Source organism: Equus caballus, chromosome 9, assembly GCF_041296265.1.
Source record: "Equus caballus isolate H_3958 breed thoroughbred chromosome 9, TB-T2T, whole genome shotgun sequence".
Classification (NCBI taxonomy): Eukaryota; Metazoa; Chordata; class Mammalia; order Perissodactyla; family Equidae; genus Equus; species Equus caballus.
Genome location: NC_091692.1, coordinates 68,839,295 through 68,966,522, shown reverse-complemented (window position 1 = coordinate 68,966,522; position 127,228 = coordinate 68,839,295). Strand labels below are relative to the sequence as shown.

Sequence of the window (127,228 nt, the reverse complement as noted above, 5' to 3'; positions counted from 1 at the left end):
TTTTTTTTTTCACTTTTCTTTCTTTTTTTAAAATCCTGGGCCCGCATGCTGTCATTTGCCTGACTGCTTTGGTTATTAATCATCCTCGGGTGGGCCTAAAAGTCCACCTAATACACAAACCTCACACGTATTTCCCTTTTACATTCGTGTAAGTTCGTGCTAGCCCTTTAATGGACAGTCATACTACTCATTGATCTCTGGGCATGTGCCAAATGCGACGCCTAGTGCTTTAGAGACTTCAACTCACAATAATCCCAAAGGACTGTTACTGTTACTATAATTATTATTTTTACCCCCATTGTTACAAGAGTACCCTGAGACGCAGAAGGTTAACTTGCCCGAGGCCGTAGACAAATGTACACAGAGGACTCAAGAAGGGTGACTCCACAGCCAGTGCTCTTAGCCCCTCCACTGCCCCCAATTCAGCAGACTTCTAGTGAGGGCTTGCAATGCTTAGGACACACTTATACTAAAAATTATCCATTGTTTATCGGAAATTCACATTTAACTCAACACCCTGTATTTTTATTTACTGAATCTGACGACTCTAGTTGGGAGGAAACAGAGGAAAAAATAGAAAAGACAACTCTAAAATAAGTAAATTAAATAAAATTAGGTCCTTGCTCTTCAGGAGTTTATCTCACTGGGATTTTAAAAAATTACTAGATTTGGTTAATTACATTCGTCTCATAATTTTTTGCAAACTGACTTCCCATGTCAACACTCTACTGAAAATAGTGCCTGCAAGGGTACCACTAACCTTCCTTCTCTTGGAACTTTCTGTAGCACCTGATACTATTGACATCTTTCTTGAAATTCCATTCCTCCAAACAGTCTTGGGTTTCTTCCCGCCTCTCCAATCAATTCTATCTCATAGTTTTCTCTTCCATCTCCTTCTGAAAATTGGTATTCCTGCAGGTTCTATTTACTCTCCCCTCTTCTTCCTGGAAGCAGACCAATTAGCAGAAAATCAGCCAACTGAATGCCAATTTGCAAATTAATTATTTGTCAAATTTGCTAAATTTAAAGATTTAATGTTATGTATCAATAATTAGCATCTTTACCAGGAACAATTTATTGGCATTAACAAAAATATTCACTTTAGGTTATTAGCTGTGAAAGTCATAGAAGTATATATTTTGATATTAATAACCAAAATAAGATTTAATGCGGGAATTTTTATATGGAATTGTTGGCTAATCTTGATTTCTTTCTGATGCTTTCAAATTAAAGTTAAGTTAACCTAAATTAAATTTTAGATGACTTCACTAAAAAGTAATTTAAATGCAGTTTTATTCAAAATTCTGATTTTTGCAGATGCTTTTGAATTTATAAATTAAAATGGAGTATGAGGAATAAGCCAAATGATACTAACAATAATATTTTAAATGCTTTTAGTATGAAAAAAGTAGAAAATGTCATTGAAAAGTATTATGAAATAAATCAGAAGTAGATGACAAGTCTTGTCCCGTATCACATACTGAAGTTGTGATTTCTAATCAGGAACGATTGAAACATACAAACTTTCCTGTGGAAAGAATCCATACTGTTTATAACGGAGAAGAAAATTGTTCTAAGTTTTGGATATATCAATAAAGTGATTAGGATGCTTCTCATGTTGATTTCTGTTTTGCCAAGCTATTAATATTTTTTAAAATTCTTTCATCAACTGCTGAGAGTATATCAACCAGAAAATGGCATACAATATTTAATATATAATGTAGTTACTCTTTGTGTCCTATTTCACATTTCTACTTAACTTACACTAATCACATGGTCCCTTCTGGATTATAGTACTGTAGTCATTTCCACATATCTTTACTTTCTTCATGTCTAGCCTCCTTATAATAAGTTAACTATATATGTAAGTATATACAAATATATATATACATATACACATGTCCATAAATAATATGTGATATTCAATGTTAAAAATATGTGTATAATTTTTCTATATATTTCACCATCAGTAATCAAAATCAAACAATCTTGTTCAAGCTGCTAAATATTTGTGTTAAACTGCATTAATTTAATTTGGCAAATTTAGCAAATTGGTCATTAAGCAAATTGATCATTTGGCTAATAAGCTTTAGGAAAGTGGATATTTCAGCGAATAGCCTGGTTTTCAGTAGTATAATGCCCAAATTTCTTAAAGAGCCAGGCATTGTATTTGCGTATATAGATTTTTATTTAACTCTTGTTGAATGAATAAGCATCTTTAACATTTCTCTCATTAAATAGTACTTATTTATATGATGAATCAATGTCCTGAAAAAAATCACACCAGTGAGATTTTTAATCTTAAATTATTAAGATAAATGGATGTGATAATGTGACAATAAATAATTATAACTAGACGGAAATTTATATAAGCAAAAAGTCAACTTGGAACCAGAAAAAGTGGCTATGTGGTTTACATAACTAATGATTTAAATTGTATTCATCTTTAGAATCTTTAAACCTTTACAATACAAACTCATCATGGAACATGGACATGTGGAAATGTGAAAGGAGAACCTTGATCACTAAACTCCGTGCTTCTTTTGTAAGTTTTTTAAAAATCTAGTTCTAACAAAACCCTGCCGATAGGGCTGCCATCATGGGCATAAGACCTGCACAGTCTCAGTGGGCCCCTCTGCTTGGTTTAATGCTCTGCTGTCACCATTTTGCAATCCTTAACACTTTTTGAATAAAGGAATCCCCATTTTCACTTTGCCTGGGATCTCACAATTATGTAGGTGGTCCTGCCTGCCTTTACAATGAAAAAAGAGACAGATTTGAAACTTGTTGATCCCTCAATTTAAAAACAATAAAAGGTGACAAGGAATTAGTAGGAAGTCTCACAGAACTGCAAGGAATAAGGACATCACTTGTGAACTCACTTAACTTGGAAAATGAGCCGCCTGCTGGAGCCTGATTTTGCATCTAAACCTAATCGTGAGAGAGAGTGAACAAAATGAGGTACCTACGAAACAATAATTTGCCTTCAACAAATATTCAGTATCCTAGGCATTAAGAATATAGCAGTAATTTTTTAAAAATCCCTGTCCTCATGAAACTTACATTCTTAGTGGAGATAGACAATAAACAAGATAAATGAGTAAAATATATAGTATGTTAGGAAGTAATACGTGCTAGAGAAAGAAAAATAAAGCAGGGAAGAATATAATGTGTGTTGAGTGTGATGAAATTTTAGATAGGATGATCAGGACATTGTCATGGAATTTTGAGTAAAGATCTGAAAGTCTGAAGTGAGTCTCTTAGCCACGTGGACATCTGGAAGAAGAGCATTCCAGGCACTGGAAGAACGAACATCAATGCCATGAGGAGGGAGTGTGCCTGGCGTCTAAGGAACAGGGAAGCCAGAGTGGAGAGAACAGCAGGGTGGTAGAAGATATGAGGTCAGAGAAGTAATGGGAGGAGGAGCAGACCATGCAGGACCATGGATTTGACTCCAAGTGAAATGGGAATCCCTGTAGAATATTGAGCCGAAATGTGACATGATCCAACTTGTTTTCAAAGAAACACCCAGCTGTTGTTTTGTTGTACTGGCAAGGGCGGATACAGGGGCTCAATTAGAAGGCTAGTGCAAATAATCCAGGCAAGAATAGTGGTAGCTTGGGCCAGGGAAGGTAGCAGTGTTGGTAGTGCAAAGTGGTCAGACTCTGGATATATTTGAAAGCTGAGCTGACAGGGTTTGTCGACAAGGAGTATAAGGTAAGAGAAAAAATGAAGAGTCCAACGTGACTGCAAGAGTTGGGGCCTCAACATCTAGAAGCATGGGGGCCATAAAGTGTGCTGGTGAAGACTGTGGAAGCAGTGGACTTGGGAGAGTGTATCAGGAGTTCATTTTCATACATATCAGGTTTGAGGCCTATTTGACATCCAAGGGGAGACGTAAAATAGGCAGTTAGATTTTTGAACCTGAAATTCAGGGAAAAATCTAGGTTGGAGATAAGAACTTGAGAATTGTGAGCATATATTTTAAAGACGATGGGACCAAATGTGATCATCTAAAGAGTAAAATTTAGATGGAAACATTAAAAGATCTAAAAACAGCCTTGGGAAACTCCAATATTTAGTAGTAGGAAAGATGAGGAGAAACAAGCAAAAGCAACTGAGAAAGAGTGGTCAAAATGGTAGCAGAAAAATCAGATGAGAGTTTGTCTAGGAATCCAAGTAGAGAAATATTTCAATGAGGAAAAAGTAGTGACTATCAACTGTTGCTGCTATGTCAGGCGAGATGAGCACCGAGAATTGCCTTTGGATTTAACATGTGGAGCTCATTGGAGACTCTGATAAGAGCAGTAGTAGTAAAGTGATGGGGGTGAAATCTTGATTGGAGTGGATTCCAGGGATCATTGGGACCTTCTTAGAGTCTATCTGCCACAACAAGATAGAAGAGTTGGAGAGTCGAACAGGCCAGGGGAAAAATAAAGTCCCTGCCGGCAGCCAAAAAGGCCAATGGTCTTGAATTCAAGTGACGTCAGGTAGCATTTTCTTCTCCAGCTATTTTGAGGTGTGCATTTGCAGGCGTGAGAGTAGGCAGCTTTGGGAAAGCTGGTGGATTTACTCACTAGGCTTTAAAATCACTTGCCTACACTAAGATGATACTGTTAGCAGCATTCTCAAATAAAAAGTCAGAAAACTAGGGGCCAACCCGGTGGAATAGTGGTTGAGTTCGTGTGCACCGCTTCCACTGGCCAGGGTTCGCTGGTTCGGATCCTAGGTGCAGACCTATGTACTGCTTGTCAAGACATGCTGTGGCAGGCATCCCACATATAAAATAGAGGAAGATGGGCACGGATGCTAGCTCAGGGCAAGTCTTCCTCAGCAAGGAAAGGTGGATTGGTGGCAGATGTTAGCTCAGGGCTAATCTTCCCCCAAAAATAAAAAAAAAATTTAAAAAGTCAGAAAACTAGAAAAATGGAAAGGGGTGCAGAGACTCTAAAACCTACTGATAGAACAAAGCTTTGTTCTCCAGCAAGCATGTGGGCTTGGTTTTGTGTTTTAATGCCTTGGGAATTTTTGTTTCCGTTGTTTGAAGTAGACAGTCGTTATTTTGGGGGAGGGTAAGCTCATTTCTCCCTTTTTAACATCATCCCAATTTCTCCTTTGGGGAATAATCTCTTCCCCAGTAGGTGTAGTCTGTTGAGCCAAGGTGTGTGTGTAAGGGGATAGGGAGTAGCGGATGTGACTGACCCAGAGCAAGCCACAGTCAGATTCTCCCTGGCTCTTGAATCCTGAACAGATGAACAAAGAGAGAGCGAGCCATTGCCCTGGAGGTGCCCTGACCAGACTGTTCACACAAGGACTGCTCCTAAGGTTCCTTCCTTGAAGTCTGAGAAAGTGCCTGGGTTCCCACCTGTTTTCCACATTTTGAAGTGTCAGGTTTCCTGGTGATAATGTGAGTTTCACATACCCTTCCTATAAATTTTCTTTGGCTTAAGTTTGTCAATCAGTTACTGTTGTTTGCAACTCCCCAAAATTCTAATTAAGAAAACATTTTATTGGTAAATCATGCTTTGAAAAAGAGAAGGGGGCAGTTTTGTATTCTCCTCTCTTTATTTCTCTTATTGTCACATTTGGTTACTTGGCAGGTTGGAAAAGGTCTGACATTATATCCACCATGCAATATTTTATAAAAAGGCATATTCAACTGCGTAAAAGCTCTAGATGCTTGTAGCAAGCAGGGTCATCATTGTTGTCTTCTACATCAGGAGTACCCTTTTCTTAAATAAATTCTGCAAAACAAATAGCATTAGTAACAGTGAATGGCCTTACTGACATCTAGCTATGTAGACTGATAGTAGAAATTAGCTCTAAATGGCTGCTCAAAAGTTTGGTGTGTGTGCTTATTTTGTAATATGTATGAAATGAAAGAAATAAATCACCTTATCACAGTATAACTTGTTTGAAAGCCCTGGAAAAATGAGACAGACTATTTTGAAAAGTGCAGCACTGGGTAAAATGAGTTAAGGTGAGGGATCATTGTGGCAATGTTCTTGGAGGGCTGAATCACCTGGTAATTCTTAATTTTTCCAAAACCCACATAAGAAATTTAAATATGGAAGCTATGTTATCCTCAATTTTTCTTAGACACAAAGCCATTAAAACCTTTCTTCCCCAAATAACTATCCACATGCTAGGATAATCCTAGTTGAGAAGACATTTGCTAGCACAGAACTGAGAACAAATCAACATACTGTGAGCCTGCAGCAAATGGTAATAACTGTTTTGAAGCAGACAAAAAGCTTTTAATCTTGACTTTATCTTATGAAACACTCCACAGTATTTCCTGGTGAAGTAGGTGCTGATAATTAGCAATTCATATTACTTTGAAAATAGGTAGAACAATATAATGGTCATGTTCAGTTTATCAACAAGGTTTTTATTGTGCACCTACTATCTGCCCAGCATTCTGTTAGGTGTATTAAACTAAACTTAAACTCAAATAGAATGTTACTTTTAATTTGTATTTTTCACTAAGAAGCATTTATGTATGCATGTATTCATTCATTCAATAACTGCTTACCAAGGACCCTTTACTATCAAAAGTAGTTCCAGGTTGGGGCCGGCCTGGTGGCTTAGTAGTTAAGTTTGTGCATTCTGCTTCAGTGGCCCCGGGTTCACACGCCTGGATCCTGGGTGCGGACCTAGCACCGCTCATCAAGCCACTCTGTAGAAGCATCCCACATAAAATAGAGGAAGACTGGCACAGATGTCAGCTCAGCGTCAATCTTCCTCACACACACACACACACACAATAATTCTAGGTAACAGAAATACATCAATGAACAAGACTTACAGTCCTTGCGTTCATGGGTTCGTATTCAAGTAACATTGTTTCACCAGAGGAAACAACTAGAGTAGTTGTCTTAAATAGGGGATGAACTTGGGATGATCAAGAACAGGAAAGGTGTAAGGCAGGGGTCCAATTTCATTCTTTTGCATGTGAATATCCAGTTTTCTCAACACTGTTTATTGTAAAGACTATCTTTCTCTCATTGAATATTCTTGTCTCTCTTGTTGAATATTATTTGACTGTAGATGCGTGGATTTATTTCTGGGCTCTCTATTCTACTTCATTGGTCTATGTGTCTGTTTTTATGACAGTACCATACTATTTTGATTACTATAACTTTGTAGCATTGTTTGGAATTAGGAAGTACGTTTCCAGCTTTGCTCTTCTTTCTCAAGATTGCTTTCAGGTCTTCTGTTTTGCCATATGAATTTTAGGATTGTTTTTTCTATTTCTGTGAAATATGCCATTGGAAACTTGATAGGGATTACATTGAATCTGTAGATGGCTTTGGGTAATATGAACATTTTAATAATATTCATTCTCTTGATCCACGTACATGGGATATCTTTCAATTTATTTGCATCTTCTTCAATTTCTTTCATCAATGTTACAGTTTTCAACGTACAGATCTTTCACTTCCTTGGTTAAATTTATTCCTAAGTATTTTATTGTTTTGGGGGATATTGTAAATGGGTGTTTTTCTTCATTACCCTTTTAGATGTTTTGTTGTTAGTGTATAGAAATGGAACTGATTTTGTATGTTAATTTTATACCTTGCAATTTTACTGAATTCACTACCTAATTCTACATTTTTTTTTTAGTGGAGTCTTTAGGGTTTTCTGTATATCCAATCATGTCATCTGCAAACTGACAATTTTATTTCTTCCTTTCCAATTTGGGTGCCTTTTATTTCTTTTTACTCCCTAATTGCTCTGGCTAAGACTTCCAGTACTATGTTGTATAGGAGTGGTGAAAGTGGGTGTCTTTGTCTTGTTCTTGATTTTAGAGGAAAATAGTAATTATGTAACTAACCTTATTATGATAATCACTTCACAATATATACATATATCAAATCATCATGTTGTACACCTTAATCTTACACAATGTTATAGGTCAATTATAGTTCAATAAAGCTGGAAAAATTTTTTGTCAAGTGGACTAACACAATGACACATCAATAACAGGTGCGTGTGGCCACATTTTTAAATCCCTTTGCTCTTTTCCTGCCTTTTCAAAATAAATGACAAATAAGATTGAGTGAGAAAAAAACTGGAAAGGAACAAAAAGCTAGTGTAACTGGAATTAGCAAATGAGGGGAAAAGGAGCATGAGATGAGTTTGGAGAGAGAGGCAGGGTCAAGATCAGGTAGGCTTTTGGGACTAAAGTAAGGAGTTGCCCAGCTTTAAATGGAGGTGGGTGACTTGATTGATTCATGTTTTAGAAAATACACTGTAGCTGCTTTGTAGTGAGGAATTAAATTGGGGACAAGAATGGAAACAAGACTAGTTAGGATGCCATTGTGGTGGTCTAGACAAGAGATGATGAAGAAGGAACTAGAATGGCAATATTGGAATTGTTAAGAAATGGGCAGATTCCTGGATATGGTTGGAGAAGCACTGCTGTTTACTTTTGGAATTGTATTTTGGAATGGATTTGCAGGGTAAAGGAAGCCTAGGATGTCCAAGGTTTTGGGAATTAATGCCTAGGTGGATGGCGGATCATTTACGATGGTGTGGAAAGGCTGGAGGAGATGCAGTATGAGGTCAGAGGATCCAGATCCCTGATTTGTCTGACTTGAGTTTGAGATGCTGATTAGGAGAAGGGTTGCCCAGAGGCTAAGAGCACAGGTTCTGGACGCAGACTTCCTGGGCTTTGTTCCTCACTCTGCCACTCAGTAACCAGGAAACCTCAGACAAGCTGCTTAACATCTTTATGCCTCAGGTTTCTTTTTATGTAAAATGAGAATAACATAGAACTTACTTGATAGTGTTGTTTTGAGAAGTAAATGACAATAAATGTAAAATGCTTAGAATAGTGCCTGGCATATGGTAAGCCCTCAACAAATGCTAACTATTCTTACAAACCAAGTGTGAATGTCAAGTAAGAGAACAAATGACATGTGAGAGTTATTCATCAGCATGTAGATGAAATTTAAAGCCACAAAGAATGGCTGAGATCTCTGAGGATGGATGTTCATGAACTTGGATGAGATAAAATTACAGCTTGGTTTTCACTTTCTTCTAAGTGAAAATTTTCATTCCTTTCAATTATTAATGTATTCAACAAGCCACAGTACTGTTATCAGTATTTGTGATTTGTCACCAATGGAAATCACAGATATTTTCATACGATGTTACAACTGTTGAAGATACCCTGAAACATCATTTATGCTCATCACTACTTAAAGGAATTATTAGATCCACAACAAGACCACACATGAGTATACTCTTCCTGTCTCAGATGCTAGTGCATTAATTAATGTATCAGGACACAAAGGCTACAGCATTGTTTTTCAATAGACTATTTTTTTAGAGCAATTTTAGCTTTGCAAAATAGAGCAGAAGGCATAGAGATTTCCCATATACCCCCTGCCTCCATTTATGCATAGCCTCCCCCATTATCAGCGTCCCCCACCAGAGTGGTACATTTGTTACAGTTGATGAACCTACATTGATACATTGTCACCCAAAGTCCATAGTTTTGGGTTCATTCTTGGTGTTGTACATTCTATGATTTTGGACAAATTTATAATGTCATGTATACACATGAACGTTTCATACAGAGTATTTTCAATGCCCTAAAAATCCTTTCTACTCCTCCTATCATCCCTCCCTCTCCTCGACCCCCAGCAACCACTGGTCTTTACTGTCCCCGTATTTTGCCTTTTCCAGAATATCATATAGCTGGAATTATATAATATGTAGCCTTTTCAGATTGGTTTCTTTCACTTAGTAATATACATGTAAGTTTCCCATGTCTTATCATGGCTTGATAGATCATTTCTTTTGAGTGCTGAGTAATATTCTATTATGTGGATGTACCACAGTTCATTTATCCGTCCACCTACTGAAGGACACTTTGGTTGCTTCTAAGTTTTGACAATTATGAATAAAGTTGTTATAAACATCTATGTGCAGGTTTTTATGTGGGTAGAAGTTTTCAGCTCCTTTGGGTAAATACCAAGAATTGTGATTGCTGGATTGTATGGTAAGAGTATGTTTAATTTTGCAAAAAACAAAGTGTCTACCAAAGTGACCATACCATTTTGCCATCCTACCAGGAATGAATGACAGTTGCCCCACATCTTCCCCAGCATTTGGTGTTCTTAGTGTTCTAGATTTTGCCCATTTTAATAGATGTGTAATAGTATCTCACTATTGTTTTAATGTGCATTTCCCTGATGAGATATGATGTGGAGCATCTTTTCATATGCTTATTTGCCATATGTATACCTTCTTTGGTGGGTGTCTATTAAGGTCTTTGGCCCATTTTTTAATTGGGTTGTTTGTTTTCTTATTACTGAATTTTAGGAGTTTTTGTATATTTTATATAATAGTCTTTAATATATATATCTTTTGCAAATATTTTCTCACAGTTTGTGACTTGTCTTTTCATTCTTTTGACAATGTCTTTTGCAGAGCAGAAACTTAAAACTTGAATGAAGACCAGTTTATCAATTAGTTCTTTCATTAATCATGCCACTACAGTGTTTGTACTTGTAAAAATTCTTGCAAATAGCAAGGATTTTTCCTGCAAGAAAGTCTGAAGATGAAAAGCTAGGGTACTTTTAAACTTGGATTTTCCATTTAACAAATTTCTTTTCTCTAACAGCCTATAATGTGCGAGAGACTTTAGTTCAGCCACGTGCACTGAAACTGTTCAAGTTGGTTTTTTGGACTGGAAGAGAGGAAAAATTATTGGAGTTGGTTATTGAAAAGACATGACTGTCAATTGACCCACTAGCTAGACCTGGGCAATCAGAGGCTCTTCACCCCCTTTGCTGTCCTTGGAATGTACGTCTGCCCACTGTTCCCACAGAGAGAATTGTGTTCAAGAATGCAGTCTTGAGAGAGTAAAATGTTTTTGAGAACATCTTGACTGACTGGGGACTTAACCCACTAAAGGCCTTTATATAAATTCTTAAGATTCTGGTGGGTGGGTGTGGAGATCTATTCATCTCTCAGCCACCCAAGACAAGTCTTGTATATAAGTTCCCTTGCTTATTAAACCTGCCACCTACCAACCTGGAGTGGTCTGCCTCTTTCTTGCGTCTCCCCTTGCCCTCTGTCTACTGAGGGCCAGTTTCAGATTTCATCTAGGGAGCATCTAAGGTTGGTAACTAACAAAAATGTAGGAGGAGTTCTTATGTCAGATGTTTTGATACATTTTAAAATTCTAAAAATCATTGACAAAGAGAGAGGCACAGGGACCCTGAGCACAAGCGGAGGAAAGCCTGGACATACGGGTCCAGATTCAGGAAGGCTGGCAGGTTTGGTGACGGGATGATGCTGGGTCCTTGCCTGATTGCAGCTGTTCCTGGATAAAGCATGTGGCGGGTTGTTAGTGCTGGAGAGAAGTGTAAGAAAATGTCTGCACTAGGAAAGTGTCGGACAGTTCTTGTGCAGTGGAAAGTGTTCATTCGAGGTTTGTGATCATTACTTCTTTTCAAAATTTTATTTTGGAAAATTTCAAACCTATCTTCAATAAGTATCTATAGACTCTTCCCTTATAGTCACATTTTCTATCTTTCTCTCTCTCCATATTTAATATATATACATTTTTGTTGTTGAACCATTTGAGAGTAAGTTATACTGTGACACTTCACCCCTAAATTCTTCAACATAGAACAAGGTCATTCTTCTTGAATACAAATGGAACACTCAGGACACTTAACATTGATCTTACAGTCTATGTTCAAAATTTTCCAATTGTCCTAATAATGTTCTTAATATTATCAAGATGACACATTGTTTTAAATACTAATGTCTCTTTATTCTCTTTTAACAGTTCCCGACCTTTGTTTCCTTCCTTTTATCCCTTTCTTTTCTTTTTCTTTTATTCTTTCATAACATTAATGTTTTTGAAAAGTCCATATCAATTGCTTTTCAGAATGTTGTAGTTGTTATTTTAGAATGGGACTTATCAAAAGGTTGTGTAATTTTCTTCAGCAAAGTTCGGGGGATCAGGTGCATGCAGAGAGTAAGCTCTCAGGGTAGTCAGGTTTAAGGAGGACTGAGTGTGATTGGAAAAAAAGAGCAGTTAAGGGTTATTGTAAGGGAGTTCTAATGGAAAACCATCAAATCTAGGCAGGTAGGGAGGGAAGTGAAAACATGAGGAGAGTGACAGGTAATAATGATAAAGGGGTTGTTAGTTGACTAGAGGTTTCTACAAAGTCTTTACAAAGTGAAACAGTTGTATCAGGAACATAGGAAATGCATCTGTGCTTTTTAACTAAATAGGTCTGCTGAAAGCCCAATGTTTTTGGATCGGGTAAAATATGGGAAATAGATCCCATACACCCAACTGTTTTATGAACATTGTTTCTAGGAGAAAAGTACAGCATATATGTAAGGACTTGTAAAGTTCTTTACCATAACTTTGACTTTATGTTGCACCTTCTAAGAGGAGCACCCATAATTCTCATACTTATACTCCCAGCATCTCTAGCAGAGAGAAGATGTGTCGTTGATAGGCAACTGTCCTGGAGAACTTTTAAATGATTAACAAAGGCATTAAGCACATCAATGGTAGACTGAAAAAAACCCCAGAGCACTCACATACTATATTAACCAAACTGAATGCTTCTCAAATCACATAATGTACATCACTACCTAAATCATCTGCATGCCAGACAGGCTGTGGTTTAACCGACATCTCTATTTTAATTACTCTACTTTGTGCCTCTTAATCTTGTCAAAGCCCAACTTTGATATAAGTAGCTGTCTAGGAAAAATAAGTTCTCAAAGGTGTGCCCTCAACAAATAATTTTAGAATGAGAAGGTATGCAGTAACTGAAAGATATTTATTATCACTTAATTCTGGTGATCCTAGGCACAAAGCCAAAGCATTTATGGATGTAGTATGTACTAGCACCAGCTCCTGTGCTCAAACCTGTTTTATGAGCAACATTGCATCATGAGTGCAGATTGCATCTGCCTTCATTCATTGACTTTCTTCATCACTGTCATCATAAACCAACATTCATTGAATGTCCACAGGGTTTTGGCACTGTTTAATGCTCTATTTATACTTTTTTTTTTTTTTTTAACAAAGTGACATAGAATGAAAAAGGAAAACATGAATATTATTCTCTTTTAAAAGGGCTCTTGGGGCCAGCCCTGTGGCCAAGTCATTAAGTTTGCATGCTCTGCTTCGGCAGCCCAGGGTTCACGGGTTTGGATCCTGGGCGCACACCTACACACCACTCGTCAAGTCATACTGTGGTGGCATCCCACATAGAAGAACTAGAATGACTTACAACTAGGATATACAACTATGTACTGGGGCTTTGGGGAGGAAAAAAAGGGCTCTCTATGACAGAGAAGCATAATGACAGGGAAATAGACACTAGAAATTATTTTCTTCCATTTTTTTAATTAAGAATTTACTGTGCTTCTTTTTTTGATTGAATAGCTGAAATAGAACTATTTCAGTAGTGGTGTATGCTGATTAAATCAACTTGCTGCCTGAATTACTGAATTGGCTTTGGAAAATGATCCCAGCACAATAATATCTACATCTCACTGTAGCTTCATCTTAATTTATACCAAAAGCACATTCTGAGTCGCTTACCTTAGGCTTTAATTCAATAACACTTTCATCTTGAAAAAGCTGTTTGGCTTGAATTTGATTTGGGCCTGTTGAACACATTTCAGTCAGAGCGTTCCAGAGAGGATCAAAATATGGGCTTCAAGTACCCCCTGGTGGCTAAAGACAGAATAACCAAATATAATCTGAAGTCTGGAATAAATAGGCACATGCTAAATTTCTTTCTCTGATTGATTTATTCATTCATTCATTTAAAAGAATTTATCAAAATTTACTGTTAGGCACTAAGAATCAAAAGGCAAGTGGGATACAGTCTGTGTCATAGAGGAGGTCATAGTATAATGAGGGAAAACAGGACTACAGATAATTTCAATACTGCCTAAGTGCTATTATAATGATGTTTATTCTACTCCACTCAAGTTATGTTGGTCATCTTTATTTTTGTAGGTATCCTCATGGTAATTAATTTTATCTAGAAACTACTGAAAAATAAAAGCAGCTATTTTCCACACAAGTGTAATTCATGTATCTATATAAATCTAGAAAGCACACAGTATATACATCTTTCTAGAGTTTTTCCAAGGAGTTACATAAATTTATGTTGTTTTTTCTGGTTATCCATTTTGCTTTTTCTGATTATCCTATTAATAATATTTACAGTTTTTTCATTATTTTAATTTCTGCCAGGTCAGCATTATTAGATCATTAAGCAAATGAAGAAATTGAGGCAGAACAGTCTTACCTGATAATTCAGTATCATAGATGACACTAGAACTCACATAGTCTGATTGCACCTGTTAGTTCTCTTGGTAGATTCATCCAATGACTTTTGTGTGATTTCTAACGGTAAATATGAGGGGTTTTATGCAGTCACTTAGTAACATGAGATAGCCATTTACCAGAAGGGTTAAAACACATATGCACACATTGAATTATTTCCAACATCAGCTACTGAGCAGCTGTTACAATTCTCTTGAGTTGGAATGGAGCCTTTTATCAAGTTATGAAAAGTCTCATATCCAATTACCAATTGCCAGCAACCCCCAGGCCCTGGCTTGGCACAGCTCAACCAAATGATACACTTGTAATGCCAAAGCAAAGTGATTACATAAATAATTTAGTTGTCTTCTTTAATCCTATACAAGAGAAGCTTATAGTAATTCTAATTAGTATTTTACTCACCCAGTGCAGTCATGTAACAGTAATCTCCTATTGAATTTCCAACGTTGAGCATGAAAGGGTGCAAGGTTTTTAAAGGTGTTCCTAGTTTACATAAATTAATGATGAGTCAAAATGTTCACAAAACTGGTTTATCCAAAAGATATCAATGGTTGTAGATGCAATACATTTCTAAGAAGTCAAAAAACTGTAGAGAGAGTGGGGAAGTTCTTGGCAATATCATTTTAAAACTATGCTCTTTAGTTTTTTGAATTGCTATGAATTATCAATTCAGCTATTTTCGTTCTATTTCAAAACATTTTCACAATTTTTCATTTTCTCATACTTTTTGAGCTATTAAAATAGTATATCTATGGGCAATTTTTGGTTTGCTTGCATATACAATACTATGAAACTTGACTTACCCGTTGTTTTTAATATTTTCTGTGTACTATTTAAGATTGTTTCCTTTTTGATGATGGGTAGCAGAATGATGAACGTAACTATCATTACTTTAGAAGAGATGAAGTGAAACGAAAAACTCTTTTGGGTAGGTTTTGAAATTGTGTGTGTGTGTGTGTGTGAGGCTCAAAATTTACATAATTAAATCTAGTCGGTCCACAGACTACTTAAAATACAAATTCAACATAAAAATAAAATTGTATGTCAGGAACATGGACCAAAAATTAATGCAAAGCCTTTCCTCAACTACACTCAATTGTATTGTTTACCTTCTGTGCTCCTGTAACATTCATTCAGTTTCATCTGTATGTTCGTATGTTCATTCCCTTGTCCATTTATCCACAAATAAGTATGATAAAAGCCAAAAAAAAAAAGCCATGTTTCCTCCCCTCCAGGAGGCAAGTGCAAAAGTTTAAAAACCACTGTGAAGAGAAATTAGGCACAGGTGCTCCTTATAGAAAAACAGGTGGGGAATCTAAATCGAACAGAGGAATGTCAGAATGTTTTAAAAATGCAAGCTGAATTTTAGGACAAGAAAGAATGAGATTAAGCAGAAGGGCTTCCTAGCTTGATGGATTTTCAAAGGTATTAACAGATGAAAACTCTTGATACTTTTGGGGACTTTTTAACTAGAGAAATACTGTCAGATCACGCAGGGCCTAGATGCTACGGTTGAGCTTGAATTTTACTCTGAAAACTATGAAGAGCCATTGAGAAATTCTGAGTAGGGGAATAAAATGACCAGGCTTGAATTTTAGTAAGGTCACTTAGGCAATAGTGTGGAAGAGATATTGGAGGTGGCCTGGAACAACAGAGCAAGGAAATATTAGGAGCCTACTGAACTAATCTGGCTTGAACTAAGGCAGTTAAGAGGGCAAGGAGTGGACAATTCACAGCCTCGCTACGCTTAATAGGGGTCCTCTATTAGCAGTGTGAGCACTGACTGGCAGCTTGTCAGAAATCTTGTGCCATATCCCTTATGCTCAGAATCAGTATTTTAACAAGCTCCCTGGGCAATCTGTATGGCTGGGAGGTACCACTCACAGAGATAAGGAACACAGTAGGGGTAGTTACTAGAAGAAAGAAAATCACTATTTTAGGTAGGGTCAGTTTGAAGTGTTTATGTAACATCCAAGGAAGCTGATCCATAGCAGTTGGGCACATGGTCTGGAGGCTGGGTTGAAGTCTGGTTTGGAGGTGTAATTTACCATTTATAAACCTGTTAGTATTTGAAGTCATGGTCTGACCCAAGTTTCCTGGGATTTGCCCAGGAAAGTGTTATCATTTGTCAGACAGAGCGTCCAGGAGGGAGCCCTACAAACACCGTTATTTAAAGTCCCATACAGCAAAAGGTACTTCACAAGAAACAGAAGGAACTTCCAGTGGTAGGAAGACACAGTGTGAGGAATGGCAAGAAAGTTCCAAGTGGCAGGATGGTCAACAATCTCATTTTCCAGCGGAGGTCACATAAGAACAGACAAGAGTCCATTGGATTTGGCAATCTTGATGTCAGAGTAAAGCTATGGGTTGAGATTATTTCCCATTAAGTTCTTTCTTGACCTTAGTATGTGAGGATGCAATTTAGTTTCTGCTTTCAAAGTTCAGATGAGTAGAATATGTGAGAGGAGCTTGGTATGGAGCCAGTTTGCAAATGTTCTCTCTTCCAATAGGATGGTAAATTCTTTGAGGAATAAGGAAGGCACATAAAGATGAGTAAGACCCAGTCCTAACCCTCAGTTTATAACAAATAAGAAATAAGACAACTGTAGTACAAGGTGCGACATGTATTATAAAATATTATACTGATTCAAAAGAGGAAAACACCACATCCAGACAATCAGAAGAGGATGCTTACTTCTCCTCAGTTATAGCACAGACATTTGCACACATAAAACTACATTAATTCTGACTTTCTCTGTCAACAAACGTGAATTATTTAAAAAGTCCCATTTATTCCAAAATCCAAGGAAACTTCAAACTCATTCATGAGATATTTATTAAAATAACACATTTAGGGAAAAAATCAATACAATGTATACATCATTACTGAAAACTGTATACCATCATACAAAAAAGGATTTTATTTTGGGAAACTGATTCCTAATTTATGGCAAGTGTTACTTTCAGAAATAAAACCACAAAACAACACAATCTAATTCAATCTTAAAGGCTGGCATGCTGAGCAAGGAATGTTCTTATTCTTTGTAGGAGCTCCTTCTTTACACTGTCAGGGACCAGGGCTGAAATATAAAAACAAAAATATAAGAGTAAGAAGATTCCAATTAATATATGTTAATGTGAGATTTGATATTATTCAGGATTACTAGTAACAAAATTTTATAAATAATCCTCATGCTTCAATAAAAAATAGGTAAAGATATCTGAAATAATAAAGTATATTTGTAGTTTATTATTTTAACGAACTACCCAATACCTAAATACATTGCACATTGATGAGAAAACATGGGAAACTCTTTAAACTAGGAGTAGAAAAGGCCTTTTTAAAAACAGGCTGTAAAAGATTGATAAATTGGATTTAAAAACAACCACTTAAGCTTGGCCAAAATCACCATAAACAAAGTCAGAAGATAAAATTGGGGAGAAACAGGCTAATCTCTCTCCTACACAATTTTTTCAAATTGAAAAGAAAAAGATCAGCAGGCTAACAGAAAAATGTGCAAAGGAGGTGAAGAAAAGGAGAACCACATAGTTTTTTAACATAAGAGGGGCTTAACCCAGGAGAAACAAAAATTAAAACCACACTCAGACAGCATGTTTTATCAATCAGACTGGCTAACAGCAGAAGGTCAATAACACAATGTTGGCAAGACTGAGGGAGAACTGGCACTCTCCTATTAGCTGGTGGGAGTATAAACTGGCACATTTTTGAGAAGGTAATTTGGCAGTATTTTATTGAAATAAATGCACTCAATAAATAAACTGACTCAGCAAAGACGCAAACACTGCAACAGTAGTTACGCTATATTTTTACTTTTTGAATTCTTAACCATACGACTGCGTTATCTAGAGTATTAAACTAAAAACGAAAAAAAAGGGAAACCGACTTTCTGAAATTTTAATTAATATTAAATGCCAATAAACAAATCTACACTACTGTTTTTCCTCTTCTGGCTACTAATAAATAAGGATATTGGAGAATTCACTAAAACTTCTAATGTTATTTGCTTGTATCCAGAGGAAATGAAAAACTTCAGATACATTCAATATTTCTATAAAGAATTCCACATATAAGCACACAAATCAAATAAGATAGATACTTCTATTTATAAATTGTTTCGTTTAAGCCTGCCTAGAAATAAAGACATTATTAATTCAAGTCAACTGGAAATGTGATCCATATGTGTAATAAACATACTTTCAATCAAAATTATGGTGATCAAGAACAGATCAGCTGCCTGGGTGTGAGGGATAGGGTGTGACTGTCAAGAGGCAGCATGTGGGAGTTTTTTGGGGGTGGTGATTACATGAATCTATACCATGCACATAAAATTCACAGAACTACACACTAAAAAAGGTCAATTTTACTGTATGTTATTTAAAAAAAATAAAATACTTCCCTTGACAATAAAAAGAAGACTGAAAACATAAAAGAAAATATTTATTTTTACTTCTCTTTACTTGCTCATTCTCTAGCAGGGGGGCTATAAGGGAGTGAAATGTCCGAGGACAAGCAAAGACAACTTCCACCCAACATAACCAGTTCCTGAATGTTAGCAGATTAAGCGCAAATTGCAGAAGAAAAATAGAAAAAGAAATTAGAGAAAATTATTTTAAAATATAAATTGATGGGGGAACAATCAATACTCTTGTTTTTTTTCTTTCCCTGAGACATGCTTGATGAAAAAGTCGTGTTTTTTAGCTGCAGCCAGGCCTAAAGAGATGGATGGAAAGAACCATGGGATTCTGCAGCTCCTGCCCAGCAGTAGTAGTCTGGGGAATTAGTATTCTCTAGTAATAATTTTCAAACTTACTTACTTTTCATGCTTAATTCGTTTTACTATTTCTCTGTGAGAAAACACCTAATAGGTCACCTAATTTATCTGCTTCCACTTTAACTACCAAAAAAAACTTTCTCAAAACAAATGAAAATAACGTAGCTACATCTAACAATATGATGTAGTTCCTGATTTAATATTTATGACACATCATCAGTGTTAACATAATATTTCCTCTCTTTCTTTGCTTTCTGTAAACAACGCATTAAAGGGAGAAATTAAGAAGGTGGTTGTAGTGTGGGTCTTAAATAGGGACTACCTTGAACATGAAGATATGGAGCTATCAAATTCTTAATTAGACATTCAAGAAGACAGAGCTGTGTTTATTTTTAATAAGAGAAGAGACAGCAGAGCAATGGCTCAGGGGCTGGAGGACACTCTGAATTATTAAAAATTTAAGTGGAGTCATGTCGTACCTGATAAAGTTTATAAATCCTAGCTTCAGATGATATTTGCCTCCACAAAATACCGTATCTTAAAAATTATCTGTCTTAACCATATCAACTTACATTTGTCTACTGTTTTAGAGTGCAAAAACATTTTATACCTTTTATCTCATTTGTTACTCAAGACCATTCTAGAAATGCAGGTAGACAATTATCACTCTTTCCACATGAGGAAATGCAAATACTCAATTCTGGAAAAGTGCTTTTCCTTGTAAAAAGAAAGAAAAGCTGAACTAGCAAGAAAAAAAAAATCATGTCTTTAGCACATGTTTCCTTTCACACAATTTGTATCCCTTACCTCTGCCTTTTGGTGTGATTTCAGCCACCAAGTCATCAACAGTAACGTGTTCTAGTCCTTTTTCTTTAATTACCTCTTATGCAAAAGCAAAAAACAAATCATATCATTTAAAATCATTATCTGTAAGAAAGATTTTCATAGAGGAAGGGTTAAGATCATGTTTTTAGAGTGCAGACTGGTCTTTAAAACAAAAAAGAGGACACTTCTCTTTTTTCTTTTCTATGAAGATTTAGTTCATCCTTACACATTAAGTATTCACCAGATCAAAAACATAAAAGCCTGTTCATCTCTCAGCTAAATAACCTGTAACTTAACAAATAATTATAACACTAAGAATAAATTTGAACTGTAATTTCAAATCTAACATTTGTAAAAGCTTGAAACTTGTAACCACACAGATCTTATTTGACTATCATCATACCAGCTCTTAAATGTATGGAGGGGGGAAAAAACCTATTATTTGAGTCTAACTTGTAATCTCATAGCCCAAAATTAAAATATAGAACAACTCTTTTGCTCCTTTCTCTTCTCTAGGCCAGGCCAAAAGACAGAGAAGAGGGGAAAGCAGTTAACATGCACTGGAGCCCCATCATGTGCTGAACAATTGACATCATTTAATAGTCACAATAATCTAATGGGTGGGCATTTCTCCCACTTCACAGGTGAGGCAACTGAAGCTTAAAGATTAACTAATCCATCCAAACATGAGTTAAAATCCAGCTCTAGTCTTTTATCAGTGAAGGTCTGTATGACCTCAAAGTCTATGCTTTTACTAATTTGCCACTTTGCCTTCTTAGGGGTAATGTTATAAATAGTCTCTATTATCATTATTATTTATAGAAACCATTACAACACAATGGGAATTCATTAAAAATAATCACAATGCCATCATTCTAAAAGGTGAGCCAGAAAGTGAGGAGGCTTGTCTTAGTGACATGTATAATCTATCTGTGGAATCAGTACCCAGCATTTAACAAGCTTCCATTCTACATTCTTAAAAATAACTGCAATTCTCTAAGAGCTTTTATAGATGAATTTTTCAAAATAACACTGTTAGGAGATACAATTCCTTTAAGTCTGCCAATCACAAAGTGCTCAATTTGTTTTAAATGAAAACATATTAGGAATAACTCATGTTTCACGTTGAGGAAGATCACTGAAAAAGGTGGGATTCCATACTTTGAAGGCAGAGAAAATCTCACCTCACTTGTTTTAAGAGAAACACAAAGAAAATTTCTAAAAATTTAGGAATTAGGTCTACATATTATTACCAAGAGGAGGAAATCGTTACTAAAAGATTCAATTTTCTATTTGTTTTTAAGTTACGCCTGAGCACTCAATATACCTTAAAATACTAACCATAATTTTTCTAATGAACCCCAAGCCAACACAGTTGGGAAAAATGGAATTAGCTTATCTTCCAAATGAAACTGATTACCTTTACAGTGGGCCTTCAACTGATCCTTCCAGCCACATTCAATTAATTTAGCTCGCAGCAACTCTTTGAGGCTGTTGAAAAAGAAGTGTTTTCAAATTAAACTACAACAACGTACAATATCTTACTTAGACAGGAATGTTTGAAGCAAAGGTTCAGCTGTTCAATTAAATATCCCCCACCTCCTAGTTACAAAGCTTTAATCTAACCGTGGCCTAATCTTCGGTCTCTCACTAAATAGTTCTTTGATCTTATGCAAGTTATTTAAACTCTGGGCCTCAATTTCGTTATCAGGAAAATTAAATGAAGTGGACGGGGCACAATACTTCTCAAGAAAGTATTCCCTACTCTCTGGCCTTCTTACCCACGTTCTGCTTCCCTCCACCAACAGGAATATTCTGGGTCTTGTACAACTTCTCGAGGGTATTAGTTGAGCTTGGGTCAGCTGCACCTCTGAAATCTCCAAACTCCATTCTTTGACTACAAATTCTTATCCTTTAGTTCTCTTACTCCCCCACTCTAACTCTCTAACCTCATAGACTTCCTTCTCCCTTTTTCCTACTAACCTTCTAAATTATACATTAACTATGTTATTTCATTGAATCTGACACCATTTTTTCCCACACTTTAACAATTCAGTAATTGGCATGCCTATTATAAATTAATTGGCAGTATTTTCTTGTTTCTTACTGGTAAAAAATAAAAAGCTGTATATCACAACTGATGACATCAGAGATGCAATCAAGTTTTTGTTTTTTTTTGAGGAAGATCAGCCCTCAGCTAACATCTGCCACCAACCTTCCTCTTTTTGCTGGGGAAGACTGGCCCTGAGCTAACATCTGTGCCCATCTTCCTCTACTTTATATATGGGATACCTGCCACAACCATGGCTTGACAAGCCGTGCGTAGGTCGGCACCTGGGATCCGAACCGGCAAACCCAGGGCCACTGAAGCAGAATGTGCGAACTTAACCCTCTATGCCACTGGGCTGGCCCCTAGAGTATTTTCTTATCAGTACTTTCTTATCCTTTTGCCACACTCACTCTTTACAAATTCTCAATCTTCAACCTAAATCATTTAATTTCTCAGCATAAACAGTCATGTCCCAAAGCACACTGCTTCTCTTTCCATATTCCTATATATCCACTCTGTGACATTTCCATCTTGATATTTAATTAGGTCTTTTCATCTTACCAGGGCCAAAATCCAACTCTCGCTTCTCTTCCACCTCAACCTGTTCTCCTTGTCAGAACAGCGACTCCATTCTTTTGGTTCCTCAGGGGAGAAACCTTGGCAGCATCCTTCACTCAGCAACTTTGTTAACACCACACATCCAATCCATGAACAAATCCTATTGGTTCCAGTTTTAAAATATATACCTACAATCCAAATGTTTTTCATCACCGCTGCCATTACTACCCTGGTTCAAGCCCCATCATGTCTTGACTGGATTGTTAGGAAAGCCTCCTACCTCGTCCTCCTGCTTCTTTCGTACGCTTCACTCTCCCCCTACTGCTCAGAATCCTCCAGTGGCTTCCCAATTTACTCAGAATAAAATGCCAAGTCTTTACTACAGCCTGAATGACCCTTCAAGATCTGCCCCCTACCCCGCTCTGCCTCTGACTTCATCTCTTCTCTCCCTCTCTCAATGTACACAGTCTCATTAGCTTCCATGTGCTCCCAAAATGCCAGGCAAGCTCTTGTCTCAGGACCTTGGCTCTTGGAGTCTCCCCACTTCCCTCACATCCTTCTATCATGGAAGCATTTTTTGTTTTTCTCTATACAAAATAACACACCCCACTATTCTCTGCTTTATTTTTCCTCTAGAACTCATCACCATCTGGCATATTACAGATTTAGTGTCTGTCTCCTCCCATTAGAATGTAAGCTCCATGAAAGAACAGACTTCACTTTGTTTACTGTATCTTCAGCACCTTAACAGGACATGGCATGTGGCAGAAATTCAGGAACTTTAAGCTGTGTGAATGAAAACACAAACAACACATAATCCCCTATACTCATTACCGCCAATATTATCCTCTCAGTTTCCCAAGGCACCGATATAGATGCTGCCTTCTTCCTCATTCCTCATATTGAGGGCTGCTGCTTTCACTTTTAAAAAGAATTAAGTTCTCCTTTCCATTTTTGCTGTTTTTCATTTTTAACCCAATATAATCTTCTAACACATTCTCCTTCCCTTTATCTCTAGCCCTTCAAGTCGATCCTCCACACTGCCAGCATAACATTCCTAAAGTGCAAATGCCATCTATTTATTCCCTTTCTTAAAATCTTTTAATGCTCCCACCACCCAAGGATAAAATCAACAACAGATGTTTCTGCAAACCCACCACCCGTTTTCCTGCCCTTTTTCTAACAGAAAAAAAAAACTCACTCCACCACTCTCAGTGTAAGAAATTTGGAAAGGGGTCAAGCAATGGAAATGTGACATAGACAAGGCTGATCATAAATGGCCTATTACCTAAGGAAGAAGGTAATCAAGCTAGGCCCTGTGGTGAAACTACTAGGAGGAAGGTAGTCTGGGCTGGAGGGGTGTAAATTTGGAACTGCTAATCTCTGCTCTGCCGCTGTGTGAGAAAAACCTGCTCCACACTCCAGTCTGCTGTTGCAGCCACACAGCTTTCACAATTTCCCCCCTAGTTTTAATTTCAGCAGTTCCTGAGAACATTATCATGTTGTAACAAATCTCTGCGATTTTGCACATTCTGTTCTATCTGCCTAGACTGTCTTCTCTCTCCTTCCTTTATTGACTTGGAGAACTGCTAATCCTTCTCCCCTAGCTGAAGTACCTCTTTTACTAGAGGTACTGAGTAAATGGATTACCTTAATGCCCAGGTAGAGTTGAAAGATCCCTTCTCTTCCTTATATATACATATTTTCTCATATAATTTATCACCCTGGTTCTGGAAGCCTTTCTTGATTCCTCAGCTTCTCCTCCGTAAGTCCAAACCTGTTCATTCTTCAAGTATTTACTTGGCCAATTACATGCTAGCCAGGATGCTCAGTATACAAGGGTGTTTCCGCTGTCAGGGAACTTCAATTATATTGGAGGATATAAACTAGCAAAGCAGGTGGTTACAATGCAATGTGATTAAATGCTATGAGAGAACATGATACCTAGAAGAGATGATATTTACATTAACACCTGAAAAATGAACTAGAATTAGCTAAAGATGAGAGGAAGGAAGAGGAATTTTCAGAGAGTAGGAACAGTACATGCTGCTCTGAGGTTAAGAGAGCTCGGTAACTGAAACTAGTTCTATCACATCGTCTCCCCGTTAAAACCTGGGTAACATGTCTTCAATTGTAGTTATTTGGGTGTTTTTCTTCTCTACTATATATCCTTTGAGAGTCATTTCCTGTTCATCCTTCTGCATTACCCACTGCCCTTCAAGTCTTACAATATTGAACAGACCTAACTATCTTTTATAGATATTAGGAATTGAAGCTTTTGATAACCTCAATCTTCTGTAATTCTTTCCCTTGACATCAGTTTTGTTCCTTGCTATTTAGATACTTATATATAATGTAACTATAACTTAAAGATGTTAAATTAACACAATCTATTACTTACCGTTCTCTTTCTCCAGTTTCTATCAACTTTTGGTTAATTGCTGCTCTCATCTGCGCATCTTTGTTCATCTTGCTAACCTGAACATCAACATGTATTTTCAGATATAGAACACTTACAAAGCATCTTCTTCTAAATTCTCTAGGCAAGCCTCTCAACATTCTTAACATACATTCTATCAACTGAAGGGGTGATAAATTTCAACGCTGTGTTAACAATGTCACTACTCTTAATATTATTTACTGTACCCAAGAAGTTATACTGATGAACTCACTTTACAATTTCTTCCCCCATATACCCTTTACTAATGAGTCTTTGGGTAATAATAATTATTGTAACATTTCTTAAACACATATGTGCCTGGTACTGGGCTAACACATTGGTTTTTCACCTCATTTAATTCCCAGATCTTATTCTTTTATGTAAGTATTACTAACATACTTTGTATTTTACAGATGAGGAAACTGAGGCACCGAGATAAAAAGCAGTGAAGGCAGAATTTGAACTCAGGTACTTTGAACCCAGAAGCCCCAAAACACTTTAACAGCACATTATAACTGTCTGTTAATCATTTCTGCACCTTGAGGGCCTTCAAAATTTTGAGGGAGCCATATAACCTAAACATCAATAAAAGATTAAGCGCTGTTGGTGGAAAATGAAATTTCCAGATAAGGCCTGAAGGCTTTACTTGACTACTTTTCACTGGCACGTAGCCAGAATTACAACTGCCAAACTAGCTGTAAGAGTGTGTGTGCAGGCTCTTTACCAAAGCTTGCTGGTGCGATAAGGGGAAAACAACTTAAAAACGAATTCCAAACTTAGAAAATTCTCAATTTTCAGTAAAAACAGATAGCCCAAACCAAAATAGTGTAGAAAGGAGAAGAAGGTTAGGTTGCAAAACTCGGAATAACCTAACGTTACTCCACCTAAGCTGTCACTAACTTGAGACTACTTTTGTCCTCTCCCATCTCCCCTACAGGAAAACTCAAGACTGGCAATGAGTTTTCAGAGTTGAAAAACATTTTTTTTTCTTTTTGTGAGTGGAACAAGAAGAAGGAAGGGTTGAGATAACACTAGGAAATGTTTGGTTTTGTAGTTGGAGGCTAACATTTTCAAAATAATTCTAAGGTCTAGCCAGTACAATTCCTAGAACATTGAACTTGATCTCGCCTTGGCCCCTAAAATAGGGATAGTGACCTTGGACCAGTCAATTCTTAAAGGCCTCAGTTTTCTCACTGGTAAAACAAGGGCGCTAGGGGATCCCCCCCAGTTCAGACATTCTTTTGGCAAATAGAATAGGGCGGAGACAGCGGGAGAGGCGGGAGGGGAGGAGCCAGAAAACAAAGCGAGGACTGGCTTCAGGCCAACTCCGGTAGCACGCCCTGTCGGAGAGCCCTACAGGCCCGCGAGCGCGGGTCGGGGAAGCTAACGAAAGACAGCACATCGAAAGGAGCCTGGGCTGGGCCCGGGTCCCGGCCCTGAGGACCACGGGCATAGCTCACCACCATCACCGCGGGCGAGGGCCGTCCCTTCCCAGCGACGAAATGACCCTTGCGCTGACGACCGTTACCTACCACACTCTTCGGCTGCCCGGACCTAGACCCTCAGTAGCTCGGGCACCTAAGCACACAGAAAGCTAGAACACGCATTTCCGGGGCGGGGTCTTGCCACCCTGCCTATAATGTGAGAATTTAACCAGCGCGGGCCGCCTCCTGGCCGCTTAGCCCTCTGGGTAAGAGAGTCCAGACCCTGCTGTCGCTGGGGCGTTAAGGTCCCCGGAAAACTACATAGCCCAGCGTGCAACAGAGTCAACTTTCTTATGGGCACTACATTTCCCAGACGGCATTCTGCACCGCAGTGTTTTCTGGGATGGGAACCACGCCGCCTCCTTGCTTCAATACTACGAGTGAAGCGCGGACCTTTCAACAAGAGCTTTATTAATTCTCACGCTAGGACCCTGGAAGACGATGGACGTGGCCGCTAATTGCTCCCTGCGAGTCAAGAGACCTCTGTTGGATCCTCGTTTCGAGGGTTACAAGCTCTCCCTCGAGCCTCTGCCCTGTTACCAGCTGGAGCTTGACGCAGGTGGGAAGCGGCGGCGCCCCTTCGCACTCGGTTCCTTTCCCCTTTCGGCTGCCCTCGGCCCGACCCTTCCCTCATTTTCTTCCGTTCTGACTCGGGCAAGCAAGGCGACCGGGGCCCTCCTCACAGCCCGTCGGGCTGGGGTGGATCCAGGGTGGCCGTCTCTGTGAAAGGATGTCCATTCCGGAACCCCGTGGGGGCCGCCTTCGCGCGGCTCTTCCCTGGCGGGACCCTGGGTGGCTTTCGGCCCGGCCGCCCGGCTCCGAGGTCCGTCCGGCACGCGGGTCCTGCTTGGGCTCCAGCCGCCTGTGCGTCCCCGGCCTGGCCCCTGCTGCGGAGAAAGCTCACGACGTGCTTTCCTCCTGGAGCATCCTCTGTAAACTTTGCGTTGAGAAGCCACGCCTCTTTGAAGGGCCCCTAGCTCCTGTTTCCTCTGGCCGAGACCCTTGTCTTAGAACCTCCGGTGTAGTTTAGAGCATTTTCGATTACCTAAGTGCTATCAGACTAAGGACTTTGTTGTGGATTACAGCTCTAGAAAATTTTGAAGAAAGGTCGACTTAGTGCCCACACTTCTACTATTTGTTTTGTTTATCTGTAACTGCCCAGAATATTCATCCTTGCTTTTACAACGTAAAGAATGACATTTTCGTTAGTGATAAAGAGCCCAGAGATTTACATTTTTAATACACACTCCTGCTGATTCTGATGCACGTTGTCAGTGGATCACACTTTGAAAAATACTGATCTAGGGTTAATAGGTTTTATAGTATCAAACAAATATTTATTAATTCATTTATTAAATTCAGAAACGTCTATTGAGAGCTTATTTTATGTTACATGTTGATAATATCAAGATGAATATGACACAGTCGGTGGCATAAAAATGCCATTATCTATTTAGGAAGAAAAGTGTGAACAGATAGTTGTAAAACAATGTAGTAAGGCAGTGATAGGGATATGTACAAAACGTAATGATAGTACTTCAATATCTTTTCCAAACCAGCTTGGGGGAACTGGGAAAGCTTCCTGGAGGAGTTGCTACCTAAGTTGAGCTTTAAAGGATAGGTAGGAGTTGACCAGGGTAAGAGAAAATGAGCTTGATGTTTCTTTTCATTCCCTCTCTTACCCTCTCCCACCCTGTATGAGTAAATGGTACCACCGGGTTAGCTAATGCATTAAAAAACCACCCCAGGGGCCGGCCCTGTGGCACAGCAGTTAAGCTCGCACCTTCAGCTTCTCAGTGGCCTGGGGTTCACGGGTTCAGATCCCGGGTGTGGACATGGCACTGCTTGGCAAAAGCCATGCTGTGGTAGGCGTCCCACATATAAAGTAGTGGAAGATGGGCGTGGATGTTAGCTCAGGGCCAGTCTTCCTCAGCAAAAAGAGGAGGATTGGCAGTAGTTAGCTCAGGGCTAATAGTCCTCAAAAAAAAAAAAACCAAAAACCACCCCAGAGCAAGCCCTGATGGCCTAGTGGTTAAACTTGGGTGCTCACTGCTTCTGTAGCCTGGGTTTGCTTCACGGTGGTGAAACCACACCTGTCTGTCACTTGCTATGCTGTGGCAGCAGCTCACATAGAAGAACTAGAACACCTTGCAACTAGGATATACAATCATATACTGGAGCTCTGGGGAGGGGACAGAAAAGAGGAAGATTGGCTACACATATTAGCTCAGGGGGAATTTTTCCCTGCAAAAAAAACTTGAATAAAAAATAAAAAGCCACCCGAAAACTCAGTGGCTCAAAGCAATAAGCAGTTATTATTGCTCACAAGTCTCCAGGTTGGCCAGATGATTCTAGTCATGACTGGACTTCTTTCTGTGTTTGGAGGTTCTCTGGCTATCGGCTGCTTTAAGATTATTTCAGATGGTCTCCACTTGGCTTTCCTGCATTCGGTCTCTCATCCTTCAGCAGGCTAGCCCAAGCTTATTCCAAGAGACAAGAAGTAGTACACAAGTGCTTTTTCAATCTACTGCTTGCAATAAGTTTGCTGTTGTCCCATTGGCCAAACCATGTCCTAATTAAGCCTAGAGTCAGTATGGGAAGCTCAAACCAAAGGGCATAGATCCAGGGAGGCATAAAAAATTGGACCTGTTAGTGCAAGTCAGTATAGTTACTCCTGCTGGAGTCATCTTTCTTATATTTCTTCTCTTTTAGCCCCTATTTAATTTGTCAGCAAAACCAGTCAACTCAAAGATTTTGACTTTTCCATGCCTCTGCCCTTGTCCAAACCATGGTTATCTCTTAACTGAATTATAGTAGGTTCCTGACTAGCATTCCTGTCTTCACTTTGGGGCTCCTGCATTCTGTTCTCCATTAGGCAGTACTTATCAGAGGTTTTAATTCTCTATTTATTTGATATCTGTTTCCTCCACTAGGCTGTGAGCTCCATTAAGACAGTGATGTTTCTCTCTTGCTTGCTGCTCTATCTCTAATGCTTGGCATAGTGGGTACTCAATAAATTGAGTGAATGAAGAAGAGAAGGAATGGTTGAGGTCATTCCATTTATGGGAAAGCATGACCAAAGGGAAAAAATTAGGTTGTGTGTAGAACACTATTGCAGTCCTGCATTGCCAGAGGAAAGAATCTGGGAAAGTGAATGAGGACTTAGATAGGTGAGGGCACTGTTTGTCTTTTGGACTTTATCCTATAAGTCAGTGTTTCCCAGACTTTTTCGTGGGCCAGTCCAATAAAAAAATAAAGCTCAGCTGTTATAGATTTGCCAACTTTTTAATTTGCTAAGTGGAGATGTTTCTTAAAAACTATTGTGTACTCAGGCATTTGTTCGTAAACAAAAGGATATATTAACACCAAAAAAGCAGGAAGCAAAAATCTCACAATAAATTGTCCTCTAAATTGAATACATTAACTTTATGAAAAACTCACTAAGTTGTCCTTTTTCTCCCTTCATTCCAGTAGTGTTGATCTTAGAGTCTGTGTTTGGGATGCACAGCTGGAGGTGATGAGGTGCCATTTAAGGTTTTAAGTATAGAAGGGAAATTAGAGATTTGGGGACTCTTAGACTCTGTGGAGATTGAGTTTAGAAGATGAGAGGAATGGAGACGTGGAGACCAGTTTGGAGACTTTTGGAATAGTTCATGTGAGGGACTTTCATTAAACATTATTTGGAGAACCAGCCCTGATGGCCTAGTGGTTAAAGTTTGGCGCAGTCTGCTTTGGTGGCCTGGATTTGGTTCCTGGGCACGGAACCACAACACTCATCTGTCAGTAGCTATGCTGTGGCAGTGGCTCACATAGAAGAACTAGAAGGAGGAAAAAAAAAGAGAGAGAGGAAGATTGGCAACAGATGTTAGCTCAGGGTGAATGTTGCCCAGCAAAAAAAAAGAAAATCACTTGGGAATGATGATGAAGAAGAAGTTAGTTCTTTTAAAAACAGTGATTTCTAGAGATAATGAGGTATGATTGAGGAGCTCTTCCTGACAATTTGATTTCTTTTATACTAACCCAGGGATTCACATGAATTCAACAAACCGTTGTGGGCACCTCTGGTGTATGAAGCTCTGCATTTGGGATGTGAGGATGAAGATGTGGTCTCTCATCTCAGTGAGCTTGGAGCACTGACTTTTATTCTCTTGTCTTAGATAATGTTATTAAATTGTTCTAAAATTCCATCTGCTACATAAACAGTAAATGTCACTTTGTCTTTTTCTAGTCCAAAGAACTAAGCAAAAAAGCCCTTTTTTAATAAAATTGTAATGGTCTTTTGACCCAGCAATTCCATTTCTGGGCATTTATCTTATAGATGTATTTTCCTTAGAATCTTCATTCAGTAAATGTCTTTGTATATGTTTTCCCCCTATATTTCACCTAGCTAATTTATACTCCATTCTGTCATCTTGGTTTACATGTTAGTTACTCAGAGATTCCTTTCTGTACTACTTAGGATGTATATGATAGAATCTGTGCAAATTAGAATCTGCACTGTACTTTCCCATAGTACCATCACTTCATAGACTTTGTCACACCTTGTAGCATTTGGTGTCTGTTTTCTTTGCTAAGACAGTTTTGTTTTAAGACAGAAGTTCTGTGTTTGCTAAGACTAGTCTGTATTGATGGGTCCTGTGTCCATCTTTTTCAATGCTTTATTTCTAGGCCTAGAGCAGGCCTGGTGAATAATAGATGATTTTATATCACACACATTAAACAGCTTTATTGAAATATAATTGATAGTAAACTGCACATATTTAATTGTACAGTTTGAAAGGTTTTGATTTATGTATGCACTCATGAAGTCATCACCACAATCAAGATTTTAAACTTAGCTATCATCCCCCAAAATTCCCTGTGCCCTTCTGTAAGCAGTCCTCTGTTCCCTCCCCTTCCCGCTTCCTCCATCTCTAGGCAATTGCAGATTTGCTGTTTGTCACTATAGATTAGTTTGCATTTTCTGGAGTTTTATATACATGGATTGTATAGTATGTACTCTTTTGGTCCGACTTCCTTTACTCAGCATTGTTACTTTGAGTTCCTCTTTGTTGTGTGACAGAGGAATGTTGAAACCTCTGACTATACTTGTGGATTTTCTATTTCTCCTTTCAGTTCTATCAGTTTTTGCATTATATATTTTGAAGCTCTGATATATTGCATAAACATTTATTGATTATTATGTCCTTTTGATAAATTGACTCCTTTATCATTATGGAATAACCTTCTTTATTCTTGGTTATAGTCTTTGCTCTGAAATCTACTGATATTAAAATAGTCACTCTAGCTTTCTTTTGATTAATGTTATCATAGTATATATCTATTTTTTTTATCCTTTTACTTTTAACCTGTTTGTGTCTTAGTATTTAACGTGCATTTTTTTTTTCCTGAGGAAGATTTTCCCTGAGCTAGCATCTGTTGCCAATCTTCCTCTTTTTGCTTGGGGAAGATTCACCCTGAGCTAACATCTGTGCCAGTCTTCCTCTATTTTATACATGGGTTGCCGCCACAGCATGGCTGCGGACAAATGGTGTAGGTCTGCATCCGGGAACCGAACCCAGGCTGCCGAAGGGGAGCATGCCAAACTTAACCACTAGGCTGTGGGGCTGGCCCCTAACATGCATTTTTTATTGGCAGAAATAATTGGGTCTTGCTTTTCTAATCAGTCTGACAATCTCCATCTGTTAATTAGACTGTTTACATTTAATGTGGTTGTTGATTTTGCTAGTTTGGGTCTTTCTTCTCGCTATTGGTATTCCGTTTGTCCCATCTAGTCTTTGGAAAAATGGCATTTTCTTGCTTTTCTGCCTTCTTTTGGATTATTTTTTATGAGTCCATTTTTATCACATTTGTTGGCTTATTAGCTATATAGCTCTTTGTTATTTTAGTGGTTGCTTTAGGGTTTATAGTATACAATTTTAACTTATTACATGATACAGTCAAATGATGTTATACTCCTTCATCTGTAGTTTAAGAACCTTACAATGGTATACTTCCATTTCTCTACTCCTGGCCTTTATGCTATTGTTGTCATGCGTTTTACTTTTACATATTAGTATAGTCTCACAATACGTTGTTATTATTATTATTTTTAAAGATTTTATTTTTCCTTTTTCTCCTCAAAGCCCCCTGGTACATAGTTGTATATTTTTAGTTGTGGGTCCTTCTAATTGTGGCATGTGGGACACAGCCTTGGCATGGCCTGATGAGTGGTGCCACTTCCGCGCTCAGAATCTGAAATGGCAAAACCCTGGGCTGCTGAAGTGGAGTGCGCGAACTTAACCACTTGGCCATGGGGCTGGCCCCCCATTGTTATTATTTTTATTTTATTTTTATTTTATTATTTTATTTAAATAATTATCTCCTGAAGAGATTTAAATGAGAAAAAAATCTTAAGTATTTACTTATATACAGTTGCCACTTCTGGTACTCTTCCTTCCTTTGTGCAGATCCGTATTTTTATCTGTATGGTTTTCCTTCTACCTGAAGGACTTTTAGTATTTCTTGGAGTGTGGGTCTTCTGGTGATGAAATCTTTCATCTTTTGTGTACAGTCATGTGCCACAGAACAACGTTTCGGTGAGTGACACATCACACATACAACACTGGTCCCATAAGATTAGCACCTAGGTAGGTTTATAGCCATCTAGGTTTGTGTAAGTACACTTCGTGATGTTCAACAAATGGCAAAATCGCCTGACACATTTCTCAGAATATGTTCCTGTCATTAAGCGGTGCATAACTGTATCTGAAAACATTTTTATTTTGCCTTGGTTTTCAAAAGATATTTTTACCATGTATAGAATTCTAGGTTGACAGTTTTTTTCTTGCCGTACTTTAAAGGTGTTGCCCCACTGTCTTGCTTGTATCGCTTCTGATGACCAATCTGATGTTATCCTATCTTTGTTCTTTTATATATAACATGTCTTTTTTCCTCTGGCTGCTTTTAAAATTTTTCTCTTTTACATTGGTTTTGAGTAGTTTGATTATGTTGTGCCTTGGTGTGGTTTTTCTTGTGATTCTTGTACTTGGGGTTTGTTGAGCTTCCTAAATCTGTGAGTTTATAGTTTTCATCAAGTTCAGAAGGTTTTCAGTCATTATTTCTTCCAGTTATTTTTCCTCTCACTTATCTCCTTCGAGGACTCTAGTTACTGAATTTTAGATTGCTGGAAGTTGATCCCAGCTCATCAGTGCTCTTTTCATATATTTTTTCATTCTATTTTTTCCTGTTTTGTTTTGGCTGGTTTCTCTTTTCATGCCTTAAATTTCACTAATCTTTTCTTTTGCAACATCTGTCTTTCGATAATCCCATACAGTGTATTTTTCATTGTAGATATTGTAGTTTTCATCTCTAGAAGTTTGATTTACATCATTTTTACATCTTTCATGTCTCTATCGTTTCGAACATAATGTACTTTAATCACTTTTAATGTTCTGTTCTGCTAATTATAACTTCTGTGTCAGTTATGTATTGATATATTGTTCTCCTCATTTTGAGTTTTGTTTTCTTTCCTTTTTGGATGCCTGATAATCTATGATTGGATGCCAGAAATTGTGACTTTTACCTTGTTGGGTGCAGGATACTTCTGTATTCTTATAAATCTTCTTGAACTTTGTTCCGGGATGCAGTTGAGTTACTTGGGAACAGGTTAATTCCATTGAGTCTTGCTTTTATGTTTTTTTAGGCTGGTCTGGAGCAATGCTCAGTCAAGGGCTAATTATTCCCCACTACTGAGACAAGACTTTTCTGTATACTCTACCCATCATCCCATGAATTAGGAGTTTTCACCGTGCTGCCTGGCAGGAACAGTTACAGCTCCCAGCCTTGTGTGAGCACCCGCCACTGCCCTGCTAATCCTTTCAGATGTTTTTTTCCCTGGCCTGGGCTTGTTCCCTTAAACATATGCCGTAAGTACTCTGCTGAATATTTGAGAGAGACCCTCTGAGTTCTCTCTCTGTGTGACTCTCTCTTTTCTGGTACTCTGGCTGATGAACTATAGCTCCCTTGGTCTCCCAAGACTTTCAACTCAGTTTCCTCAACTCACAGAGCCTGCCAGATTTGACCTCACTTTCCCCTCTTGGTGCCATGGTCTGGAAACTCACTCAAGGCAGTACGCTGGGGCAGTGGTAGGGCTCACCTCACTTATCTCTCATTTCTTAAGGGTTGCTTTTCTTTGTTGCCTGATCTCTAGCGTCTAGAGGAGTACTGTTTCATGTAGTTTTGTCTGGCTTATTTTATTTTATCATATTGGTTATTTCTGAAGGAAAGATAAATCTGGTGACTATTCCATCTTGGCTATAAGCAAAGTTATTCAACATGTATTTTGAAATGAAAAAATACTTTCTATAAAATAGTAGAGCTAGAAACAAAACTGGGATGGCTTAATGAAGATAATGAGAAAATGGGAGTGTAGACTGCTTTTGAAAGAAGTTTGAGAAGTACAGGGTAGGAGAGAGCTCTGCTTTGAGTGCAGGGCAGAGAAGAAGAAACCTTTTTCACTTGTTTGTTTTGTGAGTGGGGAAATTTTCAGCATATTTTAAGTGGAGGAGAAGGGACCAGTAGAGAGGCGATAACCCCTGGAGGAAGGGCCTAGAAGAGGCAGGAGAGAATGGAATCATAAACACCTGGAACGGAGAAGAGGAACAGGGAGATCAACACTTAAAATTCTTCTTATGTGCCTTATAGCAAATACTTTATATGTTTTTAATTTAAACTTGTCAGTACTTTTATAGGATGAGTAGTAGTAACCTTTATTAAGGATGAGGAGATGCAGTAGAAAGGTTAGGGAACTTAACCAAAGTACTTGTCAGTGGCAAAGCTGACCCTAAAGATATGCTTTTTCTACTGCTTTTTTTTTTTTTTTTTAAAGATTGGCAGCTGAGCTAACAACTGTTACCAATCTTTTTTTTTTTGCTTTTTCTCCCCAAATCCCCCTAGTACATAGTTGTATATTTTAGATGTGGGTCCTTCTAGTTGTGGCACGCCACCTCACCGTGGCCTCATGAGTAGTGCCGTGTCTGCACCCAGGATCCGAACCAGCGAAACCCTGGGCCGCCAAAGCTGAGCACGCGAACTTAACCACTCGGCCACAGGGCCGGCCCCTCTACTGCTTTATGTAGTCTCTCTGAGCGCTTTCTTCAGGACGGGGAGAACACAAGCTGGTGAAGATTTAGGCTGTAACTGGAATAAAGGAAGAGAAGAGCCATATTACCATTGTGTTTGCGTAGAGTTTACTATGAAATTTACACCTCCTCTTACAGAGGAAAATAGGAGAAGAGAGGAGATGAATGTGTTAATGTGTGCAGAAGCATGGTATAAAATAGCTTAGTGGGAGCAATGCACCTGATTCTGTCCCTGCCCTGTTCCATAAAGCTTGCTTCAGAACTTGTTATATAAACTGTTCTCTTACTTTTTACATCTTTATATGTAGAGAGAAAACTCAATAACTAGGTGAAAAGAAGACAACTCATTGGGTATGATTAAAAGATAAGTGGTCTAAGAGGTGACCTTTGTAAGTTAATATTCTTTGCCTCTACTACTCTCTCCTTTATTTTAAACTGTTGTACTTTGCTTATATAAATATTAGATAGAATCATATTTATTTGGTGCCAAGAGAGTTGAATATTGGCAGTTTCCTGTAGTTCAGCATAATAGTATATTTTGAAAGGAAAAGATGCAGTAATTGTCACTATTGCTAGCTCTGTTAGTGTAAGCATGATGTCTGTTTTATTGACCAGTGTATGCTCAAATGCAGAGCTCAGTTTCAGGCACATAGTAGACATTCAATAAACTGTTTGTGAATGAAACACTGTAGATTTTTGAGGTTCCATGCATATTTTGTAAGGAATTTAGGTCAAGATTAGAGGAGATTCTCTTCTTGTCAGGTCCTACATTCTTTTTAAAAGACTAACAAGGATTTTTCAACAAAGCTCTTTTATTTCCAGTGCAAGTAATATTAAATAATAAAATATTTATTACACTGGCTTCTTAGCCCTCTGTTAAAGAGATTCCTCCTCTTCAACCCTTTTAAAGATCTAAGAGATTGGAGACTCCCTGCTCTCCACCCTCTCTATTAGGAGGCTCTACAAAGAGCTGTGTCAGTGGTTAAGCTCTGTCATCTTCTCTCAGGTGCTCTGCCTGCCTGTTTATTTTCAAGATGATTGACATGGTAAATGCAATGGTAAGTTTTCCTTTCTCATTTGAGGCCAGATAGGCAGTCTTTTCCATGCACTAACAACTTTTACAAATAGTAAGTACGTAATATATCCTTGGCTCATTTCTGTGTCCTAATAATTTACATAAATTATTTCGTCTGAGTGCAACAATTAGACTATATCATGGTCTTCTAATAGTGGTTTCCCAGATTCATATGTTCACAGATGAGGTGTTGTAAAGGCAAAGGGCTAAGAACCCTCTGGCTTGTTCAGGATTGCCCTGGGATCTTTGGCGCAAATACAAAGAAAATGTATTTATTGTATCATTGCCTAGTGTTACTGCTTTGGGCCATTATGTTACCGTGTACATTTCCTGCAATATCGAGTTTCATCCACACAGTGGTGCTACAAAACCAAGAATTGATGTTTGTTTCCCTCTAATCAGTGGAATATGTATTTCTAACTGTTCCTTATAAAATAAATACTTCCTCGAGTTATAGAATAACAATTTCCTCAGCCTCTATCAAAGCCATCATAAAGTTGTAATGATTTTACGTCTGAAAAGCCTTTCATGTACCAAATTCTGCCCAGTTCTCTAGCTTCCTTCATCTGTAGCCTTCCCTTCAACAGTTCTGCTTATTGCTCTGTATTTCAGCCGGTCTGGCCTTCTTTTGATTCTTTGAACACAAGTTTTTCCTCCTACTTTTGTCTACTTTTCTTTCTGCCTTTAATAAATAGGCAGAGGGTGTGTGTGTGTCTGTCTCTGTGTGTGTGTGTAGGTATATTTCTTCTTAAGTTAATTCTACCTTATCCTTTGTAGCTTGACTCCAATTTTTGAAAGCTTTCGTTAATTTCCCCAAGTAGATTGGGTCCTCATGTTATTTGTTCTCATGGTACCAGTAATTTTTCTTTGTAACATTTATTACATTTTAATTATATATTTATTTGTGTGATTATTTGACTAATATTTGTTTCCCTACTGGCTCATAAATGCTAAGAAGGTAGATTTTGTGCTCTTTGCTCATCTTTGTATAATTTGTGCCGATTAAAATATTTGCTGAATAAATAAATGAATGAATATAAGTCAGCCAGGACTCAAGGCAGGTAGTAGAAATAGGACAGGTGATCATTCTGGAAAAAGAAGAAATTACTTGCAATCAGAATATAGTAGGGTGAGTTTCATATTAAGGTAAAGTAGTGGCCAGGCGTAGTCCACTTATATATTTTCTGTTGGAGCAGAAATTAATTCTAGGTCATGGGCAGTCCTGAGCTGTCAGGGTTCCTGTCTGCATGGAAGGAGAGGAGGAATGGGAGGCAGAGGTCACATTTGGCAGATTTAAAGTTATGGAAGCAGCTAAGAGAGTAGATCTTAAAAGTTCTCATCACAAGGGAAAAAATTATAACTATGTGAGGTGATAAGTAAATTTGTTGTGGTAATCATTTCACAATATGTACATATGTCAAATCATCATGTTGTACATCTTGAACTTATACAGTGTCATATGCTGATTATATCTCAGTAAAGCTGGAAAAAAGTAAAATAAAATTATAGAAGCTGCAAATGCCCTGATAGGAGAAGCTCTGTTCCTTAAGTAGGACACGTTGTTTCTGTTCCAGGTAGAATATTGTTTTGTTCTGTACCCTTGGGAACCATGTGGTATAACATTGGAGAAGTCACCATTTGTGCTTATGTTTATTTCCCTAATTATATAATGAGATAATAAAAACATTTTCTTTATTTCTTAATATGTGGTAAAATGGAATGAGATAATAGAAATAAAGCATTTTAAAAAGTACAAAACCACTTGATAAAGTAGTCTTAATATTTGCCCAGAAGACAGGAAATCCTTCAATTTTGGAATTTCTCTCTCTTTTTATTCATAATTACAAGGAAGCAGTGCCTAAAAGAAAAGAGGATTGTGGCATGAAAAGCCCAATCTCCTATGGCTGGTATATTCTAAGTTCTCTCAGGGCAGGGAGCATGTTAGTTTTATTCACTGTGTATACTGTGCACACAGTGCCTGGTAGGTACCCAGAAATTGTTTTTGAATGAATAGTATAGTGAACTGTCCTTGTGATTAGCATTCTGTGATTTCTTTGCCTTGTAAGCAGTCTGCAGAAAGGAACACTGGGAGGCAGAACTCTTGATGTTTATGTTTATTTTTCTTATATTTCAGCTGTGGCAGAAGTAAAACTTCGAGATGATCAGTATACACTGGAACACATGCATGCCTTTGGAATGTATAATTACCTACACTGTGATTCATGGTATCAAGACAGTGTCTACTACATTGATAACCTTGGAAGGATTATGAATTTAACAGTGATGCTGGTAAGACATAAATCTATAGTACTAGGATTTTCCAATAAATTTGATCCTTAATTTTCATTTTTAATCTGATGTCCAGAGAATTGAGGTACACATACCTTTAATATGTGCTTCCAGAAGTGGTTTTTTTGTGTGTTTGTTTTTGAATTTTTTTGGCAAGTGTAAGCACAGAGTGATATATATTCTTAAAATACAAATTCATCTTGGCCTATGCAGTTTATAATGCCCTTCTCTCCAACCCTGCCTTTCGCCACTTTGTATACTACACCCGAGCTATACCAGACTCTTGCAGTTCCTGAGACATGCCCTGTATCCTGTTGTCTCCAGCCCTTTCCCATGTGATTAACTCTGCCTAGAACATTCTCTCTTCTTTGTCAGGCAGCTTCCCAATCTTCACTTAAGTCCCAGCTCACCATTTCATCTAGGAAACTTGCCCTGACATCCTCCCTTTACTCCCCCAGCAATATTCAAACCACTGGTTCTCAGATCTGCATGGACCGTGACCTCCCTCTAGGCCAGGAGTTGGCAAACTTTTTCTACACGGGGCCAGAGAATGACTATTTTAGGGTTTGAGGGCCAGACAGTCTTAATGTCAAAACTGCTCAATTTTGCTATAGTAGTGTGAAAACATTCTTATATGTCTATAATCCTAGCACCTAGCAGAAGGCTTGGCTTGGTCAATGTTTGTTGAATGGATAACAGCTCTTTAAAACTTGTTCTTACTCTTTGGAGTTGGCTTTGCATTCTTGATAGGATCTTCCTTTTATTATTTCTTCTTCAGGTACAGGTTTGTTGAGATAAATTATTTTGCTGAATAAGAAATATTTATTTTTCTTCCACAAACATTAATTGAATGTTGCTGCATGCTTAGTAGCCACATACACAAATAAATTGGTAACGTGTAACCGTGGAAGGAGGGATAAGATGCAGAAGGAGTATGGATTAGGAAATAGTTTAGTACTATGCTTGGCTGGGAGCGGGGTGCAGATAAGAGTCACAGTTGAGGGCCAAAATCCTGGTTTTATCATTTTACTCATTAGTAATCACAATTTGAAATACTTATTCCAACTTAAATCACAAGATTGATTGGAAATCTGGAATGAAAACTTAATGGTTGTGTTTGAAATATTATAGATAAGCAATAGGGACTGGGTTAGTATATTTTTCTTCTCCTATGGGAAAGTTTCCATAGACAATCAAATGCTATAATTTTATGGAGATAGCTTATTTGACATGGAATCAGAGCAGAGACTAATTTGGCTTTGATTTCTTTTTCTGACTTATTCTAGCTTCTATGGATACCATAGAATAACTTGTTACAGTTCTTTATTTAGTTTAGTCTCTCTTTGCCTATCTGTGGACTCATTAAAGACATATATACACATACACTCCATATGCACATATATTTAGATAGTGTGTACACACAAGCCAAATGGCCTGTGCCATACATGTGCGCTGTACTGCCCATACACGATCATACATGTCCATGCTCTGCATACACAGAGTTTGCATTTTATTATGTCTTTTGAATTTAAGTGCTTTTATGTTTTTTAGATCCTGTTATGTTTTGTTTTTTTTAGGAAGACAAATCTAAATTCTGGTAAGTTCTCTAAGAATATTGACTTAGCCTAACTCAGTCACATAGTCTAATTTGTAGTATTCACCCAATATTTAAAACATTTATTGAGTACCTACTATATGTTACGGATTGTTGTATGCACTAGGAATGCTGCAGCATACAAAATGAATTCTTTCAGTGTATTAATTTACAGTAGAATATGAACCGCTTCTTTCCCTCCTTTCCCCAGTTTGAACTTGATGTTGAAATAACCTCTTTTGGTACATGTTTGTATATGTTCAAAACAATCTATGCCTTTCCATATATATATAGTGCGTTTAAATTTGTTTAGCTTCCTGATAAAATTAGAAGGGTTTTTTTTTAAAAAAAAAATTTCATTGATAAGCAATATGGAAATTTAGAATGCATGACTTCTGGGAAAGTTTCTACAAGTTGCTTTCTTTCCTAGTTCTTAGTTATCATTTTCATCCCTAAACTCTTTTAGCACTTCATAAGTATTCTCTATTTAGCAATTAGATTATAAAGTCCTTGAATTATTTAGTTGAAAAGACATAATATGCACTCTAAAAACAGTTTATTAGATCCTCTGTGGAAAAGACCTACCATGTACCTTTTTTTGCTAAGTGGTAAGTGACACTGTTTGAGTGAGGATTGCTTGCCCCAAATGTTAGTTTTTGTAGGTCGTACCTCTTATGGGCTGGCAGGTATCCCCAGAGAGGAGTCCTCTGGTTTCTTGTCTGAGAGCTCTAAGGCCTGATCCTGGCTTTCTGGGATCCAAGCAAAAGAAAAGAGTTTGTGGTCTCATCTTTTAATATGTGGACATCCACTGATTCCCCTATTTTTTTTTTCAGTAGTGTCTTTTACCCCTGTGATTAGCTGGGCCTGATGGCCAGAGGCAGTCTAGTTTAAACTTTCAATGGAGAAATCTCTAGGTCTTGCGAGGGTGGGGGATTTATATTGATTTTGGGAGAATTGGCATTTTTATGATCTTTTTTCACCTCAGAACATGGTATGTCCTTCTGTTTATTTAGATCTTCTTTTATGTTCTTTAGTAATTTTATAGTTTCCCCTTGATTTTATGCTAATTTCGTTAAATTTATTCTTAAGTATTTTATAGTTTCTGCCTCTGTTGTCAACAGAATATAATTTTTTCTATTTTCTTTTCTAGGTGTTTATTGATAAAGACTATTGTATAAACAGCAGCCTTATTGATAATTCAGTGATTTTTACCTACTCTGACTTAGGTTTTCAAAGTATACAATCAGCAAAAGGAAATGATTTTCTTTCTCCTTTTCCAGTGCTTATGAAAATGGAAATAACATTCCTGTGTCATTTCATTTTTATCTTATTGCTCTTCCTAGATAGAACCTCCTGAGACAATGTTGGATAATAATGGGAATTGCAGGTATCCCAGTTTAGCTCTTGATTTTATTTGTAATGGCTTTTAAATTTACGTAAGAAAATACTTACTCTTGGGGAGATTTTTGCCTGAGGAAGATTAGTCCTGAGCTAGCATCTGTTGTCAATCTTCCTCTTTTTTTGCTTGAGGAAGATTAACCCTGAGCTAACATCGTGCCAGTCTTCCTCTATTTTATATGTGGGATGCCTCCACGGCATGGCTGATGAGTGGTGTAGGTCCATGCCCTGGATCCGAACCTGTGAACCCAGGCCACTGAAGTGGAGTGCACTGAACTTAACCACCAGGCCTCGGGGCTGGCTTCTTACTCTTGGTTTTTGATAAATAGCTTTTATTATTTTAAAGTTGCTTCCTTCAGTTGCTGTTTCTATTTAGTGTTTTTTGTTATGCCTACTGAATTTTATTACATGCCTTTTTAGCATCCACCTGTTGTTAATGATTATGTGCTTTTCATTAATTTATCAATGTAGTAAGTTAAATTAATATAGTTATTAAATTCTTAATTTCCTAATTCTCTAAGTTCCTAGAATAAACCCTTTTTGGTAAGAGTATATTATTCTTATTGATACATTGTTGGATTCTTTTTGCTGACATTTTATTTAGAATATTTGTATTTTTTCCACAAGTTATAGTGGTTTTATTTTGTTTTTGGTGATTATCAGATTTTGATTAAATTTTGCTGGCTTCCTTGAATGAATCAGAGAGTTTTCTCGAACTGGAATTGTTGAAGATTGGGATGATCTGTTCTTTATATGTTAAATAAAGATCGTCTTTGCACCTATTGCATATCCTGCTGTCCTTTCAGTGGCAGTTCTCTAGTCACCTCTCCAGTTTATTTTATGGTAATTGGTTTATCCAAACTCTTCTTCTTGGGTAACTTTGTAGTATTATACTTTTTTATATTATTATACTAGGGGAAAAAATCATCCATTTCCTCGTAATTTTTCAAGTTTGTTGCTGTAAAGTTGCATGTTTTATGCTAAGATTGTTGTCGTTTCTCTCTTTTTCTCTTCTCTATTTTTCCGTTTTCCTTAATCAAACTTTAGAAAGGTATTATTATTATTTTGTTTTTAAAGAACCATGTTTGGGGTGATTTTAGCTTGTTTCTGCTTAATTAATTCAACTTTTGTCTTTGGTTTTCAAACTGTGTTGCACAACAGAATCACTTGGAGTAATTGATCAAAACAAAGCTAATTTCAGATTTCGGTTCACGAAGATTCTATATTCATTATGTCAGGATTAGTCATGGGCTGGGAATCTGCATTTTATGCAGCCCCTCAGATGACATTTTGCTTGTGGTGCAGTGACCAAGTTTTGAGAAACTGCATCTGTGGTACAGAAGAAAACTACGCTTACCTATTGTTATTTTTCTGATCAGCCATAAAGGAAATCGACTTGCTCTTTGAACTTTTGTGTTGGAAGCAAGTGGAGAATGTTGGCCACTGGCTACACATTGGCTTTTTTTTTTGCAGTAAATACTTGCTTTAATATGATTTTATTGTCTGAATCTTTTTTTTGTTTTTGAGTCAAAGCACACATACACAAATCCAAGAGAGATTCTTTTCCTGTGGCTGGTTCACAAATGACCAGCCTTGTTAAATCTGGGCTAAATACTATTGTGGTCAAAGTGGGCGTAAGAAAGGAAATCCACACATTGCTTGACATTTTGATTTTGTCAGGAGCCAGCAGGTGGCAGTAGTTCAACACACAGGTTTATAGAGGCCTGCTACTTCCATGTCAGTTTAACTTGTGGGTTTATGATCCTTAATTTTAGAGAACTGTCAATCAGGAGGAAGTATACTTAGGAAGTAGAACATGCCTTAGGAAAGTAAAAGAAAAAAGTGTCTAAAATTTGTTTTGTATTATATTGTCATTTTATTCGATATTAGGGCTTATTTTAAAGTAATATGTTCTGTTTCTTAATATTTAGGGAATTCTGTCTGTAAAATAAAAAATAATTTATTTTTCCATTTACCTGAAAACCTAGCTTGTTTCTGCTACTAAAGAAGAGTTTCATTTCGTGATGCCTCTTTAAATTGCACTTAAAGATCTGGAGGAGAGTTACTAGGTTCCAACTGAAGCAAGTATTTGTGAGGCTGTGTCTTGGAGTGACGGCTCAGTTGTATGCCAGTATGTTCGTCTCTAGACCTGAATCTCAGCTTATTTTCTACACTTGAGTTTATTAGGAGGGAACCAGTTATTTACCTGGTTAAAGAAATAAATAATAGGAAGGATTAAGTTCTTTGAACTGTGTGTGCTTAATGCATTGTCGAATGCTTTGTGTTACATAGAGACATTACTCAGTCAAATTGCAATTAATTTAAAACACCTTTTCTTAAAGCTTTAGAAACAAAATTTTTTTTTCTTTCAAATAAAGTTAACAGTAGTGATGAAAGGTTTTCTCCAGAAAAAGACTGCTTCCTTTTAAAAGGGCAAAATTTTAAATGTCAGTGTCTAATAATGCTAGTAAATGGCATCCTTATTTAATTTTGCTTGGCCGTTTTTTTTTTAAATTTGACTAGTGCTTTCTCTAAATGTATATGTGTTAGAAAAATGCTTTGTTAGTTCAAAACTTGTCTCCTTGTAACTATAACTGAGGCCCCCAAACTCTTATTTAGAGATGCTTTTCATTAATATACACAGTATATATTAATATTTATTATTTATTTACAGTACCATTATATACAGTATGTGGACATTATAATTTTTGTATTACATTTTATTGACTCAGGAATTTAATGAAAAATACTGTATAATGTATTAGCCTGAAGAAAAGCTGAACATGGTAGTTGCATTCATAGTGTTTTTTTTTTTTTTGTAGGGAGGGAGGGTATTCTAGAAATTGCAACGAGATTTAAGGTATCAGTTGTTTAGAAGGAAATGGTTTCTTCTTCAGGAAGTGTGGAATACAAGAAAGACCATCAACTTTTGGAGTGGGGTCAACCAGGATTTGAATCCTAGCCCTGCCATTTTCTAGCAGTGGAGTTCCAAGCAAATTATTCAGTGTTTTCTAACAGGGCCCTTTATCTTCTCAAAGTGGGGATAATAATTTCAATTTGATTGGGTTTGGTAATAATTAAATGAGATGGCAAAAATCCAAGCACTTATTTAATACGATGCTTGCACATTGTAGTCATTCAGTAAATGTTCCATTCGTCAATGAAATTTTAATTCTTCTGCATTTCAGCTGTTGAAATGTTACCTCAGAATAATTTTTTTTTATTAAAGATTTTTATTTTTTTTCCTTTTTCTCCCCAAAGCCCCCCAGTACATAGTTGTATATTCTTCATTGTGGGTCCTTCTAGTTGTGGCATGTGGGACGCTGCCTCAGCATGGTTTGATGAGCAGTGCCATGTCTGCGCCCAGGATTCGAACCAACGAAACACTGGGCCGCTGGCAGCGGAGCGCGCGAACTTAACCACTCGGCCACGGGGCCAGCCCCCCTCAGAATAATTTTCAACAGCTTTGAATATACAGTGGTTTCTTGATATCCATGGGGGCTTGGTTCCAGGACGCCCCTTGAATACCAAAATCTGTGGATGCTCAAATCCTTTATATAAAATGGTGTTGTGTTTGCTGTAATCTGTTTGTATCCTCCTGTATACTTTAGATCATCTCTAGATTACTTACAATACTTAAGACAATGTAAATGCTATATAAGTACTTGTTATACTGTATTGTTTAGGGAATAATGGCAAGGAAAAAAAGTTTGTACGTACATGTTCAGTACAGATGCAACCATTGTAGGCCTTTTAGTCTGCAGTTAGTTGAATCCTAGGATAGGGAGGGCCAACTGTAGTTATGTTAACCGTGTTTTGTCTGGAAGAAGAAAATGATTGGGTAGGACAAGGACATTATAGATGCCAATATCATAAAGCATTATTATGAGGACACTTTGTAAAACTGTCAGTGGAGGTTCTTCAGAAATAATTTAACACTCTAATTTAAGATTTACAGAAGAAAATATTTTATTTCATATAGTCCATTTAAGATTAAAATATACTCTGAGAATTAGATTTCAAAAATCAGAAACATTCGGGTTGCTTTCACTTAAGCTATCATTTAACTGATTTCTTTTGTATTTTATTTAATTAATTTTGGCTTTACATTTATATACTTGAATATCTTAATCATTCTATTGGATATTGTACTCATTTATCTGATTAGACTTCTAGCAATCTCAGTCATGTGTAACCTTGTATTTAAAAGAAAATGGCTTAAAACAACCTTAATAATTATGTATGAAGTGGAGGATAGTGGTTTAACAAGTTTAGCCCTGCATTCTTCCTAATAGTGGTTTACTAGATGAGATTCAGCAAAGGGCTTGTAGTGGATGAGACCCCTGGAAACCTTTGCTATGAAACAACTGTTTTGAGGAACAGGTTCTATTTTATTTTATCCTATTAATATTTTTTAAGTTATGTATATCACACATAAATTGCTCAATGTAAAAAAAAAAAAGTCAAGCAACGTATTTGAAGCAGAAATGGAAAGTTTCCCCTTACCCTCGATCTCCCCTACCACCTGTCGCACTCCAGTCTTATTTGCCTTTCTGATGGTAAACACCATGAACAGACCAGCATGTGTCTGTCTACAGCTTACCCTGTGCTTTCATATCACAGCGTTTGGTTGTTTCAATATATATGGATTCATATTGTACATATTCTGCATCTTTCTTTTTTTCAGTTATTTTCTTGGAGATCTTTTTATGTCAGTATTATAAATCCACTTCAGTATTTTTAACAGTTATTAGGTTATTCCAAAGGATGGAAATTCCACAGTTAACCATTCTCTCCAGTGGTGCCAGGTACACATCTATAATTGAACAAGTTGGATTTATTACATTTTGCAGCAGAGGAGAATGCACACCATGGGGAACCACAGAGTGTTTCAGTAAGAGGATATTAGAAAGGACTTATAGGATTGAGCTTGTATAAGGTGATTTGGGGGAGTATTTAAGAAAGTGGGGCTTTGCTCTGGATTGGAAACTGGATAATTCTCTGATGGCTGTCTTAATAAGTCTTATCCACAAGGAGGGAAGATTAGACCGCGGCTCAAGCTGTAATTAGTAAAGAAGCTACAGTCACTCATATTGGCCTGAGTTAAGGTCCTGCTTGTGGCTTTGACAGTGTTCATGTTTCATCTGTGTTCAGATATCATTATGGAACGATGCTCTTTTTGTCATGTTTCATCATGGTCATACAGGTAACACAGTGGCCTTATTGATATTTATATTCTGTGAAATTGTTCATCAGGAGAACATAGCTATTAGTGCCAGCCCTGCTCCTAGCAAAACCAAGGCCTCACTAATGCTACCAGGCCAGCTCCAGGATGTCAGGGGCTGCTTTTTTCTTACTATTGATAAACAACTAGATTGTTGCCTAGTTTTTTATTGGCACAATTTTTCATTTTCATTATTAAAATGAGCATTTGTATTTCATGGATCTTTATGTATATGTGCAAGTATTCTTTTAAATTCCTAGAGCTGGAGTTGTATCAAAGAGTATATAAAACATCATAAAATTTGATTTATAATCCTTTCCAAATAGCCAATACTTATTTTTACTCCCACCAACAAGGCACTTTTGTCAAGAATAGGCGTTTCTAAGCTAAGATGTTTTTTTCTGGCTTATTTTATTTTTTGCTGAGAAAGATTTGCTCTGAGCTAACATCTGTTTTCAGTCTTCCTCCTTTTTTGCTTGAGGAAGATTAGCCCTGGGCCAACATCTGTGCCAGCCTTCCTCTATTTTTCATGTGGGACGCCACTGCAGCATGGCTGATGAGTGGTGTAGGTCCATGCCTAGGATCCGAACTCACGAACCCAGACCAGCAAAGTGGAGTACTTAACCACTACACCAGGGGGCCACCCCTCTGGCTTATTTTTTTTAAACCCAGTTTTCTTGTTCATATTCTTTTCCATTTAAATATTTTGGATAATCATGTATTTCTTGTTGAGTTTTTAAGGGCTCTTTATGTGTTATAGATAGTAGTTCTGTGTTACATTTTTGGCAAGTATTTTTCTCCGTCTCATACATGTTTTTATTTTGCATAGGAAGGCTTTCTCCACTCTGAAATTGTTAAAACATTATTAATCTTTTAACAAAGTCATTTTGCTTTTTCTTTAAAACATTTAGATTATTAATCTATCTAGAATATGGAATATTTTTGTTTGTAGTGTGAGGAAAATCCAAAAGATCTCTAGTGTCCCAGTGCTATTTATTAACTACTTCATTTGTTTCTCACTGATTGGAAATACCACATCATGTTCTAAATGCCTACATAGATGTCAGCTTGCAGTAAAATTTCTCTTAATTGACCTCCATTTAACTGACTGACGGGATTAACTGACGTTCTCTTTTCCCTCTGATAACATGCTGACTGAAGATGCAGTAAGCTTAATGTTTATTGCCAGTAGGCTGCACGATACTATGCTGATACAATTCTGTTTCTGCTAATTGAGTTTTGCATCACTAAAACTCAGATTTGGTCATTCTAAAAACTTTATGCCAGCTGTGCTTGTCATTGTATTTTCATTATTTAATTCAATATTATGTAAATCAGTAAAATATGAGTACAAAAAGAAGAAAAAGTGCCCTTTCAAAGAAAAGTAAATTGGATGCTTTAGAAAGAGACATTGAGTCACTAAAATCTGTGGCTATTAAGGACATTATATATAGTTTACTTAAATTTTATCAATGTATGCATAGATCTAAACAATTCTAGGAATGGAAAATGAAATACCTGAATGAAGGATTATTTTTGGCCTGTCGGAAAATCTTTTAACTTTAACAACAACAACAACAACAACAACAAATTACTGGATTGAATACATTTTGGTGTATGAGAAGTTTATTCCCTGAATTGTAGGCCTTTCAGTATATTTTCTTGTAAAGCATTTTAATGATGCAGTCCATCTTACAGCTTTTATAAGGATATAGATACAATAAAAATATGCTCACAAAAACCTAAGTTTTTAATAGTCTAAATGTAGTTTTTTCATACCACAGGGTGATGTCTGTGTAAGTGTTTAGAACATGATGTGGTATTTCCAATTAGTTAGAAACACTGATCATTAAGTCTGAGCTTAAGAGACGAATGAAGACTAAATTACTTCATTGGATTAGTTATCTGTTGCTGTCTAGCAGTTTACTTCAAAACTTTGTGTCTTGAGGGACCAGGCCAGTGGTATAGTGATTAAGTTCACAGGCTCCACTTCAGTGGCCCAGGGTTCACCACTTCAGATCCTGGGCACAGACCTAGCACTGCTCATCAAGCCACGCTGAGATAGAAGATTGATGTCCCAGATAGAAGAACTAGAAGGACATACAACTAGGATATACAACTGTGTACTGGGGCTTTGGGGAGAAAAAACAAAAAGAAAAAAAGAGAAAGATTGGCAATGAATGTTAGCTCAGGGCCAATCTTCCTCACCAAAAAGCATACTGAAAAAAACCCTAACAATTTAGTGTCTTGAAACAATAAACATTTGTTATCTCACACAGTTTCTGTGGATTAGAAATCAGAGCGGCTTAGCTGGGAGTTCTGTCTCAGGATTTCTTGTGAGGTTGTAGTCAAGATGTCACCAGGACTGCAGTGATCTGAAGGCTTGGCTAGGGCCAAAGGATACACTCCCGAAATGATTCACTCGCAGGGTGCTGGTTATTGTCAGGAGCCCTCAGTTCCTCCCTCAATGGGGCTGCCATGTTCAGTCTGAGGGAGAGCAAGATGGAAGATGTAAACTCTTTTGTGATCTAGTTTGAGAAGTCACATATCGTCGCTTCTGCCTATATTATTAGTTAGAAGTGAGTCAGTGGTACAGCTCTTACTCAAAGGGAAGGAATTTAGGTGCTTTGTTTTGAAGAAGAGAGTAACCACTACGCTGCAGATACTTATACATGTGTGTATGGATCAGTGAGAGGGAGGGTTTCATTTATGTTTGGCTTCTTTTTAGGACACTGCCTTAGGAAAACCACGAGAGGTGTTTCGACTTCCTACAGATTTGACAGCATACGACAATCGCCTTTGTGCATCTATCCATTTCACATCTTCTACCTGGGTTACCTTGTCAGATGGAACTGGAAGATTATACCTCATTGGTACAGGTGAACGTGGAAATAGTGCTTCTGAAAAATGGGAGGTGAGCTTTTTTTTTTAGACTTATGCAAAGTCTGGAAAATATATATAAATTAGACCTGAATGATTTTGAAATAGCACTTTTTAGGTATAGTTTACTTGTGACCTCTTGGTTTTTAGAATATATAATGTTTTGGATATCTTTTTAATTAAACTATAAAATCTATACGTTTTACAAAACAGGTATGTTAACCATTCCTGTTTTGATTTAAGGTCAGGGTAGTTGTCAAGAATTGAATTCATTTTTCAGCAAATGTTTATTGAGTGCTTTATATGTGAAAAGCAGTACACCAAGCATTGACATTGCCTTCTTCTTGAAGAAGAGTTGGCCGGAAAATCACATTGGGATGTCTTTTCTCCTCTACTCATGTTGTATTTGTTGGTATGTTTATGGGCCTAGCACACTTCTCCTGCACTGCTCTGCTAGCTGTCTGCTGTGTTTAGCTTGGTCAAATAGCGAGTTTATCAGAGTATTCCCTACTTAGAAAAATAGCCTCGAACATAAATATAGTAATGTGCCAATCTCTTAAGATGCCATTTTTACTTCAGTTTTCTTAAAACCATGTAATCCCTTAAACCTGAGGGGCAGGTTAGGATTTTAAGTAGTAATAAATAGGAAATTAATTTCTCTAGAGTTACAGTTTTTGAAAGTGGAAAAAGATGACACTGAGTTACACTAATAAGTATATTGTGATATTGCTACTGTCTAAATCTCAGCAAGTAGGTGGCCTTTAATTCTGGATAGATAAAGAGTTATGAACTTAATATATTTATATCTTATAAAATATTTTTATTGGACTAATAGATACCTACACAGACCAGGTTTTAGTTATTTGAGAAAAATCAAGAAGGCCTTAGAACCAAATGGTTTTACCTTTCTTACTGACTTATATTAAATGGAATACTACCAAATTGTAGTGTGTTCAAAGAACTAAAAAAAACCTCAACAAATGACCAGTAGCCTGTCTACAGGGGGCCTTTGCAGTCACAGTTTCAAATACTCATTGGACATTGTGACATTTTCTGCTGTGGCCTCCAGTAATAACTTTTTATTCTTTTTTTTTACTGAGGCAAGGTGGTGTATAGCACAGCTACCTGAACCAGCTGGAAGGAGTTTAGAGAATGATGGGTAGGAGAGAGATGAATGAGAATTTATCTATTATCAAGCTGTGGGAATTCTGTTGGTTTTAAGCAGGAAGAGATACACTGATCCAGCTCACTTCAGCTTAAAAATATTACCACATATTCTGCGAGGAGGAAATTCATATGGATTTATAATTTATTTTGTTTCTGCTGTGTATATCCCCTTAGCACATATTAGGACTTCAATAAGATTTTTTAAATCAGAAATGTAGATCTATTTCATGTCCTCTTGAGTGTACACTGCCGTACTGAAATAAGCACCCCCTGAGATGTTTTCAGTTAATAATAGTTTTGACTGGGGATTGGGGAGGTGGGGAGTGGGAAAGAGATGGGACTTGAGCATTAACTGAGCTGGGAGGGATACTGTGGAATACTGGTCACTTTAAGAGAAACAACTTAGGAGAATTTTAGGACTTTGGAGGAATTGATGTAATAGAGAGGAATCTAAAGGTGGGAGTAGTGGTGGCGTGGTAGGGCATAAGGGGGCCAAGCAAGAATGGTGATGAGTGACATGTAGAAGAGAAATAAAAGGAGACAGGAAAACTGACTACTTTCCAGATGTTTTGCTTCTAATTTGATGGGGATGCTATATATCAATAATATCACAGTTGAGTTGTTGGGCTTGTTCAGAAGATGGAAAATTCAGGCTAACCATTTATAAAAGTCCAGACATCCACTCCTCTGGTCTCATTCCAGTCCCTTTGAGTCACATGAGAGAGAGAGAAGAGGAGGAAACAATAAACTAGCTACTTGCAACCTGGCAAAACTTACCATTTTTCCTTCCTCCCTTTTGTCTCCCCCATCCCCCAGACAAAAGCAAAACTCAACCAACCAACTAAAAATCTGACTTTTTATCATCCCTGTTTTGAATATTTGAAAGTTTTTTTAATCTGCTTATGGAAAACTTCACACGGGTTTCCAAGGGTCTGCTGTTTGAATAATTTTGGTGGAGGTGCTCAAACACGTAGGGACATTGATGATGTTAAAGCACACTGTTCTTTCCAGCAGGAGCAGATTGTGATGGGATTCCAGATACAGGTTTAAAAAAACAAAGGACCTTACTTTTATTTTTCAGTTGGGGGTTTTTCAACCATTTATTTTTCCTTTTGTTCAAAACTCTTGTTTAGAAATCAGTCTTAAAATGTCGCTACAGTATTTACTGTTATATAATAGTATTTTAGATTATGTGTTTGTGGTATAAAAAAGAATTTAATAAGATTTTGTGTCTTTGGATGCTGCTTAGATTTGCTTTTAAAAAGCAGCTTCAGTGTTGTGTGTGTGTGTGTGTGCGTGTATGTTTTGTGTGTGTGTGTGAGAGGAAGATTGGCCCTGAGCTAACATCTGTTGCCGATCTTCCTCTTTTTGCTTGAGGAAGATTGTCACTGAGCTAGCATCTGTGCCAGTCTTCCTCTATTTTGTCTGTGAGATGCTGCCACAGTGTGGCTTGATGAGCAGTGCCAGGTCCATGCCCAAGATCTGAACCCACGAACCGCAGGCCGCCAAAACGGAGTACGCGAACTTAACCAATACACCAACAGGCCAGCCCCAACTTCAGTGTTATATTTCAAATAGAGTTTGTTGAGTTATATCTTTTGAATGTAAATGGCCTCTTGTGTTTTTGAGAAATAAGAAAGTTTTAGTGATGTGTTCTCCAATTCCTTTGACTCTCACCTTTGTAAACTCCCAGAAAAACCAAACAAAAACAATAGGAAAAACATACACACATACGCTCACATGCACACACCCAAGGTATCCGGCAACTGAGAGGAAGAAAGCAGAAATCAATCATATATGAGACAGAGGAAGAGATGAAGGAATGAACATTGGCCTGCTCATGTCCTCTGTGTAGAGCACTGTTTTCACTTGATTCTTTTCTAGGAGATTAATTTTAGTTCTCTTTCTCCTTTAGATACTATTTGGATGCCTTTTGTTTTCTTTGTTTTTAAGCCGAATATTGACCACTTTTCTCTGTTAAATAGATACTTTTTAAAAAGTTCTCTCTGGGTCCCGCCTGGTGGCTCAGTGGTTAAGTTCACATGTTCCGCTTCAGCAGCCTGGGGTTCGCCGGTTCAGATCCCAGGTGTGGACCTACACACTACTTGTCATGCCATGCTGAGGCAGGCGTCCTACATATAAAGCAGAGGAAGATGGGCACAGATGTTAGCTCAGGGCCAGTCTTCCTCAGCAAAAAGAGGGAGATTGGTGGAGGATGTTAGCTCAGGACTAATCTTCCTCAAAAAAAACCCAGTTCTTTCTTCAAGGAATGTTATTTGAACTTGCAACCTTTATTTAAAGGCTTTTTTCATTTTTGTATACCTTGTAATAAATAGTATCCAAATTAATTGTTGAATTATCAGATCTGTGTATTCCCTTTGTGCTATTTGTGTTCGTGTAATATATACATTTTTGTGTATGTGTAATTTTTTTTTTTGTAGATTATGTTTAATGAAGAAGTTGGGAATCCTTTTATCATAATTCACAGTATCTCATTGCTGAAAGCTGAAGAACATTCAATAGCTACCCTGCTTCTTCGAATAGAGAAAGAGGAATTGGATATGAAAGGAAGTGGTTTCTATGTTTCTTTGGAGTGGGTCACTCTCAGTAAGAAAAATAAAGGTAAAATATAACAAAATTATGAATCTGTAGTGATTGCCATCGTTTAGTAGATTTTGAATTGCAAAGCTGTTCCCGTAAATGCTGTTTGCTTTGTCTTGGGATTGTGTTATGATTCTACTGCCTGCCACCCAGTGAAATGAATATCTATAGATAGTTTCTCTTCAGGTATGGGTTGCAGAAAAAATAATAATATGTTTCCATAATCAATTATGGGTTTTTGTATAAAGGGAGACGTTATTGCATAATTTTTGAAGAATTTGTATGTTTTCAATATATACAAGAATATATCCATATATTCGTGTGTGTGTGTGTGTGTGTATATACACACACATATGAGAACTTATATATATAATACTAAATGTAAATTAATTATAAATTACAGTGTAATTGAAGTATAGATACCTAGATGGAAGTGAATACCCTTATTTCCTTGAGTTATAACTGTGATTTCTTTTAAATCTACTTGAACTTTATCATTTGTTTCTACTCTCAGGAAAACTTAGTTTTTCTCACCCAGAGTGCTTCCATGTGTAGGAAAGTCCTGACACTTGGTTTGTTTGAAACTGTCTGTCAGACTTCTAACTTGGACATTAAAAATTACTTTTTCATTTATTAATTAGGATTCCTTAATGGTGTGGACTTGCTCTTTCCCAGTGCTTAATTCTTACTGACTCAGCAAGTGGTTTTTTTCTGTAGTTGAGAACTAAGGGAACTTGTTCCCATGATGCCTCTGTTCTTTTTCTCGTTTTTTATTGAAGTACTCATTTAACTTATCAGTCTGAAATTACACTGCTACAAAAAGATTTCTTTACCACAGCTGCTAGTTTACAATCTGATAAGACCTATTAGCATTTGTTTCCTAAGAGGGCTTCCCCTTTATTTTAAAATGAACATATATATATGTATATGTGTGTGTTTATGTACCTGTATATATGCATGTGTGTATATATATTGTGTGTATGTGTGTGTATATATATATGTATATATATCAAGGTAGTTTATAAATAAGGTGAATATATTTCTTAGAGTTGTTCTTTGACGTATTTAATGTAATTTGTTTGTTCTTCTTCCCAGTGTTGTGGTTTCATTTCTGGAGGAATACAGCAACTTAAAACTTTAGATTAAGTGTTGGAAAACATTTTCTGTAAAGGTCTAGATGGTAATCCTATGATCTATGTCACAGCTGCCCATCTATACCATTGTGTTGCAAAACAGCCATAGACAATACATAAATTAATAAGTATAGCTTTATTCCAGTAATTAGTTATGGACATTGACATTTGAATTTTATTTGATATTTACATGTATTTAAATATTATTATGTTGATCTTTTTTAACCATTTAAAAATATAAAATTTGTTCTTAGCTTACAGGCCATGCAAAAATATTCATAAATACAGCCTCGCCTCACAGGCTGTAGTTTGTCAATCCCTGCTTTAAATACTAGAAACTTCAATTTTTTTATTAAGGTACATAATGCAACAACTTACAGGAGAAATCATCATGCACGTTCCTTCTTCTCTTCTCCAAGACACTTGGTTCTGTGACAGATTTAGCTCAGTCCACAGTAACTCTCATCAGATTGCCTCAGAACACAGTGACGCTCTGCTCTAGCTCCATCACCTCCATTCCCTTCATCTTTGTTTCCTTACCTCTGCTGGACAGATATATTTAGCATCGCCTTTCCTTTTCTCTCCCAAAGTTGTAATGATAGGAACATTAATTCCCTCTATGGTTCATTGTATCTTTCATTTTTTCTTCTTAACGTCTCATTTCTTTTTTTCTATTACTAATATAATTGTTACCTTTTTTCTCTCTCTCTTTTTTTTTGTGAGGAAGATTGGCTGTGAGCTAACATCTGTTGCCAATCTCCCTTTTTTTGCTTGAGGAAGATTGTCGCTGAGCTAATATCTGTGCCAGTCTTCCTCTATTTTTCATGTGGGATGCCACCATAGCATGGCTTGACGAGCAGTGCTAGGTCTGCGCCTGGTATCCGAACCAGTGAACCCTGGGCCACCAAAGCAGAGTGCACAAACTTAACCACTGTGCCACTGGGCCAACCCCTTTTCTTTCTCTTTTTTAATGAACATAGCAAAGCACTGTTTTTCTAAACTATGTTGAGTGGAACATTTGATAAATTATGTTTTGTGGTCAAGTAAGTTTGAAAAGGTGGGCATATATCATCTCCATTACATATTAAGCATGTTAAAACTTCTGAAATTTTTGAGTAAAAAAGAAAATTTAATCCAGCATTTCCTAATTTATTTACCCATGAAATTCACTTAAAACCCACCTGTTATGTTCTGTCACATATATGCTGGGAAAAGCCACCCTATAAAAATGTATAGTGTCTAAGTTTCGGTCTCTAGAGGCAGGTCAGACTCTTTGCCTTGCATGTACCTGTGGAGGAAGTATGGGAGTTTTTAGTTCATTCATGAAATTATAAGTCTATTCTTAAATATGTATGAATTGTGTCAATGTAGGTGAAGATTTAGAGAAAAAACAATGACATGTTTTAGAAGAAACTGTATTATTATCTATAACTTATATGACACTGAGTTATGATTTTGACTACTCAGTGTGAAGCTTACAAGTACAATCCACTTTAATAGAGTAACAGCATGAGTAAAGGTATGTACTCAACTGAAATGTTTGAGTACTATTTAAAGCAAAAAATAACCTATTTTCATGGAATAAATTCAGTTAATTTACCAGAAACTTTCAGGATATGGTTGTTTCTTGACAGCAATTTTATGTCTTAAATATAAGTATCATTATTTGTTTGCTTACAGTAAGTTTGTAGATCGATCTCTGAATGTGTAAAAATCATTTCTACCATAAACATATTTAATTTTAAGAAAACCTCCTTATGAGTAGCTAGAATGGGCAGAAAAATAGTCCATACCACACTTTTCCCTTGTCCTTGATTTGTGGCTCTTTTCAGAAGATGCCTATCATATATCTGCTGGGAAAATAGACAGGCTATAGTCAAGGAAAAGGTAGATCCCTCAGAAGTTGGTATTTCAGGTAACTCAGTCACTTTCAAAGTCTGGAACACTGCTGTCCAGTGGAAATTTCTGCAAGGTGGACATGTTTTATATGTGTGCTATTCAGTACAATAGCAGCTAGCCATCGTGGCTATTCAGCATTTGAAATGTGGCTAGTGTGACTGAGGAATTGAATTTGAAATTCTATTTACTTTTAATTGAATAGCCACTGTGACCTGTAGCTACCACAGCGGAAAGCACCATCTAGAGCAAATTTCATGAGACCTAGTGTTTTAAAATACTAGGGATTTATTTGCAGAAAATTAGATTGTAAATTTTTTTATCCTTACAAAAACTCTTGATATTGTGCCTTTTAATAGTACATTTAAAATATTTAACTTTAATTAAAATTAATATACAAGTATTTTCAGAGTATTTTTATAATATAGTGGTGTTTTGATGATATTTGTTCTAAAATACTCTATTTTCTTACAGATAGTAAAAAATATGAAATTATTAAGCGTGATATTCTCCGTGGAAAGTCAGCGCCACATTATGCCGCTATTGAGCCCGATGGGAATGGTCTAATGATTGTCTCCTACAAGTCCTTCGCATTTGTTCAGGCTGGGCAAGATCTTGAAGAAAATAAGGATGAAAACATGTCAGAGAAAATCAAAGGTAATTTTATTTTTAATCCTCATATAGCTCGTGTGTGTTTATGTACATACATTTTTATGTCTGGTTTCTCTTCCTGGTTAGGTTATGGTTCTACCAGAGCAAGATAGGGGCTTAGTTTTTCTTTATTCTCCTTTATATTTCCTAGAATAGTCTGTTCTGAAATATATTACCTAAATAGTGTGAACTTGTTTAATTAAATAATTTTGTAATTATCGGAAATGTTTTTAAAAAATCTATATATTAGCTTACCTGATTAGATGTTTAATAAATACTTATTGAATGAATAAGTAATATCTATTTGTTGTTGGCATTTGAGAAGCTAGCATATTAGTATTAAGATATTAATCTTTTAAAATAAACTAAATTCTGTTCATTATAGGTATATACTAATGTACACATTCTTATCTTTCATACTAAACTAAAAGAAAGTTCCTTGAAGGCAGAATCACTGACTAGTTTTCCCAGTGTCGAATGAGTGAAGGAAGATAATGTTTTAGAATGAAAAGAGTAACGAGGTCTTGCAGAGGAAATTTATATTTATATACAAAGAATACATACTCTTTTAAAGTTGTTCCAGAGAACATCCCTCTATAATCATTACTGTTCATATTTCTGATGTTTATAGCCAAAGAATAGTGTATTTTACTTAAGAGAGATTTTCACAATATTTAAAAATTATACATACTACTGTTTGAGTATATCTTTTCGTTACTTAAATGACATAATTATATAAAATAAAAATGTTTCACTATTTTTATGTATTAATAGCTTCCTAAACAATGAATTATTTGAAAAGTATTTGAAAATACTGATGTAATAAATACTTGAAAAATATTTTCCCAGGTTTATCAATATATATATCTCTCTATCTATATATTTATGTATAAGAGTTGTGCTTGGTGAGCTTTTGTTTAGCCTTTTAACAACTTGGTCCCCTCATACGTGATGTATTTTTTGTTAGATTATCTCTAAGATTCTTTTCCAAATAAATTCTACTATTCTGTCTTAATTATAATGTCAAACTATCCTAGAGCTTAGCCAGAACAGCTATTCATATCTCTAGACCACCTGTCTTTTAGAACTCTTTTGGTGAGCAGTTGTGCAGGAATGAAAGAACGCCTTAATCTTTGGAACCGTTCCTCCTAGTAGCTAGAATCATGTAGTTCCAAGACAGCTTGCAGCCTAGGTGGGACACAGCATGCATTTAAATCACTAACTACCAAGACCAGGTATTGTTTTTCTTGTTGACATCATAAGATTTTGAATTCCTCCTGAATTCATTATTATGTCTGTTCTTCCCTTTTAATGTAAACCTTAAACCCTCTTCATTTTTCTGTTTTCCTTCCAATAAACAGCCCTTCCTTAACTTCTTGTACCCACTTTCTATTGGGAAATTTATTCTATATTCATTTTGTCATAGGATTTTCATAACGATAAAGGAAAAATGTAATTTTTAAAAATTATGGGTAGTTAATTATAGCTTGCTTTCTTTTAGACATTCTTCTGAGTATATATACTAGTTTCTTTTTTGGTAAACCTCAAGAAGACTGATATTTTCTCTTGCGCATTTGGTATTATCGTAATTATATAAATAGAAGTACTTTCTTTGAAAGACCTAAAACATGATCTCTAAAGACATAGAAAGGCACTCAGAGAAACTGACAATTGAAAAAATTATTTAGGTGTTTGTTAGCTTTTAGTGGAGAGAGGATTAAAAAATTCTGGCTTTCCCTTTAGTCTACTCCCATTGCCTTTAATTTATACGAAAAGCACGTGTGATTTTTGCACAGTCCTCCCATTCCCATATCTGGCAGAAGTTATCCATTGAGTGATTATTATGTATAAACCTCCTTGATAACTTTTGTGATAGACAGAAAGATGAATAAAATAAATTACTTGCCTTAAGGAGCTTATAGTTATCGATCTTTTAAGCTGTAATTCAAACTTTTTCAGTGAGTTTGTATTAAAAGTATTTCTAAAGGCAAAAAAGAGGATCTGAGAGGCTACTTAGAGGAATATGATACAAGTTAGAAATTACCCCAAAGTAACAATTCTATCCTGAAAATTCATTCCATATTTTATATTTATTTCTATAATGTCATGTTTGTTAAAGTAAATTTTTTTAACGTCAAGTAAAAGTGAGCCCTTCAAGAAGATGCACTATATTTATGCTGTATCCTTGGGCATATCTAGTACCCTTCCCCCAGCCCTGGTAGTCTAGTGGTTAAGATTCCATGCTCTCATCACCGTGGCCCAGGTTTGTTTCCCAGTCAGAGAACCACACTACCTGTCTATCGGTTGTCATACCGTGGCAGCTGTGATGCTGAAATCTATGTCACCAGCATTTCAAATAGCAGCAGGGTCACCCATGGTGAGGAGGTTTCAGCAGAGCTTCCAGGCTAAGACAGACTGGGAAGTAGGACCTAGACACCTACTTCTGAAAAAAAAGTTGGCCATGAAAACCCTATGAATAGCAGTGGAGCATTGTCTGATATAGTGCTAGAAGGTGAGAGGATGATGCAAAAAGACCAGACAGGGTTCCGCTCCGCTGTACACAGGGTGACTAGGAGTCGAAATTGACTCGATGGCACTAAAAACAAAGTATCCCCAAAGTTTTTACAGAAAATGGCACAAAAATAAAAGAAAATAACCCACATTTAGTGAGAGTTTATAATATATTTAAGAACAGGATTGATAATAAATGTTTTATATGTATTAACTTATTTAAATGTCAACAGTCCTGTGAGGTATGTAATACTGTGTTATCTTATTTTATAGATTGGGAAAATGAGGTTCGGAGATAAAGTTACATACTAAAATTAGTAAATGGTTGAGCCAGGATTCAGACCCCAGGACTAGTCAACTCTGGCGCACTAGTTCCTAACCACTGTTACATTCCTTAGTGAGTGAATAGATTAAGGGTTATGGATGTCGTTAAGCAAATATTTATTCTTTTTGCATTATAAACCCTATTTTCTTATTTTCACGATTATAGTACGATGGGTCTAAAGGTATTTCTTTAATAGCTGGCTTTTTAGGAGACAGGCCAAGGAGACAGAGGAGGAGTGAAGGGAGGATTCTTTTATTAGTAATTTAGATAAAATATGCTGATCTCTTGAATTTCCTGTGATATTACTTTCATGCAATAAAGATGTGGGTAGAATAATCAGTACCTTGTAAGGAAAATATCTCTTTTATTTTTGTGTGGATGTATATCCCACCAAATGATAGTGGTCTCCTGTATCGTGAGAGTTATGTTGTTAGGGCAAGTCAAGGCAATGGTGAAAGTTTCAGACAGTGGTTTGGTATTCTTTTGAACTAGGAATCCACTGTGTGTGTGTGTGTGTGTAAGGGGAACAAGGAGGAGGAGGAAGAGAGGGGACCTGGAGGCAAGGAGAAAAGGAATGGGGATAAAGGATTGCTATCATTAGTATTTTATGAGTGCTTTTCTCCTGGAGTATTAGGTAAGCCTGGAAGAGGAAAAGGTCGAGTGCAATTGCTGTAGCTCTTTGAGTGAAAATCCCCAAAGAGATCTCTGTGTGTTTGTTTATAATTACTTTTTTGTGAGATCACTAGAAAATATGCTAAGATTCTTTTAGATATGTGTCCTTTTGTATGTTCTAGTCTCTAATTTTGTGTGTTCTCTTCTCTAACTTTTTATTATATGTTGCATTCTTTTCCTAATAGAACCTCTCTATTACTGGCAGCAGACTGAAGATGATTTGACAGTAACAATACGGCTTCCAGAAGACAGTACTAAGGAGGACATTCAAGTACAGTTTTTGCCTCATCACATCAGCATTGTGCTGAAGGGTCAGAGGTTTCTAGAAGGAAATCTTTATTCATCTGTTGATCCAGAAAGCAGTACATGGATAATTAAAGAGAATAATAGGTATTTTTATAGTTTTATTTATATTTAAAATTTTATTTTTTATTATTTTACTTTTTTCTTTTCTTTTTATCCTTTCCATAGGGGTTACATCAAAGGTGAATACTATAATAGGTCTGTCTGTATTGCTGATTATTTTTCTTAAGATATATTAAAAATGGAATTACTGTGTCAAAGAGCATAATTGTAGTTAAGATTAAAGATACTAGTATAGTTATTGCTTGCATTATATGGTAGTGTTTTCATTACCAACTCTGGATACATTAATAATAACAGTACCGATAATAATAATTAATAGGTGAAATAGTTATTTAATTTGTACTTTTTAAGTTTTTTAATAGAAATAATTTACTTTCTATTAACTTTAACTTGTCGACTAGGTAATTCATTCCCATTATTTAAATGTTAAGATATATAAAAGGGTATACAGTGAGAAGTCCCCCTACAACCCAGACCCTCCAGTCACCCATCCCCTCACTCCCCACAACCTGTTACTGGTTTCCTTTCAGAGGTATTTTGTGCATATTCAAGCAGCGTATTTTTTTTTAACACAAAAGTTTTCAACACATACTATACACAGTTATACAGCTTGCTTTTGTTGACTTTCAACAATAAATCTTAGAGAGTTTACCATAAAGAATACATCATGATGTTTTTTATCCTTCTTTATGACTTCACAGTATCAACTACACAATCCCTTAAAAAATTGGTCCTCTATTGTTGGATGTTTAGATTGTTTCCAATCTTTTGCTATAGTGATAACTTTACTCTGTGTGTGTGTGTGTGTGTGTGTGTGTGTATATGTATGTATATCATTTCACATGTGCAAGAATATATATGGAGGATAAATACCTACAAGTGGAATCGTTACTATTTCTTTGAAAATTGTAGAGAATAAATATTTTTCTTATATAAATTATTTACATTTCCTTTGTGAATTGTATGTTCAGGACACAAAAAAACATAAAAGAAATACTTGATAAATTTGACTTCATCAAAACAAAATTCTGTACATCAAAATTGAAAATTTCTTCTCTTTTAAAGACATCGTTAAGAAAACAAAGAGGCAAGCCACAGACTGGCAAAAAATATTCCCAGTACTTATATCAAACAAAGGACTTACGTTCTCAATGTACAAGGAAACCCTACTACAAATTCATAATTAAAAGGCAACCTAATTTTAAAAGTCGTCAAATGGTTTGAGTAGACACGTTACAATAGAAGATCTATGAATGGCTGGTAAGCATATGAAAAAATAATCATCGTTAGTCATTAGGGAAATGTAAATTAAAGACAGTTGCGACACCCATACATGGCTAAAACTAGAAAGATTGACAGTATCAAACGTTGGTGGGGATGTGGAGCACCAGCAACTTGTTCATTGCTGGTAGGAGTGAAAAATGATACGGTCACTTTGGCAAACTGTTCAGCAGTTTATCACGTCAAACATTTACCTACTTTGTAACCCAGAAATTCTGTTCTAGATATTTACCCAAGAGAAATGAAAACACGTGTTAATAAATAAAACAAAGCCCCCTCCCCAAATTTGTAAAAGTATATTCGTAGCAACTTTATTCATAAAAGCTAAAAACTAGAAACAATTCAAATGTTCATGGAAAGGTGAATGGATAAACACGTGTGTGTTCATAGAATGGGTTACTGCTCTGCAATAAAAAACAATGAACTACTGATAAGCACAACAATATGAATGAGTCTCAGAAGCATTATGTGGGGTGAAAGAAGCCAGAGATAGAAACGTATACACTGTGTGATTCCACATATGTGCATTTCTAGAACTGGCAAAGCTAATCTATGGTGATACAAATCAGAACAGTGGTTATGTCTAGGGTATAGGGGGATTGACTGGAAAAGGGCAAAGGGAACTTTCTGGATTGTTCATGTCTTCATTGGGTTGCATAGCTGTATGCATTTGTCAAACTGAATTCTTCACTTAAAATCTGTGAATTTTGTGTGTAAATTACGCCTCAGTAAAAGGAATATGTAAAAAAAAAAAAAAGGTAAACAAAGATTGAGTGTCTTTTAAAACTATAATCCTCTGCCCCCACTGCCATGCCTCCTGCAAATCTCTTGTCCCAGATACTTCACTCCCCAATCCTTTGGGTTAATAAAACTACTCTTTCCTAATAGATCAAGTCTTAGTAATTGTTGAATTCCATGATGGGTTAATGAATGAAATTAGGCACTTAATTTTAAAAATGGCAAAATTGGGTCAGAATTGGGTTGAGATTAGATATTTTTGCTCTAAATATGATTCTCAACTGGTAGTATATGACACAGGTGAGTCTTTGATATGAGTCTAAATCCTGGACGTCTAAGAAATAGATATTTAGTTTAAAAAATTTTTTAAGCTTTCAAAGCAGATATCCTGAATCATTTTATTAATGGAGAAATTTGGTGACTTGGTTACATTTTTTAATGTATTATTTTAAAAACTTAATTATTTAAAAAGTTCTTTAAAAAATATGTTCTGTCTCCACACGCTCTGTTTAAACGTATCTTATATGTGTGTGAGGGATTTGACGGCATTTATAAATTGGCAAACCAACTGAAATATATTGTTAATATAAGTCATCAAGCAGTAACCCAGCAAAGATCTAGGACAATATCTGGACCTCATGCAAGTAGTTTCAGTATTTAATACATGAGCATAGGCCAGCATTGTTTTTCCATTAAATTTGAGGTGCTTGATTACTATTTTATATTACAAAAGATAATTACAGTGATGTGTAGGTGGTGTCATTGGTTTAAAAGCACATAATTTTCTGTACTTGATTAAATTATTCTTATCTCTCATTTTCAAATAGTTAATGTTCCATCTCACTTTGGAAGGATTTATTAACTAGTCTGTGGTTTATTTTGTATGGGGTTATATGTTCCTTTTTGTTTAGATGTTAGGGTATGATACTAGTTTTAAAATGTAGAAATGCAGTCGTGTTAAAAGGGTTGCATTGACTAGGTGTGCAAATTTAATGATGGTTCAGAAGTTGTTTATTACTGCAGTTATATGAACTCTTTTTTTTTTCTTTTGAGGATATTAGCCTTGGGCTAACATCCACTGCCAGTCCTCCTCTTTTTGCTGAGGAATATTGGCTCTGAGCTAACATCCGTGCCCATCTTCCTGTACTTTATATATGGGACACTGGCCAAAGCATCGCTTGATAAGTGGTGCATAGGTCCGCACCCGGGATCTGAGCCGGTGAACCCCAGGCAGCCAGTGTGGAGCACGCAAACTTAACTGCTAGGCCACTGAGCCGGCCCTATTTGAACTCTTTTTAACTTCTTTAGGAGCAGCTAAGAACAGTATTTCTATGTTCTGGTCACTTGGTGAAAGTTCTTTAATAGTTATTTATATATATTTTTTCAGAGAGGCAGAATAGTGTAGTAGTGAAGAACATGGACTTGGAGCCACACTGTTTTACTAACTTGTGACCTTGGCAAGTTACTTAACCTATCAGTGCTTTATTTTTCCTTACTTATAAAATGGAAATGAAAATAATACTTAGTTTATTTGGTTGCAGTGAACAAAAAAATGAGTGAAAACATGTAAAGTGCTTAAGTAGCACCTGGCATATGGTAAGCATTAGTAAGTGTAAGTTGCTGTCATGATTATTATCATTATCATTATCTTCATCATCATCATCCTTCTCAAGATTAGCTTTCTCCTTAGAAAATATAGCTAAATCTAGACATTATTGATTGTGGTGGTAGTTTTTAATGCTAATGATAGGAACTCATTACAGAGAAAAGATATTATTTTCATAGTCTCTTAAGTAGTTCGTGAAAATTTTTAAGTGCTATAGTTAATTCATGAGGTGGTGATAATAATGGCCTTGAAAAAGAAGAGCTGATAAGTTTGTTTGATTTGATAATTATGATAATAGTTATTATTGTGTTCTTGTCATTGTTCGCTTCAGTTGTGTTCCTGGGCATGGGTTTGTATGGCACACGTGTACCAAAATGGCACATGGAAAAGGTTGCTTTGCTGTGGAACAGCTACCACCACCCCACTTTTCTCTGTATTATGGCAATGGCTGCTCCCAAAGCCATTCTCTTCCTGTTCAAGAGGCATATGGACAACTCCCTGTCCTCCTTTGTCCACAGTCTGCCCTCACTCAGCTCTCTCTCCCTTTCCTGCTGCATCAGACCTGAATCTCAAGACTCCTTGATAAGCCCTTTTTGGTGTATTTAGGATTTGAGTTTAATGGGTTAAATGTACAGAATTACTAGATTTTAAGTTGATAGAGACCTCATTAACAGCTTTTTTCCTGTATTACCAAAGTTAATTTTTTTCTAATTCCTACTTTCCTTTTCACTTCTTTAAAATCTGTATTTTAAATTTTGACATTTGTATTGATTTAACCTGCCTAATCTTTAGATTAATAATCATATGTTATGGCTACTAGTTTGTGAAAATAAAGTTAATTGTTGGCTCCACACACAAAAAGGCACCTTTAGTTATAGGCTCTTTCCAGTTAACTTTATTTGCCCACCCCCATGCCAACCACTACCCTCACCACCACCACTCTCCCCCAATGAAATATCTCAGAGGTCCGTGCTGCTTGCATTTCCATTAAACTAAAGTTGGGTAAGACATGCACACCTGGACTACAACAGTACTTTCTGGGTGGTCTTACTCTTTCCAGTCACCCCTCTCATCAAGCCATTTGATATACCATTTCTAGTGGTGCTTTCTTGTTTTTTATGAAATCTAAATTATTTACCCTTGGATTATAGATTTTCCATCATATGCAAAACTAAAATGAACATAATTTTTGGTAAAACATCTTCTGAACACCAGAGGGGTAATTTCTATGGAAGACTCCTCTTTGGTATTTGTTATATAATTTGGTATTTGTTAATTGTTATGTATAACATAACATTACTTTTCTCATTTAAACTTCTAGCTTGGAGATTTCCTTGATTAAGAAGAATGAAGGACTGACATGGCCAGAACTAGTAGTCGGTGATAAACAAGGGGAACTTCTAAGAGACTCAGTGCAATGTGCTGCAATAGCGGAACGTTTAATGCATTTGACCTCTGAAGAACTGGTAAGCAATCGCTATAGTAGGGTAACTTCCCAAGGATCTGGAAGTATGTTATGTGAGGATTATACCGTGTTTTTCAAACATTATTGTGCTTTTCCTAATGTAAAAGACACAGATTAAGTACCACTTACTGGTGTTTGAATACGGCTTAAACTTCTAATATTCATTCCTTACACTATGTGAATACATATATATGTGTGGGCATGTTGTATAGGGTTTTGAGTGTGTGTGTGTGTGTGTATCTCTCTCTCTCTCTATGTATATGTATATATTCTTCTTTAGAAGTATCCCGTGACCAATGCTGGCAGAGACATTAATTATGATTTTACTGTTTACTTTGCTAATAATCTTATCATCATTAAAATTTTTTTAGGTGATCCGTAGAATATCGCAAGGGGTATATATATATCTCTCTCTCTCTCTCACATAGTACAGTTATTTTAGATTGACAAAATAATTCATTGTAATGATTACAATAATAATATACTACTCACTCAACTATGAGATTTTTTGAATATATTCCCACTCTGATAACTTTTAAGATAATGTTAAGAATTTGAACAAATATAGCAGTATACCAGAATTTCAATTATATGTTCAGTGACCAAAAATTATATCAGCACATGTGAAATGTCTGACTTATTGCCATCTGGAAATATAGTGATAAGGAAGACTGTAAGAAAAAGTATGTAAACTATAGGGTTAGTTGCATCTGGAGTAGAAAGGAAAGATTAGAATGTTGAAAGTAAATGTCTCTATCAAAAGAAAACATGACTAAAATGGAGAAACCAAGTTTCATGTTTGTCGGCAATAATTGAAAATTTCAGGAATCATTGGAATTCATATGAAGAGTACCAAACTTTCATTTCTTAGTCCTTTTGTTACAATAAGCCATGCAGACTGCGTTGCCCTATGTTCATTCATTCAGCAAGTATTTATTGTGATAGGGCTCTGGGAATATAATAGTGATGGTAGTGGGGGCTTGCTTTGAGATTGTAGATAATTGCTGCCAATTGCCTCTTAATCTTGATGATTTCAAGTGAATATTTCTATATATGAGTGAGTTAGTTATGCCTTAACACCAGTATCTTTGTTACATTTTGAAAAAAACAAACATACAATCTTGTCATCTGCAACTGAGGCATTTTGTGTTTCTCAAATCTTTATACTTTTTCTTGCCTTGCTTCATTGGTTAGATCCTCTAATCTACTGTAAAACAGAAATGGTGAATAGTGAAAGCAGACATCCTTGCCTTATTCATCATCTTTGGAAAAATAATTGAATATTTCACTGTTAAGTATGATAGATTCTTTTTATCTCATTGAGGCAATTTCCTTCTGTTCTCCTAGGATGCTGAGAGTTTTTGTCATGAAAGGCTGCAGAATTTTGTCAAATGCATTTTCTTCTTTTGTGGGATAAACCCCACTTGGTCATGATATATTATCCTTTTTATATATTACTGGTTTTGGTTTACTAATATTATTGAGGAGTTTTGCATCTGTGTTGGTGAGGAGTGTTCGTCTGTAGTTTGTTTTGTATTGTTTTGTCTTTTTATTGTCTTTATCCTGCTTTGGTATCTGGGTAATGCTGACTTCATAAAATGAGTAGGGAAGTATTTCCTTCTTGTTCTATTTCTGGAAGAGATTGTATAGAATTGGCGTTGCTTCTTCTTTAAATTGATAGAATTTGCCAGTGAAATTATCTGGACTGGAGTTTCCTTTTTTGGAAGGTTTTTAACCATGAATATAATTTCTTAATAGATATAGGATTATTTGGGGCATCTATTTCCCTTGATCTTCCTCTCTTTTTTTTTTGTCTCGGTTTCCAGTTTCTTTCATTTCTTTTACTACAGTTATTATTTTCTCCCTTTTGCTTACTTTGGATTTATTTTGCTGTTTTTTGAAGGCAAAAGCTCAGATGATTAATTTAATGCTGTACACTTCTAAACACAACTTTAGCTACATCCCCCAAATTTTCAGCCTATCTTAATCCAGTTAGGGATTGATTTGATTTGATCCTGGATTTCAGTTTTTTACGTGGCTAATATTTATTCCTTTTTTGTTCTTACTCTTAGGGCAGAACTTTTCATTAATCCAAGCTGAAAGTCTGGGATGTTTACCAGGGCTTCTCCTCCTGTGTGGGCCCTGATCTCTTAATTTTTGTCTCCCGGTGCTTTCATAATATGAAAACTCAGCTTTTTAGCCCTTTATCTGCTTCTTTCCACTTAGCTTTTTCAACTCAGCTTGGAAATCAGTAAATGGCTTTAGGAAAGCAGCGTAGAGTCTTGGGTTCTCGTCCTCTGCTATTCTCTTTTCCCTGTAATCTTGTCCTGTTGAGTACTGGCTGCTTTGATAGTCCTCAACTTTTAGTTTTTGCCCTCCTATCTCTAACATACGGGTAATTGAAAGGGGAAGGGAGGGAGGAATGAGGAAGGGACCTCCGGTTCTACTGGACATATACGGTCATGTGCCACGTAATGACATATTGGTCAGTGAAGGTCCACATGTTATGACAGTGGTCCTGAAAGATTAGTACTGTCTAGCCTAGGTGTGTAGTAGGCTATACCATCTAGGTTTGTGTAAGTACACTCTGTGATGTTGACACAACAACGGAATCACGTAACGATGCGTTTCTTAGTACATATCCCTGTCATTAAGTGATATATGACTGTATCTTCTTGAGTCACTAACAAAATGGCCCCAGCTAATTGCTGGAATTGCCTATTTAGCCAGCCAAAGCAACCAGAATTGTTTCCATTGGTATTTAGACTGGAGCAGACAACCACAACTAGGTGGCTCCATATTCCAGCTAGGACATGAACAGATTTGTCGATACAGATCCTCTACAACTGCTAGCCGTTTACTTTCACAAACCGTCTCAGGTCATTTCATTAAGTTCTCAATAACGTGACTGCGTTTTGGCAAACTAGGTGGATGGACATTTTGTCACTTGTTGTGGAATTGTATTTCTGTTGTTTATGTTTGTATGTATATTTTATTGCTAAAGTATTGTGATCCCTTTACTCTATGAGGGATATAAGACCAGACAGTGATTCTTGCATTTAAGCGATGGAACATATTAAAATTATTTTAATGATCCCATTTATCTCCACTTTTAGCTTATTATTAGCTATACCTCTCTGTTATTGTTTGAGTGGGTATTTGCATTTGTGTGTGCTTAGTGGTTGTTTTAGAGTTTACAGTATACATCTTTAACTTATCACCATTTGTCTTCAAACGATACTCTATCACTTCACTTATAATGTAAGAATTTTACAATATATTTTTATTCCTCCATCCTGTATATTACTCTTTTCATATATTTATTTCTATGTGTTATAAACTTAATAATACATTATTTTAGCTTAAGTCAGTCAGTTGTCTTTTAAAGGGATTAAAAATATGAGAAAAAAGGAGCCGGCTTGGTGGTGCAGAGGTTAAGTTCTCATGTTTCACTTTGGCGGCCTGGGCTTCACCGGTTCGGATCCCTGGTGCGGACATGGCACCACTTGGCAAGCCATGTGGTGGTAGGCGTCCCACATAGAAAGTGGAGGAAGATGGGCACAGATGTTAGCTCAGGGCCAGTCTTCCTCGGAAAAAAGAGGAGGATTGGTAGCAGATGTTAGCTCAGGGCTAATCTTCCTCAAAAAAGAAAAAAAAATCTTACAGTGACCCACATACTTGTCATTTCCTCTGTTCGACATTTGCTAGTGTCACTTCAGATTTCCATCTGGTGTCATTTTTCTCCTGGCTGAAGAACTTCCTTTAGCATTTCTTGTAGTGTAGCTCTGCTGGATAAATTCTCTCAGCTTTTTTTTTTTTTTGAGGAAGACTAGCCCTGAGCTAACTACTGCCAGTCCTCGTCTTTTTGCCAAGGAAGCCTGGCCCTGAGCTAACATCCGTGCCCATCTTCCTCTAATTTATATGTGGGATGCCTATTACAGCATGGTGTGCCAAGCAGTGCCATGTCCGCACCTGGGATCCGAACCGGCAAACCCCGGGCCGCCAAGAAGCGGAACATGCGAACTTAACCGCTGCGCCACCGGGCCGGCCCCTCTCTCAGCTTTTGTTTGCCCGCAAAAATATCTTGTCTTCCTTTTTGGGAACTCTTTTTGTTAATTATATAAGTCAGTGTTGATAGAGTTCTCTTTTTTTTTTTCCCTTTCAGAACTTCAGATATACTCCAGTGTTTTCTGGCTTGCACAGTAGTTTCTGATGAGAAGTTGGCTGTCACTTGTATCTTCGTTCGTCTGTTTATAATGTGTTTTTTCCCTCCTCTGACTGCTTTTTTATTACTGTTTTTCAGCTATTTCATTATTATGTGGCTTGCTGTGATTTTTTTTTAATGTATTTGTTGATGCTTGGGATTCTTGACCTTCTTGGATCTATAGGATTATAGTTTTCATTAAATTTGAAAAACTTTGGCCATTATTTCTTCAAAATTTTCTTCCATTCTTCCTGCTGCCTTCCAATTACTCATATAATAGACCGTTTGTTCCACAGGTCACTGCAGTTCTGTTTTATTTTTTGTCTTCTCTGTGTTTCATTTTAAATAGACTCTATTATTATGTTTCAAGCTCACTGGTCTTTTCTTCTGCAATGTGTAATCAGCTGTCTATCCTATTTTTTTTTTTTTTTTTTTGAGGGAGAGCAGTCCTGAGCTAACATCTGCTGCCAATCCTCCTCTTTTTGCCAAGGAAGACTTGCCTTGAGCTAACATCCACGCCCATCTTCCTCTACTTTATCTGTGGGACGCCTGTCACAGCATGGCTTGATGAGCAATGCATAGGTCCGCACCCAGGATCCGAACTGGCGAGCCCCAGGCTGCCGAAGCAGAACGTGCGAACTTAACTGCTGTGCCACTGGGCTTACCCCCTCTCCTTTCTGTTTTGTTTTCCATTTCAGATATTGTATTTTCATATCTAGCAGTGCAGTTTGGTTCTTTTTTTTTTATCCTCCGTACCTCTCTCAACATGTTCTTGTTTTGCTTTACATCTCTGAGTATATAGACACGTTGATAAGTGCTGTTTTAATATCTTTCTCTGCTGATTCCATCATTCAGTGATTTCCATGTCTGTTTTTTGTTGATTAGGTTTTTATTGTTCATGGGTCTGAAATTTAGTTTTTAATTATTGTTGTAGTCTTAACCTTTTTGAATATGAAGAAATCTATTCTTTTATTATTGTTTATTTATTTATTTTATTTTCTGGTCTAAGAATCCAAATCCAGATAAAGAAAAACCTCCTTGTAATGCTCAAGAGTTAGAAGAATGTGATATTTTCTTTGAAGAGAGCTCCAGTTTATGCAGATTTGATGGCAACACGTTGAAAACTACTCATGTGGTAAGTTCTTGATAATATTTCTAAAAGTTTGTGAATAAATAGAAGTTACTTAGATGAGATGATAATTGATTCACCAGATATATATTTTGCAAAGATGGCTTGATTGGCAGTTACTGGCTGTGATATAAATCTCATCACTCTATAAAGTAGTATTTTTCATACCACCCCCCCCCAATAAAACATTGTTTTGTTTTGGTGCTATTGCATATTTGATATCTTTCAGTTGGCTTTCTTCTGTGCAGGTTCTTATATACAGTTGTGCCTGTAATATATAACAATATCGTTTTTCATTAAAAATTATGACATAAGTGTTTTCTTATGTTCTCACGTTGTTTCAATCTCTGGTTTGATGGTTGGATTATACTGTAATGTTATTGCTGGTGTTCGTGTATGTGTGTGTAGTGATTGTCCTACAGATTATAATAACGCATCTTTAATAAGTTTTTTTAATTGTATTCTTCATGATGATGCTATTTTTTTAAATGTCTCTTTTACACGAGGCCTTTTCTATATTCAGAGGTATTTATCTAATAAAAATTTACAGAAGTCAAATTAATGACTAAGGCTCTGACAAATTGATTTCCACGTTATATTCTCATTAGTAATGTTTGCAGTTTTTGCCTGTTTCTCTGCATCTTTACCTGCCCCTTCACTTTTTTGTTTCATCCTAACTAGTTGGTGTACAAGATGAAGGATCTTGAGTTAACCTGTGCTTTGTGCTTTTTTTCTTTTACTGTTGACTATTTCGTGTATTACTTATGGCTGTTTCTTCTTTTGTAATTTTTTCATTTGTTTTACTGTTTCTTTTTGATTTGTGTGACCTGTTATAAACTTGAAAAACCCTTCTATATCAATTGTTTCCGCTTTTTTCCCCCATTTTGGAATATTTTTATTCGACTCCTTAATTCGTCTGGAATTTTTTTTTCCTCTCTCTCTGGTCTCCCATAAATACGTAAATTAGTTAATTTTTTCTTTCAAAATTGCTTTCTGTTCAAAAGCTTTGAGATGTATGCATCAGGATACTGAAGAATATTTTGCTTAGGCTGCCTTGGTATAGTCACTGTATTCCAGGGTGTGGTCCTCAGCTTTGTAGATATAGATTGTTTTTAAATTTATAACTTTATTAGATATTCTTGCTTAGGGGCATCATTAATCATTACTTAATACTATATAACCAAGTGAGTGTTTCGTAGAGGTGTTGATTTGAAAAGGGTCTCCATAGCAAATCAATGGCTAGTTTGGAGCTGTGTAGAAATTAATTTAGTCTTATTACTAAAACCAGAAGTGTTTAGAAGTCTCAGTCCAAGCAAAAGCAACAGACAAGAGAGAACAATTTGGTCTATCATTAGCCCTCTCAGTCTTTGATTTTGGGTTTAAAGGCTCTCTTTTCAAGAAAATTCTTGCAAGTTTCTACCAAGTTTGGCCTAGTGTGTTTCTTTGTCTTACAGAGGTTGAGGGCAAAGTGTATTCTGGCAAAGTTCATTGAAACAAAGTCAGAAGTGTCATGGGAACTTGATTTACCAAATCTAAGTCCCAGCCCAACATCTTACTGGTTACGAGGAAATGTCTAACTGTTCTTCTCACTCACTATCCTTTCTTAGTCTGTTTTGGATATTTAACTTTCTTTAACTAATGGCTGGATATTACAGTGCTTAAAGGAGTTATGAAAATGAGCATTTTTAGATTCTATACCTATGTAGACTGTAGTCAAATGAGGTGCAATGGCAGAAGACCAGTGGCTAGGCAAAAGTGCCATGAAGCTGTACCAAAATTAAATACTTACTCTTATAATTAATTTCTTACCTGCACTGCTCTCCTCCCCAACACCAATAACTTCTAAAAAGCACGGAAGTGACATTTTCCTCACCACTATGTACCTAACACCTACCAAAGGTTCTGATTCATTATAGATGCTTAATAAATATTTTTCGACTGATCTCTTGGTGATAGTCATAAAAATAAAAATTGTTCTAGGTCCATCTTGAATCTCAAGAAATTTGCCTACACCTTTGTCTCCCTTTCCTACTCAATTACTCTTCTAATTGAAGAGTAAACAGTGTTCTTGGTCAGGTTGTTTTATGCAGTCTGGGCACTGATCTAAAGCTCAGGTAATCAAAGTTGTTGTTAGAGTTTCTAGGAGTTTTGGTTCCCACATCTTTAGTTCTGGTGTAATCCCATTGGTGACTCCCCTCATTGTGAGCAAATAAGGGCCATTACACGTCTACTCTTACTGCCCTGGGTAGAGGATCACTCTTTAGTGTGACTGATGGAAGACTCTTGAATCTTACTAACTGTAGATTATTATTTGTTCTTGTAATGAAGACTCTGGCCTCTCTTCCTAAAGTTATAGTCTTAGGTGCTGTGACTCCTGAAGTTTCTGTACTGTTCCTGCCTAACTTACATAGAGAAGACACTTGATCTTAGATGTCATAAAATACTGTTTAAACTTAGCTTCTCTGAGAATTCCATTTCGTCTTAGTACTGCTACATAGTGCTGATCAGTAGTTTAATGTTCACTGAGAGGCCTCTTGTTAATGATACCTCTTCTCCATTTCCGATGTTTGAGCATTTTAAGAATTAACACCAAGGAGTGACGGAAGGGGAGCAGAATAAGACCTTTCTTATTGGCAAATTACAGTATGAAAGCCTCATCTGCTCACTAAACTTAGAATTTAACAATAGTCTCAGGCAGTGTTAAACCAGATCTGGCTGCCTCTGGAGGGGCAGTGGAAACCTCTTATCCTCTGAGACCTCTAGCTCCCTAAAGCAAAACATTGATAGAACTGAGCAGAACATTGAAACAAAGTCAGAAGTGTCATGGGAACTTGATTTACCAAATCTAAGTCCCAGCCCAACATCTTACTGGTTACGAGGAAATGCCTAACTGTTCTTCTCACTCACTATCCTTTCTTAGTCTGGATTTTTCTTCTTATATATACACCAACCAAATGCCATTTCACTTCAGAGGGATTTATAGAAACAGGAGTGACATAGCCATGGAACTTCTCAGTGTTGTAGATAGAAACATCAGGAATGGAGAAGTATGATATGTAATAAACAGGGACAATCCTTCCAACCTTGAAGAAACTTTAGATCTGTAGAACTAACCATTTTGGTGGACTCTTTAGGGTTTGTTTTCTATATATAATATGTCATCTGCAAATAATGACAGTTTTACTTCTTCCTTTCTGATTTGGATGCCTTTTATTTCTTTTTCTGCCTAATTGGTCTGGGTGGGACTTCCAACCCTATGTTGAATAAAAGTGGCTAGAATGGGCATCCTTGTCTTGTTCCTGATCTTAGAGGAAAACCTTTCAGTTTTTCATCATTGACTATGATGTTAGGTGTGGACTTGTCATATATAGCCTTTATTATGTTAAGGTATGTTCCCTCCTTACCCACTTGGTTGAGAGTTTTTATCATAAATAGTTGTTGAATTTTGTTAAATGCTTTTTCTGCACCTATTGAGATCATCATATGATTTTATCCTTAATTTTGTTAATGTGGTGTATCACATTGATTGATTTGCAGATATTGAACCATCTTTGCATCCCTGGAGTAAACCCCACTTGATCATGTTGTATGATCCTTTTAATGTATTGAATTTGGTTTGCTAATATTCTGTTGAGGATTTTTGCATCTGTGTTCATCAGGGATATTGGCCTGTAATATTATTTTCTTGTGGCAACATTATCTGGTTCTAGTACCAGGGTATTACTGGCCTTATAAAATGAGTTTGGAAGTGTTCCCTCCTCTTCTTTTTTTTGGAAGAGTTTGAGACGGAGTGATATTAATTCTTCTTCAAATGTTTGGTAGAATTCACCAGTGAAGCCATTTGGTCCTGGACTTTTGTTCATAGGGAGGTATTTGATTACTATTTCAATTCCTCATTAGTAATCTGTCTGTTCAGATTTTCTTTTTCTTCATGATTCAGTCTTGTTATGTTGTTATTCTAGGAATTTAATCATTTCTTCTAAGTTGTCCAATTTGTTGGCATATAATTGTTCATAGTATCCTTTTTATGATCCTTTGTGTTTCTGTGGTATCATTTGTAATGTCTTCTCTTTTATTTCTGCTTTTATTTATTTGAGCCTTCTCTCTTTTATATTGTAAGTCTAGCTAAAGGGTTGTCAATTTTGTTTATCTTTGTAAAAAACCGGCTTTCAGTTTCAGTGATCTTTTCTATTGTCTTTTTGGTCTCTGTTTCATTTATTTCAGCTCTAATCTTTGTTATTTCCTTCCTTCTACTAACTCTGGGCTTTGTTTGTTCTTTTTCTAGTTCCTTGAGGTATAAAGTTAGGTTGTTTGAGATTTTGCTTGTTTCTTGATATAGGTGTTTTTGCAATGAACTTCCCTTTTGGAACTGCTTTTGCTACATCCCATAAGTTTCAATATGTTGTAGTTTCATTTTCGTTTGTCTCAAAGTGTTTTTTTATTTCTCTTTTTATTTCTTCTTAGACACGTTGGTTGTTCAGTAGCATGTTGTTTAAGCTCCACATATTTGTGAATTTTCCAGTTTTCTTCTTGTAATTGATAGCCAGTTTCATATCATTGTGCTCAGAAAAGTTACTTGATATGATTTCAGTCTTCCTAAATTTATTTAGACTTGTTTTCTGGCCTAACATATGATCTGTCCCAGAGAATGTTTCATGTGTACTTAAAAAGAATGTATATTCTGTTGCTTTTGGATAGAATGTTCTGTATATGCCTGTTAAGTCCATCTGGTCTAACATATTGTTTAAGGTCAGTGTTTCCTTATTGATTTTCTGTCTGGACGATCTCTTCATGAGAGTGGGGTTTTAAAGTCCCCTACTGTTACTGTATTTCTGTCTATTTCTCCCTTTAGGTCTGTTAGTATTTGCTTTATATATTTAGGTGCTCCTATGTTGGGTGTAAAGTATTTACAAATGTTATGTCTTCTTGTTGATTGACATCTTTATTATTAAATAATGACCTTGTCTCTTATTACAATCTTTGACTCAAAGTCTATTTTGTCCGATGTAAGTATAGCTACCCCAGCTTTCGTTTGGTTTCCATTTGTGTGGAATATTTTTTTCCATTATTTCACTTTCAGTCTGTGTGTGTCCTTACATTTGAAGTGAGTCTCTTGCAGGCAGCCAATAGATGGGTCTTTTTTTTTTAAATCCATTCAGCTACTCTTGTGTCTTTTGATTGGAGAATTTAATCCGTTTACATTTAAAGAGCTTATTTATAGGTATGTACTTATTGCTATTTTGTTAATTGTTTTCTGGCTGTTTTTGTAGTTCTTCTGTTCCTTTCTTCTCTTTTTCTCCTTCTTTGTGCTGTGATGATTTTCTATAGTGGTATGCTTAGACTCTTTTCTCTTTATCTTTTGTGTATCTACTATAGGTTTTTGCTTTGTGGTCACTATGAGGTGTGCATATAATAACTTATATTTATAACAGTCTGCTTTAAGTTGATGACAACCTAAGTTTGAATGCATTCTAAAGCTCTACATTTTTATCCCCTGCCCCCATTTTATGTTGGTTGTTGTTGTTGTTGTGAAAGATTCGCCCTGAGCTAACATCTGTTTCCAATCTTTCTCTTTTTTTTCCCCTCCCCAAAGCTCCAGTACATAGTTGTATATTCTAGTTGTAAGTCCTTCTAGTTCTATCTGAGCCACTGCCACAGCATGGCTATTGACAGACAAGTGGTGTGGTTCTGTGACTGGGAACTGAACCTGGGCTGCCAAAGCTGAAAGTGCCAAACTTTAACTGCTAGGCCATGAGGGCTGGCTCATATTTTCTGTTTTTGTTGTTACAATTTACATCTTTTTATCTTGTGTATCCCTTAAGTTATTGTTATAGTTATTTTTACTACTTTTGTCTTTTAACCTTCATACTAATTTTATAAGTGATTGATCCACCACCTTTGCAGCATTAGGTTATTCTGAAAGTTACTACATGTTTACCTTTACCAGTGAGATTTACGTACATTTTCATATGTTTTTCTGTTGCTAATTAGTGCCCTTTCATTTCAGCTTAAAGAACTACCTATAACATTTCCTGTGAGACCAGTCTGGTGTTGATGAACTCCTTCAGCTTTTGCTTGTCTGGGAAATTCTTTATTTCTTCTTCTATTCCAAATGACAGCTTTTCAGGGTAGAGTATTCTCAGTTGGAAATTTTTTTCTTTCATTGCTTTGAATATATCATGCCACTCCCTTCTGGGCTGCAAAGTTTCTGCTAAAAACTCTGCTGATAGTTTTGTGGGGATTCCCTTGTACATAACAAGTTGTTTTTCTCTTGCTGCTTTTAAGATTCTCTCCTTGTCTTTAACTTTTAACCCTTTAAATATAGTGTGTCTTGGTGTGGGTCTCTTTGGGTTCATCTTTTTTGGAACTCTCTGGGCTTCCTGGATATGGATGTCTTTTATTCCCCAGGTTAGGGCAGTTTTTTGCTCCTTTCTGTCTCTCTTCTGGGAACCCTATAATGAGAATGTTGTTCTGCTTGATGTTGTTTGTTAAGTCCCTTAAGCTCTCTTGACTTGTTTTCATTGTTTTTCTTTTTGCTGCTCTGATTGGGTGAGTTCCACTGCCTTGTGTTCGAGTTCACTGATCTTTTCTTCTGTGTCATCTCATGTGCTGTTGAACCCCACTAGTGTATTTTTTAGTTCAGTTATTGTATTCTTCAGTTCTGCGACTTTTCTTTAGTACTTTCTTATATTTTCTATTTCTTTGTTGAAGTTCTCACTTTGTTTATCCGCTCTTCTCCTGTGCTTGATGAGCATCAGCTATGACCGTTATTTTGAACTCTTTATCAGGTAAATCATTTATCTCCATTTCATTAAGGTCTCTTTCTGAGGTTTTATCTTATTCTTTCCTTTGGAACATATTTTCCTCTGTTTCTTCATTTTCCTTGATGCTCTGTGTCGGTTTCTATGCATTAGGTAAAACAGCTGTCTTTCCCAATCTTAAAAGAGTCACCTTGTGTAGGAGATGAGCCTTATCATTCAACCCTGCTCTAACTCTTGGTTGCCTGTCAAACCTTTGTGGTTGTACAAGCAGGCTATTTTATTTTTAGTGGCTCCGAGTAGTTGACAGTGTACCAAGACTTGTTACTGTCCCAAAGGGGAAGATATCAGTCAGCACCTAGATTCAGGGTGATTGGAAGCCAGGCTCTCCAGCAGCAGCTTTCAAAGCATGAAAAATATATGGTCCTGTGGGACCACAAGAACCAAGTGATCTAGAGGTGTCTCCTGGGCAGCAGCCAGAAACATTGGGGCACTGAAAAAGTACAAGCTCCTTTCCAGGAGATACTGGTAACTTGGAGCTAGGCAGATGACAAAGATAGTGCCCACTGGTCTCCATCCCTGGAGAGTACCTCAGTAAGTCCCTAAATGTGTGCCGACCCAGAAACCTGCTGCTCTGACCAAAGCTCCAGGATAAGCAAATAGGCCTTTTTCACAGAAAGACTGGGGGTGAATTTGTCTTCTGTTTGTGCCGTGCCCTGATGATAGTAGCTGGCCAACAACTCTCTCTCCAGTTGTTACCATCCCATGGGACCCAGGAACACAAGCCCTGCTGCTGGCCATGAAAGCCAGGTGATCAGGGGGCATCCCCTGGGTGGCAGCCACAAAATCCAGGGTGCCAGATGCTTGTACAAACTCGCCTCTGGAGATACTGGCACTCTAGAGCACAATAGACGGAAAGTGTGAAGATAGCACCCACCCTCTGAGGTCTCTGGAGAGGGTTACAGCTGGCTCTTAGTTGTGTGTTTAATTAGAAGCCTGTGTCTCAGGTCATAGCTAGGAAGATAAGCTAATTAATAGTCTTTCACAGGAGAGTGGTTGCCTCAGTCTGTTGCCTCTCTGCTTTGCCCTGGCGGTTGAAGATGGTTAAGATTTCTTTCTTCGTTGGTTATAGTCTTGTGGGGCCCTCGAGCATAAGCCTCTCTGGCCACCAGAGCCAGGTGATCTAGAGGTGTCCCCTGGGTGGCAGCCAGAAAAATTAGGGCACCAGACAAGGGTACAAGCTCTTTTCTGGGAGATAGTGGTGTCCTGGAGTGAGGCAGAGGGAAAGTGCAAAGTTGGCGCCCTCCAGTCTCTTTCCTGGGAGAATATTTCAGTAGTCCCATAGATGTATGTTAAGTTAGATGCCTGCTTCTCAGGTCAGTGCTTTAAGATGAGCAAATAAAAGCCTCTTTCATAGGAAGTCTAGACACTTTGCAGTCAGCTCTCCAGTCAGCGGCCTCTGTGCTAGGCTCTGGGGTGAGTGAGTCCATGCATGAGAGCCCTGTAAGAACCGTTTCTTGGTTCACTACAGCCTTGTGGGTCTTGTGGATGCAAGGCCCCTTGGCTTTCAAAACTAGATGTTTTGAGGCGTCATCTCTCAGGTGCGGGTTTTAAAAGTTGGAGTGCCTGATGTGGGGTTCAAACCCATCGCTCCTTGGTGTAGCTCTGAGTTTTGAGTTCCCTCCCAATTGTGGGTTGCTGCACCAGGGGTAGGATTTATGGTGAGATTGTTTCTCTGCCTCTCCTGCTTGCTTTGATGTGAGTTTTTTCTCATTCATCTGATACGTAGGAGTCGCTCAGCTAGTTTTTGGGTTTTTTTCAGAGGAAATTGTTGTATATGTAGTGTAGATTCAGTGTGTCAATGGAGGAGGTGAGTTCAGGGTCTTCCTATGTTGCCATCTTGAACTACAACCTTCTAAAGATTCTTATCTTTGTCTCAGTTGGGTTAAATTTGGGACCAGAATTTCTTTCTACAATTATAAGCATATTTACAATTATAAGTGTATCATAAGCATATTTACAATTATAATATTTAAATTATAATTTTTTCTATTAATTTTTTATAAGTAAAGGCAAAGATTCAGTGAAGTAAAAATGCATAAACATTGCAATTTGGGTATAAGTGGTAATGGATATAAATGGAAGAGCTCCAACAAATAATAAGTCCATCTTCTTTCTAAAGGCAGATTTTGTTTATCAGTGTATGGTATGAAAGTCAGGGTTTACCTGGTCAAATGTAGATTCTTGGTATAAACAGGAGGACACCAGTGGTCTTTGGAGGAAAGGACTAAAGGAGGCTGTAATACTTCAGACGTTCAGTGCTACGTCCATTTTAGGAATCAGATAGTACTTTATTGACGATTTGCACTTCTTTCTGCAATATTTACTTAAAGTCTCTCTTCTTGATTTCATTTGTCATGACTTTGGACAATTTGAAATTATCTGTACATGGAAAGGTCAGTGTATGTCCTTATAGTTTTAGGAAAAAATATTGTAGTAAAAAGGGCAAAACTATATATTGCAAATGACAAATTTTTCAAAATATAAAATTCCCTGAAAGAAATGTAAATTAGAATCTGGCATATGGAAAGTAAAATGGTAAATGAATATATGTGGTAGTACAATAAAAGAGAAATACTAAATATCAGAACTGAAGAAGAAAAGTAATAAGATGTGGTCACTAGGGTGTAAAGCTCAAATCGGAAGTCAAATACAATTGAAGATGAATTATTTTTGCTTCTGTCTAGAGCTGTGCTATACAGAATATTAGCCACTGACCACATAGTAGCTGTTGAGCACCTGAAATGTAGCTTCTCTGAATTGAGCTGTACTTCAAGTGTAAAACACAACCAGATTTTGAAGACTCGGTATGCAGTATATTATTAATAATTTTTATATGAATTTTTATGTTGAGATGATAATAGTTTGGATATGTTTGGTTAAGTAAAATATATTATTAAAGTTAATTTATTGTGTTTCTAAAACGTTTTAATGTGGCAACTAGAAAGTTTAAAATTACTTATGTGGCTCTCATTTTATTTCTGTTAGACAACACTGATTTATAGTGATCAAATTAAATATAGACTTGAGCAATCAAAAGGTGATAGGATATTTTTAAAAGTTAAATTACAGCGAGCTTCTCAGATCAGATGATATTCATCATATACTGCTTAAAACATGAGATTGAGACAGCTGAAAAGAATACAGTAGTCCCTCCTGATCCATGGAGGGCCTCCAGTGGATGCCTGAAACCACAGAGAGCACGGAATCCTACGTATACTATTTTTTCCTATACTAACCACTTACCAGCACTGTGGTTGTAACTTTTGCAGTTTGAGGTGCAACAGCACAACTAGCACAAATTTTTTTTCTTTTTCATAATTTCACTGATAGAAGGTTTGTTCTTACTGTAGATCTTAGAAACCTCACCATATTTTTTTTTTCTTTCCTTATTAAGTCCAGAACTTTCATCTTTTCACTTAAAGTAAGCACTTTACAGCTTCTCTTTGGTGTATCCGAATTGCCAGCATCAGTACTCTTGCGCTAAGTAAGATAAGGGTTACTTGGACACAAACACTGTGATATCACAACAGTCGATCTGATAAATGAAGTGGCTGCCAGGGCACTGGTGTACACGGTGTGGATATGCTGGACCGAGGGGTGATTTGCGGCCCCACTTGGAGGGTGATAGATTTCATCATGCTACTCAGAAAGGCATGCAATTTAAAACTTATGAATTGTTTATTTCTTGAATTTTCCTTTTACATTTTCTCACCTCAAGTAACTAAAACGACAGAAAGCGAAACTGCAAATAACGGGGGACTATTGTATTTGCAACTTATAAATAAACCCATCTAGACGGAAGCGAAGGAGTTAGAAACAGGAAACAATTTTTTTAGTTAATGTTATTATGAAAGCTATTAGAAAAGGCATGTACTTATTATACTAATTCTTTCAAGAAGATATTAAAGGTAGGATCAGAAGTTATAGAGGAAGGAAATACGTTTAGAAAGTATCTAAACCAGTGATTCTCAAGCTTTTTGGTCTCAGGACCCCTTTACATTCTTAAGTTCCTTGGGGTGCTTAATTATTTTGTTTATTTAGATTGTATCTATCAAATTTTACCATATTTGAAATTAAACTATATAATAATTCCCTGCTAGGGCTGCCATAACAAAGTACTGCAGACTGGGTTGCTAAACAACAGAAGTTTGTTTTCTCACTGTTTTGGAGGCTAGAAGTCTCAAATCAAGGCGTTAGCATGGTTAGTTTTTTCTGAAGTCTCTCTCCTTGGCATGTAGATGGATGTCCTCTTTGTCTTCAAATGGTCTTCCGTGTGTGTGTGTCTGTGCATTAATCTCCTCTTCTTAATAAGGATGCTAGTCATCCTGAATTAGGACCCTTCCCAATGACCTCATTTTAACTTAAATACCCTTTTTAAAAGTTCTGTCTCCAAATACAGTTGCATTCCAAGGTACTGGGGGTTAGGACTTCAACATATGAATTTGGTGGGGGGCAGGTATACCTCTCAGCCTGTAACAATATCCTTCACTTAGATTTTAGCAGTTGTTTACATTTTGCCGCTTTTATTTTTTTGTTTCTCTACCTTGTCTTTTTGCTGAAGCCTTTAGGATTGAGTTGCACATGGTATGTCCCTTTATCCCCAATGTCTCACATATACACTAAAATTGAAGACGTTTTCTTGTATAACCATAATACAATTCAGGAAATTCAACATTGATACAGTCCTTTATCTAATATAGAGTCCATATTCATACTTTACCAATTGCTTAAATAATATACTTTATAGCAATTTATTTCCCTCTGATTTGGAATCCCATCCCATGCCACATATTGCATTCAGTTGTGATATCGCTTTAGTCTCCTTTAATTTGGAACATCAGTTACCCAGTCTTGATGACATTGGCTTTATTTTGTACCCTTTATAGACTGTCTCCAGTGTTTCCTCAAGATCAGATTCAGTTGTTGCATTTTTGCTAGGAATACTGCATAAATGATATTTCCTTTCCAGTGTTACCACGTTAGGAAGAAGTTGGTGGCAGTTTTTCCTACTGTTGTGATGTTCAATTTAATTATGTGGTGTCTCCCAGGTTTATTTGCTCTGAAGTTGTCATTTTCCCCTTTGAATTAATAAGTACTTTGTGTGAAGGTCAAAGTAATCCTTTTAAAGGGTTTAATAGATTTTGTCATTACCCTATTCCTTTCCTCCCTATAGTGGCTTCCTATCTGTCACATTTAGAATAATATCTAGGATCCTTACCATGGTCTGTCAGCCCTCTTCGAACTTCCTTTGACTCACGGTATGTAATGTATTTTAAATTGAGACTGAAGACACACACACACAAACATAGCTGAAACAAAAACTTCACAAAACATTACTATCCTTAGTGTATAAAACACTCTGGTACTTTATTCTATACTATCTGTAATGAAAGAAAATAGAAGATTCTCTTCTTGTTCTCCTAAATTGATTTTTCTACCAATGTTGAGACTCACAGTTTAAAAAACACTGCCCTCCAGTACTGATTGTTTCTCATTTTCTATCATTTTTTCCCTAGTTCACTTTTCTTTAGCCACACTGGCTGGTATTCATGCTGCTCCTCATAGTAAATGTGTTTCCTCTTCAGGACCTTTGCGTTTGTTACTCTCTCTCTCCCTAAAGTGTTCTGCTTCTTCTCATTTGTTCCTGTACTTTATTCAGACCTCTGTTCACATGTTATCTTCCATCCCTTGCTAACCTCAGTCAAATACAACCACATTATCTACTCACCTGCTTTCTCTCTTTTTTTTTATGGCACTTTCTATTTTCTAATATATTTATATATTTCTATTGTCTGATACATTTTTATATGTCTTCCATTAGAATAGTCATTGAAATTTGATATTAATTGTGAGACACACAGCTAAAGGTCCAATTTGATAATTTTCAAAAATGAAAAGTTGGCAAGTTTTTCTTGTATTTCTAAATAATAATTATTTTCTTTCTTACAGCTTTTAGTAAAATAAAAATGTAAGTGCATTTCCCCCGATTGCATTTTATACCACTTGGCTAAGATCTGGCATCTTCCTCTGCTCCAATCTCTAGTCAATGTTAAGATGTCTTTAATTATGTAGTTATCTTTATTAATGTGTATTCAAACAGAAATGCAGCTCAGGATTTTATAAGACATCTTATCCATTGTTTTCAAACATCAGTTTTAGACATGACACGTTTGGACAACTTATCAACATCATTTAACTGACCAAGCAGAATATACACATATTTTACAGCATGTGGGTTACTATATCTGAAATAGTGCCTAGTCAGGGGCACGCGCCAGTGGTTTCTTAACAAATACTATAAAGTGGGCTTTGAGAGAGCATGTAGTGGTGGTGATTAAGAACATGGGTTTGGAAGCACATTTGAACTTAACTTCCAGTTACTACTTATTAGCTGTTTAACTTAAATCTCTTAAACCTCCTGCATTTGAGTTTCCTCTTCTATAAAATGAAATCATGTTCCTAATTCTCACATAATGAAGATTAAATAAGGTAGTTGTGAAATAATAGAAAATATGTATATATTGGTCTCTACCCCTGGTTCTTGGCACAGAGCTCCTAAACCCTTGTTATTTCCTGTGACAGCACTAGAAGCATCTTTTGTTCTAATATTTGGTCTTTGATCCCAGTTCCTGACACAGAGATCCTAAATCCCTTGTAATTTGATTTTCGGTGATAGGAGTGTCTTTTGTTCTAATGAAATGACTCTTGGTGGGCTCCTAGATAGCTTCAAGAGAAGGGTTGGTCAACAGAAAGACCAAGCCGTAATTAGAAGTTTGGGACTTTCAGCCCCACCTCCCATCCCTCAGGAAGGAGAGAGGGACTGGAGACCGAGTTAATGACCGATCATGCCTATGTGATGAAACCTTCATAAAAATCCCAAAAGTATGGGGTTTGTAGAGCTTCTGGATTGCCAGACACCTGGAGTTACTAGGAAGGTGGCATGCCTGGTGAGGAAATGGAAGCCCCATACACCATCTTCTATTATAGTTCACTCTCTGCATCTCTTCCATCTGGATGTTCATCTTTATCCTTTTATAATAAACTGGTAAATGTTAAGTGTTTCCCTGAGTTCTGTGAACCATTTTAGCAAATTACTGGACCCAGGGAGGGGGTTGTTGGAACCCCGACTTATAGTCCATCAGTCAGAAGTACAGGTGACAACCTAGGACTTGCGATTGGCATCTGAAGTAGGTGTTGGGGTGAGGGAGTCTTGTGGGACTGAGTCTTTAACCTGTGGAATCTGAAGCTGTCTCTAAGTAGATTGTGTCAGAACTGAACTGAATTATAGGACACCAGCTGGTGTCAGAGAATTGCTTGATTTATGGAAAGCCATACATCTGGTGTGGTAGTATTGTGAGAGCAAAGGAGAAACACAGGGAGTGTTTTTCCTTATACAGTTGTAGATACAGATCAACTCAATACTTCATGCATAGTAAGAACAGAGTAAACTATACAATTTATTCTATGTACGGAATATGAATTTGGAATTAAAGTTTCGTGTCATTAACTTTTCAATCTGTCCTCCTAACAAATACTTTGTTTCTGAATAGATGAAATCTTTTTATTAATACTACTTTTTAATTTAATTTGGTAATAGCAGTGATTAAAGGTTGTTTAAATGTCTTCACTTTGACATTTAATCTTCCAAAGTCTTTAATTGCTAAGTGTTCTACAAAGAGAAGAGAAAGACAATCAATTGACTACTTGAAATTCATGTTTCAAATTTTTCTCTAGAGAATGTTTGCTCTAATTGTAGTCTTCACTGGTACTTCAAAGGTAAGTATAACCTTTTCTGTAATAAACATGAGACTAGAAGGAATGTGGAATTATGTTTTATTGGCCAAGAGGTTTATGGATTTAAGAGTTTTTTTTTTTAAGGCAGTAAATTTGGCATTAAAAAAGAATGTTTTCCAAATAAATAGTCTAGTATAAATTAATTCTTCTCGTTTAAGTGCTAAAACTCTATTTAAATCCTTTTCTTTTTCCATGGAATCTTAGTAAAATTTATTATTTGCCCAACATCTTGTATAGAACATTCTGACAAGAAAGTGACATTTTATGATGGTTGAATGTCATCAATGTGAGCATTAATTACAATGCTATGTATTTCTATAGTAATACCCTTAGAGACATTTGAAGTTAAGTGGGACTCTTTACCCCAACACTAAGTAACCTCAGCCTTTTCCATTTTAAAAATTTGTTTTCTGGTTATTCATGGTTTGTTTTTGTTCTTTCCATTGCTAATAAGCTGTTAGGTGCTACTTCTTACCTTTAACAGTATCTGTTCAAAGCAGTCATCCTTTTCCTTCTCTCTTATTTGCTGGACCTTTTTGCTCCTGGCTACCAAGTTGTGAACTCACTGGGATTTGTGGCTCCTGTTCTTAACTATTCAAGGGCCTTGTGAACTTCCTGTTCTTGATTCTTAATTGTCCATGCCAAGTAATGGATATGTCTCACTTCCCCTGTTTTGTCTCCTTCAAATTATGATGCGATCTCTTTTTTGTTCTTTAAACATTTTCTTTGTTTTTCTTATTTTGGCATTTTTTGTTTCTATAGGATCATACAAAAGTGTACTTAATTTTAATTGTATTTTTTAATTATCACAATTCATTTTCATTCAATTAATTCACTTAGCAAAACTAGTTACTTTAGTTTGTAAACTTTATTCTGACTTGCTTTTCTTTTGGACAAAATCTTGTTATCTGGACTCTCAGAGGTTGCAGTAAACAGAGAATACCTTTCGTTATTTTAACTGATGGATGTTTAGTGTGAACGTATATGGAGACTTTAAAGAACAGTGGAAACAATCTCTTCAGATCTCATAGAAAACTAGAAGGTCATTCTATAAACAAATGCATTGGCAAGTCAGGCCTAAAGGAGAAGAGGAACGTTGTTTGGAAAATAGGCATAGTCTTGATGACCAGGTATTCTCCTTTCTTGAGAATCACTTGTCCCTTGTTCTTTACATCACTGCTGTGCCATTATGATCACATCACCATCTTCTTTATTTACTTCTGCTACTCATACCTCTACCTATAGATTACCTACTCACTGTCTCCCTCGTGTCATGGTTTCTGTTTACTACATTCTCTCTGGGTATATCTTTTGCCCCTCTTCCCTGCTGGCTGTATGTGTGTTCATTGTTTATTTTGGCATTTAGACTTCCCAAAGAAGGTGATTTTATTGTATTGGCATTTTATTCTATTGGCCAACCACATCCAGTATGGGAAGCACTTGTTCAAGAAAAACACTTCAATCTCAGATAAAAGATGGGTTGCCTTTGGGTTAGATACCCACCCTTGATTCTCTTAGCAGAAGACAGGGGAGTGGGGTCCCACTGTATACAATTTGCCTACTTGTGTATATGGAACCTCTTGTGGATATTGAGCTATCACCAGTCTGCTGATTATAAGTTGAAGTCCTAGGCTTTTTAGGCAAGTTTGTAAATAGTGAGCAAGGGAGTTCCAGATTCTGCCTAGATGTAGAAAGCTAGAAAGAGTTTTGTTCTCAGTATAACAAGGAAAAGCTGGGTAATCTGTAGACTTGTTAGTGAAAAATTTCTTCAGAGAGCTGAGGACACAGGACAACCAAGTAGCTTGAAGTGTAAGGAAAAACAGATGCCGCCTAGGAGAGATAGGATAGGAGAACTGGTTCATCTGAGCATAGAAAGAAGAAAGAACTGCCATATAAGTGGGTAAGGAGGATTCACCTAACAAATTGCTAAATGCCCAGTGTGGGCTAGCAAAGGATAGAACCTTTGGGATTCACAGATCCTCTTTATGGACCTTGACCAAGGCCTAACAAGAAAGACTGGGAGTAGAGGAGGAGATGAGAGAAAAGCTACTTTGATGATATGGGGTTGGAGGAGAAATGTGTCTTCTGCTGTGGAAAAAATGTGAGGTCCTGCCTGGATTATTTTTCTTAAGTAACAGAAGCCTTAAGCTGCTGAGAGAAGAGCATCAAATGCTAGCATCCCAAGGGCTCAGAGGAAGACCTGTTGCAGCTGAGGGGAAATAAAAATTTTTAAAACACCATCTCTCTTCTTGGGGGAGGGCCAAGAAACCATCCTAGGCCCAGACTATTAGAAATTTCCTGCTACTGGAGGAGGGGTGTGTCACTGAAAAGGCCCAAACCCCGAAACCCAAGGATGCAAAGCCCACGACTGAGGTTGAACCAAGATAGTAGAGAACCCTCTGCCTATATCCCCTCAACCCCCACTATCAGGCTGAGAAGCCCCAGGTAACAGGCAACAGCAGTCTACTGCTAAGAGCATAGAGAGACTCTCTGAGATGGAGATGCATAGTGAAGCCCTAAAGCTGGAGGCGCATCAGTACAGTTGAGGAAATCCTCCAGCAACTCAGTCTCCACCAGAGCATGAAGTAACACCAGAGGAATTTGAAGCTAGTGATGCACTGAAGATAACCATAGCAACAACACAAAACTCAAGCTTAGATCAGCTCTTTCTCAGCCTCCCTCCGTCATAACCACCCACACTAATGGCCTAGCAGAAGAAGTATGTCCATTCCCAGGCATATATAGCACTTACCTTAGTCTCTACTGTTTTACACATGCAGCATTCAATCAACAATTACAAGACACACAAAAAGAAGAAAATAAAAACATTCTACTGTAAGAAGCAAGGCAAACAATGTAACTAGATTCAGATAGTTTCATACTTTGGAACTATCAGGCGAGGAATTTAAAATAACTGTGGTTAATACGTTAACGACTTTATTTGAAAAGATAGATAACATATATAAATAAATGAATAATTTTACCAAAGAGAAACTGTAAAAGAGTCAAGTGAAAATGCTAGAAATAAAAAAAACAGCAACAAGAGAAGAAGGCCTTCAACAAACTCATCAGTATACTCAATATATCTGCAGAAAAGAAACCAGTAACCTTGAAGATAGGTTAGTAAAAATTAGCAGAATTGAAACTAGAGTAGGGTGGGGAGAGATTAAAAACAAAAGCAAGAATACAGAGCATCTAAGAGCTGTGGGGCAATGTCAAATGGTCTAACATATCTAATTGGAATCCCAGAAGGGACATGGAACATTCACCAAAATGGACCATTTTCTGGGCCATAAAATAAACTTCAACAAATTAAAAGAATAAGCATCATAAACAGAATGTTTTCTGACTATAGCAGAATTAAATCAGAAATTAATAGAAAAATCTGGAAAATACACAAATATTTTGAAATTAAACAGCACATTTCTGAATAATCCGTGTGTCATAATGCATCTCACAAGGGGAGTTAGGAAATATTTTATGTTGAATGAGAATGAAACACAGCACATGTAGGATGCAGCTAAACCAATGCTTGGAGGGAAATTTATAGCATTATATGTTATGTTAGGGGAAAAATTGTCTCAATTTAGTAGTCTAAGCTTCCACCTCAACCTAGGAAAAAAAGAGCAAACCAAATCTAAAGCAAGCAGGAGGAAGGAAACTTATAAAGATGAGAGCAAAAATCAGTGAAATTGAGAACCAAAAATAATAAAACCAATGAAACCAAAAGCTCTTGTTTTGAAAAGATCAAGATTGATAAATCTCTAGCCAGAATACCCAAGGAAAAAAAAAAAACACACAAATTACTAATATCAGGAATAAAAATGGGCATATCAGTATGTGTCTAAAAGACACTAAGGTGTGGTAATGGAATATTATGAACTCTATTTTCATATATATTACAATTTAAGTGAAACACATTTCTAAAGACAAGCATTACCATGGTTCACTCAAGAAGAGATAGATAACCTTAATAGTTCTGTATCTGTTAAAGAGATTGAATTTATTGTCAAAAACCTTCTGACAAAGAAATCTCCATACCTAGATTGCTTCACTGGTGTGTTCTACCAAATGAAGAAATAATAACCAATTCTATACAAACTGTTTCAGAAAATATAAGAGAAAGGAACACTTCCCAACTTATTTTATGAGTCCAGTGTTACCCTGATAGCAAAGACATGAGAAGAAAAAGAAGAAACCAGTATCCCTCATGAATATAGACACAGAAATCCTCAGTAACATATTAGTAAATCAAATGCAGCAGTAAGTAAAAAGGATAATACATCACGACCAAGGAGAGTTTATGCTGGGAATTCAAGGCTGATTCAGCATTCAAATATCAATCAATGTAATTCAGCATATCAGCAGGCTAACGAAGAAAAATATTTGACCATCGTATGGTCAAAGGCAGAAATAGAATTCGACAAAATTTAGCATCAATTTATGATAAAAAGGCTCAGAAAACTAGGAATTGAAGGTGACTGCCTCCTTGAAAAACCTGAAGTTAACATTGTACTTCGTGGTAAAAGATCAAATGCTTCCGCCTAAGATCGGTAACAGGCAAGTGTGTTTGCCCTCATTACTCCTAGTTAGCATCGTGCTAGAAATCCTAGCTAGTGCAGGGAGGCAAGAAAAGGTAGTAAAAGGCATAAATAATTATCGAGATTCCAGTACTACCATGAGAAAAGTGAACCCAAACCCTTTTTAGGTGTTATCTTAAAAGCAATGTTTTTATGCAGTTCCTTTATCCACCCTTAGCTTGTAACCTTTGAATAGAATTATAAGCTTACTTTCCTATGTTGGCTGCTGACCAACCTAGGAAGTATCAAACATCTTGTGGTGGCATAATCTTTTTTACTTAGCTGTATGGAATACTTGATTTTAAAATAAAGACTAGTATATAAGTGCTGTGAGAGGTACGTGAAGATCACTCCAGAGTTGCTCTCTTTCCCCATGAATGTTGCTCATCTCATTTGTTTAATTTGGAATGCCAGTATTATTCAAGGCAGAATGTATAGAAGATGCCTAGAATGGTAATAATGGATATTTGCATTTATTAAGGTCTTTCTAAGAACCAAGCACTGTGTAAATGCTTAAAATACATTGTTGACTCATCATAACAATGGTGAAATAAGTAGTAGTATTATCATTGTATTTACAGGAGAATAAAATAGTGGATAAGTGTCCTACCCAAAGTCATAGTCCTCAAGTTCGAAGAGCGTATAAAGGAAATGAGGAGATAAGTTCTATAAGAGAGGTATAAATAAATTATTATAATACATTATTTCTTTTTATTAACATTGGAAAAAGCTGCTTGGAGGAGAAGGTACCATTTGAGTATGTCGTAAAGTGTTAATGGGCAGGATATGCAGCAAGCAGAAAAAGCATGGCAGACTGAAGAGTGGAAAGTTAGGGAGGCAGTTTTGTAAGTGATCGAGTTTTGCTAAATGTTAGGTTTTGAGGATAGTAATAGGATCCAATATTGGAAGGGTATGCTGGAGTCAGGTGTTGAGAAACTTTGAAAAATGCCATTCAAGTCAGTTTGGACATTTTTTTAAAAAACCATTGGAAAACCATGGGGAAATATTACTGAGAAAGTAAAGTTTTCTGAGGTGAGAACTAAAAGGGCACAGGCTACTGTGTACTTGGTTAAGTGGGGAAGCTGCTGACCCTAATCACCTTCTAGTGGGTATTTTTTTAAGAATTTAATCAGAAGGTTTTTTTGCTTTACAAAATCCTCAGCCAATTATTCTAACTGTAAATTAGAATAAAATATTCCCAACTCCAGAGATAGGTTAGCTTTTGTTCGAAATATTTTTAAAAGAATGATTTCCTACATAAAATATTCATTCAAAAAATACTTACCTAGAATATGGAGACAAGAAGACAAACTTCTGGTTCTCAAGATAGTCTTGTGAGATAGGTGATATGTTTCCTATTGCTGCTGTTACAAATTACCACAGATTTAGTGGCTTAAACAACACAAATTTATTCTCTTAAATTCTGGAGGTCAGAAGTTCTAAAATGGTCTTTGGGGTGGCATTCCTTCTGGAGGCTCTAAGGGGAGAATCCATTTTCTTGCCTTTTCCAACTTCTGGAGATTGCCTGCATTCCTTGGCTGTTGGCCTCAGCCTCCAGTTCAAAAGCCAAGAGCATCTTCCAGTCTGTCTCTTCTATCCCTCTGCTTTTGTTGTCATACCACCTTCTGTGTCTGTGACCCTTCTGCTTCCCTCTTAGAAGAACCTTTGTTACTAGATTGGGCCTACCGATATAATCCAAGGTTATCTGTCCAGCTCAAGATCCTTAACTTAATCACACCTTCAAAGTTCCCTTTGCCATGAAAGGTAACATAATCACAGGTTCCAGAGGATTGAGATGTGGACATCCTGGGGGGACATTATTTAGCCTGTCACAGATGGTGTACGTGCATATTAGTAATCTAACATAGTATGACAAATAGTTTGTTAGGAATGATATACATGATCCTGGGGGTTCTCAGACATCCAGTAGCTCATATAACCATGAGAACAGGAGAAGTTTCTGGACCAACTGATAGTTGAACTCAATCTTGGAGGATAAGTAGGAATCCATCAGGCAAGAAAGGACAAGAAGAGTCCAGGCAGAATGCTGTGTCAAAGGTATGGTGAAAGCAAATCACGTGAGACTGCCGTTTTTGTAATTAGTAGTACTTTGACTCCACTGTGATAGAGATATGCGTAAGGTAAGTGGGAGCAGAAGAAGAGGAACATCCAAGTCAGAGTAAGGGGCCCTTGACAAGAGACCTGCATCCCCATCCTCTTGTTTTCATGGCTGATCTCTCTCAGTGGTCAGCTTTTCACTTGATGGTTCACTGCCCTCTGTTCTTCTCTCACTGTTGTCTATTCAAGTATGAGAGGATCAGAGATCAGTCATTTCATTGTAATATTCAATACATTCTTAAGGCACTTCACTCATGAAAGTAAATGCATTTTTATGAAAATATTGTTTGAACCTGTATTTGTATTTCAGTAAGTTTTTTCTTCTGTGAAAGCCCTTGGTAAACAAGTGAGACTGTCAGAGGGGGGTGCAGTTAATTGGTGGGGATTTTGAAAATAAATCTTCAGTGATTATCAGGAGCAAGGGGAGAGAAGAAATAGTCTGTGAACACTGTGTGCCAGCCTGTTCCCTTTCTGTAGAGAACAAGCCCTATCCCCAGGCGTTGTGGGGCAACAGAAGTTGGGTTGCTCTGTCACTAGATTCTCCTGTGACCAGTGGCCTGTTCTGGCACAGCTATACCAATAAATCCTCTTGTTGGAGAGCCACTTCACAGCTTTCCCTATTGAATACAGGTCAGGTCTCCACTTCTAATTTTAACTCAGCATTTTAGTCTTCAGTCTGCTCTGAAACTCATGGAAGCAATTCAGTATTTCTCTAATACTATGTGTATTTTATGTTTTCTACATTTGATGTGATTTTATTGGTATTTAGGCATTGTTAACTCTGATAATAACAGTTCTAATAAAGAAGAATGTCATTGCAACCTGTTTCATTAAAAGAAGTATTCCTGTAGATGGAGTCCAACTATGAGTCTCTGCTTCATGATTTTGTATTAAAATGAATTTCTTTAGCCATCAATATTACAATAAAAATTATTAACATAATATTCTTGACATTGATACTGTGATTAAACAGTACAGCAAAGTAAATAATTTGTAAACAAGTCTGAGTTTGAATCCCAGCCTTGTGATTTTTCTTTGTAGCCTAGAACAAATTACTCAAGCTCTCCAAATGTGTTCTTTCATCTCTTAAATGAGGATAATAACAGCCTTGTGGGTTGTCAAGATTAATATTTATAACATTCTTGGCATATAGAATGTGCTCATAAATCCTAGAGGTATCATTGTGTTCTTGGTAATAATCATTATAAGTTAGCATTTGTAAACTTGATGTTTGTATTCTTTGGTTTAAAAAATATTCTGCTTATACTAATTGGCACTTTATATCATGTTTTAAACTAGTTACTAACAGTTGAAAGGTAGTACACCACAGTGGTTAAGAACATAGACTCTTAAGTTCAAAGCTCAGCTCCACGACTTATTATCAGGCTGACCTTGGGCAGGTTACTTAAATGCCCTGTACATCACTTTCTTCATCTTTAAAGTGGACATTTTAAATGTCCATTTAAACAGTTGCACATTTCTTCTAGGGGATTATGATGAGTTTTAGGTATGTAAAAAGTGTAGAACAGTTGTTGACATACAGTGCTGCATGTCAGTTGTTGTCATCATCTTCATCATTAATAATTGGTTGTTGAGTAACTTATGTTTGGTCACTTTATTTTAGGTGAATCTTGGAAGCAACCAGTACCTTTTCTCTGTCATAGTGGATCCTAAGGAAATGCCCTGCTTCTGTTTACGCCATGATGTTGACGCCCTACTCTGGCAGCCGCATTCCAGCACGCAAGACGATATGTGGGAGCACATCGCCACTTTCAATGCTTTAGGTATTAAGCAAGCTCTTTGACAGCATTTTCCATTATATCAGAAATTATGGTCATCATTTTTTAAATTCCTTTCTTTTTTCTTTTTTTAAAATTTGAGGCATTCTTATTCCATTGATTTGTGCTATAATTTGGTTGCTTGTACTAGAGTTGATAAATGTTAGTACTTTTGGAACAGTAGGACCACTCTGTTTTTATGCTTGTAGAAGATCAACACAGAATAGAAATCAAAGTGGTTATCTGACGCTTGAATCATTCTAATCAGTCATTTGCTTATTCCAGTTAAGCTATATGGGATTAGAATATGAACAAGGGGCTTGACACAGAACTTGCATTCAGGTTTCTTCAGAGTAATCTTCAAAAACATCATGGAATTGAGAGTGGGCGGAGCAAAATGGCGGGGTGAGCTGACCCGGGATTCTCTCCCCTCCAAAATACAACAAAAGATTGGAAGAACTGAATTTCAGAGAATAAACATAATGCCAGCTCGTTAGAGACCTACAATACCAAGAAGGCGGAGATCATAAACCTTGCTTTACACCTTCGGAGGCGCTGGAACAGTAGGAGAGAACATCGCTCCCTCTCCTAGAGTCTGTGATCGCTGCAGCGTGGGTCGGGAAGGAGCGGGGGAGGGGCCACGCGACCGGGGGATCATCCAGGACTCCTGCCGCTGATTCAGTGGAGACCTGCTGACGGGGGGAAAGCTTCCGTCCACGGGGACCCTATAAATCAAGGGCCTTGGGAGACCAGAGAACAGAACTGATCTGAACCCAGACCGGGCGCGTGTGAGTAACAGCCCCTCCCCCCCAGCAAAGCCAGTGGGCGCAGCCATCTTGCCCCAAGGCGGAGAGCTAACACGCCGCTCTCGACCCCCATCTAGTGCGGACAGGCTGTAACTGCAACTGAATTCTACCACCATGAGAAAAAACCGCTCCCCTACCATCCAGCAATTTACAAAAGCCCCAGACCAGAAGGAAAACAATAAAAACGCAGAATTAAGTCCTGAGGACTTGGAATTAGGTAAACTAAGTGATAATGAATTCAGAGCAGCTATAATCAAAAAACTCAATGAGGTAGAAAGAAAGAGAAACAAGCTGAGTTCTGGAGTTACTTCACAAAAGAGATTGAAATCATAAAGAAGAATCAAACAGAATTACTTGAGATGAAAAACACAGTGGACCAGATAAAACAGAATACGGATTCCCTGAATGCCCATGTAGACAACATAGAGGACAGCATAATCGAGGACAGACAGGCTGAATGGTGCCAGATAGAGGAAGAAAGAGAACTAAGAATTAAAAAAAATGAGGAAAATCTCCGAGAGATAATGGATTCAATGAGGAGTAAGAACATAAGGATCATAGGAATTCCCGAGAATATGGAAAAGGAAAATGGAGCAGAAAGTGTGCTTAACGAAATTATTGAAGAGAACTTCCCAAATCTAGGGATCAACGGAGAAATGTGTGTAGAGGAGGGTTTTAGATCTCCTAGATTTGTCAATGTAAAAAGACCCACCGCAAGGCACATAATAGTAAAGTTGGCAAATAGGAATGATAAGGAAAGAATACTCAGGGAAGTAAGAAAAAAAAAAAGAGAATAACCTATAAAGGAGCCCCTATCAGACTGTCAGCGGATTTCTCTACAGAAACCCTACAAGCTAGGAGAGAATGGAGTGATATATTCAAAGCTTTAAAGGATAAAAACCTTCAGCCAAGAATACTCTATCCAGCAAGAATTTCCTTCAGATATGATGGAGAAATTAAATCTTTTCCAGACAAACAAAAGTTAAGGGAATTTGTAACTAAAAGCCCTCCATTACAAGAAATCCTCAAGAAGGCTCTCATACTTGAAAAAAGAAAAAAGGGAGAAAGGGGACACAATCCACAGACTAGGGAGACCGATGGATAGAACCAGAACAGGATAGCAAATATTCAACTATAGCATTAGGGTAAAAATAAGGAAACTACCAAAACAAGGGCGATCTTAGCACTCTAACTACAAATTAATAAGACGAGTTGGAATAAAAAATGAAAATAATTATTTAGGAGGGGAAGAGCAAAGGGTCTAAATCAGTATTGGTCGAGTAAGTAAGAGACCACCAGAGAATAGACTATATTATACACGAGATTCTAAATACAAACTTCAAGGTAGACACTAAAATAAAGTACAGAACAGAGTCACAAATCATAGATAAGGAAAAATCTAAGAAACCCAACATAAGAAATTGCAGTATTAAATGGGTAGTCTAAAGCACACAGGAAAAGAAACACAGGAAAACAAGATAATGAGCGACAGATTGACAGCATTAAGTCCACATGCATCAATAATCACTCTCAATGTGAACGGATTGAATTCTCCAATAAAAAGACACAGAGTGGCAAAATGGATTAAAGAACAAGATCCAACAATTTGTTGCCTCCAGGAAACACACCTCAGCCCCAAGGACAAACACAGACTCAGGGTGAAGGGGTGGAGGACAATACTTCAAGCAAATAGCAAGGAAAAAAAGGCAGGTGTTGCAATTCTCATATCAGACCAAGTGGATTTCAAAATAAGACAGGTAAAGAGAGACACAGAGGGACAATATATAATGATCAAAGGGACACTTCATCAAGAAGAAATAACGCTTATAAATATCTATGCACCCAACACAGGAGCACCAAGATTCATAAAGCAACTATTAACAGACCTAAAGGAAGATGTTAAAAACAACACCATAATAGTAGGGGACCTCAACACCCCACTCACATCAATGGACAGATCATCCAGACAGAAAATCAACAAGGAAATAGTGGAGCTGAATGAAAAACTAAAACAATTGGATTTAATAGACATATATAGATCACTCCACCCTGAAGGAGCTGAATACACATTCTTCTCAAGTGCACATGGAACATTCTCTAGGATAGACCATATGTTGGGAAACAAGGCAAGCCTCTACAAATTTAAAAAAATTGAAATAATAACAAGCATCTTCTCTGATCATAGTGCTATAAGGCTAGAAATTAATTACAAGAAAAAAGCTGAGAAAGGCACAAAGATGTGGAGACTAAACAACACACTACTGAACAAGCAATGGATCATTGAAGAAATTAAAGAAGAAATTAAAAAATACCTGGAAACAAATGAAAATGATAGCATGCCATACCAACTCATATGGGATACAGCAAAAGCTGTATTAAGAGGAAAATTCATCGCAATACAGGCACATCTTAACAAACAAGAAAAATCCCAAATAAGCAACCTTAAAGCACACCTAACTGAACTAGAGAAAAAAGAACAAATGAAGCCCAAAGTCAGCAGGAGAGAAATAATAAAAATCAGAGCAGAAATAAATACTATTGAAACAAAAAAGGAAGTAGAAAGGATCAATGAGACAAAGAGCTGGTTGTTTGAGAAGATAAATAAAATTGACAAACCACTAGCCAGACTTACAAAGAAAAAAAAGGGAGAAAGCTCAAATAAACAAAATCAGAGAGGAGCGAGGAGAAATAACAACAGACTGCAGAAATACAACAGATTATAAGAGAATACTACAAAAAACTGTATGCCAACAGAATGGGTAACCTAGAGGAAATGGATAAATTCCTGGACTCCTACAATCTCCCAAAGCTCACTCAAGAAGAGGCAGACAATTTGAACAGACCAATCACAAGGAAAGAGATTGAAACAGCAATCAAAAACATCCCAAAGAATAAAACCCCAGGACCAGATGGCTTTCCTGGGGAATTCTACCAAACTTTCAGAGAGGATTTAATACCTATCCTTTTCAAGCTATTCCAAAAAATTAGGGAAGATGGAACACTTCCTAACACATTCTATGAGGCCAACATCACACTGATACCAAAACCTGACAAGGACACCACGAAAAAAGAGAACTACAGGCCAATATCACTGATGAACATAGATGCAAAAATTCTAAACAAAATTTTGGCAACCAGAATTCAGCAATTCATCAAAAGAATCATACATCAGGATCAGGTGGGATTCATACCAGGGACATAGGGATGGTTCAACATCCGCAAATCAATCAACGTGATACACCACATCAACAAACTGAGGAATAAAAACCACATGATCATCTCAATAGATGCAGAGAAGGCATTTGACAAGATCCAACAGCCATTTATGATAAAAACTCTGAACAAAATGGGCATAGAAGGAAACTACCTCAACATAATAAAGGCCATATATGACAAACCCATAGCCAACATCATACTCAATGGGCAAAAACTGAACCCCATCCCCCTGAAAACAGGAACGAGACAAGGATGCCCTCTATCACCACTCTTATTTAACATAGTACTGGAGGTCCTGGCCAGAGCAATCAGGCAAGAAAAAGGAATAAAAGGAATCCAAATAGGGAGGGAAGAAGTGAAACTCTCGCTTTTTGCAGACGACATGATCTTATATATAGAAAACCCCAAAGAATCCATTGGAAAACTGTTAGAAGTAATCAACAACTACAGCAAAGTTGCAGAGTATAAAATCAATTTGCATAAATCAGTAGCATTTCTATACTCCAGTAATGAACCAACAGAAAAAGAACTCAAGAATACAATACCATTCACAATCGCAACAAAAAGAATAAAATACCTTGGGGTAAATTTAACTAAGGAAGTGAAGGACCTATATAATGAAAATTACAAGGCCTTTCTGAGAGAATTGGATGACGACATAAGGAGATGGAAAGACATTCCATGTACATGGATTGGAAGAATAAACATAGTTAAAATGTCCATTCTACCTAAAGCAATCTACAGATTCAACGCCATCCCAATCAGAATCCCAATGACATTCTTTACAGAATGAGAACAAAGAATCCTAAAATTCATATGGGGCAACAAAAGACCCCGAATTGCTAAAGCAATCCTGAGAAAAAAGAACAAAACGGGAGGCATCACAATCCCTGACTTCAAAACATACTACAAAGCTACAGTAATCAAAACAGCATGGTACTGGTACAAAAACAGGTGCACAGATCAATGGAACAGAATTGAAAGCCCAGAAATAAAACCACACATCTATGGACAGCTTATCTTTGACAAAGGAGCTGAGGGCATACAATGGAGAAAAGAAAGTCTTTTCAACAAATGGTGCTGGGAAAACTGGAAAGCCACATGTAAAAGAATGAAAATTGACCATTCTTTTTCACCATTCACCAAAATAAACTCAAAATGGATTAAAGACCTAAAGGTGAGACCTGAAACCATAAGGCTTCTGGAAGAAAACGTAGGCAGTACACTCTTTGACATCAGTATTAAAAGGATCTTTTCGGACACCATGCCTTCTCAGAGAAGGGAAACAATAGAAAGAATAAACAAATGGGACTTCATCAGATTAAAGAGCTTCTTCAAGGCAAATGAAAACAGGATTGAAACAAAAAAACAACCCACTAACTGGGAAAAAATATTTGCAAGTCATATATCTGACAAAGGCTTAATATCCTTAATATATAAAGAACTCTCGCAACTCAACCACAAAACATCAAACAACCCAATCAAAAAATGGGCTGGAGACATGAACAGACATTTCTCCAAAGAAGATATACTCATGGCCAATAGGCACATGAAAAGATGCTCATCATCGCTGATCATCAGGGAAATGCAAATCAAAACTACACTAAGATACCACCTTACACCCGTTAGAATGACAAAAATATCTAAAACTAATAGCAACAAATGTTGGAGAGGTTGCGGAGAAAAAGGAACCCTCATACACTGCTGGTGGGAATGCAAACTGGTGCAGCCACTGTGGAAAACAGTATGGAGATTCCTCAAAAAACTAAAAATAGAACTACCATACGATCCAGCCATCCCACTACTGGGTATTTATCCAAAGAGCCTGAAGTCAGCAATCCCAAAAGTCCTGTGCACCCCAATGTTTATTGCAGCACTGTTTACAATAGCCAAGACGTGGAAGCAACCTAAGTGCCCATCAACAGACAAATGGATAAAGAAGATGTGGTACATATATACAATGGAATACTACTCAGCTGCAAAACAGAACAAAATCATTCCATTTGCAATAACATGGATGGACCTTGAGAGAATTATGTTAAGTGAAATAAGCCAGCGAGAGAAAGATAATCTGTGTATGACTCCACTCATATGAGGAATTTAAAACTATGGACCAAGAACAGTTTAGTGGATACCAGGGGAAAGGTGGGGTGGGGGGTGGGCTCAAAGGGTGAAGTGGTGCACCTACAACATGACTGACAAACATTAATGTACAATTGAAATTTCATAAGATTGTAACCTATCAATAACTCAATAAAAAAAAAAAACATCATGGAATTGCTCTAAGGTGATGCACATTAGGAGACTATTTCATGAAACTTAAGTGTCAACAAGAGCCATTATGATGAAAACAGAGAAAATGGTGATAAGCAGAAATGAAATTTATTCTATAGGATAAAACTACATAATTGTAGACTCATGCTACAATTGATTTTATGGCAAAATACTTTAGTATTGTGTGGGAGAAAGTTTTTAGATGGATGAATTAACCACAGTTATTGCATTATTGAAAGGTTATTTAAAACTGGCAGTAGGAAGTAAAATTATGCATTTTGATTGCTATACATGCACAACGCCTAATTCTAGAGGAGATTTGTCAATTATCTCTTATAGTTAATAATATAGGCTGCTAATCTGGTTAATTCAGATTCCAAATGGATTTTTATGACCTGAAATAAAGTTTGATTGAATAATTTAATCACATAATTTCTAGTCTCTTTACTACAATTTCTCTTTTTTTTATTCCTTATCCTCTTTTTTTAAGAGGAAAGCTTTATCATAATTTTCATATGCTCAGATCCTCCATTTGTATCCTCAAATCCCTTGGTATAGAATTCTTTTATGCTTGAGTTGAAGTTAAATCAGCATTAGATAAGTAGTCTTGAGATATTATACACATCATCAGTTTTGTCAAGGTTAGCCTACAGAGCTAATTCTAAGCTACTCAGATAGGTATCTACATCCTCTTTACTTTTTCCTCCTTAAACCCTGCTTAATATTAAAAAACCTGTATTGATCTGCCTGTGCTCAGTGGTTTCTTTGCTCATTCACTGTTTGATGAAGTCTCAATTTACATCAGTATTATATTTTTTATCTCCTGTGTTATAACATTCAGTAACCATGTCCCAATCTGAAAATCCTAATTTATATTTCAGAACATAAATGCCCTTTTAATGTGCGAAGATAATTTTTGAAAAGATAAGATTTTTTCCCCCCAAATTTAATTAGTTTTCAAAGGATGTCCTAATGAAGTTTTAAAAATTAGATACTTGAGTTTTCTTTCAAGCTTGTAGTGGTCTCAAGATTTGGGACCTTTTGGAGCTAAAGTACAGCGAAATCCTGTACAGTGTTGGTATTGGTGTATAAAAATACCATTAACATCATAGAAATAATGAGAATACGTTATGCTTATTAGTACCTTCAGGGATGAGGCCTGCATTATGTGAACACACTCCTGAAATAACTTTACAATGTATCCTGTAAACATTTTCCCATTTATTTGATAAGAAAAAAGATTTTGTAATGTCACATCTGTGATTGATGAACCTAATTATTAAATTGGCATTTAAAGGTATTTTGGCATGTTTTTCGTGTTTTAGATTTTTAGTATTTTAATTATTCATGGAAATTATATGGAACTATGTTGTGCTTTTCTTGAAGAGATGAAATCCCATCTATTTTCTTCCTTAGGAATTAAAGCTGTATTTTGCACCACTTGGGAAAGATTGATTGTGGCTAATCGTTAATGGCTCAGAATTCAACCATTGTTGAATATTTATGGTATATCTTTTATTTAGGCATTTTAATTTATAATTAGAAGTTATGAAATATTAAATGTTAAATCACAGTTTCTTCTCTTCTGTGTAATATATAGTTTTCCTTTTGTTTGTTTCATATTTCTTGACAGGCTACGTCCAAGCATCAAAGAGAGACAAGAAATTTTTTACCTGTGCTCCAAATTACTCCTATGCAGCGCTTTGCGAGTGCCTTCGTCGAGTATTCATCTATCGTCAGCCCACTCCCATGTCCACTGTCCTTTACAACAGAAAGGAAGGCAGGCATGTAGGGCAGGTTGCTAAGCAGCAAGTAGCAAGCCTAGAAACCAATGATCCTATTTTAGGCTTTCAAGCAACAAATGAGAGATTATTTGTACTCACTTCTAAAAACCTCTTTTTAATAAAAGTAAATACAGAGAATTAATTACTCCAACCATGTTGGTTTCTATGTACTGGAAAGGTATTCAGTGGTGGCTGGGAGGCTGGGCAGTTATACTGTAACCTGTTAAGTTTTAATGTGTTAAATAAAATGATCTTCTATGAATTTTTTATTTTTTAAAGGTTATTGGAATATATTCAAGAGATTATGATTCTATAAAAGCTATGGAATGAAGCTGCAAATTTAGAGAAAATTGGCTTCTGTAAAAAATGTAAAGATAGTATTAGCGAGCATAATTATTTTTAAAAACAGGCTAGAATCTCATCTTTTATATGAAAGATGTACAATTCAGTGTTTAAAAATAAAAATATTTATCATGTACTCTTTGTTCATTGGTACAGTTTCTTCATTCTATAATTATAGAATGTATAGGATGACAATTAAAATGTCAGTTCTTGTAAACACCTATAAATGGACTGAGTAGCTGAGGGGGGAAGACAACAGGAGTACAGCAGGTCCAGTATTGCTAAAGTTTGCTGAGAGACCCTAAGTGTTTTTTCAAATTAAGTGTAACTTTATTTAATTTTTATTCATTTGCTGTTCCACAGACAAAGACAAAGAGAGATGATAAGGTTCCACACAGTGTAGCTCTTATCCATAACTGCACAATAAACTACACCAAAACTCAGTGATTAAAACAAGGATATTGTATAACTTTTCATGATTCAGTTACTTGACTGTGTTCGACCTGACCGTTCATCCTCCAGTAGGCTAGACTGGGCTTATTCAGAAAACATTCCAAGAGGGCAAGCCCTAATATACAAGAGCTTATCAAGCCTGTACTCTGTCGTACTTGCTCTTCTTCCATTGAACAAGGCAAGTCACATGGCCAAGTGCAGAGTCAGTGTGAGAGAAGACTGTACAAGGATGCAGATAGCAAGAGATATTGTGACGTTTGGGGCCATTAATGTCACAGTCTACCACATAAATTGTAATTTGTCCTCATAGTTCTCCTTATATTTCTACAGGTAAAAGAAAGTCATCCTGTTTATACATTAAATATCTTTTGCCATGAATTTTAGTTTTTCATGGTATTTCATTGGATTTTTTTTGGTTTGCGTTTACCTGGAAAATTATTTATTTTTTATACCATTTTTAGGTATGCTTCTTATATAAACCCCAAGGTGGTTTTTATATTTTAATAGTGGAGTTGAGACCGTAACAGAAGAGGCTTAAGAGAAGAAAAGAGATGTAAGATAGAAAATATTTTTTCCTAACATATCTCTTGCCTATGTAGGCAAGTGTTTGATTGAAAGAAGAAACAACAAGTTTGAGAGACAGAAAAGGAAGAAAAGGATGGGGGTTTTATGCATGTTCTATACACTATGTCAGAATGCAGTTTCCTAGAGAGACGTATTGGGATGCTAGATGAGAAGCTGGGGAAAGTTCTGAGAACTCGTAGTGACAGTTAGAGTCTAATAGTACTCTGTTAGTATTAGGAAAGAGATAGACTAGATATCAAGTATTGTGAGATTATGAACATAGAAAAACATGTCACAAAATAGTGATATTTCCAGAACTTTTTAGTGTCATTGTAAAACTTAAACCAAAGACTATTTAGACAGTAAACTATTAAAAGCCTTATGTGACAGATTTAAATTTTCTTTAAAATTTTCCCCAAGGATCATAAATACCCTCTTAGGGAATATAAGAAAAATACAGATTAGTGTGGTGCTCAGTTAACCATATGGCTATGTATATATGCAAATTTCCAGAGAGTAATCAATTTTCTTTCCTTTGTACGTGTGATTTTTCATATGATTAATGTTGAATTGAAAACTATCAGGATAATTAGTCCTAAATGTTGTTGCATATTGACCTATGTTAAGAGAGCAATAGGTGTAGAGCAGTGATTCCAAGCTGTGTTTTCTTGAAATGTTTCAAGGACTCCACAAACAGGTAACTCAGCTTAAACAGTGTTTTAAACTTTTAAGAATACCAAGCACAGTCACATAAAGATGCAGACATATGGACATATATGGTCAATTGATTTTGGACAAAAATGTGAAGGCAATTCAGTGGAGAGAGGATAGTTTTTTCAACAAATGATGCTGGAACAATTGTATCCATTTTTACCTTTGTAGTAGACTGAATAATAGTTACCCAAAGATATCAGGTCCTAATCCCCATAACCTGTAAATGTTACCTTATAAAGAAAAAGGGTCTTTGCAGAAGCATTTATGTTAAGGATCTTTATATACATGGAGAGGTTATCCTGGATTATCTAGGTGAACCCTAAAACCAGTTACAGTGACTCTGTAACAGAGAGGCAGAGGGGGATCATAAACACACAGAAGAGGCTAGGTGAAGATGGAAGCAGAGATTGGAGTGATATGTCCACAAGCCAAGGATGCTGGCAGCCACCAGAAGCTAGAACAGACAAGGAACAAATTCTCCCCCAGAACATGTGGAGACAGCATGGCCCTGCTGACACCTTGCTTTTGGACTTCTGGCCTCAGAACTATGAGAGAATATATTTCTGTTGTTTTACACCACCCAATTTGTTATAGTTTGTTGTAGCAACTGTAGGAAACTAACAGCCTTTACCAGAATTAACACAAAATGGACCATAAATCTAAATGTAAAACCTGAAACTATGAAACTTCTAGAAGATAACATAAAAGAAAGTCTTTGTAACCATGGGCTAGGAAAAGATTTCTTGCATATGACACCAAAAAGTGAGATCCATTAAAGAGAAAATTGTTAAATTGAACTTCATCAAATTTAAGAAATTATGTTCTTGGAGAGATAATCTTAGGAGAATCAAAGACAAGCTACAGATTGGGAGAAACTTTTGGAAATCAGACAATAATTAAATGAATAAAATTTTTTAAATGTGCCGAAGTATTGAACAGATATCACATCGGAGATATATGAATGAAGATATATGAATGGTAAGTAAGCACATGAAAAGATCCTCAACATTATTAGTCTTTAGGAAATCCACAATGAGATAATCACTACATAGCTATTGAAATGTCTCAAATTTAAGACTGACCATATCAAGTGTTGAGAAGGATGTGGGCAACTGGAACCCTCATCCCTGTTGATGGGAATGTAAAATGGTAGAACCACTTTGGAAAACAATTCAGCAGTTTTCTAAAATGTTAAACATACATCTACCATATGACCCAGCCATTCTACTTACCCATTCTCTTACCCAAGAGAAATGAAAGTATATGTCCATGCAAACACTTGTACATAGCAGCATTATTGGTACTAGCCAAACCTGAAAATAAGTCAAATGTCCATCAACAGGTGAATGGATAAATTTATTCTGATATATCTATGCAATGGACTGTTACTTGGCAGTAAAAAGTAGTAAGCTATTGATACAATCAACATGAATGAACTAGAAAATAATTATGCAGAGTAAAAGAAGGCAAAGTATGCACTGTATGATTAATAGAAAATTCTAGGAAGTGACAAATTTATACTGATAGGAAACAGATCAGTGCTTGCCTAAGTGGGAGGTGTTGAAGGAAGATTATAAAGGGGCACAAGGAATCATTTTGGGGTAACGGATATATTCATTATCTTAATTGTGATGGTTTTATGAATGTATACGTAAGTGAGACTTTATTAAACAGTATACTTTAAACCTGAAGTTTATTTTATGTCAATGATTCCTCAATAATGCTATTAAAATTTTTATTTAAGAATTAGGTATTGAATTTTATCAAATTTTTCTCCTATTGGTGTAAGCATATGTTTTTTACTATATTTCTGCTTTTATTAATAACTTTTCTTGTATCGAAGTAGCATTTTAGTAAACATTTCCTGTATTTTGGGCATCAGGATCCATTCCCCCTTTATTTACTACTTAGACTGTCTTTTCTTTCTGAGACCATATATTTGTGTGTTCCTGGCTCCATTCTTGGCACCATCACTTAAGGCTGAGCCAATCAGTAGCTCGCATTTCCCTGGTCATGGTGATTGGTTCATAATTGGGCACTTGACCCATTAGGAACCAATGGTTCAGCATGAGCATTCGCTATGATTTCTGGGACAAAGACTTTCCACTGAATGTGAGAATGAAGGGATATAAACAAAACCAAATCTGTCACTATAGTAAGGTGAGAACCTCTCAAATTATGGAGCCAATAGAGGGATGGAGCTAAGAGGCTATGAGAGAGAAAACGAACCTTGATTATATCATCTAGCCCTATGTAGCAGTGCTTAATGCTAGGTCTATTCTTGGGCCTTTGGGTAACGTGAGTCATTAAGTTCTCTTTATGCCTAAGTCAATTGGTCAAAAGAGGCCTGATTCCTGATGAAAAATTCTTTTAATGTGTAACTATACTCTTCTCATTGAAACTTGATTCTAGATTTTTACATCTGAGTTTATAGATGATATTAGTTAAATTGTGTTTTTATCAATAATAGCAATAAATCAGGATTTAATAAATAAATTACAAATGCTTTTTAAAAGGGTAAATGTTTTTCTACTCCAAAATAGTTTTGCTACTCTCTTCAAAAACGTATATTTATGAAGATAAATTTAGAAATCAACTACTTTGGTGCCTGAGAGGGGGGAAAAGAGATTTACGGATCTTTCAATCCTGAAAGTATATTTTCTGACTTTGGCATTTTTCATATGCCCGTACTACAAATCTTCTACCCTAAATGGAAAAAAATCTGCAACATATATTTTTAAGCCATTTTAATTTTTCTACTTCTAAAACTGATTTTTTAAAAATATTTGAGATTCTTTTTTAATGCTTGCTAAAATATCCAATACGGTTCTCTTACTCCTGGAAAAATGGTACCAGGTGAATGTTGAAGAAGACTGAGCATATTCTTGACATTAAAACAAATATTGCCCCTCATCTGCTATCTGTACTTTTCCCAGGAAAAATGTAGTTCAGCATACAACATTAATTCAGTCACTGAAACGATGAAACTAAGAACTTTCAAAGAAACTATGTTCTTATCAGGTCCTTTACTAAATACCAAATATGTATTCAGTGTTTTTCTCTGTCTGCAAATATACACCTCACTAAAGGAACAAAGAAGGGATGAGGATATCTTTGTGGAGTACAGGGTAATAAAAGTATGAAGTGCATTCTTCTATAATGGTATAATATGTTCTGCTGGGAGGTTCATTACTGCTGCTTCAGGAACCCAGTTGGAATCAGGTATGAGAAAAACAACTGAGAAATCAAGAATTGCAAACAACATGGAAAGCTGCTCCATAAAACACCTGGCAGTTCCTCAAAAGGTTAAACATAGAGTTACCACCTGACCCAGCAATCCTATGCCTAGGTATATACCCAAGAGCGATAAAAACGTGTACATGAATGTTCATAGTAGCATTATTCATAATAGCCAAAAAGTATAAACAACCCAAATGGATAGATGGATTAAATAATATGTGATATATCCATACATATTTTTTGGTAAAAAGGAATGAACTACTGCTACACGCTACAAGACATGAACCTTGAAAACATTATGCTAAGTGAAAGAAGCCAGTAGCAATAGGCCATATATTATATGATTCTATTTCCATGGATAGGCAGATCTATAGAGACGGAAAGTAGATTAGTGGTTGCCGAGGGCTGGAGGGAAACAGGGAGTGACTGCTGATGGGTATATGGCTTTTTTCTGGGGGCGGGGAGGATGATGAAAATGTTCTAAAATGGATTGATGGCTGCACAACTCTAATTACACTAAAAATCATTGACACATACACTTTAAATAAGTGGGTTATGTAGTATGTGGATTATATCTCAATAAGCCATTATAGAAACAACAACAATGTGAGAGAAAGGAACTAACAGAAAGTCTCTGAAGTCATCTTCCGTGCTAGATATATATGGATTTAAAAAATGATACTGGTATTTTGACCTTTAGCTTGTTGAAGTATCTTGATTTTAAAGAAATTTGAATTTCTTTTGGTAGGGAAATTATTAAAATCAAGTATATGATTTTATTGGGAGAAACTGGTTAGATAAAGTGGTGATACCCTCTCTCACCAAAACCTCTCAGAGGGAATACTTTTCCTCTGTTATTATGAGGAGTTATTTGGATGAATGTACCCTCTTTATTTTTGTGTTTTTGTTACATTCTACCGATATTTATATTTTATAAAAAACTGTGAATCTACAAGAAATGATTTATAACTACCAGTATTTTTGTTCTGGATCACATACGCATTCTATGAAAACCACAAAGAACCCTACGTTTCTAGTTTAGGGGCAGAATCTCCAAAATTACAAGTTTTCAACCCTTGTCCTAGAAACAAAATGTATCTACTGACTTCAAGATCCCCAAATACATGTGCTATCTAAGGGGTTTTATCCTGAGAGAAAACTTTGATATGTAAAGTTTTCCTGAACATGCTATTGTTTAAAAATTACATCTCCATTTGTTTTTAGTTTATCATTTATACATTTTCGGTAATGAATGATTTAGACCGATAATGAAAACAATCATTGCTTACATGTCCAGAGTCTGGTTGAAAGCCATTGCACGGGGCCTAAAAGAAGTATCACAAATTATAAATAAAGTTATCAGGCCCGTTAAGGCCCTTTGGGCAAGGGAAAAACATTAGTGAGAATGCCCATGTACTAGAGTTTCTCATGAGCTAGAAGTTTAAATTTTCTTTCTCTTCCTCTCTCCTTCTCTCTGCCTGCCTTCCTCCTTCCTCTGTCTCTCTCTGTCTCTCTGCCTCTCTCTCTCTTTCTGCCTCTGTCTCTCCCTCTATTTCTCTGTCCCTGTCTATGTCAGCCACTGCCTCAGCAGTTTCCTCCCTTAACTCAGGCATTCATCTGCTATATACCTGCCAGGAAAGAGCTAATATCTAATAGAAAAACCTATCAGCAAGAATAGAAAAATTAAGAGAATGCGTTTGACTGCTAGTATATTAAGATCATCTCCTTAATACATAAAGGGGTGGGGCTGGCCCCATGGCCGAATGGTTAAGTTCACACGCTCTGCTTCGGCAGCCCAGGGTTTCGCCTGTTCGAATCCTTGGTGCAGACATGGCACCGCTCATCAAGCCATGCTGAGGTGGCATCCCACATGCGACAACTAGGAGGACCCACAACTAAAAATACACAACTATGTACCAGGGGGCTTTGGGGAGAAAAAGGAAAAATAAAATCTTAAAAAAAAATTACATAAAGGGCAAGACTTACTGGTTTATGCCTCTGTTAACAAAGACAATTCCATTTTATCACAGCCAAAACCACTGTAAAAAACTACTACTTCTATAACTGAAGGTAAAGATGTTAGATAATGAGAGATGCTTGACTTCTGAGCAAGGTATGGAGAAAAACTCTTTGAAAGGGAGGTTGGGGATCAAAAAGGCTCATAATTACCTAGTTAGCTTCATTTACCATTACTCCACTATGTGTGGGAAGAAACTGCCTTCAGATGATTTTTATTGTGCATATTTATGAAGATATTTATCTCTATATATGTGATAATGCTGGAACTGAGCCGTGTTTATCATTTTAGCTATTACATGTGGGAAAATAAATATTCTCCAAAGAGAGTGCTATTTCCTATGTTTGAGCAAGCTTTGGGTACATTAATTCATTAATCAAGTTTTCTTAGGTAGCAACTATACGCTTCTGTGTGACTTTGCTATGTGCTGAGGATGACCAAAATGGAAACACAGGTCTTCAAGGAGTTTTGTTTAGTAGAATGAACATGATTTAGGGAGTCAGATTTTCCCCAATACCTAATCTGTAAAATGGGGACAATAATACATTCCCCATAAAGTTGTTGTGAGGGTTTTTATTATGTAGACTGCCTAATTTAAATACATGGTAATTTCCTCAAAAGACTTTATAACGTCTTAATGAATACACAACTGATAGATAAGAAATGATTGTAACAGCTTGATATTGGGTGTTAAGTGAGATTTTTCGCCTGTAATTGACTTCTAAAGCTCAGAGAAAGAGAACAAAGGTTGCTAAGCACCCTGCCTCTAGGCTTGCGGAACCAACTGCTGGGAGGCAGCTGGGTTTGCAGAGAGGCCGGTGGTCAGCAGCACCTGTGTGAGCATCATTGCCCCCTCCTGCTACCTTCAGGCAATTTATAGGGTGGAGATGGAGAGAGAGATTCTTTTGGCAAAGGGAGGGAGAGGGAATGCCAACTACTTTTCCTCCCCAGAGAGATGCTGGGAGATTCTTATGAAGTTTCAGGGTGTCAAAAAGGGGCAACTGCATTTCTTTCCAAGTTGGATGTGTGCTTAGCCAGCAGGCTTTTCCACCTGTCCAGTGCTACTGGAGCAGGGTAAGGGCAGTGTAGACAGATGGTTTGGTGGTGGGCACCAGCACAGAAAGGGGGCAATGACCCTGTCCTGAGTTCTTGATGACTGAGAGGTACAGAGATAGGTTCTCGCCATGCCTGCAGGCACCAATGTTAGGAATAAAGAGAGCAGAGGAGATTGGAAGCCAGAGATTCTCCGAGGACAACCACAGGATGTGACCATAAAGCCCTACGTCTAAGGGCAGATGCAGGGTGGGTGCTGCCGTATGGGAGCAAGGTAGACTATTTAGCTGGGTCTCCCAGGGGCAAGTGTCAAAGGCAGAAAGCTTAATTCTGAAAATGTCGCGGATAAGGGGAGGCAGGATGAAGTGGCTAGATAGTTGCTGGTTATTGACAGCAGCAGTACAGTATGACACAGTGGTTGACCTGGCTGCTGCAACCAGGCTGTTTAGATTCGAATCCCAGCTCTGCCATTTGCTAACCAGAAGATTGGGTGAGGTTTTAGCCTCTCTTTGCCTGTTTTCCCATCTGTCAAATGGGGAGTAATAGTTGTACTTACCGTATAGGATTATTATGATAATTAAATGAATTCATATATGAAACAAAATTTGGCACATAATAAGCACTCACTAAATGATAGTTACTATTATCGTTATTCTATATAAATCTTGAAAAATAGGTACTATTTGGGTGTCATACACAAGGAAGTGTTTTAGGTACTATGAAATCCTGAGCTTCATTAGGGCAGGGCCTATCTTGTTCATCTTAGTATCTACAGGGACTGCCATATAGTAGATGTTCAATAAATGTTCGATGAATAAATGATAAGGTAATGTTGAAGAATAGATCAATTTCACACAAAAGGAGCACCACTGGAAAAAAGAAGCATAGAAGTAGGAAATTCAAGCAAATGTCAGAAACAGCTATTACCCTAGTTTAGCTAAAGCAGAGTTTCTCAGCCTCAGCACTATTAGTATTTTGGGCTGGGTAATTCTTTGTTGTGAGGGGTTGTTTTGTGCCTTGTAGGATCTTTAGCAGCATCCCTGACCTCTACCCACTAGGTACCAGTAGAATGCTCCCGAAATTGTGACAGCAAAATGTCTTCAGACATTGCCAGATGTCCCCTGGGGAACAAAATCGTCCACAGTTGGGAAACACTGGGATAGAGTGTTTACTTTATGAGAGAGGAGCAGGGAGAAATAAGGTTGGAATGTAAGGTTGAGGCCAGATTGGGTAAGGCCCTCAATGTTAAGTTAAAGATCTTAGAGTTTATTTTGAAAATGATGCAGAACTCTAGGAAGTTTTGGGCTGGGGATTAGTGAGATTAAAGTGGTGCTTAAAAGGGTTCATCTGTAAAAGTACATAGACATCGGAGAAACTGGAGGCATGAGACCAAAAAGAAAATTCATTATAACAGCCCTTGCAAGAGCTCATGTGAAACCAAACTGGAGTAATGAGAGTGCCACCACTCAAGAAGAGAGAACAGGTAGACAATATTAGAGGACAAGGATAAAAGAGGAAGAAACAGTACAAATTTCTCTTTTATTATACATTCAGGATTAGAGTAAATTGTAGAAGGAATACACTATCTTAAATTTGGGACATTCTGTGTTAAAGGTCCAACCTTTTAAATCTCTTTAAAAATTTTCTGCTCGTTAAGGACAGAGAGAACTTTCCTTTCAAAAACAAAATACAAATGAAAACACTTGGGATCTTGAAATAGAAGATAGACTATGATAACAACACTATCTTAAATTTACACGTTCATCTAAATGACAGTTTGAAATCTTTTCCTTAAAGTGCATAGGAACCACAGACATTTCAGAATTCTGTTTTTTAAAGGCCATAACAATTACAACTAATAAATAAATAGCACCTACTATGTACCAGACACTGTTCTGGTACTTTACATATTAATACTTTTCATATAACAATTCTATTATTATTTTACAGAAAAGGAAACTGAGACACAGAAGTTGAGTAACCTGCCTTAGCTATACACTATTTATACAGCCAGTTAGTGGCAGGATTTGAACCAAGGCGGTACGGACTCTAGTGAGCTTTTAGCCACTTTTAAAATCTGCTTTGCACACACAGGTAGTGACTTGTCCACATACTTTTTCATGATTTTGGCAGTGGTGATGTTTTAATTCATATACGTCCCAGGTGTCTAGGATTTCAAGCAGATTGGGGGCACAACCGTATTTCTCAAATCATTGCTTTTCCTTTGCTGCTTGGTTAACTTTTCTTGTGGTTGCCAGTATTCAGTCTCTTCAGAAACAGAAGCTTTGGGGAAGTAGGTAATTAAAAATATTCAAATCCATGGGAAAATTTGGCTTATGGTTTTAGAAACTCATGATTCCCCCCCATGCTTGGTAGAGTAGGTCTAGATACTTTCCACTGTGATTTCCATAGCTCCTCTTCCTTCCAAATGCGTACTTTTTAATAGTTTCCCCAGTGATCTGATGAGTGACTGACCTCAGCTATATGATAATTCCTAATTAGGCCTAAAATGGTTATTATAGTTTGGTACGATGAGAAAAAAAAAACTACTACCCAACTGTTTCTGAACAACCTTCCTTCAGGCAATGCATCTTTCATAGTTTTTTTTTTGACTCTCTTTTCTCCAAGTTTTGGCTCTTTTTTTTTTCAAACCTGCCTTGATGTGTTTTACTTCTCAAGGTATCTTTTCAACCTGTGTTGAATCCTGGGCTAAAAGTACTTGTTTACTTACCCAAAGATCTTGTTTCATAAATACAGCAGCCAGCTAAGCTCCCTCCCCTACCTGGAGTGGGTGAGTCATTAACAAAGCAGCAAAGCCTATTGACCTATTTGCCAAGTCTGCCCACTGTGGAGCCAGCTGCAGTAACAGATTTTTGAGATGAGTATCCTTGTCTGGTAGGGATTTAACTTGTGGTTTCCACTGCGTTCCTAGGTGGGCTCTGGAATGATGATTCATAGGAATTGACTCATTGCAGAGAGTTAAAGAAAGGAGCAGTGCAACCCATCAGTCCCTTAGCAAATGTTCTCACTTTGGTGTTAACAAGTATTGATCCTAAGTCCGACAGCAGTCTGAAGGCAAGTAATGCCAACCTTTCAAACCAATGTGAAATGAGAAACTACAGTCAGTTCATGATCGTCAAACATCAAATATAATGGGTTGAGTTGGAAATGTTGCTTTTAATAAATCAGAGAATTCAACATTGGTATAGGCACTTTACGTTGTGAGAAGCATTTGGCAATTGTGCTCCCTAATTTCTTCAAGAATTGTATTTAAAGCCACACTGAAAAAAAAATAAAAACTGTTATATATTGATATTATTATTCTGCTTTCACCCAGATGGAAGTAACGTGCTAAACGATAGCACTCTCTAAATAGTGCTGCCAGGTTGGGTTTGCCCATTCTGGACTCCGGAATCTTAACTGCAGCAGGAATCCTAGAGAGAGTCTTTTAACTTTGTTTATTATTGTTGTATTAGTATGCTAATACAATAAATTACTAAAGTAACTATCACATGTTTGGTGGCTTAAAACAACACAAACTTATCTGCCCAGATGGGTCTCACTGAGCTAAAAGCAAAGAGTAGGGCAAAACGTTTCCTTGACTGTCCCAGCTTCCAGAGGCTGCCTGCTTTCCTTGGCTGGTGGCCCTTTTCCAGCTTCAAAGCTAGCAGTGTTGGTCCAGTTTTTCTCATGCTGCGTTACTCTGACGCTGACTCTTCTTCTGCCTCCCTCTTCCAGTTTTAGGGACTCTTTTGATTGCATTGGGTCCACCCAGATAATCCAGGATAATCTCCCTATCTTACAGCCAGCTGATTAGTGATCTTATTTCCATCTGCAACCATAATGTTCCTTTGTCTCATAATGTAACATATCCACAGGTTCTGAGGATGAAGACGTGGGGGATCGTGGGGGTGCTATTTTACATACTGCAATTGTCTGCAGCCTGCCATCTAGAGTATATGGATTCTTATATCAATATTGTAGATTGAAGGTTTAAAATTATTTTTATTTTATTATTTATTTTTGTTATCCAAATATATATACATATCTTGGAAGCAATCTCTGTCCTAAATCCTGTTTGAAATAAGACAATGTATAAACAAACAAAAAAAATGTAGTACTGATAAAAATATTTGCTACAATTATGATAAAAAGTCATATGAAATGCTTATAAAATGGATAATGAAAACCTAAAGATCACTCTCAAATAAATAGGAAGATAGCAGCTTAAGCACATTTCAAAACAATTTCTGAAAGACAGAAATTGAAAGTGGTTGGTGATGAAACAGTCAAAGAAAACAATACACGCTACAAGACACGCTGAGGGGCTACTGAAGGTAGAGGAGCCAGTTTACCCCTTGGAGGCTCTGGGCTCAGATTCGGGCAGGTGGGAAGGTGAACGAGGCTGAAATCAGAGGGATTAATTAAATGTCTCTACATGGGCCAGCTATACCTGTGTCTTACTCTCCTCCACCCTGCTCATGGAGCAGAAGCAGATAGCATTTTCCAAGGCAAAACATTGTTGCCTTTTTTTAGGGGCAGTAAAGATTTTGGAGCTTCTAAGAAAAGTATTTCTCATTCTAGAATTTGGGCGGATTTGTAGCCTCACCACTGGCTCTCTGTGGGCTTCCAAAGAAGTAGATTATACTAACCGACGTATCCTGAATTTCCTCCTAGAGTTCCCCGTAAAACTTTTTTATGCTAGAGAGACCTGGTCATAAAAGAGACCAAGATATTTCATATAGAATATCTACAGTGGCAATCTGTCCGTTTGTTTTAAGCAAATAATGGATAACTTGTGGTGGCAAAAGTTGTGGTGGGGATTCACTGAACAATTATAGAAGAGAATTTCCCAGAACTGAAGAAGAAAAGGCTTCGGGCTAAAAGGATCCACCTAGTGTCCAGGAAAAAAAGTGTAGAAGGACCCTCACCTAGACAGCGTCATGAACTTTCACAGTGCCAAGATTAATGATGACCCCCAAAACTTTAAAGATAAAAAACCAAATCACTTACAAGGAACTGAGTCATACTGACATCGTATTTTTTTATTCCAACTGTACTGGAAAGTAGAAAATAATGGCACAATAAATTCAAAATCCTGTAATAAAGTATTTTTAATCTAGAAATTTGTATCCAAATTATCAGTTTAGTGTGAGGGCAGAACATACATATTTTCTTGCATGTAAGTTTTCAGAAAGTTGAATATTTTCTTAGTAAGGATATAGTCCAGCAAAATGAGAGCAGAAACCAAGAGAGGGAAGCATATGAAATACTGAAAACAGAGGGCCCCAACAAATAAAGTGATAAAAAGGGTCTCATGAGGGCAGTTGTGTAGTGAGTTAAAGAGCAACCAGCCCAGTTAGGACAGACAGTTCTGAGAGGGACTGCTCCCTAGAATAAAATCAATGTTTGAGCTTAGAAAAAACCCAGAGGGTGCAAAATGCAAATAGTGCAAGAGAGAAAATTTCAAATAAAATTCTTGAGCAAAATAAAAAACTGGAGAAGAAAGTCATGGCTCAAATGTGATGCTAAATGATACGTGGCATGAAGTTAAGCATGCTCACTTTAATTTTCTCTTCCAGTGCCCTTAGGTCAAACTAATGTACTCACCGAAGAGGAAATGCAATCCAAATAAATTAAGTTTTTAACAAGCAATGCTTATATAATCATAAATCTGGAAATGTTTATTGGGTCTCAATTTTTAGAGTCAACCTAAAGATGAAAGAAGGCTTGACTATGGTCGCCAGAAATAATGTGAATTTTAACAATCTTTTTAAGGTGTAGCTGAAAGAGGGCGAGATACAGAAGGGGAGAGGAAAAGCTGAGAAAGAGCATGGGTGCTAATCTAATCTCACAAAGTGGGGAGTCAGTACAAAATAATCTCAAAAGTATCTGGAGGGACCGGTCTGGTGGCACAGTGGTTAAGTTCGAACGTTCTGCTTCTCAGCGGCCCGAGGTTTGCCGGTTCAGATCCCGCTTGGCACGCCATGCTGTGGTAGGTGTCCCACGTATAAAGTAGAGGAAGATGGGTATGGATGTTAGCTCAGGGCCAAACTTCCTCAGAAAAAAAAGAGGAGGATTGGCAGTAGTTAGTTCAGGGCTAATCTTCCTAAAAAACAAAACAAAACAAAACAAAACAAAACAAAAAACAAAAAGTCTCTGGAGTATGCTATGTTAAATTACCAAGGTAATCAACAGAACAATTAAAAAAAAAAAAAGAAACATGAATATCACACTCTGGGAGGAAGAGTGTCACAGATGTTGATGGTGCCTACTCACATCCCCACGGCCTACCCCAGAGGCCACCATAGCCAGTTCCTGCACACACTGACCTGATGGCCTCCTGTGTCTCTCTCTCTGCTGGAGTGGGCTTGGCCTGCAAGTTGGGCAGGCCAGGAATGCTGGAAATATGGCCCAGGAAGAATCCTCAACTCACGAGGACGAGAGTTTGCTCTCAGTGAGACAACTGTGAGTGGCCCCTTTTCAGAGGGTCCTCAGAGATACAGAGCCCAGTTGCCCACAGAGGTAGCTTGCTCATAAATCCAGCATTCATTGGCTTTTCTCCCTTCTCTGTTACACTTCCTCACTCTTTCACTGTGTTTCCCAGAATCGCCTTCCCAAATAAACTACTTGTACACAAATCTTTGTCTTAGGATCTGTTTTTAGTGGGAACCAAACTAAGTTACAAACTGTGAGTCAAATCCCTTGTTCATATCCAGCAGCTGATGCATATTGTCTAAATCTGATAAAACAAGAAACGACATTTTAAGCATGTTACCCAGTTATGGTTAAAACCACCAGAACAAATTCAAACAGAAATATTAAAAGAGTTTGTCTCTGATGGGTGGAGAAGCAGAATGGGAGACTTTGTTTTTTTATTGTATAAGTGGCAAAGAACAATGAGCAGACCATTTACAAAAGAAGAAAAGGCTAAAACTTGTATAAAAATTTCTCAGCCTCTCCAGTAATTAAAGAAATATAATGATGAATCTTTTTTCACGTATCAGTTAGAAAATCTTTATACTTAGTAACCAAATTTACGTAGGTAACAAGGGTGAAGTGAAACAAGTACTTCTTCATAAAATGCCAGAGAGATTTTCGACTTACACAATCTTTCTGAACAAGCAATTTAGTGATTTGGTTAAGAGCCTTAATATTTTTCATACCCTCTAACTCTGTAACTTCATTTCTTGGAAACAGTTCCAGAAGATGAATCAAAAATACAAATATTTATTTGCAAAGATGTTCGTTGCATTGTTATTTACAATAGTGAAAACAACCTATAAATACTCAAAATTTGGGAAATTATAAGTAAATTATCATATATTCATATGATAAAGTACTATGAAGACCTTAAATATCATGGTTTTGAAGTGTTTTTATTCACATGGGAAAATGCTTATGATCTAAAGTGAGATGAAGAAGGCAGAATATAAAATTAAACATAATTTTACTATCTCAAATATCTAAAAATACATCTACTTTTATTTTTTTATTTTTATTTTTTTGAGGAAGATTAGCCCTGAGCTAACTGCTGCCAATCCTCCTCTTTTTGCTGAGGAAGATTGGCCCTGAGCTAACATCTGTGCCCATCTTGCTCTATTTTATATGTGGGACACCTACCACAGCATGGCTTGCCAAGCGCTGCCATGTCTGTACCCAGGATCCCAACCAGGGAACCCTGGGCCAATGAAGCGGAATGTGCATACTTAACCGCTGTGCCACCAGGTCGGCCCCACACATTTACTTTTAAAAAGACAAAAGAAATAAGCAAAGAAAGTTACATAATACAGTAAAAGTTTAGCTGGCATCAGACTTTGAAAGAGAACTTTTTTTTTTTTTTTTTTTTAAAGATTTTATTTTTTCCTTTTTCTCCCAAAGCCCCCCGGTACATAGTTGTGTATTCTTCGTTGTGGGTTCTTCTAGTTGTGGCATGTGGGACGCTGCCTCAGCGTGGTCTGATGAGCAGTGCCATGTCCGCGCCCAGGATTCGAACTAACGAAACACTGGGCCGCCTGCAGCGGAGCACGCGAACTTAACCACTCGGCCACGGGGCCAGCCCCTGAAAGAGAACTTTATTATGAAATTATTTTAATAAAACATTGGGAGTAGAGTTGAAATATTGAGATGTAAAGGTAACATAATAATTGGTAAACTTCTATGTATGGGAAAAATGGATTTAAATTTTTTTGTGTGTTGTTACTGAGAAGAGGCAAAGAGAGAGACAAAGGGGTAGGAGATGGGAAAGAATGAGATCTTAAAAGGCCATGAGGTATATGACATGGCTGTGTCTCAGGACACAGCTTCCACCAAACCTTTCGTACCATCTCCTAAGCTCACACACGCTTGGGTGAGTGATTTTTGTGAACGCTGTTCACAGAAGAGGCCGTTACTTTGTGCGTTTTGTTCACAGTGTGATACAGATAATATGCAAGGATTCTAGGTCCCAATCACCAGAGTAGTGGGAATAATGTAAACATCCCAGGAATTAGCTAATGTCTTTGGAGGAGTGGTATGCTGCTTTGATTTTCACAGGTGATGGATTTGAAAGAGCAGAGTTTAAGTAAATTTCGCCTATATTTGAATCACCAGCATTATACCTACATTACAAACTATATTAAGCAGGGACTTTGGTTGTAAGTGACAGAAGCGCTCGTTGGGAGGGTTTGAGCTGTGTGAACCAGGGACTGTGTAGAACCTGGGAGTCTGAACCAGAATTTAAACACATTGACACACACACTCTCTTGGTCCCCTCTTATTCTTAGTGTAGCATCTTCATTCTCTCCTACTGCTCAATGGATTTCTCCTTCTGCTGTAGTGCGACTGGCAACAGTTTACAGTATTACATCCTAACAGCTTCATGATTAGCTTAAATTGCAAAATCCCAGCAATGGCCTCAGATGGGCTTGACTTGGTTCGTGTGCCCACCTCTTTGCAATCTTTGTGGCCAAAGAACATTCCCCAGCGGTTCAGCTATGGAGTGGGGATTAGGCCTGATACTAGATAAGTGAGGGGGTGGGGGGGGATTGGAGGGGGCAAAGAAAGCCCATGGGAGAATTTTGAGCCCACCTTGTCTTCACAACACAAACAAGCAAACAATAAAGTCCAAAGTTAACATGAGCACAAAGAGTACAAAAAATTATTAATCATGAATTTTAAAAACTGTCACTTGGCTCCTCGGAAAACGGTTGAAACCGTAGAATTATCTGAGGCCTTACAACTTAATGGGCTATGGAGATCAGAATATGTGGACACATGTTCTAGAAGCATCCAAGAAGAGGAATTTTCCACATTAGTTAGCCTTATAAACCCATACAAGGTAGGTTTCTGCTACGGACTGACAACCAGATCATGCAACATACATTTAATATGCACACAGGAAATCTGCTAAATAAGCACATAACAACAACAATCACAATAAACTTCCCTAGCAATTCCATTATTCTCGAGGTAGCCTTTGTCTCTCTGCAAGACAGCTTGTCTTCCTTCCTCCTTCCTTACCTCTTGTCATCCTCCATAAAACCCACTTCTCCTGTGCCCTCCTGCTTGTCTTCAAGTCCTGCTCTTTGCTGGCAGCAGCTTATCAGATAAACTCATCTGTACTAATGTGTTACATCACCCAGGTAACAGAGCTTATTGGTAACTACCAGATAAATCTCCCTGCATCTAAACTCTGTCCCCCCGGGCTGAATTAGTTTCCTCTAAAATGCCAGTGTATTTTTCATTAAAACGCTTGCAAATCCTTCAGGTTATTAGGTTTATGGCAGCCCCATTAAGTAGAACAATAATGATTTATGTAAGAAGTTAGGCCAGAATCTTTGTTTTGTTCAATAAAAAGCTTCAAAGTCTGCAGCTGGGTTCTTAGGTCCTATAGTCTTGCATTACAGGAGTGTCTCTCTGTGACTTAGACAGTCTCCCTATTTTGTTTCCCAGGAGGCTATCAGTCCCTTCTTGGAACGGTTCTTCAAAATTTACAGTATGGAAAGCCCAGCGGTGATGTTCAAGCCTCTACTGAGAAAACAGCAAGGGCTTTGGATCAGGACAGACCTGGTAAAACTTCCAGATCTGCCCCTTATGGGCATGTGACTTTGGGCAAGTCACTTAATGAGCTTAAGTTTCCTTATATGTAAAAGTAAGTAGTAATACCTTACTGAGTGTTACACAAATTAAATAAAGACTGAATGAACCACTCTGCCAGGCTTTAGTGTCTCCAGCCTCAGCTCAATCCCTTGTCCTTCTCCCACTCTGCTCTGTGTCACAAGTGAGTTGACCCTGGCAGACTGCATTTCCCAGATTCCCAGCTTCCAGCTGGAGTCAGCCGATGGGTGACACTGGTTGGGGATTGGAGGCATGGGTGTGGAAGAAGCCAAGGTATTTCCCACCTACTGTCTTTTCTGACTGAGGTGATGTATCTGGCAGCAGTCTGTCTCCTTCGTGGCCCCAGTTCCTGCTGGTCAGGTACGCCATGGTGTCAGCTTCTGCCATGCGACCCTGGCCCCTGGGATTTGGGAATTCTACCTCCTCTCTGTCCCTCTAGCCTAGGAGTAGTAATCCTAGTGAAGGGTAGGAAGACATTTCCTCTACCTGCTCTGGGTCCTTCTGGCTGGACAATGAATTAAATTCACATGAGACAGAATAACAGGAGAAAATTAAACCAAGCTTTATAACATGTATACGTGCGAGAGACTCAAGCAAACTGAGCGACTCACCAAAATGGCTGAAGCCACCACCTTAAACATCATCTTCAGCTAAAGACAAAGGAGGATGTTTGGGGTGGGAGCAGTCAGTTATGGGAGATTACTAGAAAAGCACAGTAAATAAGGGTAAGGTTATTATGCAGATTTAAGTCCTTGCCTTCCACATTGATAAGACTTTCTAGAGATAAGGTCATCCCCCCTTCTTCCTGGTAGAGAGAGGGAGACACATTTACAGATGGAGATTTTCTTTAAAAATGTAAATATCTCTTAACAAAGGGTAAATAAATTTTACTTTTCAGAGTTTCTTTCCTGTCTGCAGTTTTTAAAAGTAACCAGCCCAAAATAATCCTCATGCCAAAGAAACATATCTTGGGGTGGCCAATTCCAGTCCCCCACACTAGGTTTCTGCTCTAGCCATCTCTGCCTTGACTCAGTGTGCCCTGTTTGGCTTCTTGGCTCTTCCATCACCTATGTTACCAATTCCCTGCACTAAATTAAATCTGTTTTAAATGTTCAGGTGACTCTGCTTCCTGGCTAGTCCCTGACACTTGGCATAGTAATGGTACCTGGTAGGTATTTATTTGGATTTGTTGAGATTGCTTAAACTTATACTTTAGGATGATATTATTAAAGAAAACCAGAGCTGGACAGTAGTTAAAGCAGTAAAAACAGATTTTATTCAGGAAATATTGCAGTAGGGAGAAAGAGATCTCAGTATAGAACTGGGCTCAGTTCCAATACAACATGGACAAATGGGGACATACAGACAAGGAGCAGGGTGGGGTCAGTGGGTGGAAAATTACTAAGAGAAAACATCAGAGATAGAGAGGGATTTTTCTTAAACAATGGAAAAGGATTCTTGCTGAAGGCAGACCAGGGTGATGACATACTGAGGGTAGGGGATGAGGAATTTTATCAGATATTATGGATGATTAGATACCAAGAACGGGTGTTCTCTCTAGATTGACTTAGATTCTTGCTACAACTGTGTGATGCAGATCTGACAAGACAGATGTCAAAGTCAAAGCCTGGAGGGCTTAGAGGAGCCTGACCAAAGTTTAGTTGAGGAGAGGGTCTTTGTCAATATCTAAATATATTTCACCAATCAATCGGAAGAAGTAATGTGTATGAATATTATAAAGGACATGGTAGCACCTTAATAAAACAGTTTCCAATTCCTGCTTGGTGTACCTTTATCCAAGGTGTCTGGGGACCAGGGAATAATAACCAGATGAGCAGAAACAGCATAAACGCTATTAATTTTAATATATGTTTGTAGTATTAAATGTCATTTCCCTGAATGGAACGTTTCAGAGTATTTCATTTAGCCATATAATCACCAATATTTTGTGGGCTTCTTTCACTACTATTATGCTGATATAGAGGCTGAAAAACTAAGGGAGTTTCAGTCTCGCTATCTCACTGTAGCAAGAGATGATATGTAATCAAATAGCATCCAATTTCCCCTTTGGCTGATTATCCATCTTCACTTTGCTGGCAGGAGCATGGCAGCAATTGGACAGGAACCTAAGAGAATGCCTCATTATCATCTCCACAAAACCCTGCTTCACTTTTTCTCAGTTAATGGCTTCAACGACCATCCAAGCTCCTGAGACAGCTACCTCAGAGCCACTGTGGACCCTTCTCATTATCTTACGCCCACATGCAACCCACTTTTGAAGCATCTCTACAAAAGCCTTATAGTCCCCACAGCCATGATCTCAAACCAGAGTTTCTCAACCTCACTGCGACTGACACTTTGAACTGGCTAATCCTTTGTTGTGGGGGCTGTCCTAATCCTTTTGGATGTATAGCAGCATCCCTGGCCTCTACCCACTGGATAGCACTCCCAAAGAGTGTAATAAAAAAACGTCCCCAGATATTGCCAAATGTCCTCTTGGGAGATAAAATTGCCCCCAGTTAAGAATCACTGCCTTAAACTAGAATCTGGAGATTATTGTGATAGCCTTTTACCTGAGGCCTCTTTCATCTTCCTGTTGTTTGCATGACTGAGTTTAATCTCTGTAATAGTGCATGTGAGGGTTTTGACTGCATATAAAGGCTTTGGAAAACTACCTCCAACCTCTCTGCAGCTTAATCTCCTGCTCTGTGTACCAGGAATCGTATGGTCCAGTCATATTGAAAACTGAACTCTGCCAGTACCCTTTAGGCCTCGGCTGTTTTGCAGAGGTGGTCCCTTCAGCCAGGTATGCATGGTGTGCCCTTCTTTTGGCAAACGTCTGCTCATCCTTAAATGCTCAGGTGAAATGTACCTCAGTTACCATTTCCTGATGTCCCTATGCATAAGTACTGTCTCTGTTAATTGAACTCTAGAATTATTCTTAAATTACCCTATCTCTAGGTGACATTTGAAGGGTCACAAACTGAGTTACAACCTGAGGTTTTTCCCTCATAGTTTTGGACTTTGGAACAGAACACATCATACCTGTTTCTCTCTGGTGGTTGAAACCGGATACAATAAAACTTGGAAGTTTTTGCAAGAAAGCTGATTGACAAAAATAGAAAAAAATCACATAGATGTGCAGAAAGGAGAGAAAATATTGGGTCCTAATGAAATTCAAGACCCTGGTTTCAATATTCCTGAAACCTAGCATGTTGGTGGGATCTCCCAATATCCCTGTAATACATTCTCTTTTTTGCTTTTGTTAGCTTGAGTTGGGCTGCTGGCACTTGCTAGCAAGTGTCCTACATCAGGCACTGGCAGGGTCACTCTATCACAGAAGAAAAGAAAGAAGTGGCCATTTGTTATTGGTCTCAAAACAAACAAAATCAGAATTTAAGATAATGACTAAATAATGTCCTTTCCTTGTCTCACCAGGCTTATTTAAGCAGAGGAGAAAATTTGGAATTTTACTCCAAATACTCATTCTTATAAAACCAGGAGACTTAAAAAAAGCGAGTTTTCAAATTTTCCATTACTCAACCTACGAAGTCTCAAATTAATCTTGAAGGACTTTGTGAAATTTTAAACATTCCTTATGACTGGTTCCCAGCTTCTGTCCTTCACTCTTCATCCATTTCTCTAAATAAATCTGGTTTATTTCTCCAATTTGTAACAAAGATTTAGAACAAAGCACACATATTTTCTAACCTCTTCCCATTTTTGCTGATGGTTTGACAACTATAAAATATTTGAATAATCTGCATTTTAGGTAAGGATAAAAGTGTGTGTCAGGATAAGTATATTTTCAATTTAAAAGCAAAACTAAAGAAATAGGACATGTGCCCCAAATGATTAAAACTGGTAAAGATAGAGATAATATAGTACACTCTTGAGACTGATCTGTGGGTTGCCAATTGAAGTACCAGATTAAAAGACGATTTTGAAGATACTTGATCCATCTACAATTGGCTATTGATAGGCCTTTTCTTTATTGTCCAGATAGCAGGGACTGCATATTGCTTACGTGTTATTCTCAAAGCCCAGCACAGTGCCTGTCTATTCATCGAGACTCAACAAATACCTGTTGAATGAAGAAAAACATCCCAGGGAAATCTTTGAGGCTTGATCACTGGGAATCAGATTGTGATGGAGAAGGGGGAAGGGACTTGAAACAACCAGCACTTGGATCTTGGCAGACCAAGTTCCTACCAGAAGTACCCAAGTAGTAGTCCCAACCAGCAGCGGTGTTCATCTGAAGAGCCAAGATGGTGGTGCAGTATGACCAGGGAACTCGGTGGGGTGCAGGTCTGCCTGATTTGGGTCCTCAAATGAAGAGCCTCTATGGCCCCGGAGACTGATCTACTCCTGCCCAGGCAGGGGATCTGAGTCATAGTCCTAGTCCCACTGCTGAGAGTAGCTGCATAGCAAACTGCATACTCATAGCCTGGCACATTGCTGAGTGTAGCACCCAGCCCTGCCTAACCAGAAAGCCCAGTTAGAACTTCTAGAAGCTGTGTAGCCCAGCAATGGTTGAGTAGATGGTAAGGCGGGCAGAGCTGATCATCCCCACAGCAAAGCCAGTAGCACTGTTTGGCCAGGGAACTTAAGGAGTGGGTTGGCTTGAGTCAAGACCATAAACAAACAGCCTTCCCAAGCTTGGTGTCAGTTTCCACACTCTACCCAGGCAAGGGAGTTAATTTATAGCTCCATCCACTGCTGAGTGCATCTCCTGGCCCCTCCTGACCAGGAAGCCTGATTAGGAACACCTGAGAAGTTGCTTGGGACTGAGCCTCAGGTTCCACACAGGCAGGGGAGTTAATTCATAGCTCTGTCCACTCTTGAGTACAGCTCCTGGCCCTGCCTGACCAGAAAGCCTGGCCAGACAACCTGGAAGCAGACATCAAAATGTATCTTGAGACAAACGAAAATGAAAACACAACATCAAAACTTATGAGATGGAGCAAAAGCAGTTCTAAGACAGAAGTTCATAATGATAAACACAGTAAGAAATAAGAAAAACCTCAAACAACATAACTCTATGCTGCAAAAAACTAGGAAAAGAAGAACAAACTGAGTCCAAAGTTAGGAGAAGGAAGGAAATAATAAAGATTAGAGCAGAATTAGATGAAATAGAGAACAGAAAAACAATAGAAAAGATTAACAAAACCAAGACTTGTTTCTTTGAATAGATCAAAAAAATGGACAAATATTTAGCTAGACTAGCCAAGGAAAAAAGAGAGGATCCAAAGCAACAAAAATATAAACAAAAAAGAAGATATTACAACTGATACCACAGAGATACAAAGGCTCATAAGAGACTACTATGAATGACTATACTCCACCAAACCGGACAACCTAGAAGATATCAAAAAATTCTTAAAAAACATACAACCTACCAAAACTGAGTCAGGAAGATATAGAAAATCTGACCGAACCAAATACTAGTAAGGAGATCAAATCAGTAATCAAAAATCTCCCAAAGAAGTAAAGCCCAGACAAGATGGCTTTGCTAGTGAATTTTACCAAACATTTAAAGAATAATTAACGCCAATCCTTCTGAAACCCTTCCAAAAAATCCAAGAGGAGGGAATACTCCCCAACTCATTTTACAAACCAGCATTACCCTGATACCAAAGCCAGAAAAGGATACTATAAGAAAAGAGAACTACAGGCCAATATCCTTGATGAATATGGATGCAAGCATTCTCAATAACATCCCAGCAAACTTAATTCAGCAGCACAT

The 127,228-nt window shown here is 37.1% G+C and overlaps 2 protein-coding genes across 3 annotated transcripts; one reads left to right on the top strand and one right to left on the bottom strand.

The window, feature by feature from the left end:
• Window positions 1-17,171: 17,171 nt before the first annotated feature.
• Window positions 17,172-26,687, bottom strand: ENY2 (ENY2 transcription and export complex 2 subunit). 2 transcript variants are annotated; one of them, XM_003365620.5, is made up of 5 exons: window positions 26,552-26,687; window positions 24,981-25,057; window positions 21,392-21,462; window positions 19,954-20,028; window positions 17,172-17,433 (listed from the first exon to the last, which is right to left on the bottom strand). In XM_003365620.5, the coding sequence occupies exons 2-5, from the start codon at window positions 25,046-25,048 to the stop codon at window positions 17,357-17,359; spliced, it is 291 nt and encodes a 96-aa protein (XP_003365668.1). In that variant the 5' UTR covers window positions 25,049-25,057; window positions 26,552-26,687; the 3' UTR covers window positions 17,172-17,356. The 2 variants fall into 2 exon arrangements, with proteins under 2 accessions (XP_003365668.1, XP_001495477.1); XM_001495427.7 differs by having other exon boundaries at window positions 26,480-26,618.
• Window positions 26,688-26,692: 5 nt separating this feature from the next.
• NUDCD1 (NudC domain containing 1) lies at window positions 26,693-103,479 on the top strand. The gene is made up of 10 exons (XM_023648864.2): window positions 26,693-27,062; window positions 38,835-38,989; window positions 49,934-50,119; window positions 53,694-53,874; window positions 57,357-57,539; window positions 61,227-61,431; window positions 66,354-66,498; window positions 71,711-71,836; window positions 94,768-94,927; window positions 102,851-103,479. Exons 1-10 carry the CDS (start codon window positions 26,945-26,947, stop codon window positions 103,141-103,143), a joined length of 1,752 nt encoding a protein of 583 aa, XP_023504632.1. The 5' UTR covers window positions 26,693-26,944; the 3' UTR covers window positions 103,144-103,479.
• The last annotated feature ends 23,749 nt before the right edge of the window (window positions 103,480-127,228 follow it).

What these genes read in the sequence shown, in the direction of transcription:
- ENY2 (XM_001495427.7), bottom strand. An exon ending in GTTGAAGGCCCACTGTAAAG is followed by an intron (nt 20,029 to 21,391) that starts GTAATCAGTTTC and finishes CTTTTGCATAAG; the next exon opens with AGGTAATTAAAGAAAAAGGA. An exon ending in AATCACACCAAAAGGCAGAG is followed by an intron (nt 17,434 to 19,953) that starts GTAAGGGATACA and finishes TTTATATTTCAG; the next exon opens with CCCTGGTCCCTGACAGTGTA.
- NUDCD1 (XM_023648864.2), top strand. Translation starts at nt 26,945, where the DNA reads ATGGACGTGGCCGCTAATTGCTCCCTGCGAGTCAAGAGACCTCTGTTG. An exon ending in CCAGCTGGAGCTTGACGCAG is followed by an intron (nt 27,063 to 38,834) that starts GTGGGAAGCGGC and finishes CTTATATTTCAG; the next exon opens with CTGTGGCAGAAGTAAAACTT. An exon ending in CATGTCAGAGAAAATCAAAG is followed by an intron (nt 57,540 to 61,226) that starts GTAATTTTATTT and finishes TTTTCCTAATAG; the next exon opens with AACCTCTCTATTACTGGCAG.